Source organism: Condylura cristata, unplaced genomic scaffold (assembly GCF_000260355.1).
Source record: "Condylura cristata isolate star-nosed mole 26May11 unplaced genomic scaffold, ConCri1.0 scaffold00010, whole genome shotgun sequence".
Taxonomy (NCBI): Eukaryota; Metazoa; Chordata; class Mammalia; order Eulipotyphla; family Talpidae; genus Condylura; species Condylura cristata.
Genome location: NW_004567111.1, coordinates 43,913,722 through 44,023,848, shown reverse-complemented (window position 1 = coordinate 44,023,848; position 110,127 = coordinate 43,913,722). Strand labels below are relative to the sequence as shown.

General features: G+C 36.0%; 1 protein-coding gene across 2 annotated transcripts; it reads right to left on the bottom strand.

Annotated features, from left to right (window-relative positions):
• Nucleotides 1-13,941: 13,941 nt before the first annotated feature.
• On the bottom strand, nucleotides 13,942-61,758 carry RXFP2 (relaxin/insulin-like family peptide receptor 2). Of its 2 annotated transcripts, XM_004680188.2 has the most exons (18): nucleotides 61,595-61,758; nucleotides 49,238-49,384; nucleotides 46,648-46,725; nucleotides 44,678-44,783; nucleotides 43,735-43,806; nucleotides 38,327-38,398; nucleotides 37,652-37,723; nucleotides 36,019-36,090; nucleotides 34,973-35,044; nucleotides 31,496-31,567; nucleotides 29,970-30,041; nucleotides 26,783-26,854; nucleotides 26,607-26,678; nucleotides 24,378-24,449; nucleotides 21,554-21,783; nucleotides 20,542-20,952; nucleotides 17,685-17,903; nucleotides 13,942-14,619 (listed from the first exon to the last, which is right to left on the bottom strand). In XM_004680188.2, exons 1-18 carry the CDS (start codon nucleotides 61,635-61,637, stop codon nucleotides 14,360-14,362), a joined length of 2,214 nt encoding a protein of 737 aa, XP_004680245.1. In that variant the 5' UTR covers nucleotides 61,638-61,758; the 3' UTR covers nucleotides 13,942-14,359. The 2 variants fall into 2 exon arrangements, with proteins under 2 accessions (XP_004680245.1, XP_004680246.1); XM_004680189.2 differs by lacking the exon at nucleotides 29,970-30,041.
• Nucleotides 61,759-110,127: the final 48,369 nt, after the last annotated feature.

The window sequence follows — 110,127 nt, the reverse complement described above, 5'->3', positions numbered from 1 at the left end:
TGGGGAGCAGAACAGGCAGATTGACGAAGTACACTGCTGAGGTGAACAGTGGGTGGGTCAGGAGAGGTCTGCTGAGCCATGTGGTCACCTCCGGGGCAGGCGGGAATCAAACTCGTGCAGAAGTGGCTTTAGCCTCTTAGTGCTGTGTTTTAACCTGCTGCGCCACCAGGGAGGGCCTCATCCGTGTATTTTTAAATGGAATGTTCTTTGTGCTGGTGAGGGCTAAAAGAAAGATTTTTGTCCTTTTCAAAAGGGAAGTAGTTTAATTTTTAATTAGCAATTATGTTTTTTTAGTAAATTTTAATGAGGAATTCAAAGATCTCTAATTGTTGCAGAAGTTGTAAATAAGTGAAAGCCCTCATTTTATCCCTTAACTTTCCTTTTACAGCAACTTACTAGGAAGTGAGGTGGTCCATTAATCTGAGAGTATTTTTCTCCCAGAAAATAAGATTGATGAGCGAGAGATTGAGAGAGGTGAAGTTTAATAGTGAGATGACCTAAAATAGCCGAGCAGCTCTTTTGTTTTAATTAATTTATGATTCTATTTATATTATTGTTCATTTTAAAGCAATATCGACTTCAGCCACCCATCATCACCATAGTCTCCTATGTTCCTCCCTCCCTCCTTCTCATCCCTCTCTGTTCCCCTCCCCTGTAGGATATCTCTAGTTTATAATTGTTTGTTTTTGTTGTGTTTTGTATTGTAATAACAATATACTCCCCTGCCCCCCAATGTCTCATTTGGTTCTCTTATATTTCTCCTATAAGTGAAAACATTATATGGAAAAGCTGTGGCTATGACCCATAACAGTCCTGTCCCAGGTCAATGTTTAAAGAAACATAATGAATGTTTTATTATGTTTCTTTAAACATTGACCTGGGACATTGACCTGGGACAGGACTGTTATGGGTCATAGCCACAGCTTTCCAAGGGAACAGGCTCTCATTATGTCCAGTCTCTGCTTCTCAGTCTCTCTGTGCATAGCAAACTGACATTTCTGTCATTCTTCTTATTTTCATTTGAGTGTCCTTCAGATCGAAGAACCTAGTTATTATAAAGAAATTTCACAAGCAAAAAAATAAAATGAACCAAGGGTTACTTACAAAGTTCTCTATCCAAAAATGGGTTGAGACATTAGCAATCCTATAAACCTATAATACTATGACTTCCAGTACAGTAACAGGACAACTAACAGGAGTCTACTATCTCTTTTATACTCACTCCTAAGGGTTTATCTTAAGATCACTAATGTTTTTATTTATTTATACCCAATACTATGAGCTTTCATGTAGGCTAAGGCCTGCTGTGTGTGTAGTCAGAACTTATTTTACCAGAAATGTTTGTTATAAAATTTGTAGTGTTTTGGCATTCACTCAAAGTTCTTTATTTTTAACACTTCTTTATGAAACTTAATGAGTTAATTCCAACCAGATGGGAGAGTAGTCCAGAGAAATATTTTTCTTGAGCAATCTAAATGGTTTAATGCTGAGAAACAAACAAAAAACAGTTCAGAATCTATTGAAAAGAAATATATTACCTGTATTTTTCACTCTGTAGTGCATTTTCCCAAGATACTTATTACCTTATCATTAAGTCTTCATGACCAGAATCCTATGAAATAGATGGGGAGGAATTAATGCTTGTCTTATAAACATTTGCAGTTCAAAGACAATGACAGATTTGTTCAAGATCACACTGTCTCTCTATGGGTAATCTGGGACTTTGCTGGATCTTTTGGTGGCCTGGAGTGAGATTTATGTTCCAATTCTACCCAGGGTCTAGCAATGTCACAGGTTAGTATTTACAGAATGCAGACTCTGAGATGGAGTTTAGCATTCAGGATATTTATTAGGGAGTAACCTTTAGGTGGCCACCTATGGAAGGGAGAGGAATGAAACAGATTAGGCAGAGGGAGAAGTGATCTGGAATGAGGCAGCAGCACAGGTTGGTGACATGGGGAACACCCAAGCTGTCATGCATTGAATGGCACTGGGTTGTTACTGGATGCCAGCCTCTCTTGGGAGAGCATGATGATGGGGAAAGACTCGAGATCAAGTGATACTTGAAAGGACAGACAGCGGAAAGCATAGCAGCTGGCCCAGTAAGCCCTACCTTATAAGGCCACGGGGGTCAGTGGCACATCTTTCTGTTGTAACCACAGTGAACAATTAGGAGGTGAGGTTATGACTCATTTTAGTTAGTTTCCAAAAGAAAAAAAGTCTGGAGTGACCTTCACCTCAATTAGAAGCTTTGGAGAATGCTTGCTAATAATGACCATACTTGAACAGAAAACACAAGTTTAATCCTCACCTTAGAACTCATGCACAATCTGCATTTTTACAAGTTCTCCAGAAGACTGACATCAGACAGGTCTGAGAAGGACTGCTTCAGGGCACCCGAGTGATGGCAGTGAGGCTTGTGTTCTTCACAGTGACTTGGGCTGAACACAAAGCCTTCTTTATGACTCTTCTTTAACACCTGCAAAAGACAGCTTCTTCTCTTTACAAAGATAGACAAGCAAAGCTGAAACTATGAGGGGGAGATTTGTAGGATTAAACTTAAGTCCTTGCTTAACATGATCGATAAGTTCTTGGAAATTGTGACTTTGCAAATGATGTACAGCAAAAGCAGTTCTTTGAAAATGTCAAACAGTTCAATTTTGGCAACGATTCTTTTTTTTTCCTTCATAATACAATAATGTTGAGTGAAATAATATTATTCTAGGCTCTGCTGTCCATGTTTTTATTAAAGAAAAGAAATACAAAGAGGATTTTGCTATTACAGCAAAAAGTGAAAATAGTGTTCTGTGTTTGTTTTGCCCACACTGTTTTAGAGGTGGGGAGCACCCTGGAATAGCAAGAATGTCCCTGCTAAGCTACTCTCCAGGATCTACTTTATACAGACTATGCGTTTAACATATCATTCCTGATTTTACTCTGTCTTAGCATTATTTTGGGTTTTATATGTTATTCCACATACCTGGTAGGTTATTTTTTTGGGTTTGAGAACTCTAAAAAAATGTCCATGTATATTATTTATAATTTTTTTTTCACTTAATGCCATTTTGGTTTACAAAAAAAAATTTTCTTAGGAACATTTTAGTTTCAGATAACAGAGAAACTCATAATCTTACAACATAAGCAGGAGAATGGTAGGGGATCTTAAATATACAGTTCAATTGTTCAGTTGTGTATAGAAAAAGAACCCTAGGCAATCTTCCTTTGTGAATGAAATAACTACTATTTATTGAGTACTTTCTATACTCCAGATGTTAAATACATTAATTTCTTTAATCATTAAATCTTCAAGCCTGTTGACTCTTAGAAACTGAGACAAACTAAGACTCAAAAAACATGGCAGAGCTCAAAGAGCTAAAGATTGATGTGTTCAATCTCAAGAGTTTGGTCATAGGCCCTACTAACTTTCACACTGCAATCATGTGACAAGCCAAACCTGGTTAAGGTACAAATAAACAACCTTAGCTGCAGTAATAATCTGCACAAAAGTTCCCAGGATTTGCTGACTGAAAGCTGGAGCTGCAGAAAATTTGTAATTCAGTTCAAATCTGAAAAACTGAAAACCAGGAGCATTCATGGTGTAAATTCCAGTCCCACAGTAAGAGAAGATGAGATAATATGTCCCAAGTCAAGCAGAAGGGCAGAAAAACACAGGGCAAATTCCATTTTTTTTTTGTTCTATTGAGACCCTCAGTGGATTGGATGGTGCCCACCCACAAGGGGAAGGACAAATCCACTTTGAGTGAGTCCCCTGTTTCAAGTGCTAGGTCATTTGGAAGCACCCATGTGGACACATTCAGAATTAAGGTCTAATCTGGGAATCCATGGCCAGTCATGTAATTTCATGAAATTGATCATCACAGCTGCATGGAAGATGAGACTAGTAGCAGCCTATAGTCATCTCCTTGTCCACCGGCACAGAGGACCAGCACCAGCCAGGGAGCAACTGCACTTTAAAAAGAACCAAGTACTTGATGACCAGCAGCTCCTCAAAGTGAGAATGAGAGTGCTGGAAAGGGTAGGAGAGCTTGAGAAACAATTCACACCAGAAACAGGGCACTGGGAGAGGCACCACACACCCCTGCTCAGATTCCTGGGCCTTCTCTCTGCTCCTAACCCAAGCAGTTAGGAAACATCAGCAACAAATCAGTAGTTAGACATATTTCGTAACTATTTAACTAAAAACTTTCTCTGTGATAATGGTGAGAATGAAACTGGCAGACTCAGACATGGGGATAATGTGTTTATGAGTTCAGTCCTTTAGGATACCTGCTTGTATGTGTTGGAACAACTTTTCTCAGTGTTTACCTAGTAGATTTTTGGTCTAATAAATATGTTGAAACGAATCCTGAGATTTGATAATTGTGGAAGATGCTCTGGAAATTCATACCCCCTCCTGGAAATTCATGGTGCATAAAGGTAAATAAATACCTCCTTTTCTCACAATACGTGTTTATGTCCTTCCTCAAAACTTTGGGAAATGCTCATCAAACTTCTAAAAGCTCCATGTCATGGGACTTCGACCCTCTCATTGAACTGAGTATATTATGTTTGGGTCTCCCCTCCCCTGAGCATCTCTCTTTCAAAAGCAGGAAGTAGTTATTTACTGTTATGTTCCTAATGTTGGGTACAGGCCTTATAGAAAACTCCTCATGCTTTCTAAATGAGCAAGGTTGGAAAGGATCAAAATGTTTCACAGCAAGAAACTGGTTAAATCAACTGAGATTAAAACTTCAATGGAAAGTAGCCATTACAAAATTGCATAAAATGAAAAAAATTTGCATTTTCCTGCAAAAGAAAAGCACAATGCAATTTTATAGTATGCTGGGCTTACAGTGACAGAAAGCATTATATATTTACATAAAAAGGGCCAGAAATGAACAAATAAATGAAAACAGTCATTATATTAAGGTGGTGGGATTATAGGTGGCTTTCATTTTTTATTTAAGTTTCTTTAGTATCACCATCATTTAGCCTATGCAATACTAATTACATTGTTAAAAAGAAAAAAACCCAAATTACTAGTTTGCATTTTCCCAGCACCACTTTTGTTGTGAGCAAACCTGTTGGCCCCAGGAGTGAGGTAGGGCAGACAGAACCTGAGCTTGTAGCTGCCAGGGAAGCCAGCCAGCTGCTGTGAAAATCCAGAGAAACTATGCTTGCTTGTGTAGTCCACCCCCAGAAACACATTATCTCCATTGCTAGAGGCTATTTTAAAATTGTTAACTCTTAAATTGAATCTTCAATATCTACTGACTCAAAATCACATTGAGTTAATGGAATTTTTTTCCTTTGGCATTCATGTCAACTTATCACAAGATGTTTGAATCCTTTAGCAAGTTTTAAATTCAATATTTGTCAGTGTTCCATATGCTTTTCATGGATTTATACAACTCATTCAGGACTACTGTTGCTTGATGTAAATAGAGACCCCCCTGGCATTTTGCTATTTAGGGACTGTATGTGTCTTAGTTAATGTTCCAAATCCTACCATGCGCCTCACTCTATTGTTTGTATCTGGGGCTTAGAACTTGATCCTCACTCTACTTCATTGAGTCTCCTTTCTCTTATTTCGAACATGGATTCGGCGAAGTGAACCTCTACTCTTTGCTCTGCAACCAATATGTCTCTCCTGAGCCTGGAATTGAGGTCTTGGAGCAAATTTTCTCCCTCTTCTGAATCAAAATCAAGGAATTGGCTTCACCTCCTAGTAACTTTTTGTTCTGTGCTACCTTTTTCACTCAGCGCCAGGAAGGATGTCAGACAGACTTTCTCTTATGAGAGTGGTTTTACTGAAGATTACGTAAAAACCCAGTGTTATCAGTAGGTAATAAAGTTGTATCTTTGAAAAACTACCTGGGCTAGTAGGGTTTTGTTTGCTTGAAATGTTTTTGTGGGTGGATTCTAAACAACTACATATGGAAAAAGTCTTTCTGTCCTACATATTAAAAAACATGTTTTTTTCCCTATGCATTTTTTCCTTCTGAGTCTCCTTTATAATTTACACAGAACACTTACACTTCTAGTCAAAATGTGTGTTTTCCCCCCCAATATCAGACAATTTTCAGGGTGCCAGTTGTGTGTCCTACAATTCTGATACTATCCAGAGATTGCACTGATTCCACAGGTCAAGGGCTCACCCAGAAGACATTTCTGCAAGTATCCTCACCATCCACAACTCAGAAGGAAGTGCAGGTTATGGTCAACAGTCCCCAGACGAGAAGTTCTAAGAAACCCCTTTTAGGTTTAATTACTTTGCTAGAGCAGCTCACAGAACCAAAAAAAAGTACTTATTTTACATTTACTGGTTTAGTATAAAAGGATATAATAAAGGATACAGATGACTATTTAGGTGGTAAAGATATAATGAGTAAGTATGTAAGGAGGGAAATTTCTATATGCTCTCTGGGGTATGCCATTCTCTCAGAACCTCCACATGTTCACTAGCCTGGAACCTCTCCAAAACCTGTCCTTTTGGGGTTTCTAAAAAGCCTTCACTCCATGGGCACGGACTATTGCAGTGGAATTTAATCCCCAAGCCCTCTCTCCTCCCTGTAAATTAGGGGTGCTGGCCTGGTGGGAGGTTTGAACGGAAGGCTCCATCCCACTCATCCTAATATTAGTTTGATTGACAACCAGCCCCATCCTTAGGTGCGTTCCACAAGCCACTTATTAACCTGATCAATGGCCCTCTCATTGTTTTGGAAATTCTGAGCCTTAGAAACACTGTACCAGAAACAAGGAATAGGACCACGTATTTGTCAATATTTCTTACAAATCACAATATCCCAACTGTAGTCAATTTATTTCATAAAAAGTAGTTTTATAGTAGCTACTTCTTAATGATAAGTATCAGATTAATTTTTCTTCTTTAATATATTTTGGAAAGTTGTGATTCCACACAACAATTGAGTTCAAACTGTTTTGTTATTTTCAACATGATTTTATCTTTGACTCATAAATTATTTATACCCATGCTTTTAAAGTTCTTAAATGCATGAGGATTTCTGAGAATTTTTTTTTTGTTACTGTTTTTTAATTTATACTGTGCTGGTTAGTATGATATTCTTTTTGTGTTTACTCAATTTTGCCTTGTAGGCTGCTATTCAGCCTATTTTTATAAATGCTTCATATGCACTTGAAAAGGATGCTTCCTTTAATTTGGAAGTTGCATAGTTATGTAAATGTTTAATAGCTAAAATATTTTATAGTGTATCATTTTAATTATACCCTTATTATATTCTGGCCTTTTTGTATTTCACTAACACAAAAATGAACTTTCAAATCTTGCAACAGGTTATAAGTATCCTTTTTCTCTTATAATCTGGCAACTTTTGCTTATATATTTTGAAGATATTTTTTAAGTATACATTCCAAATTCTTATTATGTGCAGTTTCTTTTATCAATATGTAAAATCTTAACTCCCTGCTCTTCCACAAGGTCTTTTTGCTTTAACAAAAATTTTTAAATGATATTAATGTCCCTCTAGATTACTTTGGTATGAGTATAGCTGGAAAACATTACTGGTGGTTGCTGGTATATTAGATTTACTTTTCCTTTTTACTTTTTAATTATCTCTTTATCCTCCAATCCCACTTTTCACTCTTCCTTCTTTTGCTTCTCTTCTTTTTCTATTATTTTCTTTTCTTTTTTCTTACTTCTGGATGGAAGTAATGCATCATTTCTATTATGGTACCAATTTCCTTAAATGTTAACATGAAAACTTATTTTAATAAGGTCTAAGCTTATGTGAGAATGTAGATATCTACATATCTTGTCAAACATGCAGATATCTTAAGGGATATAAGTATCATTGTTCTTTTATGCCATTTTATTCTTTAAATAGTCACTATATTATGTATTTTTATCATTTTGTACAGTCAGTATTTGTTTAGATTTGCCTGATTGTTTTTGCTTGCTGTTGTATCTTGAACACTAAATTTTTGTTTTGTGCTTTTATTCCCCCTGAACATATAACTTATTGGTTATTTTCAGAATAGTTCTAGGATTAATATATTCTTTTCATTTTATTTTGTTTGAGAACTGCTTTATTTCACCATAGGGTTAAAAAAGAGTTTAGATGAATGAATTTTAGATTTGCATTTGTTATTTTAGTATTGACATTACCTTGTTATCTTGACTCTGATATTATCTTGTGTTTTTAATCTTTTGACTCTGATGGTGCTGTTGAGCCTTGTCTGTCAGTTGTTCTTTTTCTAATTGCTCTTCAATTTTAGTGGTCTTGGCTTTATTAGCATGCTTTGTTATCAACGTAGATTTGAAATGTATATTTATTGAGATTCTTAGATATGAGGATTCATCTCACCAACTATGAAACTTTTAAAGCCATTTTGCTTGAATATTGTGTGAACTCTTTGTAGGTCTTTAATGTCAGCTGCTTTTCAGATGTGTAATATATAATATGCTCCCATTTAGTTAGGTGTCTTTTTATTTTAGCAAGTTTCTTTCACTGTAAAGAAGTTTTTCAATTTGATGTAGACACATTTGTTTGTTTTTGCCTTTGTTTCCCTTGCTTTTGGAGATAAATCCCCAAAGATATCTTGGAGACTATGTTCATGAGTGCTTTGATTCTGTTTTATTCTATGTATTTTATGGTCTCAGGCCTTACAATGACATATTTAATTCATTTTTGGTTAATTTTTATTTATGGTGTGAGATACTGTCTAGCTTCATTTTTTTTTTTTTTTTCCTGTAGTGGTCTAGTTTTCCAACATAATTTGTTGAAGAGGCTCTCTGTTCTTCAATGTATAGTCTTGGCTCTTTTGTAATAGATTAACTGTCCATAAAGATGTAGATTTATTTCTAGGCCCTCAATTCTATTTCATTGCTCTATATGTTTGTTTCAATTCCAGTACCATACTAGTTTTTTTTATAGCTTCATAATATAGTCTGGAATTTCAGCATATGATACTGCCATTCTTCCTCTTTTTTCCAGGATTGCTTTGGCTATTCATGGTGTTTTGTGGTTCTATATGAATTTCAGGGAAATTCAAATATGTTATATTTCTTTGAAGAATTCTATTGAGATTTTGATAGTTATTGCATTAAATCTATGGATTGCTTTGAGTACGATGGATATTTTGACAGTGTTAATTCTCCCAATGAACAGTGATTAGCTTTTCAATTCCTTGTGCCTTCTTCTGTTTGACAGTATCTAATAGTTATCTTTGTATAAGTCTTTCACATCCTTTGTTAAGTCTACTCCTAGGAATTTATTTATTTTTGATGCAATTGTCAATGGGAATGTTTTCTTTATTTCTTCCTCTTTAAGCTCATTGTTTGCACACAGGAAGACAATTGATTTTTGTATGTTGATTTTGTAACCTGCCATTTTGCTGAACTGATTTATTGCTTCAATTAATTTTTTTGGTAGAGACGTGAGAGTTTTCTATATATAATCATGTTTAAATACAATGATAGTTTTACTTTCTTTCTCAATTTGGATTCCTTTTATAGTCTTCTCTTACCTAATTGTTCTGGCTAGGAATTCCAATACAATGTTGAATAGCAGTTGTGAAAGTAGATTGTCTTTGTTTTGCACCAGACTTTAGTTGAAAGACCTTTCAGTTTTTCACTTCTGAGAATGATGTTGGTTCTCTGGGTTTGTTAGATTAGCGTGAGGAGTGTTTCATCTATCCATAGTTTTTTTAAATCATAAATGGTTGTTAAAACATGTCAAATTCTTTCTCTGTCTCTATTGATATTATCTTTCCTTCTGTTGTTCCTTTTTGTTAAATTATATTGATTGACTTTTGGATGTTAAACCATCCTTGGTCCCTGGAAGAAGTCCTACTTGGTCATGATGTGGATCCTTGGTGATGGTGTATAATGCTCTTAATGCATTATTGAATTGGATTTATTAAGATTTTGTTGAGGACTTTTGTATCTATGTTCATTACAGAAATTGATATGTAGTTTGCATTTTTGTGTTTTTGTCTAGGGTGATGTTGATCTCCTTCACTATGTTAGTAAATGCTTCCTTTTCTCAATACTTTGCTTTTTATTATTGAGTGGACAGCAGAAGAGGAGACAGGTTAGTTATTTTCAGATAGGTTTAAAAATAATTAGATATCTGTCAGGCTGGAATTGGTGGACAGACCATCTCCTTGAATCACCATTTCCTTCAAGAATACTATGGATCAGATTCCAGAGGAACAGTCACATCTGGAATGTAGCTAGGGAAGTAGATACCATGTTTAAGCAAAGAGGAGAGCCAGAACCATTGCAAAGTGCAGGAAAAATCGAGAAATTATTAGTCAGAAATGGAGCCTGTTCACTGGGAAGGTTATTTGGTGTTTCCTCTACCATAGCCCTGTCTCTCCCTTGTCCCCAGCCTGGGAAAGAGAATATATAATTCTCAGCAGAGCAGATCTTCCCCTTTGCCCATAGTATATCCTCAGGCCTATACCTACAAAGTAACTGCAAGAAATCACTGCCTGCCCAGTGGCTTTTTATATACCTGCCTTAAGGAGGTAATCATATGGGGGCCTGGAATTTCCTGCATCACCCCCCAGGCATATGACCCGATAGCATTTTTAGCAGGAGACTGACTCTGGAAAGATGGATGACATACCTACCCCTGCCCCTTGCAGGACCTCTGGACCTGGTCCAAGGCGTGTAGTCATGAACTAAAAGTAAACAGCATACAAATAGTGCCATCCTGGTCATAATGGCTAGAGTGGGAAGTCTGGAGTGGAATCCTTCTCTTGCAATGTGTTCTTTGGGTTTCTTCTGAAGTTTCCAATATGCTGATGCTGGAGTATACAGAACTTCTGTGGAGAAAATCTAATACAACAAAGTGAGCAGACAAAAAGTAAAACAAACAAATAGTAAAAACCAACTGACAACACATGGAAATTTGAGTTCTCAAGTAAATACATCACCACAAAGACTTCTGTTACAAAGTCACCACTGAGCCAGACACCCTAGAATCATGAATTCAGAGAACTGGTAAACAAGTGTAAGCTTTATTAATCTCCAGATAGTCCAAAAATACTTTATCTTGTATTTAAATGAATTATAACTTTAAAACTCAAAATAATTATGAATGTGCTCAGGTCCAGAGAAAAAGGTGCCACCATAGGCTGGCCCAGGATATTCAGATGGCCAAGATCCTCATTCCTGGATCCACAATTTTGTCACTTGGCGTTGTTATTCTCTAATTATAATTTATTTTTCCATGTGTGTCATGTGGAAAAATATCTTGAAGATTATTTTAATTAAATTTATTGATTAATAAGTTTCAATCAGTTCCCAAGCTTTGCAAAACATTCTTCAAGGACTTTGAGATATCCTCTTGAGAAGACATTTAAAAGGGAAATAGATGATTTTAATTTCATTTTCCTGGTTCAGAAGTAAACAATATTGTTATTAATTATGTATCTCTGTCTTTCCTAAACAGGATGTTAGACATCTGACATGTAAGGAGATAAATATATAATCAGATAAATATTATGATAGATCTTTGTAATCACTCTTCCTCTCTTATTCACCAAGCAAGAGAGTAAGAAAACAGAAACACTTATATTTAATACTGTTTCTTGAATAACTGTTGTATAAGGCTACTTATTAAATTGAACTATATACAGAGTTTCTATTACAATACAAGCTAAAAAGAAGTGTTACATAAATTCCTCGCTGACTTTAGAAGATACATTTCCTTCTGACATTCTTGGGCCTTAATAAAATTGGGCATTCCAATTTTGAGGGGGTGACTATGGTGGAATGGTTGCCATTCTCATTTCTACCATGTCTATTTTCTGGGTCTCTGAGTTGCTTACAAACTTCAGGATGACAAAGTTGAGTGAAGAATCATTTTGGGTGTGATAATTTATGGAAAATGTAGCAAAACTAGAAATGTAACAATCTATCATTTACTGACTTTATCTGGCCTCAGAGTCATCATGAAGAGACAACTATTAGGGTGATGTGCCTGTTTTTGATATAAGGAATTGGAAATGGAACTGCAGGGTTGAGGTACAGGGAGATAATACTGCTGCTACCTACATACAAAAGCTTAGATATTTGTAATTTCATTTACAATCCCTGACTATCAAGGATCAATTTCATGAAATGAACAGAAACTTTTCATTTTAATTAGAAATAAACATAAAAATGAAACAAAGTGATTTTAACAAGTGTCACTATGTCTAATTCAGATAAACAACATACCTTTGTTCGGCACATTTCTCTAAATCTCCATATTGACTTTTCAGAATATCTTTTTCTTTTCAAGCCAAGATGTTGGTCATGTGTAGATCTTCACTGGGGATTTGGATTAGGTAATTTGTCTTCACACTCTTCCACTCAGTGGCCACACACTGTATGACGTCTTACATTCTGTAGTGATACTTAACTGATATTTATATTGTTATGGAAAACTGTTCATTAACAGCGCTGGTGTTTTCATTTGTTCATTTATAGAACAAATCTGACCTAACACTTAACACTCACTCAATTCAGATATAAGAATATGAAATGCTAAAATCAAATATATTTCTGATGGTTTTCTCTACATATAATAGTACAGAATAAGACTGTAAATCACCAAGCCACCAGAATTTAATTCTTTAGTGAGATATGTTGCCAACTTCCCTGATGCATTTGATCTTGTGCTCCTCATGTCCATTGTTTGCCGGCCAGAGTGCAGAAATACACAATCACAGTTCCAAGATGCTTGATTCATGGACCATGTTTCATGATTTCCATGAAGAAAGACACATTTGTGCTAAGATTGACATTCCCTAGGCTCAACTTCTTTTCCTTTTGTAGGTTCTTGACGTTGAGAAGTGTATTAGGAAATAAACCATAGATGATCAAAGCAGGGATCATTTAATAAAATACAGAAAACATGTTATGAAGTGACTAGTCATAGTGAAGATACAAGATGAAGGAAAGTTTGAAATCATACGGAAAAGGACAGACTGCCTCGTAAGTGAATAGGAATGCCATTTCTAGAATCCAATGGAAGGATTTCATTGACGTAAAAAATCTCACTGAGCAAAATGAAGGAACTCACATAATGACTTTAGCAAATATTAAGTAATGAGAGATAAGCATAAAGACAGAGAGTATTTTCTGAATGCAACTGGATAGAAGGGTGTTTTATTTACTATTCAGTGGGATAACTGGTATTGCCAGTCAGTGTCTTGCCCTACATTTCATTACAGGAACTCAGAGTGCAGTGAACAACAAATCATTTAAATTACTGACTCAAACTGTGAAAAAGAAAAGAAGAAAAATCTAAGATGTGATTTGTTAACTGAAGTTCTACTTCCTACGCATATTCTCAACCAGCCAATAAAACTTACTATGATCTTTGTTGAGCTTAAAATAATAAATGGACAAATGCAAAATAAAATTTTATTCACCTGATTCATTTTCACATACAAACTTTCATCATAAAAACACATGCAGGCCCTGACTTTTTATTTTCACAAAGCAAATCCAAACTTACTGGCCTTTTTGTTAAAAACAATGGGAATTGATCCAAGTATGCAAATGATCCCAAATCAAGCACACTTCTTAAATTCCCTTTAACACCTCTTTTCTGTGTGTTCTAGGAATGTATAACGTGCCAGTCATAGGGATATGTTTTAAACAAGTTATACTTAAAACATGTTAAAATATATTTTTTTGGCATTTGGAGTGCCTTATTTTCTTTTGTAGCCTGGGCAACCTTAAGAAAAATATCTCATCTGAGATCTAAGATCTTCTACATTAAATAAAAGTCAACAAGGTGACTGGTACGAGGTTTCATCATTGTGTGTGTGAGGTCATATATTACACATGATAACTTTTTTATGAACTTCCCCAAAGTTTTTACTCCACTCACCTTCCTAGGGTAGGATTTGAGGAAGGCAAACATCTCGGAAATCCTTTGTTATCATTTCAGAAGGATGGATATTGAAAAGGCAAGGAAAGCGATGTCAGTCTTCTGTTGTTATGGTTACACTGAATGAGATGTTGTGAATGTTTTTATTCTACTGACAGGGCATCTTAATTTAAATGCAGACTATGTGGTACTAACGTGAACATTTGCTGGTAATAGGTAGTGCTGACTAGCTAGAGGTCAACTGCATGTCAACCTACTATTCTTGCATTCGGTGGTGCAAGTCAGCCATGTGAAGGCAACAGGAACCTTAGATACAGTTGACAGTAGTCAGCTGCCACTGGGATGCAGGGGCAGAAGTCACTAGCCGTGCTCTCTGTGCAGAAAGGCTTGCTACTGGTGAAGATGAAAGCATGATGATGTCATTTTCCAAATGCTGTATTTTTTTTTTTCAGGTAGTCCATTGAAAGTGCAGATTCAAAACATTACTAGGAAACTGGCTTCACTATACTGTCCCCAAGGTTGATTTTGTTCAAAACCTCAAGTTTAAGTGAGGAGAAGTCATCTGTCCATACAATGGATGTAGATAAACTTTTCTTTTTAGTTTTGAAAATCACTTTCCTCCAAGGCTTGTGCAGCCACTGTTTCAACTTGTCTTTGAAAAAGCTGGTTGTGAGAGTGTAGAGGATTGGGTTCAAGGCACTATTTACTGGAAGGAAAAAAATGACTATCCAGGAAGTGATGGTGCCTGGAGAGGGAAAAGAAGTATGAAAAAGAGGAGTGAGGTTTTAAACACAAATAAACATATTAAGAGCTTGCATGAGTGCTGTCTTTGAGAGGCAATCCACTTCACTCATCTTAGTGAATATCTCTGTGGGAAGAACTCACAAGCGATGCAGTCAAAGCATTGCCATATAACTTTCCTGAATTGCAGTGACAATTCTGTAGGTTTTTTATAAAATAATGAAAGGGAACACTTTCATGAGTTATACAGAAGATAATGTTTTTTTTTTTTAAACTGGTGAATAGGAAAATAAGGACATAATTTTTGTCAATAGAACAGTGTTGAGGACACTTCTGCTCTAGAATTAGACCTGACCTTGGTTTGACTTAATCTGGAGAGCCTATTTTTCCACCTCATTTCCCTATTGTCCTTGGACACTGAAGACATGAAGAACAAAGAATACATTCTCCAAACTTACAGAATTATTTTTGCAAGAAGCTTTATATAAATACTAATACAATAGTAAGGGAAAGATGACACAAAAGTGTTTTATGGGAAGAAATTTTGGATGATCTGAAATGCCAAGGATGATGATACTCCTGCTATCACTATCTCTGGTCACTAGAGAGCTGCTAATTCCAAATCAGAGTATGCTAATGATTGTGTCCTCCCCTGTCCACTCAAATGTATTGTTTGAACTCCTCTCTTCTCCTCAAGTACTTCAGAGTATGGCTATTTTTGGAGATAGGACCTTTGGAGATGTGACTGATTTAAAATGAGGCTACTAAGGTGGGCCTTATTCCAATCTGGAGGATGTCCTTGTAAGAAAGCACATGTGGACCCCCAGGGAGTGTCCTCACCATGTGAGGACATGGTGAGCAGGTACAGCTTGCCAGCCCATGAGAGGCTCTAAGTTCAGAGAGAAAAAGCCTCAAAGAAGTTAACAGACTCACAGAAGACTAAGTGGAAAGAAACTGAAAGAGCACTTGGATATGGTCTAGGTGTCTTAGAGTCTCAGCTGAGGAAATTTTGCTAAATTCCCTGAACTGGTCAGTGGCAGGATTGGTCCACAAATAAGCTATAAGTATTCAGTTGACCAGGTCAAAAATATTTTAAAAATACGTAAATCCTGCCTGTCTCACCTGGCCCTTCTTGTGCCCAACAAGGCTGCCTCCCAACCAAAAAAGCCAGTGCTTGGGGTTGGAAAGTTGTAGAAACAGAAGTTGGGAGGTTGATAAGACAAATCTACCTCTAGCATCATTCTTGGGCCAGTTCAGTATCCGTAATTATAACTGCCATATTAAATAATGTTAGGTGAAAATCACACAGTCAGACAAATAAAGCATGGGGCCCTACCCTCCTGAAACTTACACTCTGAAAGGTGTGATGAATGCATTTAAAAAAAGAAGCATGCTATAAGTCAATTTAAATGCAGTTAAATTAGCAAGCTGCACAACAGGCATTTAAGCAGCTGTGTTGGATGTGAGTAGGTTGTGGAGAAGTCTGGAATGATACCATGGAAGAAGGAATATTTAGCTTTCTTGAAGCATGAGAAGAAGGGTTTCATAGAATATTGTAGGCTGAAAATAAAATTCAGGAGAGGGAATAGTTTCAGCAAAGGGAAGACTTTAACAAATGCAGAATAGAAGCCCAATAATTTTACAGCACATGGAGCACAGAATATGTGTGAGTGGGGAGGGAGGTAAGAAATGTTTTCATGCTAATTCCAGCCTGAACTTTATTCCATGAGCAACGGTGGCCAAAAGACATCTCAGTCTTGTTGAATTAGAAATGTTAGGATGTAAAAATGGAGGTAATCCAGGTAGCTCGAGTAGACTGGAGACTTTTTATCCACATCCCTGCTGTGGTTGCTTACGTTTCATGAACTCTGCTCTTTACAGAAAGTCTGGCTTCCCCCCCAGCAACTGAATATACTTTTACAGCTTCTGCTTGTGCCACCCAGCAATGGCTCCCATTTCAAGTAGTCAGTCCTGTTCTCCCTCCTTAATCTTCATTTCTACATCTTACATGGTTTCAGAGCCATCTATACCTTAAAGTGAGCCAAGCTGGGGATAAGCAGATGCTGGGGATGTGCTGTGCCACTTTGCAGTGAGGCATCTGACATGGTCTCTCATGAACGAGTCAGAGAGAAGTCAATTATTCCAGCTGTTTCTACGTTCTCCGCTCTATCATAATGGCTTCCCAGTCATCACTCCAGACTTGACGCTGGAGTACCAGGAGAGTCTGATGATTTCTGCCTTGGGTGTACTTCCCAAGTAGATTTGCAATCGACAAGTGCCATAAGTTGATCCCAAAATTGTTTCACCATGTACCATGCTGATGCCTCGGGGGCCCCAAGCCAGCTTTGATTTCTAGGTTACAGGAAGGGCTTCAAGTAAAATCCTGATCAGAAAGGTGATTTTCTCTGGTTAAGGTTGGGTTGTGTGTGGCCTTTTGGATGGAGTGCCTCTACAACCTAGCCCTCACAACCCAGGAGACAACCATTGGCCTGGGCTGGCAAAACAGACTGAGGTTGTCCACCTGGACTGTGTGTGTCAGAGCCACATGGGAATCGTATCCAAAACACATATCCCTCGACGATACCGGCTTTACTTTTTATGGAATGAAACCCAGATACTCTGGGTTGGAACTATAGTATGTATACATATGCTGCATGTATAATTTGGTTTTCTATGTGTACTCTTGGTGAAGAACCAGTACCTAATTCAGGTAAAAGCAAAATACTAAGATGCAGCTTTTCTCTAGCTGCTGTATTTTCTTCTTTGGATTGCTTTAATGCCAGATTTCAATCTTAGAATACTGATCATAAAAGACAGAGAAATAATAATTTTTATATTGACATTGTAGGCATTAATGAGAAATTACTGTATGTAAGATGCTGTACTGTATATACAGATGTATATATACTGTACTGTATGTTCAGTATACCACATACTGTATATATATATGTATAGTAATACTATACTCTGTGTGTATGTGTGTACCACACACACACATGCATATCTGACATCATCAAACAAAGGGGGTAAGAAGACACAGTGTATTTGGGAATAATAGAAGAGACTGACCTGGTATTTCCACTCGGAAGAGGGAAAGAATTTTAATTACAAATACAGGAATCCAGCAGATGGCATCAGAGAACACTATAAAAAAGAAACGATTTGCAACAGCCACCTCTCTTCCAATGTGATTCCTTACTTCTGAAGTTTGCAAGGCAGTTTTTTGAATGGAACAGAACATAGTAATATAGGCAGACACGATGATGAGAAAGGCCAGCAAGTTCACACCTGTTGGGAAAAGCACACCTCTGAACATCTCAGGTGTAAAAGTCAACTAAAATTAAAAATATTAAATAGAGTAAGAACATATCATTGCTTATTTTTCTTCATATTACTGCAGTAATTTAAATTACTATAGTTCAGAATTCACTTTAAAAAGGGAGAATAAAAGGACCCTCCCTGGTGGCGCAGCGGGTTAAAGCACTGCACTAAGAAGCTTAAGCCACTTCCACATGAATTCATCCCCACCTGCCCCGGAGGTGACCACATGGTGTGGCAGACCTCTCCTGACCCGCCCGCTGCTCCCCTCAGCAGTGTACTTTGTCGATCTGCCTGTTCTGCTCCCAACTCTGTCCCTGGTGAATCCTCTCACCCTTCTTATCTCTGGCCTGTACCCCAGTTCTGTATGAATAAATAAATAAATCTTCTTTTTAAAAAAGGGAGAATAAGAAAAAAAATCTAAAAAATTCAATTCTATGAATCACTCTTTTTGGTCAAATATGTTCAGAAGATTCTCACTTAACATTACTATCTATAAAGTTGACTTCTTAATTATTTTGTTTTGTTCTTTTTATGATGAAAATCCTAAGATTGATCATCTCATTCCTCATAATGAACACAAAATTTACATAGAATTTCAAGTTTTTCTAAAACAAATTCATCTGACCCTAGGTTAAAGAAGTAAAAGTTAAAGAAGTCTGGGAAAAAATACAAATTCAAGGTATTCCATTTTTTATCCAAAACATTTAATTTTCCATGAACTCTATATTACAAACATACACATTGGAGTTTCATAAAATTAATTTATCTTAGTATACTCCTGTTAGAAATTTAAGAGTAAAATGACTATTGAAAATGATACTCTGGTACAAATTCTAAAAGGAGACTTATAGAAAGGATCAAAAATGTGTATTCGGAATATGAGGTGTTAACAGAAGAAACTCGGTCAGAGTGTATGGGACCCTTACAACTTTTTTTTCCTAAAAATATCTACTGAAAAATTTTAAAAAATAATTTAAAAAACTGTATTATATTCTGTAATAAAAAGAATCCTACGCTGCCTTCCCTTATAAGTCAGTCACATATATATAGATGATGATGATGTATGCGTCACTATCTCTTTATCTGGAATATATCACAGATGTTAGAATTCTTTTAGAGTATGTCCCTCCCTCCACCACCACCACCACCACTACCACCACCACCACTACCACCACCGAGATGAACTCATTCCCAGCCTCTTTCATCTGGGACCATTTCCTAATTCTGTGCCTCTAAATCTTCTGTCTTTTCCTGGAAAACAATGTCTGTCTTTCATTTGACTAAAGCCACCTCATCTTTTGTGCTTCAGTTTGGATTAATTTCTGTTGGAATGTTACCTCTAGTCCTCAGATCTGCAACTTGTAGAACATCCTGTACTTCTCCTTTCACAGAATTTGTCTGTGATATAAAGATTTGTTTATTTATCTTCAGACTCTACCTGCAGATCTGTAAGGACTGACTGTTGTATCTCCAGTGCCCAAAATGGTGCCTAGCTATAGTAGGTATTTAATAAATTCATGTTGAATCAATTAATGTAATGTATGTATGTGTGCATGTGTGTGAGTGTGTGCATATGTGTGTGTGAGGCATTCTTCATAAAGTGTACCTGTGCTAGAAATAATTTACAACATTATAGGAGTGACAAATTCATGAAAAATCATCTATAAAGTAAGTAGTCAGTGAAGAATAATATAAAATAGTACAAGTACAAAGTCTTTTTTCAAGGAGGAAGAAAAAAAATGAAGAAAAGCTGGGAATCGTAATTGGCATCATTTATGGCGGGCTGTAAGTGACTAACCAGACTTGACCTTTGTAGTATCAAGGCATCATTGAAGGTCTCTGACCAAGGGCATACACAATCTTTTGGTTAGCTGGAGATTCTAATAGTGATAGAGAACAGATAAATAGGAGAGAAAATGTCCCAAAGGCTACAAGGCCAGTAAAAGGTAATGTAGTAACTCAAGGTTGAGATAGAAGAGGACAAACTTTAATGCTAAAGGGTTAATTTAAGATTCAAATGACTTGGAGGAATCTTTTAGTCAAAGTTGATAGCAGTGGGTAGAAACTGGAAAAAGGTAGATTAAAAAATCATATTTGAACAAAAAGTATTTGATGGAAAAGAAAGGATAGTGGAGCTTGTTGCTTGTTTAGATGAGGGAAGACAAGTAAGGGGAATTGAGAGAATAATACTGTCCTAGTTTAAAAGAGGCCAAGGAAACTGCTTTAATTTAAGCAGGAGTGATACCTCTCAGGCAATAAAAACTTTCTTAATGTTAAAGGGTTAAAAGATTCAAATAACTTGGAGGATTCAAAGGACAAGATAGAATTCCTCCAGCTCAGAGTCATGAATGAACGTGAAAGCCAAGGGTCTTAGAGCTAACAAAACGATCGCCTAAAGTTCCTGAATGTATGCTGCTGTTTTCTACACTAACATAATACAAAGTTTAATGAAAACTTCTACATGTAGACAACAAATGTTTTTCTTTAGAAAAGACAGTCTTGACTATATTCACCTACTTTCTGAAATGGATAAATTCTCCTTTGCTGAAATTCATGGTATGTAGATCAAAATCATATTTGTCATGAAGTGAAAAATATAATTTACCTAAGAAAATTCCAAGAGAATATCCTTTGCTTCCAAAATCTTCTGTTTGGTCATCATAAAGTGGGAAACAGACTCCATTTTTCCCATAAAAGTTTCCAAAATAATCCTCATTCCAAAATGGAATCACAGCTATTAAAAACCCCATTATCCAAATGCAAATGAGGATAACTGAGGTCTGCCATTTTCCAGGACGAATGTTACTGAAGGGAAAGACAATGACGAGGAACTTCTCCACAGTCAGATAGGTCAGCAACAGGACCGAGACTTCAGTGGACAGCATGGCCAGGAACCCCATGAGGCGGCATTGTAAGCTCTCCATCCACAGCAGTGCATACTTCTGATACTGCCCACGGTACTTCATGTCAAATAAACCAATGAAAAATAAGTACACACCCATCAGGCAGTCTGCACCTGTTGATGAATCAACACAGTGTATGTTGTTAGTTCTCAGCATCTGTTCCAAATTTGATTGATTTTATTTCCAGCATCTTAGTTTTCTGCTTAGGGCTACTTCCTTCAACCTGTGTTATAGGAACTAATCTAGAAGCCAATGGGTTTCAAAAGGTGTGTTCTTCCTAAAGTTCCAGAAAGCCTACTTGTTCTGTGGATAAAAAGATGGGGTGGTTGTGGGGAGCTAGTCTTTAAACAGTAAACATGAATTACTTGAATAGTAAATAGAGGACAATTTTCTGGGCTTGAGGAGCAAGGAAATTATTGTGATTGAAGGTAAACAAAATTTGGTGTTATAATCCAAAACCTGTCCTCCAGAGTCCATCCCTTGATTTCATGTGCTCACCCATTTTCAAGACATAACTTCCAAGGTACGTATCATTAAAGCACTGCAAAGTCATGCAATATAACAGAGCAGCCAAGCAAAACAGAACCTTCATACTTGGGAAAAGATCCACAGTACATGTATATGACACTAAATATCATTTGCTGAAGGCCAATATATCTAGTGCACAGCTCACAGGAGATATCCTAAATCTATTTAGATCATAAACATACTTACAACAAAGGATTTTGATGGACATAGCGTGAGTCGTGTTTTCAGCTTTAATGAAAGATCTCATGCCAATGACAAAAAGATTTCCAAAGCAGGTTATGAAAGCTATAACCCAGACAAATATTCTGAGGATATTGTTAGCCAAGAGGTCCTCAAATGAAGAAATTCCGTCAGTCAAGGGCATACATACTCGGACATGGGGAGCATAGGAGCAGTATCGAAAGTTTTTGAAATAACTAAAGTCAAAGGGAAAAAAAGAGTCACTTTACAGCAATGACAGAGAAACTATAGTTGCCATCCTATCAGGGCCGCAGCTCTGTTAGATATGCAACTTTATTAGGTCTATTTATTTCTTGTTTAGTAGTGATTACATGAGAATAGAGTTCTTTACTGTATTTTTACTCTAGGTAGTAAGATGAAAAACCTAAAGAGTATAGAAATTCCATGGCTTGTGTGAAGTGAGGGAGGCAAGATGATGAGAATGTGGCATCCAGGACTGTTTTTCCCCCATCATATTGGATTATTCTCCAGAGTATTATAAAAAATAGATTGGTCAATGTTAAGTTGATTGCTAGCAAGCATTCAGGGGTTTAAGTTTAGAATGTAAGGGACCAATGGTAGTTCACTACAAACAATTCGGTCATCTACTTAGTTCAAAATATACTCACTTCAACTAACCTCCTTTCCCGTGACACTGGCAGGAAGGGAGAGTTACTGAGACTAGGAAAAGTCATCTCACTGGAGCTAGGAGAAGAAGCAGCTGCCTTAAACACAGATTTCTTACCAGGGCTGGGAAGGGTTCATGCAATTTCTAGAGGAAAATATAGGCTTGTTTGTGATCAATGTATTTATGATTTAGGCTTGTGGAATCTTGTAGTATTTGAATTGGGGAGGCTATTTGACTTATTTCCATTCTCCAAACCTTTAGGATTTTCTTCCATAAAACTCATTCTATTTTTATACATCTGTATTTTACACTTATTTCACATTTCTGCATCTAAGCATTTTTTGGGGTTATCTCCCCATTTAATTCTAGACTAGCAAGTTTATGTTGCCATGGCTTCAAAGTCCCCCATGATCAAAACCCTGGCTGCAGAATCTACCTCATTTCCTCTTAATCACGCACTGTGACACATTGACCTTTCTTTCAAATCCTCCACAAATGAGCCAGGCTCATCTCCTACTCAGTATAGTGCTCTTGCTGTTCCCTCAGCCTGGAAGATTCTTCCCTCGATAGTGCCAGGACACCCCATCCTCCACAAAGGCATGCTGCTATGTCATATCTCTTGGAATTCTATGTGGCCCTCTCCATCCTCCCTCTGTCCCTATAACTCACTTTACTTTTGTGCTTTTTTCACAGCACTTATTAACTATTTAGTTGTTTATTCTCTGGGTCTCACAGCTAAATGGAAGCTCTGTGGAGCATTCTTCTTTCTCCTGTTCATCTCTGTGTATTCAGATCTAGAACAGCTCCTAACACATGGAAAATAGTCAACAAGTCCTTAGATAAGCAAATGAATGATGGGTCATCATGCTGAGCATGCAGGTAGAGAAATAGGAAGCAACCCCTGGCTTGGAAGTAATTTACAGTCTAACTTCTCGATATCGTCTAAATAATTAAAGGTCTTGACGTATAATTCCCTTGTTTTCTTCTCTGTGCCTAGAGCCCCTGGCACACACTTGACTTGACCTCTTTGGTCTTGCAGGATTCCATCACATCCACCGGTGGTCTTCAGATAGAGCCAGCTGGGATCCTTCAGAGATTCAACCTGTCTTCCTGCTGTACCACAGCTCTGATTGGCAGGTGGAGAGGATGGGGGCTCTGAGGTGGGTGTGTTTCATTAAGTGTCAGGAAAAGGGGATGAAAAACTTCACTTAGCAGGAAGTAGCTAAGCAAGCAAACTTTCTGTTAATTGTTGGGTCCTTCTTGACCTCAACCTGACATTCATATTTAAAATGGCTGATTCTCAATTATGTTCTAAAAAGGTTAAATTCCTCTGTTCTAAGAAAACCTCACATTTCTGCCTGCAATAAGGAATTGATAGCCTCATTAAATATTTATCTTTGGTGCCACAGAAAGATAAATTACAAAACCATCTGGATATGCGTCAAATGCTTATCTTTTAGCTACACCTACTATACAAACGTAAATAAAATGTTATCCCCAAAGAGCACCTTCACACCAACCATTTCATCCACTTGCTGCACCCAACTTGTAATCTTACATCGAATCCTCCCTATTGTTGTGGATAACAAGGATTAATTTTTGAAAAAATGAAAACATACATTATACAGTTTATAAAGAAATGATTGTCAAAACACAATATATTAACACAACTTACACAGTGCACTTTAGCCAAATATATTAGTGACTTATCAAAAACTACTATAAAGATTAATTACCTCCATTTTGTAGTGCACTTAGTAACAGTAACAACACCTGGAATTTATATAGCACCTTTCTTCCTAAGGGCTCAAATCTTAGAGCAGCCGACTGCTCATTCATGTGAGGTGAATTAATGTTTCCAGGTCGCCTGAGTACCATTTAGCCAGTGACTTCATCTTGTGTAATATGTGGCATTCTGGTACCCTGATCTCTTATTGGGCCTCAATTGGATAAACAGCGTGTTTCCAGAGAGAAGTGTCATTCATGTCGGCACATCATAATATTGAACTCTATTTGAACAGGGACCAAAGGTGACAAAATTAAAAAGTTCTCAATAAAAAGACTTTTCTTGCATAAAAACACATTGCAGTGATAAATTTGACAGTTTACATGAGATTATCTGAAACATTTCACTTTGCTCTCCATTCTTTTATACATACATACATGTGAGAAAGATTCTTCATGTGCTGAAACATCTGTGTGTTTATATTGGGAATCTCTATCCTGTCCAGGTCTCTAAAAAACATGAACAAAAGGTTTAATGCTTTAAGGGTTTAACATTTCAATAACTGTACTCTATGTCACATCCCAACTATCCATCCCAACTATCATGCTTCAAATTGTATGTAACCAACTCAAATTAGGATGAACATTTTACAGTAAACTATCTTAGAAAATTCCCATTTCTATTTATAGAAATAGAAAAAAGTTATCTTATTTCTGATAAGTCTGGGATGATTTGGTCACTTCACAAGCAGAATACATTCTAAAGATCACTGCCATTCATTTCTTTGATTTAAAATGGCAGTGTTGATTTGTGTGATTATAAAATTGGTTTTGTAGCTTAATTTTTTGAACCACATGAGTTTTGAACCACATGTGAGTTAGTTGGTTTCTGATAGGAACTAATACTTCCAACCTAAAAGTATCACTGAAATGGGTTTTGTGAAGAATCTGGATTTAAATCCAGTTATTTTTTTTTCCTGGTCTACATGTCTTTGGGGTAGAAATCCAAAGAGGCAGAAGTAAGAGCTCCAATCCAAGATAATTGTTTTCTAAGACAACAGTGGGAAATATAATTCCATTCATTCCTATAGGCCCAATAAGATGTCCTCAGAAGGTTCCCAGAATCACCCCTAGGCTCCTAATTATCTACCAGTCTTTTCAAATATGGATTCCTTGCAGATCTCTTGAATGATGGCATGAATTATGGGAACCTGCCACATGCTCAGGAAACACAGCTGGAGAAAAAAAAATCTAAAAAGATGGAAGCTTTATGTTTTTACTTAGAAAGATCTTTGATTCTTGCTCAGTTTAATGTTAACTAATCTTAATAAAGCCTTCATGTTGTGAGTTTTCTTTGGCCCAGTGAGTCCTTCACGGAGGAATCACTCTGCTCTTTCAGAGTCAAAACTGAAACATAGAGGAGTAACTACATACGTCATCACAAGGGCTTCCTTGCAGAAGACTTTTGAATCTTTTGGAAAAAAAAAATTTCTTCTTCTGCTTTCCACCTTTCTGCTGGACTAAAAAGTTTTAGTATTACATGGTTTGTGTAATTATTTGAATAATAGCTTAGTCTCTAAAGAGCAGTGACAACTCTGTCCTGGACGTTTAAGACAGTGCTATGAATACATGGTGCTCAATGAATAGGAAGTGTGTTGATAAAGCTGTAGCAAAAATAAATGAGACAAAAAAGAAAGACATGAAGAAAAAAAAAGAATAATGTAGACAGTTCTCTGACTTTTCATGATGTATTAACTTGGTATTTTGACTTACGATTTTAGTATTTGGTGAGTAAAGGGAAGATCCATTTTCTCTACATCCTGGGAACTGTCTTATATTAAACAAAGTATTATTTTATTTTTTTGTGTTTTATATTCTAGTTTTTGAGAGCAGAAACAAGTCTTTTTCATTAGTGGAATGCTTATTAATATCTACTCAGAGAGATCATATATCTTTGTTAAATTCTAATAGAAAACTATTTAACAATAATAAAAGGGAATATAAGTATTGGTCACTGGAATTAAAGAAAAACTTTAGGCTGAGATCAAGAGACAATATACTCTATGTAAAAATAAGAAAATAATTTTTAACTAACAACAGCTATTCATGGAAAAGGAAGGCTGACATTCAAAGGGTAACTGGCAGAGTTCTTCAGATTATTTGAAACCTAGTGCATTTCACATTTTTAGAATATGAAGTAACTTTAATTATATGAATATTCATGTTTGTGGGGTAATATATTTTTTACTGATGTAAAAGCTAAAAGTATACACTATAGACAGATATAAAATAAATTACTGAGAGAAAGGGGAAGGAAAAAGCAGGCAAATTGATCTCATTTGTGTTTTAGAAACCTTAGTAACAAAAATATCGAAAATTTAATTCTCTGTGAAAACTGTAGGATAAGATTTTTCCACATGAACCCAGTTTTCTGAAGGAATGTATACAGCTTCAAACACAGAAACAGTCTTTACACCTACTGGATGGTACAAAATGCGACTTCGTTGTCTTTCAACAAACACCAGATGGCAACAAATTTTTGTAATCATGTGAGGTTACCTGAATAAAAACCCTTCTGTGTATCAAACACCATTTAAACATAAATATATTTCCAGGTAAAGTGCATCCACTAAAATGATAATCAGCATACTGTTTTATTTCACTTACAGAGACTGAAGTTGCTTAAGACTTTCAAACTGGTTCTTGTGGAGATACAAAAGAGGATTGGACGACAGACTCCTTTTGTACCATTAGAAGGAAGAAGGGAAGAAGCATCAGGATATTATTATTTTGGAAGCTCAAACTGTTGCCATTTCAATCTGATGATGACAAGAAGAACTTACAGTTTTTGTAGAAGCTTCAGGTCTTTAAAAATGTGGGGTGGTAGCTCCATTATCATATTGCTAGATAGATCCCTGTTGGTGACAGTTAAAACCCAAAGCAATTGCATTAGAAATAAACAACACAGTTAATGGTGCTCACGCTTATTCATTCCATTTGATGTAACAGAAAATATGATCCAATTCAACCAACCTGATAACTTGTTACACAACCAGGCCATGTGCGCCAGCCAAATGGGTATGTTTTCCATCACTTTCAGACATGTGACAATTTGTTCATCCAGTTCCTGTCTGGAATTTCCTCTCACATCCTTTCCAACACATGTCCGACCTGGCTTCAGTATCTACTTTGATTAATTTCTTGGTACTCTTTGTACATTTCTACCATTCATAGTTTGTGATTCCTACTTGGTAAATGTAGGCAATAACTTGTTTGCCCAACAAAATATTAAAGTTTTCTGAGGCCTTCTAGTTATTTTACATTCTAACAAGATAGTATTGGCCACATAATTTCTGCTCCAATAATCTTAAATGTTACAGTTCACACATTTAGACTATCCAACCCATAAGGAATCACAAAGAAGTATGTCTATAGAATGTGGAAAAGAGACTTGTTAGGATCAAAAGGAATAAGGAAACTCTTAGTGTCCAAATATTCTGAGGTAATAGTGTAAAGATGAAGCAGATATGAAATCACCTAAGAGTCAAATAAAATTTTTGTTTATTTTTGGTACTTTGAAGCTACTGATGGATATGAGGGAGTTACTAGTAACCAAGACTTAGCTCCTTCTCTCAAAAGTTTAGTGTCAGGGTAAACAACTAGATTGCAAAGCAAGGAAAGAATAAAAGTGCTACTACAGAATCACAGATAAAAATCAGGAGACGGAGTCCTTGCACGTGACCAGGGAAATCAGGTAATGTTTGGACAAAGCTTGATGATTTTTATAGGCAGAGTTCAAGAAGAGCAGTGTTTTAGGTGAGGGTTAGGCAGGATCAGCGAAACAGATGCATGAAATTCATGGTGGTTCACCATGAATGGAGAAGAGAAAGAATAAGGAGAGGTAGGGGAAGTGAGCGTGGAGAGAGATGGAGACAGGATGGAAGAATCAGAAACAACTTCCAAGACAGTATTTCCCAGAGTATAGCCCCGTCATTATAATCAAGGAAGATGCTTACTAGAAAGCACATTTCTGGTGCAAACTCCAGAACTATCACCCCAGAAATTCTGCAAGGGAGCCAGGTGGCATGTACTTAGAGCCAATATCTCCCATGATTCTTCTGCACATTGACATTTGCGATCTGTGTTAGAAACTTCTATAAGTAACAGGCAACAAGGAAGGACAATAGTAAGCAGAACAGTGGTATAAAAGGCTGTAGGTTATGGGGTGAAAATTCTGCCCTAAAAGAAAATTGGGAGATTTTGACCCTGGATCAGATGAGAGTTGATGAGGATTAAAGGGTGCAGGGTGGTGGGTGAGCACTTGCAGGGATTATAGTTTGATAGCTCTTAAAGTAGAAAAGTGTAAGAGAGAAGAGAACAGACTTCCCTGGAGCTATCTGGCAGGAAGGATGCTGATACCAATAAAATGGCAAGTCCAGAGGGGACGCTGACTGTGAGGTAAGGGCCATCTATAAACAGACTATTTTGGAGGTGCAGTCGTGACATCCAAATGTAGAGGTCCTGCCAGCTGGGAGTTTTGATGTAGTGAGAGGCAGGATCTGAGTCACAGGCCAGGTGGAAAAACACCATTGTATACAGGTCAGAGAAAGCAAGATGATGGTGACCTTGTACATCTAGCAACTGGCCTGCAGACAGTTCTCTTGAGAAATAAAGTACATTCTTTAAGGGGGAAGGGCTCTACAAGCCTCATCTTTGTGTGCTCATTCCATTCCAGGAAGGATTTGTCATAATAAAGGCACATCAAACTTAGTCAACCTTTTTGCAAACTCAAATAACTTTTAGCTCACTGATCTTAAGTGGATTGGAATGGGCTAGAGCTGGCCTTTCAAAAAGCCACATCTCTCATAATTGGGCTTTTTTTTTTTTTTTTTTTTTTGCAGAGGTGTGTTTGGTTCTGCCCAAGTCTAGAATAAAAGGATAATTTTTCAAAATATGGATGCCATACCATTGTTTCCTTAGGTTTCTACATAAAACATGCCCATTTGACCTGCGATGTTACTCCACTTACCCCTCTGACCCAAACCCACACCCATCCCCCAAGATCTTATCAGGAACACCCCTGAAAGAAATGAGAGAACTCTTCTGAGAGAGCTGCCTTTAATTTTAAAAATAACAATTTTTTAATTTTAATGCACATACTCAGCATTTAGTAAATTCTGATTTGCTTCATGACACTCACTAATTAGACTGAATTATCTTAATGATTTATAAATTATTTTTCAAATGACTTATATGTCCCAGTTCTCTCTGGATTTCAAAACAAGGTATAAAGGATGGGAGAGAGGTTAATTAAGATAATAATTTCTATTTTTAGACCTCAGATCTGGAGGGGGAGTGTTCTGTACTAATTGCCAGTATTTGTAATAGAACAGACTTAATTTCAACATCCAGATGCATAATTTTGTGGGAAGTGGTGAATTAATGGCAAGGCAGATACTTTTTAAAAGACTCATTCTATAACACATATATTTGAACAGAAAAAAATAACATGAAATCTCTGGATATTTTTCAATGACCCCAATCCTCATTCTAGATCTTGGTAGTTTCTCCATCTGTCCTAAAAATCATAATTTCTTAAGGGATAACAAGCATCTTTATTTCTTTGTTCAGCTGCAATTAATTAATATTATTTCAGTCAGCCACTTACTCATTCAACAACCTTTTACTGAAAATTAATAGTACTCAAGTCACTAGGGCTAATCAGCCCTGAGTTTTAGGAGTCATGGAATACTCGTTTACTCTCAATCATATATACATATTAAATCACTGGAAGAAAATCAGCAGAAAATTAGAGTGGACTAAATCCAACTTTCTCTTGACTTGAGGGAAATGTTGTTTTTCTGAATTGATTTTGAATATCCAGGAGGATATTTAATATCCATATCCAGCAGGATATTTGATATATACAGGATTTTAGTTGTTACTAGTGAAAAATCAATCTCACTAGTCAGTTAAATTTATAATCCTGGAAGAAGCAATCCTATTTTCCTAGTAGACAAAGCTACTTACAGTTCTCCTAAATTTTTTAATGAAGAAAATGTCTTCTCTGGAACATAATCAATTTGATTTCTAGGCAGAAACCTGTAAGACATGGTGAGAGTCAGCACTGTTGGTTTGTGTCTCCTGCAATAACCAGTTTTCATTGGGAGATGCCATTGATCTGGGTGTAATTTATTTTTGAAGTCTCAAAGCGAGGCACTTTCCAGTGTGGAACACAAGCATTAGCGTCTCACCAAGGATAACCACACATTCTCTCCAGGAAGTGCTGCCATGAGTAATTGGAAGTATTGAGTGTGATTTACAACGCTGGAGTTTGTTTGGATTCTAATTATTTCAGAAAGTGTTTCTCTTCCAAAGCACACGTAATGTTGCATTTGGACCTTGTTAATAATGCCCAGAGAAGGCTTTGAGAGGATTCCTGAGTAAGACATGGTCCTTCGGAGAAGACAGTCAACAAGAACAAAGCTTGAACCAACCCCATAGCAGTCCCGGGGGTGGGGGTGGGGGGAGAATGGGGATGGGGAGGGGCACAAACACATTTTAGATTGGTGGACAGACAGACAGTGATTTTACATTTCTTTCATTTAGAAATGGAATCCTCTGAGACAAAGGGCAAAAGAGAAATCAGCCACTAACAGCCTTACAGAGATGTCAACAAATGAGATAATAAATGTGAAAATGATTCAAAAGCTAGATGGAGCTATAAAATAGAAGTTCATGCAACTTTTTAAAATAGTTTTCCAGTATCCTCTCTTATTATCTATAAGAAAAAGAACAAACCCTTTGCATCTCCTAAATGAGACAGCCTTTGTTATTAAGTACCACTATTCTGCATTCAGTGACAAATACGCAAAAGCCTGATCTCTTTGTTGGAAAAAAAAAAAACAGATTACTATAAATGGATATACTTTGATTTTTCTTTCCCAACCACCCATCCAAACAGCAAAAAATTATTGTTTACTAGATATGGAAAACTATTATTAAAACAAAAGCAATTTTGTTTTTTTTTTTGAGCTTGCCTAGTGAAAATGTGCCAATTAACCAATCCATCTGCCCTCCTGCTTTCACAAAATAAACAAGCAGATTTATCAACCAGAAATCTTTAGCCAATAAGAGTACAGTAGATATCCTTCTCTTTGTCATAAAATTATTATTTTTTTTCTTTAGAGAGAAAAAGAGAGACATCAAGTAACATGTGTCAGGGCATTAGCAATAGTAACATGACTAATCACTTCACATACATTATCTCATTTCCTTGGTGATCCTGGGGTTAGGTGCCAGTTTATGTGAGAGGATACAAAGAAATAATAACTGCCCTCAAAAACAAGGAGAACACCTGGAAACTAAGTGATAGACAGCTAAGAATAAGGCGAGGCCCCACTATCAAAATCAGTAAATCAAGGGGTGCATTTTTTAGCACTGCAGTGGACCAAGAGTAGACAAAACACTACTTGAAAGTTCCTTGCTAGAGCTTTCTATTGATCTCTAATTCTACTGAGTTGCCCCTCATTTGTGGAAGTTCACTGTATACTTACAGCACTGTGAGAGATTCACACAACAGGAAGGTAGAATTGGTGAAGTATTTGATTCTATTGCCTTCCAAATCTCTATAAGGCATAGAGGAAAAATATTTTAATGTTTTTTGCACCAATCATATATCTAAAGGGACTTTATGTTATAATAACTCTAAATTTTATTTTTACTTTATTCCAGTTTTTATGCTTCCCTCCTAATTATTGCAGGGTTAGTATACCTAACATTATGCTTCTTTTTCCCTTTCAGTTAATATTAGAAAGTAATAAAATTGAGGACAGAGCAGGCCAGCATTTATGATGTATCAATCTGTGCCAAATACCATGCCATTAATTAGCATAATAGTGCCACCAAAATAGTGGTTACTAATATTTATTGGGCTTTTACAGTGTCAAGTGTTGTTCTAAATGCATTTCAAAGCTGGAGTTATTACCCCTCTACTTAATATAAGTGGGATCTGAGACTCTTGGAAATTAACTTCTGATCACACAGCTAGTAAGTGGTAGATTAACATTCTAACGCAGATATGCCTGCATCTAAACCTGGACATTATCCACAGCATTGCAGATCGTTACCTTCTCACATTCCTCCCAACATCAGGTAAGTCATTTGTCTCTTACTGAAAGAGAAACTAAGGCCAGTGTTACTTGGCATGTCCTGAATGCTAATATCAGGACCTGTATCTTTCTGCCATCCTTAGTGATGCTGATGTGGATGTGGCTGGAACAGGCATCACCATTTCGGGAACTTGTTAGGATGAAGATTTTTAGGCTCCACCCCTGCTTATTGAACCATAAACTCTAGTATAAAAGTTCTCTTGTGCGCCTATGTAAACTGATACTAGAGAAGCACTGGTGTTGATTACATCCTGACAGGTGATTCCTTAGGGTAGGGACACCCCATAAACTCAGGGAAAGCCTCAGGACCACTCAAACATTCTGCTTCCAGCAGTGCTAGGGAATGAAAAAAAGTTAGGAGTTTCCCAACTTTTTTTTTCAGTGTGAACATATTGTAAAGTTTTCTGGAGCCACCCCTTTGTCCTCCAGGTCTAGCAGGCAAGAAAGCAAAGCTATTTTTATAGACTTAAATCAAAACAGGCTCCATCCCGTAATCTATGCAGGCACTGGCTGCTTGAAGGTTAAGCCATTGATATCCTAGAAGCTGGAAGATTTTAACAGCAGGTACCCAGGCCAGCACTACATCTTTGCAGTATATGCTTTAGAAAGTAGAAAGGGAAATTGCCTTTCACTAGGATCGTCATATCTTTAGGTCAGGACAACTTAGAACTAGAAACTCCTTCTGTATTCTATTCTTAATGTCAGTGGCTCACTCTTCCTAAAGTAAATTCTTTTTTTTTTTTTCCTGAAGTAAATTCAAACGTGTTTATTGGAACAGTTCTGGCAGAATAATATTTGCTTGACTGCTTCCTGGGTTAGAATCCTCACTTTGATTATCTAACATACTCTATCTAAACATCACTGAGATTTTATTTCTAGTTAACAATAGTCAACTTCCCACAATCTTCCCTATACATGACAATAACTATTTTGCTGAATTGGCTCACATTCACACTGAAATCACCAATTCCTTGTTCATTTCATTTTAAATACTGTTTTTAATGACATCTTGGGTGTCTTAGGAACTAGACATTTATTCACACTTAAAGTACTGTGAAAAAAATAATAAGCACTATATTTTCTTGCCCAAACATTGTCAGATCGAACAGGAAAAATGCTTTTCATCCTGTAAGCATAACATTTTAGAACTGTGAACTACAGGTCTACTTAGCAGCAAGTAGATGATGAGAAGCCTGGTCAAAGCAGAATTTCTCCTGCCTTTGAACTGGAGCAATTCTGCTCTGACCTCTCAGTTCTCTATCCTAATAAAGGCCTGTTGTCATTTGTGTTCAAGCAACTACATACTGACACTGGATGTCTATGGCTATAGTGAAAATGAGAACCCAAGGAACCCCAGTTTTACTCTGCTTCGTGATTTCTTCCTTGTCACTGATGCTCATTTTAGGGGAACAGGGCAGGCCAGTGCTGCGATACATTTTTATGCTACTTTTACTCTTTCCTGCTTGCTTCCTTTCACATAGATATATTTAGTTACTTCCTAAGCATTTATTTTGCCCATTCTTAATGAGTTTTATTTTCATGGTTTTTGAATCATTATTTCCATTTTTAACAATGGCACACTTACAGGAGAACTTTACTGCCTTAAATTCCTTTTGACAGCAGGCATAAAAATAAGTACCCAATAAAGTCAGTAGATAAATACAAGCCACATAATAATGTTGTAACAAGTGATTATGAGGCCAGTTTGGAGAGGACCAAGAGCTGAGGGACTGGAAGTTATTATCATCTTATCGGCATCACACTCCCCTGATTTAACCATTGAAAGAGTTCTGAGGGCTGATACATGCAGCATTTTCACAGAGTAGAAAATAGCTGCCTGTGACAACACTGCTATCTCAGGAGACGGTAAGGGTGAGCTCAACGGGGAACGTGGGTAGTGGTGCTGAAGTCAGGCAGTCACTTAATTGAATGTTTTGAACAGGTATTGTTTCAAAGTTCCACTTTAAAATGAATGGAAGTAGGTTAGCATATTCATTTAGCTAAGGTTCATTGACTACCTATTATATGCTAATCCTGCTCATGCTGGAGTATAAAATCATAAGAAAGGTTTCAGTTTTCATAGAATTTATAGAATAATATAAGACAACTCAATGATTCTGTCACGATAATCCTGTGAGAAAGGTGTAGAAAATGGCTGGCATGGTGGAAGTCTGCTTATGATGTTAGAGGAGACAAGGTAGTCACTGATGTTGGCTGGTGTGTTAGGAACAGCTTCCTGGAGCTGATGTTTAGGCTGAGTTTTGAAGGAATTTTTGGAGTTAGCAAAAACAATAAAGGAGCAAGACTTTTGAGATTAATTGATTATAGAAGAGGTAGTTTGGTACATCTAAAAGGGAGGCCCAGCAAGAGGAGCAGAAGTAAAAGAGACTAAATGGTGTTAGGGATAGAAAATGAGGGGTCTTGGGCCCTCCCTGGGTTAAAGCACAGCACTACGAATCTATCTGCAGCTGCTTGGGCACTAATTCGGTCCCCCATCATGGAGGTGACCCACATGGCATGGCAGACTGCTCCTGTCCTGCCTGCTGCTCCCTCAGCAGTGTACTTTGTCAATCTGCCTTTTTTGCTCCCCACTCTTTCTCTGGTAAATCCTCTTACTACCCCTGCACCTCTGGCCTATACCCCAGTTCTGTATGAATAAACAAATAAATCTTAAAAAAGAGAGAGAGAGAAAATGAGGGGTCTTATGTGCTCAAGGAGAAGCTTGAATTTTATCCCATGGAGAAGTTTAAACTAGGAAGAATTTTGGTTTTAGAAAGAACATAGATGGACTCTTAAGTCATCTGGAATTTAAGGGCTAGTTTTCTGGGTGAACAACAAATTAGATTCTAGATGCATACTCACATCCAGTTGAGTTGAGGCATGTGGGCACACATCTGCCTGGGAAGAGCTTCTAAGTAGTTATTAACCATAGACCTTTAAAAGGAGATGTTAATTAGAAGCAAAATGATAAACCACTTTAAGGACAGTATTTTATTATTTCCACAATTTGGGACATGCATGATAAAATTAATATGGTCTTTAGACATTGTATAGCATGGGTAGGAGAACAAGTATCACTGAAACTGTGAATGCATGAGTATAAACCATAGCTAGGAGTAAATATTATGTAGTTTAGCTTTATGAGATGTATGAAGTATATTTTGGTTAATAATTTGGAAGTTCATGGTAATTTTCCCTGTAAACTTCAATTTTTCAATCATTTCTAGTACTAGACATTCTAAATTTCTTCTAAAGGGAAACATTACTCATTTACAATGGTAAATACCACATTGAAAACTGCATCAAATCTAAGAAGTATGGGAGGGGAGTTTGGGGAACCAAAACAACTCTTGAAAACATTGTGTCATGATTAATTTGTGACATCATGATTCCTTTTGATAAGTGAAAAATAAAGCTCTACAATCAACTGTAAAGGAACAAGATGATCCCCTGCTGATGGAACATTCCAGTGTATGAGTACGTAGTGGAAATGTAATTATGAGAACAACCCTGTTGGTAAGCCAAAGATTTTGAATTTTTCAGTGACTCTCGCTGGGTAAAGGCACCTTTTCTTCTATTAAAATATAGTTGGTACTGAACTCCTGGGAAAGTCTAACATATTGAAATGCTGTTCGGAAATTGAAATGGGTATTATCTTCGTCAAACACTGTGAATGAAAACATGCTTTAGGACTAAAGGACATGCAAGGGATTCAAAAAGAAATCAACTGAAAGGCTTAGTATATACTAGGAGCCATGGCCTGGGAGTAGCAACAGTAATTGCGATTGGAAATACAAAAAGGTTTCACTAATACAAATTTTTGATTTCTTTCAAGTTCTTTTTGTAAACTAGAGCTAGATGTCATTGCAGTTTGTGGACAGCATTATGAAAAGTAGATGAATACTTACAGGAAAAACAAGGAATTCAATCCAGTGAACAACCGCTGAGAAATCCTGGTTATTGGATTGTCATCTAGAATTCTGACAAAACATATCACAAACATTTCCAATATTAGAGACACTTGTGAAATAAAATCAGAAAAAAGCAGAAGGCCATCATAGTCCCACCTCCCCCAAATCCTGCTCTTCTCCTCTGTGTCCTCCTACATTTGGCTGGCAGATCTCTTCCCTGAGAACCTTTCCTTCACTCTGGTTGTAGCAATTCTTTCCTCTAGCACTATTCAAGTCCATTCAGATTAGTTCCTCTCCCTGTATCCACCTCACTGGACTGAGATTGTACCTTTTGTCTCTGGATACCAGGGTCCAGCACAAACTACCCTTACTAACTGGCCAAATATGGGCTCTCTATATAATATGATCTGATCCTGATTGCTGAGTGAAGAAAGAATGAATGGAAAAACTTCTTACTTAGGAAATCATAAATGGTTCTTTGGTCTCATGGTGTTTAAATGATGCAATTATTATTAAATAATAAGATATGTACAAGTTAGTCTGTTAGAAACTTTGAGGGAAAAGAGTAAAAGAATTTACATCACTATTATTACTTATATATGGTATTTTCCTAGAAAAAAAATTAGACTCATGGGAAATATGCCTTCTTAACTTTTGTTACCTTCAAAGCCAAATACTATTTCCTTTTACTCTCTGCAGTTGGCAAGGACAGGAATTAAAGAATGTAGTTATACTGAACAACTACTGTATATCATTACATGTGCATTTTCTATATGCTATGTGATTTAGTTCTCTCAATAGTCCTTCTTACAAATTGTACTTTATGAGTGAGGACAAAGAGGCCTAATAAAATTAAGAAAGTTGCTTGGGTCATTAAGCATAGGGCCACAGCACACACAGGATCTAGATGTAGCTGGATGCCTGCTCTTCTGTGAGATCACTTTTACCCATAGAAAACAGTCAAACTGGAACAGAGTGCCTTCTGCCTGCCTTTTGTTCATTTTTTGATGAAAACACAAACTTATGAGGTGAGACTCCTTGCTGATGGCTTATCTAGCAAAGTGATAAAACACCATGAGTTATCATATCATTAGACTTTTCTCTGGAAATAAAAAGTCCTCAACATTTTACTTTCTAGGTTTGTGTCTTTTCATAGAGGACACTCTCTCTTTTCCCTTCATTTTCCACAGAAAACACTGGCAATGTCTGGGAACATTTTAGCTTGTCACAACTCTGGAAATGAATATTACTACCATCAAGTATTAGGGCAGAGACCACATGTGCTACTAAACATCCAAAAATGTACAGGACATACACTCTTTGCTTCGTACTGAAGAATTTCCTGGGCTAACGTGCCAAGAGTTGACGCTGAGAAATTCAGTACATGGACAGGTGGCCCAGTAAGCCTACCACTGGGCTCAGAAGGCCTCCTGGAAGCATGGCACCCATTTCTTTTCACATAATCACCATCCGGGACGCCACTGTCAGAACTGCTTGGGTAAAATTTCTAGATTATTTGAAAATATAAGTACAATAAACAGGATGTATAAATAGAGTGAAATGATATGCACTTCTGTATTTTATTATGAGTATAAAACTTTGTAAGTGAAGTGAAAGCTAGAATACTTACAGCCAAGTTAGCTGATGTAAGTCTTTGAATACTCCAGGCCTGAGGGACGTAATGCAATTGTGGCTGAGATACCTACAAAGAGCACAGGGGAGTTAATTAGTCAAACTCAATACTCCACTTTAGTCACATGTAATTCAAATATGAGCCTCTGATGATGATTATGAAAAGTAACATCTGTTTCTGAAGGCATTCTGCTGGTGTGCAGAGGAGGAAAAGGCAAAGAATAGTCAGGCTGTACACGTAACCCCTGGTGTGTACAGCACCAGGGTCAGGGTCAAGGCCAGAAAAGTATTGGCCTATATCAGAATATGAGAGTAGAATAAATACATGGGGTGATTTTTATGTTTTCCTTTTTGGTCATATTCTTATATTCTTCAGTAGACTAGCATTTTATAAGAGTATGTAGATGAGTTAGCAAAACTTAGAAAATTGTTAAGTTTTGTGGAAAGGACCCAAACTGAACAAGACAAGGCCAATAAGAGCCTTAATATAGGTTCTCTGGTAAAATCAGAAATTTTGCACAATGATTTCAGTGTAATAACTGATCCAAGTACTTTTTGATAAGTACTACTCCTCACACTTCTCCACAACCAGGTCAAACATTTAAGACAGACATACCATTTTAATCTTTTCTTAACATTATGAACACAATATAGTTAGAAAGGAGCTACTCACAATATTTGCAGATTATATAGTCCAAAAAATGCTCTTCTGGATACGTGTCTAATACAATTATACTGGAGAAATCTGGTAGGAATAAGAAAAAGTCATGTGATTATGGTTTATGCACTTTATTAGTGGTTGAATGTGAGCTCTACTTTCTTCAGTTTGTGAAACTAGCTTATAAAGTCCCAAGTTCTAGTCTCCTATTGAGAAGTAGAAGTTTTCTTTTGAGAGATGGCGCTGGCCTGTCCTCATAGCATGAGGATGAGATTCTAATTTTCTCTCTGAGCTCCTATGTGATGTCTCTGAGGAACTGTGGGTCCTCCTTTTTCTGAGAGGAGGTACTGCTCACTAGATGAGACTAACCACTCTCAGTGCTGAGCTTCTGTATTTGTTCAGCATCATTTGATTCCCATGAAACAAGGGAGAGGGCAAATATTTTTATTTTATTTATGCAGCATGACCAACACAAAGAGGTTAACCAGGTGCTCAAGGTCAAAAATGGCACCAGTAGCTGAGCTGGGCCTCATCTACTGCTTTTAAATGACAGGGTCTTGATTTACTTAAGCCTCTGAATTAATTAGCAATATAGCATTGATTTAAAATAGCACTGTAGAGTGGATCTGAATAAACAATTCCCATTTCCTGTACATATTATATAATTGCTAGCCCTGATTCACAGTTTCTAAATACCTTTAGGGGCAGAAATAGCCACACCAATATTTCACTGGTAGAACATATGCTCATCTGGAATCTGGCTATACCCTGAACTTTGTTATGCTACATTATTACCATGAAAGCATTACAGGTGTGACAGGTTAAAGCCCAGATCAGCTTCTAGTTATTAACAAATCCATTCTCAGGACAAATTATGTCATTTTCTGGAAAAGGTTGGAACTGCAGGGCATGTGCATTGTACCTATAACCATAAGCCAAGAAGCAGTTTCAATCCTAAAGTAAACTTGAAACCCACCCCCTTCTCCCTGCATCTTGTCTGAGGAGACCCTTTCACACTAGAGCAAAAATTCCACTTTTAGTTTAAAGTTCTGGTATGAGAAGATTGAATCTATACAGATTCATTCCATAGTAGCATTTTCAGAGCTGTTAGAGTGATATAGTGAAAATTAAGATGACAAGTTATGATAAAATAGTAAATGAAAATCAAAAAGAGTAATGTGTTATAAATATGTTGAAGTTTATCTTAAAAGTAAAATTTACTACTTAACTAAAGCTATTTACATTTTATTCATGATAATTAATTCACAAGTGCAATGCACATTTCACCTACATGTCACATCTTGAAAAGAAAGGCCATAAATTATGAATTTGACCTTGTGTGTACTTACCTGATGTGTACAGCCTATCTACTTTTTATTGACTCTAGTTAAGATTCATACATTCAAAATAAGGGGGCTCTAGTCTTCAATTTAGTCTGCTCGCTGGCACCCCATAGAAAATTAGAGTCTCTATTCCTTGTTTCAGATTTAGGTTGCTGAATTTTAACATGATCCTTTAGTATTCGTGTACTTTGAAGAAGAGTAGCTTGGTGAATATAAGGGGAGATTTGGAAACATGACAATTTGGTAAGTGGTGTCCTCTTTTTACTCAGAGTTGAGATATGAGCCCATTTAATATACTTTACATTGAATGGCTTTTCTAAGAATAACTTACTGGTTCATGAATTCCTGCTGTTTCAGCTGTCAGGACTTTTCAAGCAGAAACGCCAGGAATTTATGTACCTGAAACTAAACCAAATAAATGCTTTAATGACATGCGTGCTTATATATATATTTTTAAATATACCATTTTGTATTCATGAGCCAAGCAGACTCTTGAATTATATTTTGTGGTCAACGATTGTATTTAATCTGTGTTCAAAGTCCCAGATTTTTTAAGCCTGACATTCAAAAGCCTTACAACCATGATTCACTGAAAATTCCTTTTAAAAAGGAATTTTATATATGGTTTCTGTTACAATGAGAACTGCTGTTGGTTTCCATGGTAGCAGTGATCAAGTATTATAGTCAGTCTCATAAATTATGTTTTATTTCTCTGAAAGGTCATCTGAAACTGCCCTCCCTGTGTGAGAGAGGTTTGCTATTTTAAAAGATTACTAAAATGAATAAACTGACCCAATAGTAAAATCATTCAGGTTAGTTGGACATCTATTCACCTAGTAATTAAAATCTCATTGTGACTTGGGATTTAATTTTTCTGTCTAAATCATCTCACCTCCATTGTGAACATTTAGAGCACCCCAGACCAAAAAGTCAATGTAAAATTCACTTATGTCTTTGAGCTATCCCAATAACAACTTAGAAATGAATATCAACTTTGTGGGCTCACTTCAATCCAAAATACATATTTGTGCCTGTCTTTTTCTTACTCAGAGTAAATCTCAGACTTTTTAGCCTGGCATTCAAAAGCCCTACCATCATGATTCAGTGACCACACCAACATAAGCTCCATCATCTCCTTCAGACAGACCGCCCTGGTCATTCTCTGCCCAGTATCCTTTGAGTGTTTCAGCTTATGTTTCTTTATTCTCCCTGTTGAAAATGCTCCCCACCTTCTCTTTAGTCCTGCAGGTCATTCCTAAATCTCATTCCTTTAACTAGTCATTGATCTTCCCTGGATCCATGCTACATGTATTGTAGCCTGTGCTATGATGAGGGAAGTGGTGGCTGTGGTGGTAGGAGAGGACAGAAGGACCACCCAACTCAGAAGAAGGATTTCTTCAAAATTCAAGGATGAATGTGTGTGGTTCACAGCACGGAACCATGGCAGAAAGAATGACCAAAGTCATATTCAAAACTCAGGGAATGAAGAACCTGTGGCCAATAGAAATGCATTTCTGGTTGTGTTTTAGAAATAAGAAAACGTTAAGAAAAAACTCAAGCTTGCTGCATGGACCCCATTTTACAATATTATGAAATATAATTATTATGAAATAATTATAAAAGAAACACCATTCACATTTCAAATTCTTAATTTTCCCTTTTTTCTCAGTCCCAGAAGATGATCTCAGGACTGAAGTAAACAAAAAGAATATAGGGTAAAGGCAGTGCAAGCCTAACACAGTTCATCAAAATGAGTTAAAGCCCTCTGGCTTGGAAAATTTCTTTTAGAAATTGAGAAATAGCAAAAACGAGAACCCTAAATCATAATCACTTACTGAAGAATCTAGCCAGGAGAAGAGCAGTTTCTAATTTAAGGAGAGGCAATAAATTAAACAGGGCAAATGTAGATGTGCTTTTTCCAAAAGAGAAGAAAGTAGACTTCTTAAGCTATAGTGTGATCTCCATATTGATTCTGGGGATGATAAAAACAGTTAGGGTGCTTCTCTGTGAGCACTTTAAAGAAAAGAGGAACAGAGCTGTCGGTGAGAAGCAGGACAACTTGGTTTCCTTCTTTAATGGAGTAATCATGAAACATCTGTCCAATAGTACTTATCTATCAATGTTCACCAGATATTGATCAAGTACTTTATTCTATGATTAGGTAAAATGATTCATCCTATTTTAAGATGACAGAATGCTAGAAGGGATAGTAACATGTTGGATGATCCAGAGAGATCTCTCTAGTTTGGTTGGAAAATAAAAACCAATCTAACAAGATGAAGCTGAATAGGGGTACAATTAAGGACCCACAAATATCTCTCAAATCTAAGCACACATATACAATATGGAGAAGCAATCATTTAGTAGCAACTCAAATGGCACAAGATTAAGAATCTTAGAAGCACAATTGCCAGGAGTGAAGTTGTCACCAGAAGAGCAGATACAAGTGTAGTGTACATGGAGGTTAGGAGAGAAGGGTCACTAACTTCACCCTGTTCTGGCTGACCATATCACAGTGACAGCATTGTATTTTCTCCAAGCTCACACATAAAGCAAATGTAGGTGAAAACATACAAATTAGTGTGACCAGATGATAAACAGATCTGAAAGCAGACTCTTTGGGGAAAACAATGTAAGAAATCATGGCTAAGTTATGAATCAGTGGTCCAGGAAAGGATCTGGTCTGAGAAGTTCAATTTAATTCTACTTCTTTGACCCCCTAATGATCCATCTGTTCTTCCCCATCCCCAGAAGTCAAGTTTTTCCAAATTAGGGAACAAAAGTCACATGCAGGGAAACTGCATGGGATAGTTGTGCAATGTGTGACAAAAGATTCAAATAGATGTTAGAGCAATTTCTTTCCACTGTTAAGTTTCTGGTTTCTTTCCACTATGTTAGGTTTAAGAAGATATGGACTTTAATTTTAGCTCTTCCACTAACTAGTTGTAGGGTTTGACTTCTGCAGACTTCTCAACCTCTACCTCACTATCAGACTTCCTCTCTTGTTTGAGGGAATGTATACCTAAGTTCATGAACTTCACAGAATTGTTGGTGGACTTTCAAGCCAAATGAGTTTGTCCAACAAAGGATCGGATATTTTTATTATTGGACTTAAACATATTTCTAGGTACTTTGTCCTCTATGCTGAATATTGAAGGTTAAAATGAGATGCTAAGGGACCTTTATAGCATTGCCTTACCACTTCTAAAATTTACTCTAATGATCATCTTAATAAGCATAGAAATTTGATCTCTCCATTATTCCAGAGTGACTGGGTTCAGAGGGACTGACACACAGTAGTCAAACTCATGAGAAGTTGAATATTCTCAATGTCTATTTAAATAGAAGAGAACTCACTCCACCATTAGGAATGTCCTTATTCCCTATCCAAGGCAGCCATCAAAAAGTACATGTGAGGAAGGAATCAAAGCAAAAGGGATTTCCACCTTGATATGCATCATGTCAGAAGAGAGTCCATGCAGTGGAGTGGCACAAATCAAGCCTGGCTCCAATGAGATTATATCTCTTAGACCCTTTTTTTCTGTCTGGATGATCCTAGAAGCACCTGATATTTTGCTTCTGACTAACTACCATTACTGCTGACTGTACCCTTTGTATCGATATTTTCCTTTAGATATGCTAATATTACTGGTCTCACTAAGATTATTTTTTTCTTTTGTTATCTTGACAGACAGTTTGTATCTTATCATTATGTATTTAAAATGATCTGACTGCTATTCTCTGTGTTAAAACTCTTCTTCCAAGTTGAAAACGTATTTAGTGTCTCTGATTCTGCATTGTCATTTTCCAAATGGTCTTGAGTAGAAGAATGGAGCTATGTATGTTCTTGTTGAGATGCTTGATTTCAATTCCAATTTAACTCTTAAAAAAAGTTTAAAATCAATTCAGTTATTTTAAGTTTTGAAATGGAAAAATAATATGCATTTCAATGTTTTATTTTCTAATGCTAATAAAATTTCGAAAATTAAAGGTAAAGGTAATCAACTTCCTATTTCATTTCTTTTTAGACTACAAACATCATAAAAATTTTCTGTAAAAACACTACTTATGGCTACTTACATCTTTTCAAGTTCTGGGTATTTGATGAAAACTTTTCCTGGAAGACTGTGAATTCTGTTTTTCTTAAGAGACCTAAAATAACAAATAATATGCAAGCCAGAGTTCATTATGGATCTTATGACCAACTAAGTTCTTCCCTTGAAGCTGTGTGCTTGAAAAGAGAGACTGGCCATGGTCCATGCTACTTAACACACATATAGATATGACTGCAACAACTGAAAACTTCTTCACATGAGAATGAAAAGTTCACAGACTAAAATTAAAGTAGTTTGCCAATATTTGACAAGTTTAAGTCAGTTAGCATAATTGATTGATGTCTACTGTGCCTCAACATATTCTTTTACTTCTCTTGGCATTTTAATAAAACACAAAGACAAAAACCAAAATAAAAATTCTGAGCAAGTCATGCATGCCTAAATTATGATATGCCTACAAATTCTTGAGATTCTCAAAATGTTTATGCAAAATATAGGGGAACTTGCATGATTACATGGTTAACTTGATGGATCTTTTACATTTTTGTAGTTTTGGACAAATCATACTATTAAAGGTAAGACAGTATAAGTGAGAGTTGTTCTTTTTAAAATATTTTTTAAAGATTTATTTATTTATGCATGCATACAAGAATTGGGGTACAGGCCAAGGACTTGTATAGTAGTGGCATATGAATAATAATAATACAAAAATCAGAAATTAATTGAAAATAACAATACTAGACCACAGTCATCTGTGAGCCAAGGGATAACTTGTCTGATCTAACATACAATGTTTAAGACTTTTTTCTCCTGAAGAGTATCATGCAGAATTCTGATGGTCAGTGGTTTTAAAGGTGGCTTCTACTTTTATTTTTTTTTACTATACAGTTGCAGATAAATAGAACAAAAAGAGATGAGATGATAGAGTTTTCATATGACTTTATGCTCAAAATCTGAACTCTACTCACAGTAATGTCACATTGCTGGAGATGGTGGGCACAGACGTTAAACCAGCATTTACACATTCCAGTTCCATGGCTTTGCAGTCACAGCCTTGGGGATACTGGTTAAGAACTAGAGAACAGAAAGAGTAGATTTCACTAGGAAAAAAGTACTTATCTTTAAGTATGACTTTAACTTACACTGATCTTTTTTCAAGGTATGTTTAATATTTATATCTTGCTGAATGAACTAGTTCAGACCTATAAAGAAATAAGAATTCTTTCCTAGTCAAACAGATAGACAAATGTGGTGTTTATCTCAGTCAGTCTAGTTTTCAGTAGTCAGTTCAGAGACATGTACTATGTGACAAAAAAGAAACCACAGAAGTTTTTATATAGCATAAAGGCATATAGTGAAGCAAGATTAAGTTCTCAAGGAAAAACATTAGTATGATGGTCAACTCATTAATGGGAATAATGAAGTCAATTAAATTTAAGATAATTATAAATAAAATTGAAAATCTGGGGTTAGAAACTCCTATCTGCCAAGAATTCTATACAGACAAAGCTGGACTTGTTGTATAAAGCAGCAACGAGACACAACACCCTCTCTTGTTGGCCTCATACCCCTGAGCTTTGTGGAGTCTTTTTCACAAATGCCTCTTGCATCTCTCTCTACCTTACTCTTTCCAGTGGTATCTTCTAGGTTCAGACTTTTATTATTAGCCTGAAACATTGCAAAAACCAATAATCAGTATCTTCATTCTTTCTCTTCAACTTCAGCAAGGTTGATATTTGGATGATTGTTCTTTATGGCAAGGGCTGTTGTGTGCACTGAAGAGTGCCCAGCATCATCCTTGGCCTCTCCTCCCTAGATACCAGTTACAGTCTACTGCCCCTCTAGATGTCTCAATCAAAATTATCTTCAGAAGTGTTCTCTTCACCCCAGATTCTCTGGAGACAAATTGTCCCAGGTTGAATACCACTATGCTAAGCCTTCTCTACAATTCTGATAGAATCAGTCTCATATATGCTTCTTATCATGCACTTCTTCCTGTAAATTAAAGGAAAATTAGCCACAAGCTGGGTGGTGGCCCGTGGTATACAGCAGAGATCTTCACAATGGGATGTATGAAGATGATCCACTGCAGCTCAGGAAGAAAATATTAGAACTTTCAGTTACATTTATTTTTAATTTTTTCCTTTTAATTTTGAATTTTCCTAATACACTTGCAAATAACGAAGCATATAATAAGTGGCAATTATAAACTGGTATTATAAAGTGTCTAATATGCTTCTAGTGCTGTACTTAATGTAGATACACTCAAAATCACCGTGAAAGGTGCTGGAAGCATGCTCTGCACCTTCCTACCTTCCAGTGTTTTGCTAATCTTGCTCCTCTGTTCATTTTGTCACCTCTAACCCTTTCCTCTGTCAAGGGCTTCAAAGTCCATCTCTGTGTTATTTACTCTGAAGAACTTTTCCCATCCTCAGCAGAGGAATCATTGCTTTTGCTGGCCTCCCACATTCCCTGTGTGAATGCTATTCTGCCAGTGTAGCACTAATGTTATTTCCTGTTTCTAAAAGGGCTTGTCTCTCTTCCTACAAAGGGAGGTATTTGTAGTTGAGACCACATTTTAGTTATCACTGTGTACTTTCAGTACCTAACACAAGGACTAGAAAGTAGTTGGTGCTCAGTATCTTTACTGAAAAGTAATGAAAGGGAATAAGACCTTGATTATTTGTCATGAGTATTCAACACCTATATATTCTTGCATTCATTGGCCGATATATATAACATTAGCATGAGTGGAGCATGCTGCTGTGTTTTCTTTTTATCTTTTCAGATGCACCAAGACAACAAACCTGTGACCATTGCAATACATTGAAATTGAAATTTGAAAGGAAATTTATCACACTACACATATAAATCCATGCACCACAAATCACACTGCTAGCAAAAGTTGATTCTGAGTCTTTGAACCAATACCACTTACAGCACTCCTGTGTGAATGCCACATTATTAGCATTTCCATGGACTGTGCCAAATATAGTCGCCCATCCACTAGTGTCGCCTGTGAAATGGTGATGAATATGGGTCAGTTAGTCTATAACCAAATATCAAATTACAAAACAAACTATGAAAATGTGATAATGAAATCAAATAAAATTTAAGTAATAGAATGATACATCAATAGTAAGGGAGAAAGAGCTAGGCCAAACATTGCAATTATGCGTATTTCAAATGGATGTAGCACAAATGTGTAATGGAAATAAATAACTATTTTACATACATGTATTTCCATCTTGAAAGATATTACCTATTCCCAATGTTCTCATTTTAAATGTGTGATCTTAATTTTGAGATCCTCAGAAGAAAATATAATCTAAACTTTATTTTGCCACACTCATACTGTTGCATAGGTATGTGTAGATACCTACTCAATAAATGCAATGAGTTCTGATAAAGTTTATATCACCTGGTCTTTTCAATAAACAGAGGGTCTTTTAATAAAGATTGTCTAATCCTGTTGAGAGAAATATTTCTTCAGTTTGTCAGAGGATGTGATCTGCTTATTTGCTTGCATTTCCTTCTTTTTTTGTATAAAATAATACTCTTTTAAAACAGGGCTGATTTTGAAGTATCACTACCATATGTTATTCAAACAAGACACATATCATAGTGCAAGATTTAGATTAGTATAACTAATAAAATAAATTTAAATCATTGCCCATGGGTTCACTTGAACCCTACAACCTTTACTTTATTTCAATTCTTCATTAGTATCCTCAATGTTTTTTAAATGGTTCTACTTGATGTTTGTACATGAATTTATATCGTTTGTGTTCAGACTAGCCTCATGAAGTAGGTATAACCCTATGGTCTCTGATTCCCACACAGTGAAGAGGAAAGGCTGAGAATTTGTGACTTGCCCTAGGCATCCAGAGCTGCTCTCACCACTGAGTACTGATTGAGCGCCTACTGTGTACTTTACTCTTCTAGGCACTGGCAACACCAAAGCAAATAAGACATAAGTAAGAACTATTTTCGAGTAGCTCCTGTCCAGTGAGAGAAGTATAGTGAAAAGACAAGGCAGTCATTACTACAACCATATGGGTACAGCTGAATGATATGACAACAGACAGAGAGGGTGTTTGTTCTAGACTGGAGGTAGACTTCAGGGTGAGGCATTGTACCAGGGAAGCAAGCTTCTCAGTTGAGAAGGGAATCCTTGAGTTACAACCTAAAATATGAGTAGGAATGATTCATGGAGGTTAGGGGAGAAGGTCCAATACAGAGGAGACACACGCTCCCTTTCCAGGGAGGGGAAAGCAGATACTACAGATGCCCATCACTCCTGGACTGCATTTCCACTTTGATTGTTAGTTGGACAATGCAGTGGGGTACCAGTTTGCAATAAAAACACATGAGATCCTTTCATATTTTGGAGACCTGGGTTCTAGTATTTACTCTGACTAACTAGATGTATCAGTCTCTCTTGGCATCAGTTGCCTGGAGAGAAATATATTCAATAGCTTAGATAATATAAATAGCCCTGATGCACAGACCCTTTGGGACCTGGTGCCCCTTTACCTTCTTTATCATTGTTCATTTGCTCAAGCCTATAGGCTTTTCTGTTCTATAGACACAAACACATCAACAGGCCTTTGTACTTGTTATATTCTTTACCTGGAACTCTATACCGCTAGAATATTTCTGTAGTTTCTTTCTTCTTGTCACTCAATTCTCAATCCAAATGTCATCATCTCAGGGAGGCTTCCTGAGGTTATATCTTTAAGTAGTCCTCCCTCCAAGTCACTTTCTAAGTCATTATCCTGTTGTATAGACTTTACAACACTTATCATTTTGAAATTATCTAACTTTTACATGCACGTATATTTGTCCTCCAGAAGGGCAAAATCCCTTGCTCCCTTGAGCCCACTGGATGTCTATGATTTGGAGAGCACTTTGCAGAGTGCTGTTCAACAGGGTTGTTCAATGATTTGAGCCTCTAAGGCAGCTTCACACTTTGTGGCTATTCTTGTAGTTGAATCAAATTATCATAAAAAGGTGTCAGAGGAAGTCATTTATAATCAAAATATGGATATCAAGGTAGATTTTAAATATATAATGTCAATTCTTATCAAATATGACATTTTACTGAAGTAACATCAACTTGTAACATTATATAGCTGTCAGGTACCCATCATTATATATCAGCATCTGTACATTAAGTTCACCAAGAGTCCAATTCCATCCTTCACTATACAATTGATCCTTTTTACCCTTTACTCCACCTCCTTTTTCCTTCTCCTTTCCCTTCTGATAACCACTAATTTTATCTTATACTCTGAAGAATTGCTTTGACTAATACTGCATTTCTGATTTAAACAGCCTCTGTATTTGACAATCCAAACAATTATCACAAGTAAATTGAGGAGCAATTATTTGTATTTTAAAAGGATTCCCTAAAGAATAGCAAGCCATCTCTTTCCATTCATTTCAGTTGCTACTCACACCTTTCCTCTACAGTTTTGGGGGGTTGACAAGGCAAGGTTTGCAGCCTGGCACATGGGAGGACTCACCACAGTTTTCCTCATCAGCACCGTTCTCACAGTCGTTCGCGCCATCACAGTGGAAAGCTCGGGGTAGGCATCTGGTAAGGTTTCCACAGGGGAAATAGCCTTTTGGGCACAAAGCCGCTACTGTGCTGCCTTCCGTTAGTAAAAACTCTATGTGAAAGAAAGGACAACAATTTTGTGTAACAACTCATATGTCCTTACTCTTTTCATGTTATACCATTTAATTTTCACAAGATCCTTATGAATTGAGTTTCCTGGTGTTGTTCTTAGTGCATAATTTCTGTGAACAATAATCACCAATACCATTTTGAACAATTATATTCATGACAAACACCAGCTTTACCGAGAACGGAGCCAAGCTTATTTTGAATTTACTTCAGGCAGGCAACAGCAAGCAGGAGGAAAACAACTGTTCTACTTTTGATATGAAATCAAGACTTGTCTACTTCTAGAAATAGAAAGGCAAAGTAGGAGCTAACATTAAGTATCCCATCGATTAATTACCTACTTAGCAGTCTTTTAGAGGACTTTGAGAAGATTTAAAAACAGATGCAAAAGGAGAGTTTCATTGGGAATGGAGAAATCCAGAACCACATTTAAATAAGAGATAACACTAAACAATGGTATCTGACAGCTTCAGGCAGTGTGCACAGTGGTTTTCGCTCAGTAAATCCATCAGTGAAACTATAAACTGGATGCTATCCTATATGTCAGGGTTAGTGAAGGCTAATGCAGTCATCTGTCTGAAAAGTCACACAGGAGTTACTGAATTGTTCCCTTGAACTCAGAGGATCCTCTAAATCATTGTGTTAGAAGGATATAAATTGAATCAGGAATCTGCATTTCTAGAAGCTAACATCCTCAAAAAGGACTAATTAAAAATAATTTTTATTTGTGTAGGGAACATAAAAAAAGACAATTGAGAGCTGAAAAGCTGGTAGGTTGACCGACAATGTGCAGAAAGGAACTCTAATTAACTGTTGTAAAATTACTGTATCTATGGACAGAACAGTCCCAAATTTAGAAATTCTGAGAATACTTTCTTGAAAATGAATAGATGTGTTCTTTTAAAGTATTCTAACAAAGTTATAGAAGTCATATATTTCTTAAAAAGGAGTACAAGATGAACCTTCACAGAAATATATTTAAGGAAAATGTAGACTCAGGCATGGCTTCTAATTGAAGGGAGTGTGGGGTGTTGGCAAATCATTCCTAACCATGCCAACTCAAGGTTGCATCATGGCCAGGAATAGCCTTGGGCCAGTACAATATTTTGTTCCTGTAGAAGGATCAGGGGCATACCTGGTGGAACATTATCCACTTCATGCTGGGATTTTCCTAATTATTTTATTTAATTTGATAACAACTTTGTATGGTCCTTATTATTGCTTCCACGTAAAGACGAGGAAAGGGAGACTGCGAATGTGAAAGCATTTCCACTCTAACTATTGGGGAATGCCCTTGTGAATTTTGGGTGCTCCCAGCAAATGCAGCTTAATATCCAGGGCTTCTGCCACCAGATCAAGTCAGTTACCATGCTTTTGTAAGTGAGCAAAACCTGTGACTCTCATTGTTTAACAAATAGTCACTTGTTACCGGGAAGGGATTTGAGTTTAGGCACTAAAGTAATATCTGAGTTACAAATACATGATAAACATTTGGCTATGTCATTAGACAGGATGAGCAGATTATTTGATTATTTGAGTTTCAGATATAGTAAACCTTATGATCCAGCAAACACATAAAAGAGTCTTGCCCTCTCTTGGATATAGAGTATATATTTCCTTAGGCTGCTCAGATGCACCTGTTGGCTTTCCTGGAGGGCAGGGGATTAAGGAGTTGGGAGGGAGGTTAGATGTTTTTCTACCCATAGGATTTTTGTTCATACAAAAGCAAAATACATTTTCTCTGCTATTGCTGCCGTGTTGAATGATTTACTATCAGCAACTAGGTGTAAGACCAGTCAGGTCTGACTAGTTTAAGAAAATGCTGTTGTGTGGCTCCAAGCTTTAGCTCGTTAAGCTTATTCCTACAGGGAGAGGCATAGATTTTTAAATCTCTTAAATTTTTGCTTGTAAAGATTTCTATAGAGAGAAGATAAAAACTAGTAGTCCTCTTATATTGAGAAAATGAGTGAATGAGAGTCAATATATTTTAGTGTGGCAGCATTGAATTTTTTTTTGAGGTACTAACACAGAAATAAATTTTGTATCACAATTTGGCATACTGAATACACATACACATACTGAAATTTTTTTACACATTATTTACCTTTTACTGTGTGTGGTGAATTCTGATCATTTCTATTCTGTCTTATTCACTTGAAAAAGGATAGCAAGTCTAACTAAGCTGATCTCACTAATTAGTGCTGAAGCACTCTGGCCTGGAAGTGTAGAGCCCTCTGCTACCACCAGCTATTTGACTTTGAGCAAGATGCTTAATCTCTTTAAACTTTAGTTTTTCATATTTAAAGTAGAGTTAATGATAATGCCTTTCTGGTATGTTTTGTGTACTAGATAGTTAATGCTTGTAATGTTCAGGAGAGTGCCTGACCCAGGGTCAGTTCTTTTTAGCCATGGTGGCAATTTCAACAGAAGGTAAGAAAGTAGAATCAAATATTGTCCAAAAACTAACAATGTTGTAAGAAGATAGCTCTATGTTGAGAGGGAGTTTGCTGTGCCTTTGCCTGGGTGTGACTTCTAGGAAAAAAATAACAGGAACTATAAGAACTCCTCCCCTTCTTCATGTTACTCTATTTTAAAAGGTACATATCATTCATGGTTTCTATCTTAAGAAAAGCTTTCAAAAGCTGAAGGGGGATTATAAATGATAAATAGCAATGAAAACACCATTACAACCTCCTAATAATAATAATTTTCTTAATCATGTAGAAGAGGTAATCAGATATTTGATGAAAGACAAATTTGAGATAGAAAGTTAAGGTTGGATAAGATATGTTGAAGGTCATATATTGTATTCCCTTAAAGAGTTTACCATGGAGGTAACTGCGTTTTTTCAGGGCTTGACCCAACTAATGCCCATCTCACAGAAGCAGATGTATTTAAAGGAAGATGACTAATCTACTATAATAGCAAGAATTAAGTTTATTTCCTTTTTCCTGGAAATACGTTGGGTTTTATCTAGCAAGTTGAGGGAAGGGGAGGGAAAGAGAGGGAAATGAATAACCATTTGCAAACAAAATTTATGGATTGCAATTCTCCTCATTCTTTATTTTCCACCTGCATCTTTATGCAGATACCTTAAGGTATAAGTTTTGTGTAGAACAAAAATAAATAAATGAAATCTATTGTCCTATTCAGTGCTTTATGTATGCTAAACCCACATTGTCTAATTTAATGTCTGGCACTCACATGGTGCTCAATATTTTTGAATGAGTAAATGAATGAATGATTTAAGAATACAGGAAGCATTAAAAGAGGAGCCCTTTACTTAAGTTAAGCCTTACAAAGTTGCAGGCTTATATCCTTATTCTTAGGATAAAATATTGCTTAGTCTTCTATATAATCCATTTATCATTCTGTTTTGTCATTCTAAAATTAAAAAAAAATAATAATTAAAAATCCAGGCTGTATTTGGCATATAATGAAAGAGAATCAATAATCATCTGCAGAAAGCATATTCTGCTGTCTATTCTTCTTGCCATCTGTGGAAATGGAAAGAGAGAGTTTTTATTGAAACCTGGGGATGATAAAAATGGAAGATGCCTTCATAAAAGCAATGTTGATAGCTTCTGCAGCAATTTTTATGGGAACTGTGCCAAAAATACAGCATAGTGAACACTGAACATGTGAAATATATTGCTTAGTAACAGTCTTTTTCTCTTCTAGCCCACACTTGGGACAAGTCTGAACAGAGAAATTAGAAAAGGACTCCATCATAGCCTTTTGGAGCCAACAGGACTACTGACCAAAGACAATGTTTTGCTGTCCATGAACAACTTCCCTGTGTTATCAGAAAGCAACAGATGAGGATGATCTATTAGGTCTTCAGCTTAAGAACTGGTGGAGATGTGCGGGTCTCTTTTTCTCACTGATTGTGTGCCAGGGCTAGTTTTGCACAGAGCTGAAGACTCTTTATCTTCTGAGTTCTGGCTGAGGTATGAGCACATTGATGACAGGCATAAGCACGCCACAGTCCCAAGGAGAGCATAGAGGACACTGGCCAACGAAACCATTTCCCATAACGCAGCACTTTTAGTGGAGTCCAATCCATTTTAGATTAAGATGGAGCCTTGGTCATTTAATCTAATGAGCCAACAACTCTTTAAGGAGCAGCACCAGAAGAATCAAACATTTAATATCCAGAAAAAATTACAGAGAGCTACTATGTGCTATGTTGACAAGGTGGTCCCCACCTGGAACCCCAGTGCAAGAATCTGAGGGGAGCAGCATCAGCCAGGGTAGCTCTCGCATAAAGAAAACATAACTGACTCACTCACTGGGTCTTTTTCCTCCCTACTTCTCAGTTGGTTGTCTTTTGAAACTTAGAAAACTTGTACTTTTGTGTTACCTGTTTGGACCTTGGCCCTGACAGTTTTTATTGTGTGGCCCCATCACTCTTGCAGAGCTAGTTTATTTTCTCTTTCACCATATTTTCTAAATACACCTTTCTTCTACCCCATCTCTTCCCTCGCCTTTATCTCTTTAGTGCATTGACTTCTTTTCTTTGACAAGGTCCTCAATGTCATGGATACATATTAGATAACAGATTCCTCATACCAATCAAATCAGTTAAAGAAATGAGAAAGACCTGCAATGAGTTAGTTACTAATAGTTTGTCAAACAAAACATTTGAAAAACCCCAAATTACCACATAAATTATAATAGTGATTTACTAGAAAGAACATTTTCTTGTTAAAATTAGAGAGGACATATTCACAGAAGAAAAGACAATTCTTAGAAATACTTCTAGCTTTATGAAAAACTAACTTATTTATGTCCAAGGACTGGTGAAACTTTCATTCCTCACAGCAGTTGTTTGGAACACAGCATTTGGAACTATGTGTGAGAAAGCGGAACCTGGCAATGTTACCAGAATTCTTTAGGGAGATTAGCCCTCTGTTCTATTTTCTCCAAGTTTGTCACTTGTCTTTAACTTTGTTTGTGATAAGGGCTCCCAAGATGGCACTATCAGATTCTAAGTTAAAAATAACCATGGAAGCTGAAAATAAAAGGCAATTTAATTAAGGATATCTATAAAAATTCACAGCATATATGTACTTAATGTTGAATGTTGGAAGATTTTCCTTTTGAGATTGGGAAGAGGATAATGAAGTCCACTACTATTACATCTTTCAACAGGGTACTGATAAATTGGCTAATAGTAAGACAGCACAAGTGCATCAGTAGTAGAAATATTGGAAGAGGAGAAATAAAACTGTCATTATTCATGAATAAATGAAGTAATTGTAAACATAAAAATCTAAAATAATGAAGTATCACTTTAGTGAGATTAGTAAAGTTTCCATAAAATCATTCTAATTCCTAAGTATCAGCAACAACCAGTAGAAGATGAAACACTTAATAAAATATGCTTTTCACTATGGTGTCAACAGTGTCATAATTTCAGAAGTAAATCTAACAAAAATACATGACATTTATGCAATATAAAAGATTATTGAATTAGATGCAAACAAATGGAGACAACATTTTAAAGATGTTAATCTCCCCCCAAATTGAGCTATAGGTTCAAAGCAATTCCAGTAAAAATCTAGCAAAGCATATGTGTGTGCCCAGAAATGGATGACTTGTTTCTAAAACGCACATGATAACACAAAGAACCTAAGGAGTCAGATCAGTCTTGAAGAAGATAAGTAAAACAAAAGAATCTGCTATCTGTATAGCAAGATATAGTGGTGCAAAGACAAAAAGAATAGACGGATGGAACAGAATAGAAAGTTCAGAGAAAGACGGACACACATATGGACATTTGATCTGTGACTAAGTGGTCCTGTGGAGCAGATGTAGGAAGTAAGTCCATTCTAGGTGGAGTTTAGATCTAAAACTGAAAGGTAAAACAGTTGCATTTCAGGAAGATAAAATCAAAGAAAATTTTCATACTTTGGGGGTAGAGATTTTAAGTGGAATACCAAGACAACAAATAAGCAAACCCATTAGTCATAAAGAAAGTTAAAATACATTGTAAGAATTATAGTAACAAAATATAAAGTCAAGCTGCAGTGTAGATACTTGCAAAAACATCTGAAACTAGGAAAAACATATATCCAACAAATTATTATAGAATAATATAAATAATAAATTAAAAAAATGAAGAGATGTGGATAAACAGAAGTGAATATCCACATCACTGAAAGTATCTAAAAAAGTATGAAATCTAATAAGTAACCAAGAAAATGCAAATTAAAACTACAGTGAAATGTCATTACAGATTAACAGTATGACTATACTTAAACAGCAGCCGCACATACACCCTTTGGTGAGAATGGAAGCTTACACAAAGTCTCATACACTGGTGGGGTATTCACTGAAATAACTGCTTTGGAAGAGTTTGTTATTCATTTTCGATGGAACTTGCACACCTTATGAATTAGCTGTTTTACTTCTAGGTATGTGCCTGCATAACTATGGGCACACATGTACCAGGAAACTTAGACAAGAATAACTTCCAGAAACATTCTCCCCAACACTCCAGAAAGGAAAGAAGATACATGTCTTAGACAAATAAAATGTCTAAAAATCATGCTGTATTCATCAAAGTTATCCTATATGGAATGGAAATAAACAAAATCAGACAAAAACTGGCATAGTCAGATGTCAGTTCTCTCACATTTTATAATTATTGTGTATGAGGTCAGAAAAACATTCCTGGCAGCTCTGACTTTTATGCTTGGTGCTGCTTCCTACATCTGGAGTACAATTTTTCTTTTTTCTACTTCATCATTCCTTGCTATTCATTTAAAAAGTCATCTCTGTGACAACTTTATTGATCTTTTCCATGGCCACTACAGGATATGAACTCTTTTCCCAAATCATCTATCACATGCCTCTCCTGCATATTTATGACATTTTATTTTAATTACAGGTATTTTCCTTTTCTCCATAGTGTACCATACTCCACCTAATGAAAGAATTTGTTAATTTTGACTCTTCCACAGGCTACAAAGGTTCTCAGTTTTTAGCACACATTATATGTCTCAAAGTTGTTATTAAAACTTAACATTTCCAGAGATAACAGCATTGTTTCCATAATTGGTCTACACATACCTAACTTCCTATGTGTGCAAGTGGGGAGCACACAGGCATTTTGGTGATAGCCAAACATAGGCGTACACATTTGGTTATGGAGCCAGTGTGAGTTAGGTGCATTTAAAAGCTTTATGCTGCCTTTTCTCAATACTCTTATATCAGTGTTTCAGTTTCTTTTAATGTTGGTATTTTTGCCTGAAGCTATCTATTGTGAAAGAGAAGAGATGGTGGAGTATGGTAAGCTATGGAATAAAGGAAAATACCTGTAATTATAATAAAACATCATAAATATTAAGGAGAGGCATGTGATAGATGTGATTGGAAAATGGCCCCTTGCCATGGTCAGCAGCAAAAACAGAAAGTACTGCTACAAATCCGGCATGAGATGTGGAGCTGGATGACTCACAAGTATACTGCCTGGTGTGCTGACATAACAAGAGGAGACCAGGCCCACAGGCTGACGCAATCAGAAGACTGCTCACAAGGAGGTAAGTCCCTCCACTTTCAGGAAAATGTCCAGGACTCCACAAAAGAGAAGAATTCACACCCAGGGAACCTAACTACATGTTAAAACTCACCTTTAAATCTATGTAGTTAAAAATTTTCAAAGAAATAATACAAGGAATATTACCATGAAATAGAAATGGAAGCTGGTAAAACTAGAATAGATATACTTACATATAGTTAAAATTATCGGAATGAAAAATAGCTATTGAAATGTTTAAATAGAATAAAAAATAAACTGGAATTAAAAGCTATTTCTCCCTCATCCAACACATGTTCTATTATGACAGATCCTTCTTGGGCACAGGACACATATAGCACATGATATGGACAGGTGCTGGCTAGTACAGATCCACAACACCCTACCCTCAAAGTAGGAACACTTTGAGGAGAGGTGTTTCAGATTGTATAATTTAATTTAGGGAGTTCATATGATGCACATGCTTTTAATGGAATAACTTTCCGTGCTAAAATCCCATAATCTAACACATTAGTATTTATTTAAGCACAATGTATAAATTTGGTCGTAAGTACATAAAGAATCTAAAAAGCTTTCTGTAAGTTTGGATAAGATTTTGTGTACAAAAGAGCTTAAACTTCTAGTTTTTCGAATTTCAGATTGTTCTCTCTCTGGTAGCACAATGGGTTCCAGCACAGAACTATGAAGCTATTCACAGCTACTGCAGAACAAGTTCGATTCCTGACCAGGGAGCTGACCCACATAGCACAACACACCTCTTCTGACATGCCTGCCTGTTGCTCCCCTCAGCAGTGTATTTCAGTCAATTTGCCTGTTGTGCTCCCCACTCTTTCTCTGGTGAATCCTCTCATCCCTTGCACCTCTGGCCTGTACCCCAGTTCCTGTACACATAAATAAATCTTAAAAAAAAATGAATTGTAGATAAATCACCGTGAAAAGCAAGTCAGTGCTAAATTTATAGCCAGATACAACAGTGCTTTCTTTTGTTCTGTTTGGGCTTGTGTCTGGCAGAGAGAAATGGTGATTGTTGACCAGGTCAGGTGATAATGGGGCTAGAATCAAATGACAGAAGGAAGTAAGGACCCCAAAGGGGAGACACAAACATGCAAGAAGACCCTGAGAGTTAGTCTGGCAAAGAGAAGAGGTGATTAAAGGCAAGAAATACTTAAGGAAGGGGAAATTGAGGGCCAGATAAATTCCAAGGTGGAAGTGAAAAGGCAGATACTAATAGTTGGGGTGGAGAAGACATGAATCAGAGAGAATGGGATGTAGGAGGGACAAACACTGAGCTAGAGAAGATGAGTGCTCTAGGGAATTGAGAAGCCAGTACAAGAAAACAAGAGTGGAAAGTTTCAGAGGTAAGGAAACCAGGAAAATAGAGACCACAGGAGAGGCTGAAATGAAGCAGAGCCACAAGATAGATGTGTGTAAAGGAAAGGAGATGAGGGATAAATTTGCTGGCAAGAAAAGTTGAACAGGAATGGAGGAGGCAAGAGGCAGAACAGTAGAAAGCAGGATTGGGACAGGATTAGAGGTCTAGGATTTTATCAGTCATATTGAACATTAATTAAAAGCTTTTTCTTACAATAGTCAATTCTTCAATGGCAATTCCTTTCTAAACACCCCTCCTAAAAGTCTATTCCATCATAAAATCTTTTTATCAAATAAGCATTCAACCAATCACTTCATTTTGACTGTGGACACTTTAATGACGTATTTAAATATGTTGAATTTATTGCAAACTTTTTTTTTCTATATACACTCAACAACTGGAAGTATAGGGGTGAAAAATGAATTCATGTGGATAAAGCATAGAAAAGAGGTCTGCCTTTCATTCCTGGTAATTATACCACTAGGTACAAAATTATTTCCTTTGTAAAACATGGACATTGATTTCCCCCCAAAGAATGTTAAATTATATAATGACCACACAAATAAACCAAGTTATTTGAATTATGAAACATGCATACTCTCCTAAAACATCTATATTTTACCATTATATAAGTATGTACACAAAGACTATGCCTAGGTTATTGAATTTTATTCAAGCCATGATTTTCTAGGATTAAAAATGTGCCACTTTTCAATATCAACTTATTTGAAGCAGCATCTCATTTTTTTCTATTAAATTCATGTGATAGTCAATTTTGTCATTTCAAGTGAGAGTTCTTAAAACTCATTAATTACATCTGGCTATACATATTCACAAAAAGATGAGCAAATGAGTAAACATTTGTTGTTGGACCTATTTAGCTAGTGTGTTTAGAGATGACACATCTGGAATGGCTTTAACTTCCAAGTTTCTGTTAATTTTCTTCCTGCACAATGGGCTCCACTCAGCCCTCAAAAGTGCTTTTTCATTAGTGATATTGCTTTAGCTTCTCAGTATGACTGACCTGAAGTATAATTGATTTTCACAGTTCCCAGTAGCATGGATGTAATTGTGTGAAATTAAAATTTAGCTGGAAAATCTTTTTCAAGTAACGGTGACCCAGGTGAACAAATCACTACTTGAAAGGGACAATCCAAGTTGAGCTTTGAACTTGTCCATTAGGGGGCAGTCAAATATTGCTCACTTCACAATGCTGCTCAGACCCTGTTTTAGAGGACTGCAGTTTTCTAAGATTAGCTAGTTAAGTAATGTTTGATAGCTAACCACGTGGCGTTCTCTGTAATTCATATTTTAAATTTCCCACAGAAACCCACATTTTTGTATTGGATTATTGTCCATAATTAGTCCTTTAAAAAATTTTTTTTTTGGAGAGGGGAAGTGGCTGAGGGTATTTAACAGGAATACTAAATGAATGCACTGGTGATAAAACACATGTAGAAAGTGATATGTTGTCTTTACTTATCAACTGATGTCTGAAGCATAGTTAAATCATTCATTCATTGAGCACCAAGAATGACCAGGCCAGAAGAGAAATGACAGATACATAATTTCTAACTTTTCCTTTTTGTTTAGACCAAATATTTACTTAAATTAATCATCTTTTACACAACTTTAAGTGACATTTCTTTGTATAGTATAAACTTTCTTCTTTGTCTAAATTTTTTTTCTCCAAATAAAATAATGTTGAAGGCTCAAAGAATTGGTTAACATGTTTTACTTGTAACATGTTACATTTTCATTTTACTTGTAAGGGTTACATTTTCATTGTAACAATTTAAATACGAATTGAAAGTAATGCAAAACAGGAAATTAAAACTTTTCAGGGAATTACAAGTAATCAATAAATATTTATGATCTTGGTAGCACTGGATCTGAAATATGACATTTACTTAGAAATAAAAAGCAATCTAAATTCATGTGTTTAAAATTTTTTCCCTTATTTTTTACATTAAAGAAAGCCACTATACTATGATAAGTCCTAAAATATTACATTAGTAGTTACTGTCATCTCATAAATATTTTTTCTAAGTAAATTAGAGTCATTACTACAAGTAAAAGTAGTCCTACTGTAAAATTGTGTAACTATAGTAATATTATTATGTTAAAGAATTATCTAAGGGGCAGATGAGCTCCACGAAGTATGTTGACTCCAAGAGCCTCCTTTTAAAAGTCAATTCTTAAAATTATATAAGATTGAATATTACAAATATGCATAGAACATGAACTTCTGAAAATCAAAGAAACAGACTGTTTTCCACAACTGAACTTCATGCAAAATAAGTTCACATATTGTTAAAGATGATACTAAAGCCTTAATGTTTAAATAAAACATAAAAATCATGCGTATATTATAATAATATTTTTAAATAGAGAACAAGTTTTGGTATTTCAAATCAAACTAAAATTTAAATTCTTCTTAGAGATTTTGAAATAAGTATTCATCAGTAATGCATTCTATATCAGGATTAAAAACTTCAGTTGAATTCATTTCATAAAAATTTTACAGAACTTTACAGAAAAACAATATTTTGACCTCTAACTTTTATATCAGGGGTTTATCAAAAAGCCTTTAACAAACACAATGAATTTGTCTTTGAATAATAATTGTAATAATAAATCCATCAAGTCTTGCATATGAAAGAAAGTCTATTTCTTTCTTTAAAACCAAATGAAATTAATTTTTTCTCAGCTTTACAATGAAAATGCCACTAGGTTGAAAATTAACAGCTTGACTGAAAAAATTCAAAATTAAAGACAAAAAATGATCTAAATAGGTACAATTCTGTACATTTTTAATAATTTTATTTTAGATGACTCTGTTCATAGGTATTGATACCAATTTTTAGATTTGTCTGTGGCTTTACACTTCCCAGTTTAGCTATTTTAACAATGAAACACCAACAACTAGTTGGTGTTTTAGCAACTTAGTAAAACAAATTCTTAATTTATTAATTTGTTACACTTTTAAAAACAAACACTAAAAATATTCTCTCCACTATAACTGGTATTTAACATTGTCTTTTAAAAAATATCTGTAATTTTACTCACATATAAAAGGCAAGTTTCCAAATATTTGCTGAATATAGAAATTGCTAGGATGGGACCCTGAACAATTAATAATAATTACAGTGAAAATGAAAAGTGGGCGCAATGAATCAAACACTGTGATGAGTCTATTATAAACATGATAGAACTAATTCGAAATGTCATTTGCTTTTTGAATAACGCTCATTTAAGGCAGAAAACAGCAGCCTTACCTTTGACATCTATCAGAACGACGAGGTAAAGTAGAAGGAACATTGCAATCAATCTGAGGCTGAAGAGATGTTTAATACCAGAAAAAAAAACAATAGGTTTACAGCAATTGAGTTATTAGACGTATCCTCCTTATACCAAAGAAGAAGTTCTGATAGAGCAACTTCGGAGCCTCCCGTGTGTCTGAGCATGCTCACAGCTAGGACTTTACTGGCATGAAGAGAGAGGGTCTTTAGTCACATGCAACCTATCTCTTTCTGTTCTTTCTTTTTTGTCTCTTTTTACTTAAAATCTGCCATTGTATTATTGGTCATTAACTTCTTATAGTATGTACAGAGAGCTATAATGAGATATTGCTATTTTTAGATAAGAGACTTTTTAAATCAAAATTTCCTCCCTCAAAGCAGGTAGTACAATTTGTTCTTATTTAAATCCAAACATGTTTAGAAGATCTCAAATATGAAGGGTTATAGATTTATATAGAATGGAAGATGAAACTCCTTACAAGCATTTTGTTCAGGCAACAAGCAAGTGAGCAAAAGCTGCTTAATGGCAAATACATGAACACCTACTTCTATTCAAATGCACTCAAAAATGTTCAAATGACTTACAGAAAAATGGTAATAACTCAAATATATGGCCTGGTGTCTGATAGTTACTGTAAAACATTTATACAATGTTTCAAGCTTCATTTACTTCCTCTACAATCACATTCCTTTTGTAGTTACTTTATTCTTTTTTTTCTCAATCTGTATTGTATATATATTATGAAACATTAATTGTGATTTTGTCCTTACAACCTCAAATCAGACTTTAAAACAGCATGGTTAGTGCAAGTTAGAGTACAGAAAAGGACATTTGAGTGAAGTTGATCCTAATGTAATCATAAATATTTCTCCAAAAAGACAGTAGAAGTTCAATGTCAGAATATATATTTTACTAACTGAAACAGATCTATGTAGAGATCCAAAACAACTTGTAGCCCTGATTTGAACAGAGGATTTTCTAACTGAATGGTATGGATTCTTTAATATGTGGTTATTAGTCATGTCTTAACATTATTTGAAAACTATCCTGGGAAGACTGTTGTCATCACAAATCATAAAAAATGATGTTTTCATTCTTTCATTGCTTTTTCCAGCTTTTGATAGAACAAGGACTCAAATAGAATTAGAAAAAGAAAATATTTTATTTATCATGTAATGTAGTTAGTTCTCTTTTCCCCAAGACTCTTTCCAGATACATTTAGATATCTTCTCATATGATTTTTGAAACTATAGGAGATGGCAACAAAGAGAATAAAGTAAAAGATCAGAAGATACATGTCAACATTTTTTCTTTTTTACGCTTAAAGCACCTTTTTTCCTTCACTGACCTCGAGGGTTTTTTTTTTTTTTTAAATAGGTAATTGCCTTACTTCAGTTAAAAAAAATCAGGGTGGTCAGTTTTTCTTACATAATGTGTCTTGCTGCTAAGGTGATGGATGTTAGTTTCTGGTACTGAAATTTTAAGCATGAATTTTTAAGTGCAATTAAATTGCCCATCATAAATCTGTGTGAGGTTTAAATATATGTACTATAAAAATGCAATTTGGGGGGAAAAGAAGAAATGTCAAGAACTCACAAACCAGTTTATGAAGATTGTGAAGATTCTTTGTGAAGATTAAGCCTTAAAAATAGATTGAAGTTGCTGAAATGTTGAAATGTCCCTTTGTATTAATTAAACTTTTCAAAGTTAATCTTTGGAATGTGCACACCAAAAATTTGTAAGTGCATAATTATGAAGAATAGTTAATAACACCTTTGACTCACTATTGTTTTTTCAAGGCAGAAAGTACAAGTATTGATAAGTACTTAATTTAATAAGTTTTAGCTTAGATTTATCCAGCATTAACATCCAGCCCTTTGAACAGAAATTGAAATATTTGAATTATGCCTAAAATATTATGACTGTGTTGAAATAAGAATGCATTTACTCTTTCCTGAGAGGCACAGTGGGTAAGGAAGCTCCAAAGTGTTTCATGAAGCGCTGAGAGGGAGACTTACACAAATTGATTCATGCCTGAAATTAAATTTATACAATTTTATTTTATTAATTCTTGCCTGAATCAACTCATTTCTTTCTTCCAGTCTCTTGTGGGTAGCTCTCATACTTAAAAGCTCATGTAAATATAATATTTACATGTAGCATTAGTCAATATAGTTTGAGCTAGTTCAAGGGAGATTATTTACTGAAAGTACTAATTGCCTACTTCCGCACGTGCGTATGCCAGTGCGTGCGGATGTGCGCTTAGGGTCATAATTGCTTTTTAGGCTTTACAGTCAGGCTTTAGAAGCCACGATTACATGTAAAGTTATTTATTTATTTGTTTATTTTTACAGAGCTAGGGTATAGGCCAGAGGTGCAGGGGCGGAGAGAGGATTAACCAGAGACAGAGTGGGGAGCTGATCAGGCGACCGAGAAGTACAGTGCAGCAGGCAGGTCAAGAGCGGTCTGCCGTGCTATGTGGGTCACCTCCGCCCGGGGATCTAACTCATGCTGAAGTCGCTTTTAGCTTTAACCCACTGAGCCACCAGGGAAGGCTCACATGTAAAGTATTTTAGAGTTTAATTTAGTTAAATATGGTCAGAAATCCCTGATCTTAATACATTTTCAGAATTGTGATTGCTTTTCATATAGGTTGCAATTCACTGTTTTGTCACATTGTTTTCAATCAAGCTATTGACTAAATATCCACTCAACCTAATGCCAGTATAAGCTTATAAACACTTTTCACTTCTATAAACTATCTAGACGTCATCAAATAACTGTGTAGTAGCATTTTTCTGTTTTAATGGAAAAGGACTTAATTATATATAATGAATACATTGTGTTAATTATAGAATGGTAAATATAAGAATCTCAAGTTCATGCTAGCAGACCAACAATAGCAATTTCATACAAATAGTCTTCATATCATAAATGAAATTATAGTAAAACCTTATTGATTCAGTCATACTAGCTAAATATATTTTTAAATCATGTTAGTTTTCTACATAAATTTTATCATTAAATCATCCTTCACTAAGGTTGATATTTTGACCTTTATAGCAGTGGGAGCAGATTTATTTATACCATGTAGGCAGAAGAAACCCAACTGAATAACATGATCTCATTAACATAGTGTGTCAGTCAGTTAAGCAAGCCACTTGAGTCCATTTTGAGCAAGAATGTCCACATCAAGTGTGCAAGCTGGGATGTGCTATGTTATAAAATAATTTAAGCCATGCTCCATTTATCTGGGAATTTCAACTCTTGGCAAGCACAGCTATTAGGAGCATAGCTATAAACACAGAGTAAAAAATATCATTGAGCATCCACTATTGGCAGGCCTTTTTGCTAGAAAATGACTGTTCTTGCATCAAACAATTTCTATTGCATTTCTGAAGTCTTTGAGATGAGAAGAACTAATTCTAAAGGGAAAATAGAGAATAAAACAGGAAAAAAACCCTGAAACAGTAGTGAAGAACAGGAAGAAAATATGTAAATTGCAGGGGGACCCTGCAAACAAATGTGAGTATCAACATTGTAACACTAGGCCATTCCTTGGGTAAATTGTCAAAGTCTTTGGACTCGGCCTCATGTCCCTCAAAGGGTTAAGTAGAGCCTATCAAAGGAGCACCCTCTGACGGCACCCATGTCCAACACAGACACCATAAAAAAAGTCTTAATTTAGATCCTTACTTTTTACCCATATTAATATCAACTAAATATTGGCTCATTGTCAAATATCACCTGGGTGAGTGTCAGCAAAGAGAAAAGCCACAGATTTAGAAAACCCAAAGCACTTCAAGTTTTGAAGGTAACAGTTAAGGAATATAATGTATTTAAAGAAAGAGAAATGCATAGAATTACAAAAATGAGTAAGAAATAAGAAACCACTCTAAAGAAGTAAAGAGAATTTTTTAAAATGAACTTGTTTTTTTTTTTTTTTGGAAATGAAATTTAGGGAATTTAGCAATTTGAGGAATTAAAAACTCAAATGGTTGGGTAAGATACTCATTGAGACATAATAGAGAAAAAAATTGTAAACTAGAGGTGGAGAAATTATCTTGATGGTAGTACAGATAAGCAGGGAATGAAAACAATTCATGTTAAGAAATTTGGAAGAAAGCATGAAAATTTTCAACATATAGCAATTTAATTAGAGTCCTAAAAGGAAAGAATTGTAAAAGTGAAGACAAGGCAACATCTAAGAGATAAATGATAAAATATAAAGTTTTATTATCTAACACCAAATATACAGTGAAGATCTGAAAGGAAGACAAAGAGAAAGGGCAGATCACCTACAAAGGAAAATCAGAATGCTAGTAGCCTTTTCTTTACAAGGACAGAGGCCAGAATAAGGGCCAGAGTACTCCAAGCTCAGATAGAATAGTAACTGGCAACTGAAGACTTGGTACTCAGGAAAACTATCTTTTAAAGGGAGTATGAAATAAACTCAAGCACAAGTTATATTAAAAGTGATGTTGGAGGCTCCCCTGGTGGCGCAGCGGGTTAAAGCACAGCACTGAGAATCTAAAGCCGCTTCCGCATGAGTTCGATTCCCGCCTGCCCCAGAGGTGACCACATGGCGCGGCAGACCTCTCCTGACCCGCCCGCTGCTCCCCTCAGCAGTGTACTTCCATGATCTGCCTCTTCTGCTCCCCACTCTGTCTCTGGTGAAGCCTCTCACCCTCCGCAACTCTGGCCTGTCCCTCAGTTCTGTATGAATAAATAAATAAATCTTTAAAAAAAAAAAAAAAAAGTGATGTTGGAGCAGCACTCCTGTCTACCTGTGTGTGGGGTCTTCTCTTTTCCTTGGGTACAATCTGAATTTCAAAGAAAGCTGTTCAAGCTGAATAATGGATTGAGAGATGAAATAGTTGTGTTGACCATTCTCACATTAAGACATACTCAAGTAGCACTGAAGGGAGCAGGAAATGAAGCATACTGTCACTCACATGCAGCCAGCTCAACTCAGGATAAAGACTTAAAAGACATGTCAGATATTTTTGTGGTACATAAGCTTATTGTCCCCAATAATCCTACTCACCATAAAAGGATCACATGATCCCCTCCCCTTTTATAGGCTATTTTGCTACATATAGCTGCATTTTAGAAGTTTTATTTAAAAAACCATTAAAATTCGAAGGCACTCAAGGATCTTAAGTGAATATCAGGTTACTAACTAATGAAAATTCATTATGTGACATACATGTGCCCCATTTGGGTAAACTAAAGTAAAAAAGCTAATTAAAATTACAATAATACAAGTAGTTGCTGAGGTTATGTAAGTAATTATGTATGCATATGCATAAACTAAGCACATGTACAGGCAACTAGCTATATCTTAATCCAAATGATGCTATTACATCTCAGAAAGATATTCAAGGCACAGAGAACTAACAAATAATTGAGATTACACACTAAGTTGTGAAAATGTATGAAAGCATTATATATTCATTGGGGATGACGTGACTATAATTTCTAAATCAAGTCGATAAGCCCAATTAGCTACATATTTCCAAGCACAGGACTAAACAACTAATCCTGTATCAAATCACAAAACTGTCTTTTAGCTAGGCGCATAAAGGATGACTTCTCTAGGTTTTTATTTTAAGAACATGCTGAGCTCCTAGAGGACCTAAAACTGGAGACCCAAGAAGGAACTTGAATAAAGGTTGAGGTATTGGAAAGTGACATTATTTCAGTGGCTGGTGCCAGTGATGACCTAAAGTTCCTAAAAATTTCATGCAGTACAGCTGATAGAATCTATTCTTTCCTCACTTTCCATATATCTCTGTATGCAGCAGATACCTCCCATTTTTTATATATCCAAATCTATTGTTGATGTTCACTTTAACCATAATATCTATATCCAGATTTAGGTGTAATCTAGTTAGGTAGATAATGACTTAGGAAGATGGGTGAGGAAAAGGACATATCACAGGATGGATATTTGAAAACTAAATAGACCGAAATAATAAAACTAAGTAGCAGTGCTTCTGGAATTGGGGTCTGACTGTTCATGATTTCTTTTTTTTCCCCTATTGTTTTTCTTTATTTTAAAAAATTTTTATATCATTCTTCATTTGCATACATTGTATGCTTTATCCACTCATGTCTGGTCCTCAAGGAGTTCCCACCACAAGTTCACCCATGCACCATCACTATAGTCCCTTGTGCTCTTCTCACTTGTTTTATCCCATTTTCTTCCTTCTACCCCCAAAGAATGTCTCTGGTTCATAACTGCTAAGCCAAAACTCAAGAGACAAGTTGGTGGAAGGAAATCAGGTTTAACAAGAAGCTCACAAATCTGAGGAAATGGTAGTGTACTGCCTCAAAGGCATCTCTCTCAATCAGGGAGAAGCAGGAGCTTAATATGGATGTGAGTGTACTAAGAACAGAGATTCAAGAGACTACATCAGGGCCCTCCCTGGCAGCTCAATGGGTTAGGACGCCGCGCTACAAGCTGGCCTCCACTGCTTTAGTGTGAGTTCGATCCCCAGCCCAGGAGAATCCCCTCAGCACTGTACTTTGTCAATCTGCTTGTTCTGCTCCCCACTCTGTTTCTGGTGAATCTTCTCACCAACCCCACACCTCTGGCCTGTACCCCAGTTCTGTCAACAAGAAAAGATAAACAGGAGCAGGGCAAAAATGAGCAAGGAAAAGGAACTTATGACTACCAGGTTGGTGACAAAATAACAATTCATAGCAAATGCTTAGGATGTGAACATGTGTAATGGAGAGTGATAAGAAAATTTCCTGATGTCATCACCATACCTCGAGTAACCCATGGAAAGAAAAGGGTCAATTCCATAACTGTGTGTGTGTGTGTGTGTGTATGTAATGTAACATATGAAAATATATATGAATTTTCTTTTCTTGAAAAGTGTCCTGGGGCAAGGAGGAGGCCCACCAACTCTCCGACTCTATCATGCTTGCTCAGGGGAAACAAGGAAGGATGCCAGTGAGTGCAGGACCTTCAAGATAGCAACAGGGCGGCAGTTACAGTTACAAAAAGAATTGTACAGAAGTGCCGAGTGGGAAAAGTCATCTGTGCATGACCAATGGACACTCTCCCCAGGCCCTGGTGAGCAACTCTTCCCCCAGACAGGGCCCAGCAGCCCTGTGCTTAAGAAGAAAATGTCTTTTAGTGCTTAAAAGACAAGAGCTCACCCTTTTCCATTCCTTTACCAGTGAGTAAAGTTTCTCCTCTCTGGGGTGAACTTGGTTTCATTTCATTGGCACAAATGATTTCAAACAGGGAAAGAACCAGTCCGGGGTTTATTTCCAAGGGCCAGTAACAGATTCTCAGAATGAAAATGTTTTTCTTCCAGGGATATGCTAATAATTAAAGATTTTGTTCACCTCAGACCTAGCAGCATTATTTTTCTATGTGATTCAATGAACAGCCAGTTACTCAGGAAATCACATAACCAAACCAGACAGGATTATACTCAGTTAACAGAGCAACAGTCCAGGGCTCAACAGTAAACACCTAGCTTCCAGGAGTGGCTTGGTTGCTGGTTTTTCATGAATGCCAAAGATGAGATAGTCATACTACTATGACACTGCATGAGTTTTGTGCTCAAGAAATATTTACTAAGGGACTTTGCTATAATAGAGTTCTAGTATCATTTTCTCATTTTTATGTTGTTCGAAGTTTACCTTAGGTTTTTTGAAGTTATTGAAGCTTTTCATATATGAATCTAAATGATTGAAGTAACTATTAAGCATTGTTTAAAATTATAATTGCCAAAAGTGGCAATATATAAAACCTCCATATACAGAAGCATTAGGAATAGTCCTGAAAAATGCAAACATTATAGGTAACTCAGTGTTTCGTATAAAATGGAGATATTTGATTTATAAAGTCAGGATAGGCTCTCTGGATTTTAGATGAGGTCATGATTTGAATTGAGCACTTTGTAAAACACTGCCTTTCAAGGATAAAGGAACTTTTAAATCATTCTTTTATTATATCTAATATAAATAAGAATGAGTTATATACAAAATGGATATATATTTAAATTATTTTATTGAGTTGTAAGTTACGTACACCAAAAATTTATATGCCAATTTGGCATCACTGTAATTTTGTAAATGGTTCATATGACAGAGGTACACATAAATTTTAACTCTTGCATTTAAGGGTAAGAGCCTGCAATTTAAGATTATAAAGATGAAACTGAATATGTTACTGGGTGTAGATTATGGAAAACTCTGATATGCTGTCATGAAACCTTTAGACTTGATGCCAAAAGAGACAAGAAACTATAGTCACTAAGTAGAAAAGTGTGAGGGAAGCTATGTTTCAGGAAAACCTCTCAAGTGTTGCAGGAAAGATAGAACCAAGAAGAATGAGATAAGAGGATAAAAAAGCAACTTGGAAAAAGGTAAAATGAGATCTATATCTCATAGCAAACATAAAAAATAAATCCCAAACAGACTAGAGATGTAATGGTAAGGAAGAAATCATGGATGAATTCCTTTTTACCCATGGTGTGGGGAAAGGCTAATTATAAGAAAATGGAAAAAAAAAATCAATGTTTAAACTGGAAGAAACTAAGTTGCCTTGAATAAGTATATTACTTACCTGTTTCTGTGTAGCAAATTACCACAAACAAAGCAACTTGGAATCATACACATTTGTTGTCTCCGTTTTTATGGGTCAAGAGTCTAGGTTCAGCAAAGTCGGGTGGTTTGGTCAGTGTCTCCCAGGTCTGCAATCAAAGTGATGAGATCTTTTCTTTTCTGGAGTTACAGCTGCAAAGACACCAAAGCCTACCTCCAAAGACACTCAGGTTATTCAGAATTCAGTTGCTTGCATTGTAGGATGAGAACTTGGACTGGTTATTGGTTGTCTCTGGAGGCTGCCCCCAGCACAGAGAGGCTACCCCCAGCTGCTGGAGGTCTTTTGCAACATGGCCTCAGCATGGTTTGGTCAATGGGACTCAAACCACAAGAGAGAATTGGACATCTACCATTCCAGGTGGCAATGTGCAAGTTGAAAATTAGGGTTACATTACTGAGAAGGATGGAAAGAAGGGATATTGCAAAGTGGTCACTTTGCAATCTCTGAAATGCCCTACCCTAGATTTTAGTCCTTAGGAAACCTTCTAGAATGCTTTTTATATTGTAATTTTTTTATGTGTTCATTTCATCACTATATTAAGTAGCAAAGACTGTGCCTTTTATATCTTTTGTCCTGAATTCTTAATATAGCTCTTGTTATATGCATATGCATGATGTGTTGAATTACATTAATTGAAAAGTCTTGCTGCTTCCATACTTTATATTGTCAGAAATTATAGTCCCCAATAGTCAGTGGAAAGTGTAGTGTTTTTTTTTTTTGTTTGTTTTTTTGGGAAAGTGTAGTTTTAAGGAAGTGTTTTCAATGCTTTTGATATAATTTATTGCAAAAAGCCACTCTCGTGCAGGAGATGAAAGCTTTCCCCCTCTCCTACCCAGCAAAGTCCTCATAAGATAGTTTGGCAGTAGGCAAACCTGGGGTAACTAGTTGAGTTCTGTCTTACTATAGGATCCTAATTACATTATAGAGGTAAACTGGGAGTTGTTTTGTCCCCAAATCCTGCCTGAACACTAAGTTGTTAATGTATTACAGTCTTGAAATAATTGCATTCCTGACAACATAAACCTATAAAATATTTTTTTTCATTCAGTTAATAAGACCCATTGATTTTTATTCTACAACCAGAAGTATATTTCTATAAAAAAGATTTGGGTCTCAAATAAAAAACATGTTTTATAGTATAGCAAATCTTCTAAAATAATTTATATAAAGAATGATTCCACAGTTTTGTGAGATAATTTCACAAAAAAAGAAATAGAATTCAAGAAATATTTAGAAGCATATAAGTAAATGCTTTCTCATTGTAACTTAAAGTTCTGAATGATAAATAATGAGAAGTTTTCAGAACATAAATAGACTGACATTCTATTAAAAAAGTAACTCTTGATAATGTTAAATTTTTCATGCAACTCTGAAGTCAGGATATGACCACATGATGCACAGTATATGTTGGAAAGCATATCAGGTTATTCTGGACTTGGTAAGCCTCCAACCCCTGGGCCAAATTTGCCTCATAGTTCTAGTTCATCTCAATCTTGGCAAATATTCCCTGTGTGAAAGTAAACCGGCCTGGCAAGGGCTTCTGCAGCTCCAGTGTGCCTTTATTGCTGGGATTACTCTGTTTCTGAGAGAGTCTGTGAAGATTTAATGATGAGTCATAGTGAACTGTGAACTTCGTATTTTAACTCAACAGAGTTCAGCTGTAGAGAACAGCAGTTAACCTTGGACAGCCTCTTACTAGGAAACCACAAGTTATCTCTCTTTTTTTTCTTTCACCCTTTCCTTATTCTTCTCTTTCCTTCTTTTGCTCATAGTGCAAGCATAGAGGAGGCCTTCAATAAACTCTTGCTGAGGGAGTAGTGCATGATTTTTTCCTTGGGTATGCTTTCTCTTTATTCGGTGTCTCCCTCCATTTCCGATGACCTTTCTCTTTCTCATTTTCTTTCTCTCTGGCTGCTCACTCATTCAAATTAGTATAACATGGAACTCAAAGAGATTTAGATTCAGATGGCTATAATTCAAAAAAGAATAAAATATCTTTGCTACAAAAATGTTTAGGATTTGTGTAATCCTTGAGTAAATTGATAAATTTACAATTTTAGTGTTCTCAAAAGAAAAAGATTATCTTAAAACTTGACTGATTTCTCTCTTTAATATTGCAAGTTCTTAATAGGAAACATTGTTATATCACTTATAATTACTTTATGAACTGAATATTATCACTACAAAAGTGCCGAAAGGAATTTTTAAGAAAGCAGGACTGAAGTAGTCATTTTTACTTTTCACTTATGCAGAGAGATTTGTCAAAGAAAATGACATCCTGATTCACACAGCATAACCGTGTTACATAAATCAAGAGGGCTATTTTCTACTAAAGGACTCTTAATTGGGACTAGAGAAAGTGTTCTGAACTCAAATATCCTAATTTTTAACTTATCTCTTGGCACACCCTAATCCAAATAGTCACATTATGAAGTACTGGGGAATAGAACTTCACCATATGAATTTTAGGAAACATAATTCAGCCTATAATAGGTTGGCACTGTGGAAAATGAGCTCAGTGAACATCTCTTGTGAAATTATACATACATACACACACACACATATACATATATATATACACACCCTGGATTCTTACAATATTTGGTTTGGTTCCTGACACAAAACTCCTAAAACTCTTGCAATGGGTGAAAAGAGTGTCCTTTTTCCTAAAGAGACAGGTAGACTCATGTATGGGGGCTGGTTACCAGAAAGACCAAATCATAAATATAAATTGAGGACATTTCAGTCTCACTCCCCATTCTCAATCAAAGAAAATGAACTGAATGAGTTAATAATTGATCAACCTAACATGAAGAATCTATCAAAAAACCAAAAAAATCCCTGAAGTGCAGGGTACAGATTAACTCTTGGGTTGGATTACTGAAGCTGAAGAGAGGGTCATAGGACTGTCCAATTTCAGCCAAGTCAGAACAGAAATTGTGGGTGATCCCTGGATTCAATACTTGTGGCTGGCTTTTGAAGTGAGTGTTAGTCTTATGAAACTGGGCCCTTAGCTTACGGATTTGACATTAACTCTGGTTAGTATTAGAATTGAATTGTAGGATACCCAACTGATATCAAAGAATGGATTTTTTTGGTTTTTTGATAGATTCATGCTACACATGATTTTAAGCATTTATATTAATTGAGGTGATTTCACAGCCTCAGATGTGGACAGTATTATTGTTCCTGTTTTAGAAATGGGGAAAGGGAGGTACAGAGTTTCCTGACATTCCCCTTTTAGGCACATTGAGGCACACATGGTCAGATTGCTTGAGGTAGTCAGAGTCAGCATCAGTAAGCACCCCTGGCTTCAGTCCCCACACATCCATTAGGTACTTACCTCAGCAGGGCAGAAGGAGCTTGCTTTGATTACTGACCCTTAAATGGTGGGATTCTCCAGTCCCATGAGTGGAGTGTTCAATCTTGCCATAGAATGAAGACTCACAGTCACTAATGAAGGAGTCATTGTTGAATTTCCCAACTCCCCAACTCTTTTTTCAACAACCAGGTTCTGGAAATGGTGCCTTCAAATCAGAAGAAAAATCCATTTTAGAAGCAAATTCCCAAGAAGAGGATAAAGAACATGTGATTGTATGTTATTTCATAGGGTAAAATGTGGGAAAAACTGAGTCAGCAGATAGACTGAACACTGCTATAAAAAAAGGAACATGTTAAATCACTTCTCTCTTAGCCCTTTCCATAGACTGTTCCTCATTTACACCATTCTCCCCAGAGCGGTAGAACTGAGTTTCATTTCACTCAGATTCATGAAGGGAGGGGTCTTTCTGATTAGTTTACCCCAAATATCAAACTCTACTGGTACCCCCTCCCCACTCTACTATATCTCTTTCTTAACCCTACCTTTGCCTGCAATCATGTTATATGGCAAGTCTTCAATATCATCCATAGGTTCTTTGAAATTGCAACTTTGAAACTCCAACTCCATCATAAGTAAATTGATATAAACAAGTTGAGTTCCAGCATTGAGAAAACTTCAGATAAAGACCTTAAAGTCCTTCTAATATTAAACACTGAAGTTGTAGCAATACATATATTAATGAAACTTAATAAGAACAAGTAACATTATTTAGCCAATTTTTGGTGAATGAGTGCGTGATCTTGGTGTGGTGGTGGTGGTGGGTGGGGAGGAAGGCCTTATCAGTGGTGAAGGTTGAACTTGAGTCTGGATCCTGATACTAATCCTGACTGGCACATAAATATAGCTTGGTTATTGTTATCACAGAACATTGCAAGAAATTCCTAAGGGTTGTGCTGTGGTCTCAGAATGGAGTGAAGGGTTATGTTGATGTTGATGAAGGCAATGTTGCTGCAACTGCTCCAACTTCTTGATTAACTGGGGTTCTAAAACACATCTTCAAAGTTTGTCATGTATGTTTTTTCTCACATTTGTGTAATTAATTCCCTATCGGACTCTATCCACCCTATTTGCTCCTGAACCTCCTCCTTGTAGGTCTTCTTTGTGAAAATGGCCATTGCTCTGACAGTTGAAGGACCTTAGACAAGGTCAGTAAGATTTATGGTGCTTCTGCAGCCTCAGTTTCATCTGTACTTCCTCACTATGTTGGTGTTATAACATCATGAAATATTCATTATGCAATTCTTCACCATTTGATCCAAGTAACTTCACCACAACATCAATTATTTCATTAAATTCAAACTGATATGACATCTCAACAGTCTCCCAACCTTCTTTAATGACTGTTGAAACCCCAGGTAACTGCAATGGAGCCTGGATAGATTTTATTCCAGACAATATACACTGTGGTTGTTTTCACTTCCTTCACCCAATTGTCCAAAGCACTCACTCTATGGTAGCCATGCTCACAATCCTGTACGGTGATTTCAGCTTCATCTTTGCTTGAAGGTAAACCATAAATAGGTTTTGAATGTTGACACAACACTCTGATCTACAGCTTGATTCAAGTTGACTGCCTTTAAGGTAGAAATGTGACTTGAACGCTACCTGTGAAATTATCCAGGGCAAATGGGTGATCTAGAGCATTGTCCAGAAGAAGTACAGGTTTAGTTTCAAGTTGCTTAGCCTGACAATATTTCTTTGATGACTAGTGAGAAGCATAAAGAAAATGGTCCTTGGAACACTTTTCTGGTTATCTACGCTTTTAAATTTGACCTTTTAATTTAATAAAGTAAGATGAGGTTAACAACAGTCCTACATAGCTCTTGAGTGAGGTACTAGAAAATAAGCAGCCATTGGGATGAACTTGAGGTCTCCTGAAGCATTACCCCAAGCAGGGAGGTCGAGTCTCATTGGCAGCCTTGAATGTTGGTGATGCTGCCTCATCTTTATAGCTACAAGTTCTTCTTGGCATCATGTTGGAAATTTGCTATGGCTATGCATCCTCAATGGTCAATATTTTTCTGGCAAAGCTGGGTAAACAGCTGTGGCTTCACTGTTGGCACTTGCAGACTCATGGTTATTTGTATATTATGCTATTTGTTAATGTTTCTTAAGACACCTAAAATCGACCATGACTTGCCACAAAGGTTTGCTTTTAGCACGGGAATGCTGCTTTGACATGACCTTCAAATAAACTTAGTTTTCATTTGTATCGCCATTAATGACTTATGCTGATACATGTCCTCCGTTCAGATAGTTCAAAGTCTTGCCATATTTTCCATTAGGCCATTTTTATTCTGAGTTAATTTTGTATCAACTAAGGTGTTTGGGCACTTTGAATAAAAGCTTGAATCTTTTCAGCACTTTCATTAATTGTATTGCTCTTAGTCATTGGTAGACCAAAAGGTTTCCAATACCCATGTCTTGTGTCATCAAACTTTTTAAAATCTTCTAGATTTGTCTCTAATGTCATACTTCTTTCTTTTTCTTTGTGACCACAGACACTCAAGGATGCACAGTGCAGTTTAAGAACTCATTGTCACAGGGATAAATCAAGGAATAAATATTATGACATTATAATTATAAGGTGCACCTCCTACCTTCCTGTGATTCATAAGCAAATAATAAATAAGGTGAGTTCCCTGGGCACTTAACTACTTCATTGTTTATTGTGCATTTCTGTGACTAGTGTATACCTTATGCATTTTTATTTTACAGTACTTTGAATTCATTCATTTATTTTCCAAAAGTGCCAAGATTCCAGATCAGGGTCCTGGAAGACTTGCCTAGCAGCTCAGAGTACAGGGCAGGACCCAACTCTGGACAGGATGCTCTTTCTTTATAGGACATTCATGGTCTCACACACACACACACGCGCACACACACACACACATACTTATACTGGGACAATTTAGACACACTACTGAACCTAATGTGAGAGGTAACTCGTATCCAAGGAAATCACACACAGACATGGGAGAACACGCCAACTCTAGCTAGGATGGCTTTGCTTGGAGTAGATTTTTCTTTCTCAACAATGTTATTAAAAAAAAAAACAAACATTATTGCCTTTCCTGTGGCTTGTGAAGTTAAAGTGCAGCACTATGAAGCTATCTGAAGCCTCTGCATCATGAGTTCAATCCCTGACCAGGGAAGTGACTCACGTGGCACAGCAGACTCTCCTGTCCTGTCCTCTGCTCTCCTCAGCAGTTTATTTCAGTATATTTGCCTGTTCTGCTCCCCACTCTTATCTCTGGTGAATCTTCTCAGCCTCATATTGCTGGCCTATTCCCTAGTTCTTGTATGCATAAGTAAATAAAAATAAATCTTAAAAAAAAAAAACCCACACTATTTCAGGATCTACCATATATTTAACTATTTATTGAAAGTCTCCCATCTGAGACTATAGGTCCATAAAGTCAAGATCTGACATTTTGATTTGTTATCTGTCTCTATTGCCTACAACATGCGGGAATACAGTAGATGATTAGTTAATTTTTGTGGAGGGACTGAAACAACAAATTTGTGAAGTACTGAAGAACTCTGCATAATATTTAGAGAGGAGGTAGCATGCCACTATTTGGGAGCTACTTTTCTAGCCTGAAAGCTTACACACTTGTAGTGGGTTTGGTCTCTAACCCTTAACAGCCAATCCACTAGAAATAATGACAGGGAACATATGTTCCAAATAAGCCTCATGGCACCTCCACATTGAGAACTTATTGCATGGAAAAACATCAGGGTCAATTAAGGTGATCTGAGACATAGATGTAAGGATTCTGGATTCTGGAAAGTAGAAATGAGTCCAGAAAACAGTGCCAAGATAAATTTGTTGCCCCAGGAGAATTTTGTGACTCTAATGTATTTCCTTTCTGGGTAAAAATGCTCTAACCATTCTGCAGGGGCTAGTCCATCATGTTTTCTCAAATGGAATAAATTATAATTATTCATATAGAAACCATTACAACTTTTAATCCTAAACATGGAAAAACATCTGGGCTACTTGGCAATATAGAAGTCCAGACTAATGATGAAACCCAGGCACTGTAATTTGGATTGCCCGAGGTGTGTGGTTTGTCACATTATCACTCTTCAGGGTCAGAACTGAGTCTGTTTTCAAATGGAAGAGTCTAAAGACAGGGAAGCTGACACAAGCTATGCAAACTCTATCGACAGACATGGTACGGGTGGAGGGGAAATGCTCTGAAAAATCAGACTTTACACGCTAACTTATGTTATGAACTCCCTTTTTTGTATAATAGTAATATCAAAATATTTTGAGCAACCTTCAGCTTACAATTGGATTGCCTCTTCCTTAGAAGGCACTACCTGGACCTGACAACCAAGTACTGCACCAGGGTGAGAAATTCCTCTTGAAGTCAAGTCATTAAATAACTGGCTGATAAATGAAGACAATAGCTGTTACTGCAAAGTCTCTCTCACTGCCAGACTGAGGAAAACCCAAATCTTATCACTCTATCTCTCATAGCCTTCTATTCAGTTTCTAAATAACCACTCAAGCTTTCTACTATGTAGTCTTTGGTTATGGAAATTCACCCAAGTCGCCTATGCAGAGCTAATCAGGTTTTCTACCTTCTAGACCTCAAGAAAACTTAAACTTTCTAACAAGTTTTTCAAAGAACCTTACCTTAATTTGATTTACAAGAAATTTCCTCTTCCTGCCCTCACTTTACTTTACCCCCTAGGATGTCTCTATGAGAATGAAAGCCTTTAAGTAATAGATAATGTTTCAGGGACTTTATTTTGGTTAATCTTCACTGTGGTAATAGAGTAATATTAGTCTTAAACTTTGTGAATCTATGTACCTGTTTTAACCTTGATAGATTGATTTTTAAAATGTTGTAATCTCAACTGAAGGTCAAAAATGACCCCAGACTATTCTTTTTTTTTTTTTTGACCCCAGACTATTCTTAGCAAAAAGGTGATTGTGATCTCAGCCCATTTCATATGCTAATGTCATCCCTCTGGCCTGCCTGAAGTGTATAAAATAAACCTCTGCTAAAGGCAGAGCAGGGAGACTTGCACCCAACTCCCATTCCCTTGTCTTCTTCGCGCCCATTCCCCTTTTTCCCTTTTTCCTTCTTTTTCTAGGAATCTCCACTCCCCTACACCATTCCCACCTTGAGAGCCTGCCTGTTCTGCCCCCCTAACTCTGGATTGACTTTTCTTTCCATTTTCTCCACTGCGGATAAATAATTGCAAGCCCTTGCTCCTTGCCTTCAAAGGTCTGGAGGACTCAAACTACTGTTTGTTTTTTCTTCTACCTTCCAAACAATCAGAGATTCCCAAGCACTCAAGTATCTAAATTATATCTGGCCTTTATTTAATCAATAAATTGGACCAATGGTGTCTGATCCAATCCAGGAAAATCTGCAACTGCTTCCTGTCGGAGACTTTGTCCTCAATCACGATTATTGGGGGGGAGGGGGGATAGATAATGTTTCAGGGACTTTTTTAACCCCTCCCCCCCAATAATCGTGATTGAGGACAAAGTCTCCGACAGGAAGCAGTTGCAGATTTTCCTGGATTGGATCAGACACCATTGGTCCAATTTATTGATTAAATAAAGGCCAGATATAATTTAGATACTTGAGTGCTTGGGAATCTCTGATTGTTTGGAAGGTAGAAGAAAAAACAAACAGTAGTTTGAGTCCTCCAGACCTTTGAAGGCAAGGAGCAAGGGCTTGCAATTATTTATCCGCAGTGGAGAAAATGGAAAGAAAAGTCAATCCAGAGTTAGTTTTACTTTACTTCATTTTATTTTTGTAAACTATCATTCATGTACAGCATACAAAATAATCCCAATTGTACAGGTGAGTATATTTTATCAAAGTGAATACACTTGTGTGATCTATATACAAGTCATGAAACTGAACATGTGGCAAAAGGTATGCTGCCATCCAGGCTTTCTTGTTCCATTTATAGAAACAGGCATTGTAGACTTAGCATGATTTTTAAGGCACCTATGATTTTTGGAATGATAAAGGAGCATTGGTTTCAACTTAAACTCACCAACTGCAGGAGTCCAATAAGATGGCAGCAGAATGAAGACTCTGAACATTCCTCATCCACATATTCAGAGTAAAATTATAACCCCTGAAAGATAAGTGGATTAATATCAGGAGCAATGGCACAGTAGTAAGGGTAGAAAAACCCGTAATTAAACTGTAGGGAAAAAAGGGGAAAAGTACAGTCCTTGAGAGGGCAGGGCTGCTGTGAATAGAACACTAACTCTTGCTACCTGCAGAGCACGTGTGGGAGAATTGAAAAAAGCTGACACTACAGAAGAGAAGGTACACAGAACTGGAGTACAGGACAGAGGGTTACAGAAAAACTATAATTGTAAGGGTGCAGGGTAATGATTACCAGCTTGATCCTGAGGCTCTCAATCTAGAAGAGTTGGTGCCCAAATTGGTGGGGAGAACCAAGCCAGATCACCTGTGTCTCCTCATAGATGAGGTTGCCATGCCATGCCATGCCATGCTATGCTATACTCATTGCCTGTGTTATCTTCACCCAGGGCCAAAATGAGATAACTACTAAATGTTCCCACTAATCAGACCTTAAAACCTGGACCTTAACAAGAAGAAGCACCCCAGGCTAAGGCTCCATACTCACAAAAGAGAACAACTCCTGCCTTCTAATCCCTCCCTCAAGTATAGTCCTCCCAGAATGCTATACCTAGTACTCAAACATACCCTAAAGGCTGAGGTTGACAAAAGTCTATATTAAACAAGTGGGTAGAGGAGTTGGCCTAAGGAAGGGGATCACTGTGTATCCCCACCACACTTCTTGAGTACCCTTAGCACAAAACTTGAACAATTAAATTCACTGGCTACTAACTTTTGGGGCCCTGCTGACCATGTTACTTCTTGCCTATTACCTTTTACTGACACCAATGCCCTGGCCAAATGAACAGGTGCAAAGGACTCAGCCCCAGACTGAGCCTTCATTAAAGATAGCAGTACAGGGCCCTCCCTGGTGGCGCAGCGGGTTAAAGCACAGCACTGAGAATCTAAAAGCCGCTTCCGCATGAGTTCGATTCCCGCCTGCCGGAGGTGACCACATGGCGTGGCAGACCTCTCCTGACCGGCCCGCTGCTCCCCTCAGCAGTGTACTTCCTCCATCTGCCTGTTCTGTTCCCCGCTCTGTCTCTGGTGAAGCCTCTCACCGCCCCTGAGCCTCTGGCCTGTACCCCAGTTCTGTATGCACAATAAATAAATCTTTAAAAAAAAAAAAAAAAGATAGCAGTACAACAGGCTTTGTGATCTGCACTCCCTTCCTACCCCTGGGGCCAAGTGCTTACCTTTGAGACACATTGAGAACAAAGAGGCTATCAAGACTCTCATTTGAAAGGAGCTCTCCTACCTAATGTGAAGGAAATCCACAAAAAAATTAAATAAGGAAATAAACAGAATCAGAAGTTTAAAGGTAAAATTCCAGAAGTTTAACAGGTGGTGAGAAGTCCTCATATTATCAATTATCACCTTTAATGTAAATAGAGTTAACTCACCAATCAAAAGGTATACAGTGGCTGGTTAGATTAGAGAACAAAATCCAATTTTATGTAAAATCCAGGAGACCCATCTGAGATCCAAAGACAACAATCTAATTAGTAAATGGAACCCCCCAACACACACTAAAAGAAGGCAGGGATAGTCATATGTAGATCAAATAAAATATACTTCTATTTTAAAAAAATTCATAAGAAACATGATATATAATTATATAATCATTGAGGGATGAATATGTCAGAAAGAATATGCACAATTATCGTCTATAATTATCATCTATAATACCATAATGGAAGGGGATTTCAACACCCCACTTACATCAATGGGAAGATCAACCAGACAGAAATCTATCAATGAGGAAGTAATAGCCTTAAATGGAATTTGACCAGATGGATCCACTAGCATTTATCAGCCATATATTTGTCCTCCATCCCCAAAGAGAGTACATATTTTCCTCAAGTACACATGGAATAGATACTAGAAGAGATTGAAGACAAGTATATTTAATGACTACAATGGTATCAAACTAGAAATCAAACACAAAAAGTAGGAAAAATCTCTAATATGGCTTAGCTAATGAGTTCTACCAAACCTTCAAATATCAACTAATACCTATGCTACTCAAAGTCTTCAAAAAGTTAACAGATTTTACAAACACATTTTATGAGACTAATATCACTGATACCAAATCATGACAACTACATAATTTAAAAAACAGAGAATTACATATAAATTGCTCTGATGAATATAGATGCAAGATTCCCCCACAAAATCTTAAATGGCGCTGATTATCTGGAGCACCTGAAAGGAATACATCATCTGGACAGTGTGCTTTTTTTTTTTTACTTATTGTGGCAAATAGTAGGCAGGGCTACAAATACAAAGTTACAAAGGAAAAAAAAATCCCTCTTCCTGAAGAACATTCAATATTAATTATTCAGTATTAATTACGTTACAATATGCTTAGTGAACCCTACTGGCAATAGCAAACATCTGAAAAACAGCAACAAACATCAAGATACTCTAGGGCTGTTAGCAAATGATAAAAAGTTCTAATAAACAATTTCTTTGACAGTTGAAGGAGTTCCACTCCAGGCATATTAAACATAAAGATTTTGACTTAGGACCATAAAAACAAGAGCCCAAACTAATAAAACAAAGAGTTGTAATTTGACTTGCTTAACAGAATTAAATTTAAACAAAATAATTTGCCATGAAATTACTAAAGGTAATTTTTTTTTAACAATGCAGTTGAACAATATAGCTGAGGCTCTTGGAATTGTTTTTTTTTCATGTTTTAAAATGATGATAAATTCAGATTTCAGGAACTTAGCAGCACACACAAAATATAAAAGTGTAAGATAAGACTACATTTTATAATGTATAATATATTTTGAATGAATACATTTATAATATAGTTTAAACTAGTTGAAATGGGAGAAATTAAATAATACAAAGTTTATTAAATCCAAGAGTAAATACATAGTCCAGGAGACTACATACATTGTATAACTTCTCTTCTGTCAGCTACAAAAATACCAATGCATATCCCATCACACTTAAATTTTAGCTTAAGCCCCATCTTCTTCATAAAATCTTCTAGAACTTCCACAAGTCTCAGTCTTCTCTTCTAAAATCCTGTAGCATTTTTATTCAACAAATTATTATTGGTCAAGTACTATACCAAGCACTGGGACAGTAGAGAAAGAATATGACTCATTAGGCATAAAAGCAATAACAAACACAGCTGGTTATTACTTTTCAAGCACTGTAATATGTGTTGTATATATATTTTTTGATTTCTCAGAATATTATGAGATCAACAGCATTCTTATACCCATTTCAGAAAGAAGGAAACAGAGGTACAGACAGGTTGATTGCTAATGGTCACAGGGCTAGTGAGTGATAGAATCAGATTCAAAAGGAGTTCTTCTTAGGAAGAACTCCTTCTTAAGAACTCAAAAGTTCTTAAACACCTTGTCCTTCAGTTACTTTGTACTTCAATTTCAAGAGGGGAAATAATATAACACTTTACAATTGCCTTACCTAATTTATAAATTATAGAATACAAATAAGAAAGCGTGTTTAGAGATGTGTCCTAAATTAACGCAGTATAGTAGTGCAAAGTATTACCATGATAACAACATCTATGAATACTTTTACACGGACAAACTCATTTCACTCTCAAATAACTCCTGTAGCAGCACTGAAGCTTGTGTCCATTTTATGATGAGGAAATTAAGATACAGAATGTTCCTATCATTTAAAGATTCCATCCCAGAAAGTCTGACCATAAATACAATGATATTAATTCAAAAATTCAGTTACATTACTTCTGAACCTGGTATCAGAAGAACTTAAGAGAGCAATTTCCTAAAGTCTGACCCTCTCATGAAACTCTCCCCTCTGTAAATCTGCAGGGGGCCTGCAGGAGAATCAGGGTCCCCTTGACCAAATTCATGCTCCATCTTTCCCAGCGGAAACCCTTATAGTACCTGGGTTCCTATAATTCCTACTGCCTCTGTGTGACCATTTCTGTGACTGACAGTCACTGTCTCCAGGAAAATGATTTCTATTTCTGTTTACAGTGATCCCTACCTTTCAAAAGTTCATTCTTAGGAAGAACTACATAGTACATATTCTCATGAACCAAAAAATATCCAAAGAGAATTTCTGTTTTTACAAGATGAAAACTGAAGAGTGTTAAGCATCTGTTTTACAACAGTCACTGCAGACACCATGCCCAGCAGGCAGTGAGAGGACCCCAGCATGCTGTTTCCCCAGAACTACACTCGGCTTCCAGCATCGAGCCACCATAACTTTGAACTGTGTCTGTTAGCATCCATGCTTTATCCCAATTTATTTTGAGCATCCATAAGTAGGATGTATCCTAAAGTATCAGAAGAACCTAAAAGAGCTCGATGTAATCTTTACCTAATGCAAGAAGAACAACCAGAAAGTGAGATCTTCTAAGAAGTGAAGTTGAGCCACTACGTGAGATTTCCCCTGTGATTGACAGCGCTGCAATGAGTTCAGGAAAGTGTGACTTTAATTCTAAAAAGTCACATAAGTTTCAGGCAGGTTTGCAGGCTGTTTTAAGAGCCTATAGAGGCTCATATGAGAGAAAGATGTGTGAGACCAAATAGTCACATTCTGACACATGTCAAATCTTACACAGCAGTCACATCAGCCCCAGAACATTATGAACCTGGACCTTCAGTGTGGAGGTCAGCAGACAAAGAAGGAGGTACAGATGTTAGTGACCAGACTGCCCTGATGAATTCAGATGACAGATGAGATGTTTAAAAATAATCCTCTTTCTCTGTCTCTCTTACACCCCGGTCTCCTATACCTCCCACCTACCCTCCCTCCTATGATGATTCAGCTTAACACCCCGTCATCACCACCTCTTCAGCCCTCTGGTGTGCTGGCTGTCTTCCTGAGTCTGGTAAGTGAAACTACACTGTACATACATTATTTCTACTTTATACAGGCTGTGTATTGAGCATATCAATCCTTCTTTGAATCTGTTAGTTTTATTTGATATGATTTGGTCGGTTTTATTTTGGGTCTAGGAAGGCTAAAACTTTTTTTCCATATAAATGAATGATAATTTCTTGTTAGATTTATACCATTTTGGCTTTCAAAAATTTTCATGGGAATGTTCTACTTCCATGTAGGAAGGGGAAACATATCTTTAATGAGAAAATTAAACTGTAAATGACACAATCTAGAGCTGCCCTCTCTACTTTTCATAACAAATCTGGGCTTACTGTAGTATCTATGTAACTGGTGCAGAAAAATTGCTGTAGCCTTATTATTAATTAATCTCTTTATCTTATTAATTATAGTGGGAGCTGTATGTGCATATGGAGGATAGGTAGGGAAGTCCCAATTGACATGACAGCAGGCATATCACTTTACAACACATTGTACTCAAGTATAAGAGGAGGAAATTCCTAATTAGAAAATTTAATGTTTTGTGGTAATGAAACTGGTTTAACTCTGTTAACCCATTATTGCCCTCAATGACTTGATAATGGGATTTTTTTTTTTTAAAGAGGAATATCTGTTAACTCAATATAAAGCTAGTGTGGTCAATGCAGTTCATTTGGGGAAATTTTGACAAAAGTGTATATATACAATCCTTTTTTAAAAATTGTAATTAAGTGGTAATCTAACAGGTTCTAATCTGAAAGAAAACATAATTAGTACTTCTGACAAATTCAATTAATTTTTTTTGAATTCACAAATGGTCAAAAATATTTAGAGAAACACCTATGCAAGTTTTGAATTGTTAAATATGTTAAAGTAGTTGGTGGTTTAAAAATATTCTATTGATGAAAAGTAGCATTTTACATGATAATGTACTTAATCACTGCTAAGTCTCTATAAACATGAATGAATCTTAGCAATAACTGAGTTCAACTTATTGCACAAGTGAGAAACTTGAGGTTTAGAAAAATATAGATTCTGTTCATGATCACACAGCTAGTTAGCAAGAAAGAGTAAGGAAACAAGACTCCCAAATTACATACTTTCATTCTCACTTAATGAATACTTTGATTCCAACTGAAATTTGAGCATAAAGGACATACTTTTATAAATCAAATGTGTGTGCAAATTATACTCAACATTTCAGCAGGTATAATGGAAAGCACACTCTATTCTGGATATTTCAGAAGTTAGTTATCTTGCATGTTACACAAAATATGAGTTTTTTTTTCAGACACTATAAAATATCTTTAGAATGCTATAATCAAGTGAATTCAGACATTAATGACAGAAGTAGCTTTCCTATATGAATCAAGTTTATCTTCCATAAAGATATTTATAGAGGCCACTCAGATATTTACAAAGTCTGTTTCTTTCATATAAGTATGTATAGGTATAAATTTTCTTTGGGGAGGAAATTCACATATTTGATAGATTGAATGAGAGAAAATTTCCATTGCTGACAGATTTGTTAGTAGTTCAGTACAAATACTAGACACACAGTGTAAAAATTTATTGCCTCCAATCATTTCCTATAAAATGTGAAATAAAACTATCACATTTCATTATACATCTTTATTTCTTTACTTTGAACCAAGTTAAAAGGATATAAAGTTTTCTTTTTCTCATTTAACACCAAAGATAATAAATTATTGTCTGTTTAGATCCTATCATGACACTAAAAATTCTTTCCACACCAATATTTAATAGCAAGTAAAGCAAAATAAAACATTTTCAACAAATGGAAATTACCAATGTCTATATACTGAATCTTTATTATTTTATATTTAAACTTTAATTTCTACCTTCTAATTACCAATTTTACTTTTAAAATCATTAATTTGTTTTCCTGAATTTTGCTGCACTTCTTTAATGAACTTTTCTGTGTTTTCTTGTATCACTTTGACTTGTCTTTCTGATTTTTCTTCTATCTCTTTGCATTTCTTTATTAAAGCATTCTTGCACTCAAATATTCAACAAAATCAAGTATGTCCCTGAAACTCGCTCAAACACTGGGAAGATAGAATTAGTAATTGAACAGAGGAGTAATTATGAAGAGTAATAAGTATTACATAGTGGATCACATAGAATACTTGGGTAGGGGGCGAGATATAGGAGAATCACTTCACTACAGCTTACTATTCAGAAAGGATGAGCAAGAATAAAGGTGTGTTTAACAGTAAAGGTGTTTACTGTTTCCTTATTTATTCTCTGTATTATTGATCTGTCCATGGTTATGAATAAGCTGTAAACAGTAAACTCTAACAATAAAGGAAGAATGTTTAACAATATGAACCAAGACCAGGTGTGTATTGATAGGACACAGTCTAACTGAAATTGGGTACAAGTAGGTATGGGAGGAATAGGTTCTACTTGGAAGATGAGAAGTGGTAAGTCCTGGGGACCTAGCCTGTCCTGCGGGACCTACCCGGTCCATTCAGGCATTTGAAATTTATATGGAGGAAAAGAGAAATTCAGACAGGATGTAAGGCAGAGAGTAACACTATCATGTCTCTATTTCAGAACATGGAAAGGCGCATTCTAAGGGATGCGCCTAAATCAGTTGCAAGATGCTCTGAGAAGAGGACAGTGCTCTGAACTGAATGGTATTTTTCTATCAGTGACATCCATAACCTCATAGTCAAGTGAGAAATCAATGCAGGAGCCTATGGGAGAATGAGGCTATTTATGTACAAAGCATTACCAGTTCGGAAATGATTGCATGCAGTCATATAATTATTTGATATTTCTCTCTCTGGTACTCAGACAGAAAATTCCAAACTGCCAGACTAAGGAGTTTCATAGAAGATATGTGGAAATCTGACCTCAAATTTCCAGTTTTAGGTTTATAAACAGAAGTGAGCCTGTGTTGTGAACACATAGCCAGGTGAAGCTTGAGTTTTAACCTCAACAAAGAGCTCTGAAGTCAGCTATTAAGCCTGTGTAGCTGGTCCTTGAATCAAAAAGGCTGCTTGCTGCTGAAATGGGAAGCCTTATACCATATTCGGTTCTGTTCTGGGTATTGCTGTCCAAGACCACTAGGTGACACTGTGGAACATGGTCATTTCATTCAGCCACTTTCACAGACTGCAAATGAACTCTTGTTATTTTTCACCCATCCCAGCCCCTCCTCCCTTTTCATTATGTCCAAATTGTAGAAAAGTAACTTGTTTCTCAACCATTTTCCCCATTTCAATTATTTCCCCTCTGGTGGAAGAGCTAATTTCAGGAAGGAAAAAGATACTAGGAAAATTTGCTACTTAAAAGATGAAGTTCTTTGTAATACAGAACAGCTGTTTCAGATTAATTGGTGATGTAAGAATGGATGTTTGTTTAGTGAGTTTTTTTTTTTTAACCAGAGGGACGTCAGCAGTAATAATACCTATCTTATAACCAATTAAAAATAAATAAACGTAACAAAAACATCAAATTGTTTTTGCTTTTAGCATTGTCTGAATTTGTGCTTTGCATTTACTGCATTTGGATTTGTCACGCTCTATAAAATATAGTCTTCTGGCAGTAAGGGGCTAGTTCTCCCACTACCTTATGCACTTAGGCTTTTTTGTACTTTTTGAATTTTTTTCTTAATTTTAATTTTTCTTAATTTCTTAAATCTTAACTTTGCTCCATTGAATTATCCATTTCTTAATGTATTCAATTATGCATACTCTAAAGACTTGTGGTTGTGTTATTCTCATGGAAAATAACATTTGTATAGTTGAAAACAGACATTTCTGTGCATTTCCCATTGAGGGACCTACAACTGCTTACATCTTTCTAAGGTTTATTCTCTTCCCCATTCTTGTGATTTCTTGGTGAAATGTGCACACACTTCCTTTAACATCTGTCTCATTATGCACATGTCTGTACATTTCCTCATCAATGACTTCAGCAACCTTAATTTACTTTGCTTATTTAAACTTAGATTTTTCTTGTACTATAAATGTACAAATCTTTCCCTAATGTAGCACCTGATCAACTGGGAATTCTTGAATTCTTAGGCTAATTTTCCCCTACCCTTTCCTTTAGAAAGCATGTATTCCTCGCCTTGCCACATTGAACACTTACAGGTTTCTGACTTACATAACATTATGTTGAGAGTAGTATCTTACCTACTTTGTCTTATTCTGATGATTTAAAAAAAAAAAGTATGATTTCTTGTGTAGGATCCAGATCTGTGTGAGTTGCATACAATTAACACTGAGTTCCAGTCACTTGAAGACCCAATTTAATTTCACTAGATCTGGAGGATTCCATCTCAACCACACGTATGTCTATAGCACCTGCCAGTGGTCTGTGGAATGGCAAAGACCCCTCAGCTGCCAGCCCAAGAGCTTCCTTCTTTATTCAGTGACCGTTCAGTGTTTGTCTGACCTGCCTTTCTAAGGCAATGTAAACGTAGATTGGCTCACTTCCAGTTGTTTCTACTAAATTCCTGAAGTTTCTTCTTTCCTTCAATGTTCCAGCTCCCAAGGGAGGCCCATGCTGCAAAGAGTGATTTTTCAGTATTGCTTAAAATATGTGAAAACTTTATGACAAAATTTTAAAAACAGGTCTTTGGGGTTACTCAAAATGTATGCTAGTTTTTGAGAATTATTCTAGCCGTGGTGTGAGAAATGGTTTTCAAAAGGACAGGTCTCTGGAAAAACTCAAAATATAAGCATGTTGCAGCATTACATCATATCCTATTGTTAATTTTTTTTATAGTAAAGTTATAGAGGGCATGTGATTCCACATCGTTTATTATGAAAATAGCTTTAACTGCTTTTTTATTTTATTTTTGCTATTGAATATTCATTAACTTCCAGCTTTAATAGAACATGAAAATTTTGGTCTTATATATAATTAGGTCGTAACTTTTAATACTTCAGTTTTCAATGAGGGGGGTGCAGCTGTCTAGATAGTTCTACTATCAGGAATAACAACCCACTTTTCAGGTACACAGGTAGTGATGTTCACCTCATGACTGATCCATGACCAGTGATGATGGTACAACATTTATTCTAAGATGCATTTAAATTTCAAAGTTGTTAAAATGGAAGAATAGGGCACTCCCTGGTGGTGCAGTGGGTTAAAATGCAGCACAATGAGGCTTTCCACAATTACTACAACATGAGTTTGATTCCCAGCAAGGGAGGTGACCCACCTGGCTTAGCAGACCTCTCCTGTCTCGCCCACTGCTCCCCCCAGCAGTGTATTTCAATACATCTGCCTGTTGTGCTCCCCACTCTGTCTCTGGTGAGTCCTGTCATTGCCCCTAGACCTCTGGCCTGTACCCTAGTTCTTGTATGCATTAATAAATAAGTCTTTTTTTAAAATGAAAGAATATAGGAACTTCAGAATTGATAACTATTGAATGGGAAATTGAGGGCTTCTTTACCACCTTTTGGATTTTTTGACTGACTTAATAAATTGACACAAGAGATATTAGCAAGCAAAAAGATAAATTTGTGTAAACAGAGACCTGTTGAAAATGGAACTACTAATTTGGTCAGTGTAATAGAGTTATATACATTTCAGAAAGGGAGTAATACATTTGAGAGGAAAGATAGGGAACTTAGATTTAGACATAATTCAGAAAGTAATCTTGCAGGCTTATTTACATAGGCAACTAAAACTTGGAAATCTGGTCTAGAGTCATGAGGCAATTTCTCACTACTTGGTACATGATTTAATTCCTGCTTTTAGGGAGACATAATTGGGCAAAACATCATCTTGAATCTGCTATTTCTCAAATTGCCTTCAATACAAAATCAGCATGCTAATTTAGCACAATGTGGGCAGCCTGTCCTAGGTTCCAACACAATTTATTGATGAACTATTCAGTGAAGTGATTGAATGGCATGCTTTATGTGAGATTTCCTATTCCTGGATCCCCTGGTATTTCCTTCTCAGTGACATGTTGGTTTCCTAGAGAAATCTCGCATTCTCTCAGCTGTGGCTTTTGTTCTAGGATACACCTGGGAACAAGGGCATATCTCAGACCTAAATAATCCAAAACTGAATTCCTGTTCTTTTCCCCATACTGCTTGAACTTCAGTCTTATCATTTAAGTTAATGATAAACATATAACTTGTTATTCTAAAACTGCTGGTGTCATCCTTGATGCTTTCCTTTCTCTCTACAACCAAATGATTAGGAAGTACTCTTGCTCTGCCTTCAATATCTAACAGAGACTCACCACTTCTCAAACATTTTTACTACCACTCTGTTCCATCCTGGTTCAAGCCATTATAAGTTCTTCTCACTTATTCCTGTGGCCCCTAACCATTCTCTATGCTTCTTCCTTTATTCCCAGAACCCTTGCCCTTAACTTCAACACCACAGCTTATTCTTAAACCAAATATTAGAGTAATACTTTTCGAATAGAGATCAGAACATATCAGTTCCTGCTTGATATTGTGTAGTGCTCTTATCTCACTGAGTGTGAAATTCCCAATTCTTACAATGACTTACAAGTACTCACACGATCAGGGCCTCACTGACTTTATATTCTGGCACTTTTCCTCTACTAACCACACTCTAAGTCATTCTGGCCTCCCTGTTCCTTAAATTAGCCAACTGTAACCTTACTCCAGGGCCTTTGACTGGTTCAATTCCCAGTATGGTATGTTTATTCTTGAGAAATCTACAGTTAACTCTTTCTTTTCTTTTTTAGTATCTGCCACTCAGCTTGACCATTTTGTTTAAAATTATGCCACATCTTTCTACCCAATTCCCCTGGCTTTCCTTTGTTTCACTTTCCTGTAGTGTCACCACAGAGGGTAGCAGCGTTGGGAGCAGCTCAGGATGAAAGAGATTATTCAAAGTCCACGTGGAGCAATGAGAAGCCTAGAAGGACTACATCAGGAAGTAAAGAGCAGCTCCCATTCAAAGGCAGTTTCATATTTATTAGCACTGAGTACAAAGGTGGGGAAGTAAGTAGATAGGGTATGTGCATGGGGGAAGCAGTTATTGGGGATGTAACTTAGGGTGGAGCAACCTTGGGCTGTTGCCTGGAGGACCCCATTGTTCCTGCTGGTCATAGCATGCTACCTCTACTCTAATATGTGCCTGTGGATTTCAGCATATACTGGTTTCAAGCATGTTCCTGATATCAGGACTTTGCCCTTGGTGGGAGGTCTCCCTGCATGACTCTACACCTAGATGACAAGTAGGAAAAAGATAACACCCCCAAGAACAAGGTATCTGGGGACTCCACACGTATCATCTTTCTGCATACTATAAAACTTTTTTTTTCATTTTATTTATTTTTATTGAGGTAACACTATTTTACAGTATTGTATAGGTTTCAAGTATACAGTTTCTCACCTCAGTAAGTGTATATATCACATCATGAACACCATTAAAAGTTTAATTATCAGCCCTCCCTGGTGGCACAGCGGGTTAAAAGCACAGCACTAAGAAGCTAAAGCCACTTCCGCATGAGTTTGAGTCACCTGCCCTGGAGGTGACCACATGGCATGGCAGACCTCTCCTGACCCGCCCACTGCTCCCCTTAGCAGTGTACTTCATTGATCTGCCTGTTCTGCTCCCCACTCTGTCTCTGGTGAAGCCTCTTGCTGCCCCTGAGCCTCTGTCCTGTACCCCCAGTTCTGTATGCACAAAATAAATAAATCTTTAAAAAAAAAGTTTAATTATCAAGTACCACTTGTCAATTAGCCCCTCTACCTGCTCCTCTCCTTTCCTCTGGTAACCACCAATTTTTTTTCAGTGTCTAATGGTTTGTTTTTGCTTTGTTTATTTGCTTTTTTGTTTTATGCTCTATAAATGAGTGAAGTCATGTTGTCTTTTTCCTTCTAACTTATTTTACTTATGTGATGCCCTTGAGTTCCAATGGAAAAATGTTGTCTTTTTCATGATTGAATAGTATTCCAAAGTGAATACACATCATCTCTTCTTTATCCAATCCTCCATTGTCAGATACTCGGTTGTTTCAACTCTCAGCTTTTGTGACTAGTGAACACTATTCACATAGGGATACATATATATTTTTGAGTTTTGGTTTCATTTTCTTTGGGTAGATAGCCAGATATAAGATTATTGGGTTACATGATAGTTCTATTTTTAGGTTTTTTAAGAACCTCCCCATATTATGTGCTATAGTGACTTTATTTACATTTTACCAGAAGATAATGAAGGTTCCTTTCCTCCATATCTTTGCTAATATTTAACATTTGTTGACTTCCTGATGATAGTCATTCTAACCAGTGTGAGGTGAAGTCTCATGGTGGTTTTGATTTGCAGTTTCCTAATGATAAGTGATATAGGACATCTTTTCATGTGTCTGGCTACTTGCATGCTTTATTTGCCAAAATACCTATTTTTTTTAATAGGGTTGTATGTTTTTTGTTGTTATTGAGTGGAATGAGTTTTTATATATTTTAGGTATTATTTCAACACTTTTTTTCAGTTTTGTCTATTTTCTAGGTATGATTGTTTTGTTCACTAATATATGACAATAGTTAACTCAAAAATATGCTATTGGATTAATAAATTCACAGGATATGTTCACTCTTAAAGATTTTAAAGGATTTAATAACTATCTACACTACAATATGGTTAAATATTTATGTATTTATTTTGGAGTCATTAGGTTAAATAAAGTATATATATACATTATCTCCTTCCACCTTATCTATAACCCATGAAGTAAAAATACATCTGTATTTGATGGACATGCAAACAGGCTTAGCATAATTTAAGGCAGTTTTTCTAAGACTTCATAATATGGAATTTGAGTATAATAACCAAAATCACACTTTCTCAATTATAGCATACTAACTTCAACTCTTAAATCATCTGAAACCCAGTTACCTATTCTCAATCACTACTGTGTCTAGATCTGCAAGATAGTAGCCCCTAGACACAACTGAAATGCTAGACACAACTGAAATCAAGAAGTTACTATGTGTAAAGTGCCTAACAGATTTCAAAGAAAGTAAGGAAAATAATTAAAATATCTTGATAATAATTTAAAAATATTTATCATATGGTGTAATGATAAAATTTTGGAGTCATTAGGTTAAATAAAGTATATTATTAAGAGTAATTTCTCTTCTAATTTTACGTTTTCAAATGTGAGTCCTAGAAAAATTATAATTTCATACATACCTTATACTTCTGTTGGATGGTGCTTATCAGGACCAACTGTCTCTTACTCTCTGGTAACATTATCATTTTCAACAGATAAGGACAATAAAACCTCCATATGAAAGATAACAAACAAACATATAGATAGATATATATGTAATACCTCTGAGATAATACATATGTAATGCATTGCAAACATACTTCTCTCTCTCTCTCTCCCTCTCTGTCAAGTCTAAATCTGTCAACTCTAAATCAAAATAGGACAAGATGGATTATTTGAAAGATGCTGAAAGGTTCACCTACTCCAAAACAACCCCACAAGCAATCTTCATGGACTTCCTACCATTGAAGTCATTTCTCTGGAAAGGTATTTGTAAGAGTTGCCATCAAAATGAAAGTATCTTTGCAAAAGAGCACAGATAAATTTTTCAAATTATCTCTGATAAAGCTATCAACTCTGTGATTTTGATCTGGGAAGGAATGAAACAGTTGCAATCTTAAGTGCTACAAAGGAGTATAAAATGAAGACTTGGAAATTTTCAATAATCAAATAAAAGTATCCTTTGATGTTATTTTAGAAGCTGCAGCATTTACCTACATGGTTATCTCAGTTGAGACATAATCATGACTATTATGTCTGAATTCACAATGCAAAAATCCATATTGCTTGGTACAGTGTAAGATGAGCCATAGGAGGAATGTACCAAACATTTGTGATGCCTGAAATAGTATAAAGTAGATGTTTTGAATGTTATCCAAATATTTTTGTTTTCATCAGGATTATTTGGAATGATGAATTTATATGTCTTTTAATAGTGCTCTTTTCAGATTGGATCCAGTTTACTGACAGTCAGTAAGTTTGCATCATTTGTCCAAAATAGCTGAAAATGGGAGGCAGTGGGAAGAAATGCAGAAATATAGAGCAGTATCTTTCAAAGTATTTGAAAACTAGTTAAATTGTTATCATTCTATGAGTAGGTAAGGAATCAAAGGTAGTTGACTTAGTTACATCTGTTCTACTTGAAGAACATCTGTTCTTCTATTCAAGGAAAATTAGAATTTTTTTTCTATTTTGAGACACACAGATGGCTCTCAACAGGAGACACCTCTTGCTATTATTATTGTTGTCAATTAAAAATTAAATAAATGAGATACCCTTTAATGTATACTTTAAGTTAAATTCATTATAATTTGTTTTAAATTTTTAATTGAGGTAAAACTTGTTACATATTGTTTATGATTTAGATGTAGAGGCTCTCTCTTTCAGGTGTTGTTACTACACCATACTTACATGAAACCACCCAGAGTTTTCAAGTTTTCTTCAGAAAAAAGGCCAATAGCAAGTTATTGCTCTGAGGGCAATTCAGAATCACAGTAATTCTGACCTGAGTCAGACCTACATTGTGAATGCAACTTCTTTTAAGTATGCGTTATATTTCGTGCAGCAAGACTACAAAATGTGGAAGAAAATCCATAAAACCAATAGATTTTAAATTCATCTATACCCTATTTCCCTATTTTTCATCCATTTATTTAAAACAAAGGATGCATTTAATTTTGCTTTCTGGTTCTGTTGGTTACCTATGCTTTTAACAATCTTTGACAGCTTCACCTTCATCTAATTAAAAATAAAGTTAATTCACCTCAAGAACATAGTGATGTCATTAGGATACTTGGCATCTAGATATACTGGTTTTAATTTTTTTTTTCAGGAATTATTTCTGTTTTGAAAAGGTTGGGGAAATTGGACAAAAAGATTATTGACACAAGCTATGCAACAGATTCCGGTAGCTCGGGAAAAGCTCTGAAAAATCAGAATTTCCACTGCTAACTTATGTTATGACCTCCCTTTTTTGTATAATCATAATATCAAAAAATGTAGCAACATCAGTTTGTAACTGGATTGCCTTACCTCTAAATTGGCTACCTGGCCTGGGCAAAGTACAAGCTGAGCTGCTCCTCGGCAGGAAATTCCTTTGAAGACAAAAAGCAAGCTCCTGGAGAGATAAGACCCCGGAGCATTAAGACTCCTGGAAAGCTTCTTTGGTCTTTTGACAAAAAGCGATTCTTAGATAACTCCCAGGGCATAAGGACCCATGGACAATTTCCTAACACTATCAACACAGGTTTTGCTTAATGCATAACTATGTGACTTCTTCTTAATTTACTCTTTCCCTAAAACAATCACTAACTACTCTCTGCTAGTCTTATTTAACCTCTTCCTAAAACAAACACTAGCTACTCTCTGCTAATCTTAAATTAGCAATTAGCTTCTCTTTAGACTATCACTGAGGACTCTGCTAATACAATTTATTCCTTCCCTAGGTCTCCTAAATCCTTTGCTAACAGCTCATCCTTTCCCAGACCCTGATCCTTTGAAGTCATAGTTAAACATCCGTATACATGAAAGCTATCACAAAGATGTATAGTATAGTGTGCCATAAAGTAGCAGGAAGAGAATGCATTGTTCCCCTCTTCCTTTAAAACTTTTAAGCTGATTTCTTATTAACTTACCTGATGCATTATTGTAACTAAATCTTGCTAAACAGTATAAATAAAGACCTGCAAAAATATGAGCAGGAAGACTTGCACCCAACTCCGACTCCCGTGTCTTCCTCGCTCGCCTTTCCCCTCTTTCTCCTTCTCCCCTTTTTAGGGAATCTCCACTCACCTAAGCATTCCCACCTTAGGGTCCTGCCTGTCTTGCCTCCAGACACCTCAATAGTTGGAGCTGGTCTCCTACAGATTATTATAAACAAATCCACACTATAATTATATTGATGTATTCACAATGTAAAAGAGGTCAAATAATAGATTGGTATAGAGGATAAAAATGGAACATTCTCTCTTTCTTCTCGCCATCATTTTTATTGCTTTCCTCAGAAATTAATACTTACAGCAGCCTGGCACATATTTGTACATCATTTCAAATAAATTCCAATTCTGAAATGCTACATTTATCTACACAAATATGTATTTTTGTGTTGGTTTTTGTAGAGGGGATTATATATGTATTTTTATAACATATTGCCCTTAATAATATATCTTAAAAATATTTTCAGATAAACATACAGAACTACCTTATATATAAAGTAATAAATATTATTTCTTAGCATGACCATTTAATGATGCATGTAACAATTTTTTTTGTGCTGTTTCTGGTATTTAAGGTTTCGTCAATGTGCTTCCAGAGGTTGTATTTGTATTTTATTGGGGACATATATATTTCTCGTAGATACCAGGAAATAAAAAGACTCTGAAGAATATGCATTACAAAAGAGTATGGCTTTTAGGATGTGCGATAATCTTAAGGATGGATGTGAAAAGCATTTCTGAGAGTGACAGAGGAGTATAGTGGAATGAAGTAGTCATTCATCCTCATGATCCCATAAGAGAACAATTCTGATGACTGAATCATCCCTCAAGTCTCTTCTAGATGTAATAGTCTGAAAGCTAAATCTATGTCAGTCCCTCTTAGGGAACTATTTGTTGCATCAACTCCCCCCCATAAATAGTTGTAGAATGATTGATTAGGCCATATATACTTCCAGACTAAGGAAGGATGGATTGATAGCTCTGTGTCTGCAGTTCTTAGCAAATTCTGCTTCTGGGGAATCCTGTTGACTGAAGCATGGAGAAAATAAAACACACTTGGAGAAGATAAAGCACACTTAGAGTGCTTTTGGTAAGTTCCACTCCCTGTGTGAGAAAGTGAAATGGGGCAGGAACCTCTAACTTTAGACCCAAGCTCTATAATTAATTTGGATCGCATCATCTGGAGATGGAGAAATTAACTGCAAATTTTCTGGTTAGAAACAAAGTGTAGTTTTGGGAATGGGACACAAAACCTAGGTCAGACAGAAAATTTAAAATGCCCCATTTGTCTACATTAGTATACAGGATAAGATAATGTGTTATGTGGTATAGCCAATATTTGACTGTCATGTCATCTTTGCAAATCTGTATCTTATTTATATAAGATTCAGCAATCTTAAAATTTCCACTGCTTTCCACCTTTGGCTTTAAGATGCCTACTCATCTTTTATTCATTTTATCACCCCAACCTGGTTGTCTTCAACAGTATTAAGGATTTTATTATAGAATTTGCATAATGGACTTTGGATCATAGTATTTCCCTTTAAGGTACATTTTCAATATTTAAAAATATGTATGTGATTTTAGTGTTTAATTTGATTCTTTTAAATGGAAACATCTTTTTCTGAAAACACAACTGTAGGATCCCCACCACTGACTCAGAAATTAGTTTACTTGACATGGATTAAAATGAATGACTTACCACACTCCTGAAAATATAGAATGAAATAAGATCTGGGAGAAGGGAAGGGAAGTTATAGCTTTGCTGGGACTGGAGAAAACACTCTAGGGAGATGCTCCCCTATCCAAATCAGGGTTTAGAGCAGGTAAGGGACTTCTGTAAGGGAAAAAGGCAGACACTGAGGATTTCTCAGAACCATCTTGTTCGGATTTTACTTTTATATCAAATTTACACACCATAGTGATGTCTTCTAGGTTAATGATTCTAGTACAATCCTTATTTTAGTACAGCTCACAGGAGCTGTCAATTTGTGATCTCCAATCAAATCTTCCCTTCAAATTCACATTATAGCATCTATTATACTTTCACTTAGTTTTTTGACTAAGTAGTATTCTAAAAAGTGGATAAACTAAAAATTGTTTATTCATTCATCTATTGGCAGAAATTTGTGCTATTTCTGCTTTTGGTTATTGTACCTAGTGCTAATAGAAGCATTTGCATACATATATTTGTTTGAGTGCCTGTTTTTAATTATTTTGCATATATGTCTAGATGTGGAACTGCTATGCTATATAAAAATTCTGTGTTTAACTTTTTTAGGAACCATCAAAAAGTTAAGATTCCCCCCTAATATTTCTTATTTTCTGTTCAAAAAGTATAGTTACCCTAAACAAGTATGCTGGGAGTTCATTAACACCAGGCCTGCCCTGAAGGAAATTGTGAGAATCTTCCAGATTGAAATGAAAGGACACAAGACAGTAACTCATGCTTCATGAATAAAGGTCTCAGTCAAGGTAAATATATAGGCAATTGTAAAAGCTAGTACTGTTGTAACAATGATTTGTAATTCTACTTTTCATTTTCTGCATGATTTCAGTGACTAAAATATTTAAAAATCTATTACTAGTTTAAAGTTTGTATGTGTAACTTCGACTCCATGTTTTATTTTCTACACATTTTTAGAGGCTAATGTATAAAGAATAACTTTTAGTCTATGTTCTTTGATGTACAATGTAGAAAGATGCAATTTTACTATATCAATAATTCAGTGGGCATGGGGGCAAAACTATGTAAGAATAGCATTTCCTGTTACTGAAGTTAAGGTGCTATAAATTCAAATTAGAGCATTAAAAATTCAGGATAGCAAATGTAATCACCATTGTAACCACAGAGAAAATAGCTGTAGAATGTACACAAAAGGGAATGAGAATGTAATTAAATATTTTTCTGCAAAAAAAAAACAAATTAACTAAACATAAAAGAAGAAATGAAGGACAAATAAATTATGATAGGGAAAACATTCATGTTTTTCATGAAATGTAGGACTTTTTAGTCATTATTTCATCAAACAATCTGTTTTCTCTACTGTCTTATATGAGCTTTATAGAAATCACAAAGAAAAAAAAGTAATTATACAGAAGACAAAGGATTTAAAGTATACGATTACAAAAATTAACCTCCAAGAGAGGCAGTAAGAGAAGGAAAAAAGAACTAAAAAATAGTAGCAATAGAAAACAACAAATGAAATGGCAGTAATATGTCCTTACCTATTAGTAGTTACTTTATGTGTAAAAAACTAAATTCTCTAACCACAATATGCAAAGTAGATAAATGGATTAAAAAAACAAGGTTTAATAATATGGTTCCTATAAGAAACTCAGTTTAGTTTAAAGAACACAATATAGATTAAAAGTAAAGGAACAGAAATATATATATTCCATATAAATGGTAAACAAGGGAGCAGAAGTGACTATATTTACAGCAGATAAAATTTAGACTTTCTGTCAAAGTCAACACAAGACACATAATAACGTCACAAAATAAGTTACAAGAAGGTGACTATATAGTAATAAAGAAGATAATTCACCAAGAGAATGTCACAATGGCAAGTATATACGCATCCAGCATTGCAGCACATAAATATTTAAAGTATATGTTAATAGAATCGAAGGGAGAAATATAGTAATGTAGGGAAGTTCAATATTTTATTTTCAACATTGGGTATTATCCAAACAGGTGTTAATAAGGAAAGAAATAACCTGGATAACACTGTAGGCCAACTGAACTTAAAAAACACATAAACCATTCCACCAATTAACACCAGGATATAGATTCTTATCAAATGCACATAGAAGATTTTCCATGATAGATCATACATTGGGTCATAAGGAAACCTTAACAAATTTCTAGTATATTTTTTGACCGTAATGATGTGCAACTAGAAGCTCATAACAAGAGGAACACTAAAAAAATTCATAAATATTAAGATTAAGCAGCACATTTTTGAAAAATTAACAGGTCAATGAAGATTCAAAGAAATTATCTTAAACAAATGAAAATGAAAACATACAAAAATACATGGGATACAGCAAAAGCAATTCTATGATAGAAGTTTATAGTGATAAATGGCTACATTAAGAACACATATCTCAAATAAGCAAGCTATGCTTATACTTTAGAGAATTAGGAAAATAAGAACAGACTAAGCCTGTAGTCAGAAAAAGGGAAAAAAATAGACCAGAGAAGAAATAAGTAAGTAGAGACTAAGGGACAACAGAAAACATTAACAGTTGATTGAAGAGAAAAAATATTGACAAATGAATAGATTGAATGAATAAATTAATTCAGAATACAAAACCAACAAAAATCAGTTGCATTTCTACATACTAATGATGAACTCCCTGACAGAAATAAAGGGACAGCCCTACTTACAATATCAAAAAGAATAAAATGTTTTAAAATAAATTTAATCAAATAAGTAAAGGTGGGGTTGATGAAACAAACTGAAAAAGAAACAAATAAAAGGAAAGATCCTATGTCTGTGGAATTGTAAGAATTAATATTATTAAATTACCTACATTCCCCAGAGCCCATGTAGAATCAATGTGATCCCAAAGTAAAATTCCAATGACATTTTTCATAGAATTTGAAACACATTCCTAAAATATGCATGGAAGCATAAAAGTAATTTTGAGAAAGACGAACAAAGCTAGAGGCATCATACTTTCTGATTATAAACTATATTATAAATTTATAGTAATAAAATGAATGTTATCCTCACATATAACATATACATTGAACAACAGAACATAATCAAGAGTCCAGGAATTTACTTTCATTTGTATATGAACCACAGTATTTGACCCAAGATCCAGAAGTCTCAGTGGAGAGAGGTAGCCTCTTTCAAAAATGATGCTGGGAAAACTAGGTATTCATATTCAAAAGAATGAAATTGGATCACTCTCTTATACCACTACATAAAATTAACTTGAAGTGAATTAAAAGCTCAAATGTAAGATCTAAAATCATAAAAGTCCCAGAGAAAATAGAGTGAAAAATTTCCTTGACAATGGTCTTGGCAATGATTTCTTTGCACGAGACTATAAGCACAAACAACAAAAGAAAAAATGAAATGGGATTACATCACATTAAAAAGCTTCTGTAGAGCAAAAGAAACAGCAGAATGACGTTAACTGCCTAAGAAATGGGGAAAGTAATTGTAAACGTTATGACTAAGGAATTAATGTCCCAAACTTAATAAAGAACTCATATAACTCAAACAAGAGATGGAGCGAGGAAGGGAGAGAGGAAGGAAGGGAGGGTTGGGGAAGAAAGGAAAGGATGAAAGGTAGAAAGAAACAACCTGATTGAAAAATGGCCTGAGGACTTGAAAAGACATTTTCCCAAGGAAGACATGTGGATGACAAAGAGATATATGAAAATCTCCTTAATATCATAATCATTAAAGAATGCAAATTAAATCACATGCTGTATCACTTCACTTAAGACTAGATATCATAAACAAAAAAAAAGAGATGAAAAAAATATTAGTAAGCAATGGAGTAAAGCGAACACTAGTTTCCTGTTGTTGGGAATGTAAACTGGTAAAGCTATTACAGAAAACAGTATGGTGGTTCTCCAAAAATATAAAATAGAATTACCACATCATCCAACAATCCCACTTATAGGTATATAGCCAAAGGAAATGAAGTCACTATCTTAAAGAGCTACCTATATTTCTCATGTTTATTGAAGAATTGCATCAATTACTGACATGAAAACAACCTGAAGTGTCAAATAACTTGAATATATACATATATGTGGTATACTATAATATTCAGCTACATAAAAGGAAGTCCTGCCATTTGTAAAATAAAGATGGATGGACACTGACAGTTTTATACTTACTAAGTGAAGTAAGTTAAGCAACAAAAGACAAATACCATAATATCTCATAAGCAAACAAAGAAAACCATAGAAAAAGAATAGACTGAGGGCCCCTCGCTGGTAGCACAAAGGTTTTAAAGCATAGCACTATGAAGATATTTGCAGCCACTGAATCATGAGTTCAATCCCTGGCCAAGGAGGTGGCCCACATGGTGCAGCAGACCTCTCCTGATCAAACTGCTGTGGTGTATTTCAGTCAATCTCCCTGTTCTATTTCACACTCTGTCTCTGGTGAATACCCTCACCCCTTGCACCTCTGGCCTGTACCCCAGTCTTGGGGTATGCCTAAATAAATAAATCCAAAAAGTAAAAGAATAGACTGATAGTTGCCAGGAATTGGGTGATGTGATGGGAGAAATAGAGAAATGCTATTCAAAGAGAACTAACTTTAAGTTATATGACAGATAAGTTCTGGGGATATACAGCATGGTGACTATAATTAAAAATAAGATACTTGAAAATTGCTAAGGGAGTACACCTTAAAAGTTCCCAACACACACACACACACACACACACAATTCTAGCTATGTGAGTTAATTGTTGTATTAACTACCTTTATTGTGTAATAGCTCAAATAAATCACATTATACACCTTAAATTCACACAGTGTTAAATGCCAATTTTATATCAACACTACCACGAGGATGGGTAGACAATGGTGGAAATAGACTTGTTCAACAAATGTTTCTGGACAAACAGGCAGACTCTACCTCTTCCCACTTGCTATTGTAGAGTGAGTTCTAGCCAATCAGATATGAAGAGAAACAGCATGAATCCTTCCTAAATGTGGATCATAAAAATATTTCTTACAACCCCATGCTTTTTCCCTTCAAAATTCTCACCCAGGGCCAGACAGCTATAGCAACCTATGAAGCCATGTGTTAAAGTGATCACCCATCAAGATAAGGGATCCTAAATTGATGCTTGGAGAGCAACATTTTTGTTTGGGAATTCCACATTAGTGAATTTCAACCATGTTAGGGCCATAAAACATTTGTATGTAAATTTGTATGTTGAAGTAGCTTATTAAACTAACATGAATTCCTAACTATGAAGAAATAAAGAAAATGTCATCTTTATCTTTTAGAAAAAAAAAAAACACTCAGAATACCAAAAAAAAAAAAAAAAACCTAATTAGGAATACTGAGTCATGAACATGTGTTTACCTGATTGAGAAAAGTAAAAACTACACTTCCTTAGTTTTTTATTACTGTTCTTTGTTGTAGATTTCATTAAGCCCTTTCCATAAATTTTGATGGAGATAGAATTGCCTGTTCAACCTCATATGAATGTGGAGATTTTTTTTTTTAAATCTATGGCTTGGTAACATATCTTGAAGAGATACTTTCTCTTAAAAGATTAAAAATTTTTAATATTTTAATATTTCCCCTTTTCATTGGTCACATAACTAGGAGATATGAGCTCAATTTCAGCCTCCCCACTTTAAATTAAGAAAAAACATGGTTTTCCTTTAAGAAATTTTAATTATTCTATAATGCTTCCTTTCCTTTGAGAACTGAACGACCATATAAGAGCCCATAGGAGGGAAAAAGTAGAAATAAGGTATTTGCACTCAAAGTCAAGTGAGGCATAGTAGATAGTGTATCCTTGAGAAGCTCTGAGTCTAAAGAATATTGATTTATGAAAACACAGCTTTATGTCTTTTCAGTGTGTCTGAATGGAGTATTTTAACTCGTAAGATAACATTTATCTCAGTCAATATTTCCCTTGACTATGAGGTTTCCTAGGAGATAAGCTGCAGTCCATGGAAAATAATTTGTACAACTCTTGGACAAAGGTGTGTGCATTTAACTGTCCAAGTTATGTTGCGAATGTAGAATGATTTTAAGAAATTATTTGTTATAAGAATCTGAGATATAAATTATAATAAACTGAAAGAAAAAATATCTGAAATATAACAGGCTTGTCTATCATCAGGTAATATGATTAATAGGAACAGAGAGATGTTTTGCTAAAAAACATGATATGTGATCCAGAGATTTTTCTATTTTTGATATTAATGTCATAGCTTACAATATTATAGGGAATATAAGATTTGAAATCACTAGTTTTCTTGCCCTATATGCTCCTACATGCAAAGTATTGGAAATTTGAGTTATTGTTAAAAAACTCTCATTGATCCTCCTCTAGATTTTCCCCATCTATTTCATTCTCCACCAGTTTGTGAAAAGTGAGTTCTCTTTCTAATGCAGTCACTCAGTGTTTGAGTATGACTCCCAATTTGTTACTAGAATACATCCCAACAATTTTAACATGGTTTTTATGAACCAGCATTATCTGGCCTTGTTACCATTCTCACTTTTTTCAGATGTTGAATGAGCAATCCTAAATTCTTGAAGTATAAATGCAAAAATGCCTGTATTTATTCTCTTTTGTGAAATCTTTTTTCATGACCATTGTTCATTTCCTCTTTTATTTTATTGATACATGTAAAGGTGCAAAATTTCATAATAGAATATAAGAAATATGATCCTCTCTGCCACCCACTTTCACAGCTTGTGATTTAACTGCTTGTATATCACTTAAAAGATATTCTATTCAAAAAAAGATTTGGTTTTGCCAAAAAATCTGGTGCCCTAAGATACGTGTTATTCTTCACCTTGTTTTAGTCTATTTATCTATCCATCTTCCATTCACTCACCCATCTATTCCATTGCAAGAAATATAAAAGTGATAGTCTTATTTCAGATATACATGATAGTACTCACAGCCTAGTGTAAGGATTAAGTACTTACTTGAGAGGTGCAAATCCAGGGCAATGAGTGTGAGGGGAGAGGAAAGTAAGGCCAGGCAACACAGTAGGCTGGGTGGAGAGTTCACTTGACAAAGGGAACTTCTCCAAAAGTGTTTGAAGTACATTTAATGAGTATGTAGAATGTAGAAGGAATGGGACATCATCTACCTGTTTTCCTTCCACCACCTGGTTCCCATTAGCAAAACTTCACATTCAGCTTACCTATGTTCTTCCAACTTGGCAATGAGTACATCGTTGACCATTAAGAAATGAAGATGTATGTCCCATGCTGTGGAATTTCACTTACATCCAAAACTGGAATGGTGATCCACAATGAGTGGGCCATCCACTAAAAAGAGAATGTAGAAAGACTTGAATCAGAAAGGCAACAAAATATTTATTTCCCAGTAGAAATATTTTATAGAGAACTTTGAAAGATTTAATTGGATCGGAGAAGATGGAGGAGAGCACATATCATTATTTATGATGTGTCCTAAAATTGATTCTCAGATTGTTTTAAATTTAACATTATCACAATGAATATACTCTCCACATAGTATTATGCCATATAAATGCAACTATAGCCACAGGATTCTTCTGAGAAGAGGAATTGTTGAATTAAAGAAAAGATGCTTTTTAAATTTTTGACATATGAAGAAAAGATTTATTTGATTTTATTCTGCTCAGGGTTTACTGAGATTCTTCAGTCTGTCACTTGCTAACTTTTGTCAGTTTTGCATTTAAATACTCTAAATATACTCTTTAAATATCCTCTTTCTCCTCTATTTTTGGAACTTTGATCCACATCTGTTCATTTTTTTCCTGTTTCGCATAACTATTATGTTCTCTTCCTTGCCTCTCTTCATGCTTCAACCTGTATTTGTTTTAATAAATGTCACCTTTCTTCTGTTGTGTACAATATGCTCTTAAACCAATCTGCTGATTTATTCAATTCTAGAATTTGACATTGAGTACTTATTCAATGTTCCAATTTTCTCGAGAAAATTTCCATCCACTTCCTCAACATATTCATCACAGTTATGTTTAATTCTGCATTAAATTCAATATTCTGCGTACCTTTGAATCTATTCTATTGTCTGTTGTTTCTCTGTGTTTTTAGATTTTGATTTCTTTCTTCTAGCATGTCTAAATTTTTAACTGAATATACAAATGATTTGAGGCTTTGCATGATGTTATAGTCATCAAAGTTCAGTTTTGCTTCTGTCAGGCAACTAGAGTTTTGGAAGACCACCCTATTGAGCTTATTGAGCAGCAGTCTGTATTGTGAGATATTCTTTTCCAGATATTCCTTTCCACTTAATTATTGCACCTCTGGAGTCCTAGAAGTCTGAGGTAGTTTATGAAGGAAGGCCCTTTCATTTTGGAGGGCTCTGATCTCTAAGTTTTCACTTCTCAGCAACATCAGACTTCCAAAGCTTTGTTCAGCTTCCCAGAATTTTAGCTACTGCTTTTGTGCTTTTTTTTTTCAACCTCTGGATCCTACAAAATGTGAGAAAATGTGCTGTAGAAGATCACACTCACTTTAATATTTTTACTTTTCTCTGGAATCTTGGCCTGTCAATACTTGGTAACCATAGTTGCCCTAATCATAGTTTTAGTCTCAGCATCATATGATTGTTGAAAATTCTGTGTTATTCCACAGCTGCCAAATTACTGCTTTCACTGAGCTTCTCAGTCTATTAGTTTTTCTGTAGGTCATGAATTTGCTAGAGCTTTAGGAAAAAATTATTGAGTATGAGGCTCTTTTCAAGGTTCTTCCAGTCTCTCGAGTATCTTGATCTCTTGAAAAAATATAAACCAGAATGAATAATTATTACTCTTGAATATATTAACCATATATGTATATATACATATATATATGTATATATAATTCAAGAGGTCAAGATTGTTTCCTAATTCTTTGAGAGAGCAGAGAATTATACTCCATACAGTTTTAGTAGAAATAAAAACTTAGTGATTACCATGTATCCTAAGAGCTACATTAACATGATATTATTTAAGTTTTAAAAAGTTACTCTTATTCTTGCAGGGATGAGTATGATATAAAAACAAAAGCAGGGAGAACCAATAAGAAGCTATGGCAGATACGTGGGCATAAGCTCATGGAGACTTAGATCAACATTAGTAATGAAGTTGGTAAGAAATGGCTGTATAACTTTAAGGTAATGTTTATAGAGTATTAGCCAGAGAGAAGTGTAAAATTTGTAAGAATTTTTTTTTTTCCCCCTGAGAATTGGGAAGAATAAATTTGCCATTTGCTGAGATGGGAAAGACAGCAGAAGTGCAGGTTCAAGAACATCTTATGCTATCTTGACTCTGTCCATTATACTGAACTCACTAATCATTCTTCCCCTTTTACTCCAGTTTTCTGATCTATCAACAGTTGATCTGTTAAGAAGGTAAGACATACTTTCCATTTTATATTTGAAAGTACTGTTTTGAATGTTCTCCGAGATCTTTCCATGTGAGCTTATACCCAGTGGAGATGAGAATCGGAGGAACAGCTATCAAAGGAGGTGATGGTTCAGAGGTGAGAAGGAGCGACAAGCATCAGCCATGTTGAATTGGAAGGGCATCTAGTAGCCATTATAACACTGCATGATACTGATCTCCTGATTATTATGGGAAAACAAGCAGAGCACATCCACCAAACTACAAAGAAAGACAATATTTTTTTTTCAACCCTATAAACTGAACAAAAAGTAAGGTCCAAAGATATATATGTAATTCCACCTCTATTGCTAAGGTTAGTATCAGACAATTCATTTATTTCAATGAATAAAACTCCACATATTTAAAGGTTTATTTTCTATTTTTGGGTTTCTAAAATTTCCTCAGCCAGAAGAAAATTTCTAATATTTCAGTATTCACTAGATAAATATTTGTTGAGTGTCTAGTATGTACCAGACATTGCTAAGATGTTTTGGGTATGATAGTAAACCTAATAGTAACACATAGACTATTTCAGATTAAAACAGAGATTAGTGCATCAGAAATTAGTGGGGGGTGTGGTGGGGGATGCACTCACAAGCAAGCCCTGTCAGGGAAGGAGTATGGACAGGGACATAGGGATCATATGAGCTTCAGAACAGATGCAAGGCCTCAGCTTTTCTTGTGGAGAGTTCTGAAGCTGGAATTATCTGCAAGATTGTCCCAAGCTGTGTTAGAGGATCAGAGTTTTATATATGGCCTCTTGGACCCATCATATCTAGGGCACACCCCAGAAAGCATGGCCTGGGCCCAGGAAGCTGTCCTTAGCTGATCCTGGAAAGGCTGACAACTGATGACGATGACACTTCCAATGGCCAGAGCTAAGCTTCTCAATCATGAAGGGGATATCTGGGTGGTATCACTTAGTGGTCCACTCCATGTGGACTGTTAGAAGGTGATAAATACTGTGGGTAAAATAAAGAAAATTTGGGTACTGGGGACCAGAAATGCTAGGGTGGGGAGGATCATTGTTTTACATAGTGATCAAGGGGAGACTTCACAGAGAAAGTGATAATTGAACAAACAAAGAGCTAGGGGAGAGCTAGCTAGGGAGAATAGCAGATATAAGACCCCCAAATTATCTGCCTGTTGGTGTGCGAAAAGAGCAGCCAGGAGGTAACTATGGGGAAAGAAGATTGCATAAGGAATAGAAGGGTGTGGTCAGTAAGGATCAGAAGCTTGTATGCATAGGAGCTTGACGGGGTAAAGACTGTGTTGTGGCTTTCAGTCTGAGAGTAGGGTGGTGGGGAGAGCTGCATCATGGTTGAGTAGAGAACTAAAATGATATGATCTATATTTTAAAGAGAAATTTTAGCTCCTGTGCTGAGAATGGAAATCTGGAGTAGAATCTAAATTATATTTGGTTATAATTATATTTGGGTCAATGATATAAAATAACCATCTAGGCCCTCCCTAGTGGCATAATGGGTTAAAGCACAGCACTATGAAGCTATCCACAGTCACGACAGCATGAGATCGATCCCCAGCCAGGGAGGTGGCACACATGGTGCGGCAGACCTCTCCTGACCCGCCTGCTCTCCCCTCAGCAGTGTATTTTAGTAGATCCGCCTGCTCTGCTCCCTACTCTGTCTCTGGCAAATCCTCTCACTCCCATACCTCTGGCCTGTACTCCAGTTCTTGTATGTATAAATACATAAATTTCAAGAAAGTAAAATAACCATCTAACCTTTGTGGATTGGTAACTTACTAAAGGCTACTGTCTAAATTTGTAGCATAATAACTGTTAATGCAGGAAAGTCCTAGCTACCAGCTAGGTACCTTGTTTTACTCTTCACAATGACCTTTAATGTGCATACTGTCATTATCACAATTCAATAGATGGGATGTGGTAGCACAGAATGTCTCTAAAATCATATCGTTAATAGAACAAGGAAGCACAGAGTCAGGATGGGACCTATTTCTTAACAAGGAACAAAGGAATCCCTGTAATTCAACATCTACATTCTTCTTGAATCTTCTTAGGCGAGCTGCTATTTTAAGCAAATTGCTTCAGTCACACTCATAATCCCCAGCCCATAAGGTATATACTTTATACCTCCGTTGTCAAATTTATTCCTAAGTATTTTATTCTCTTGATGCCAACGAGGGTGCTTTGCTTGAAGTGGGTTCACAGAGCACGTCACATGCCTACACCAGAAAGTGCCTCATGTGGAATGTGCAGAACAGGATTGGCTTCCCAGACAAGTTATTTTAAAGTCACTACTTTTTAAAGTTGGCAGCTTCCTCTTGCCCATTTTCTTGCTGGTTGTACCCAACGCATTTCTTCAATTCTCTGGATTCCAGATGGCTCAGCTTCTCTTGATCCTCCTTGCATGAACCAAAATCACTTTATTTTAACAATTTGCATGGAAATAATTAGCTCCATATTTTTAATCAGCACTTCTTAATCAACTCTTCCCTCCAGCTAGGCTTCCTTTGAGGCACAAAGAAAGTGGAAATCTAGCCCCCAGGATGATTTTAGCTTTATCTGAATCAAAATTAAGCATTCCACCACACATGTCACAGAGAAGAAAAACTGAATAGCTGCTAAGGGTATATAGATATAGATACAGATATAAAAGAAGATAGAGAAAATATAGAT

Coding starts and splice junctions, on each gene's coding strand:
- RXFP2 (XM_004680188.2), bottom strand. CDS start 61,637: ATGTTCCTTCTACTTTACCTCGTCGTTCTGATAGATGTCAAAG. Junction 37,724..38,326: donor CTATATAATCTGCAAATATT/GTGAGTAGCTCC, acceptor TGCTCTTTGTAG/GTATCTCAGCCACAATTGCA. Junction 20,953..21,553: donor GTCCATCAAAATCCTTTGTT/GTAAGTATGTTT, acceptor ATTCATCAACAG/GTGCAGACTGCCTGATGGGT.